General features: G+C 38.1%; 20 protein-coding genes and 2 long non-coding RNA genes across 57 annotated transcripts in view; 12 read left to right on the forward strand and 10 right to left on the reverse strand.

Annotated features, from left to right (window-relative positions):
* Nucleotides 1–1,197: 1,197 nt before the first annotated feature.
* Nucleotides 1,198–9,666, reverse strand: LOC105679208 (toxin Tbo-IT2). 3 transcript variants are annotated; one of them, XM_012379100.2, is made up of 3 exons: nucleotides 9,411–9,666; nucleotides 4,020–4,101; nucleotides 1,198–3,390 (listed from the first exon to the last, which is right to left on the reverse strand). In XM_012379100.2, the coding sequence occupies exons 1-3, from the start codon at nucleotides 9,493–9,495 to the stop codon at nucleotides 3,216–3,218; spliced, it is 342 nt and encodes a 113-aa protein (XP_012234523.1). In that variant the 5' UTR covers nucleotides 9,496–9,666; the 3' UTR covers nucleotides 1,198–3,215. The 3 variants fall into 3 exon arrangements, with proteins under 3 accessions (XP_012234523.1, XP_012234524.1, XP_012234526.1); XM_012379101.2 differs by having other exon boundaries at nucleotides 1,198–3,366; nucleotides 9,411–9,665; XM_012379103.2 differs by having other exon boundaries at nucleotides 1,198–3,351; nucleotides 9,411–9,662.
* A 452-nt stretch (nucleotides 9,667–10,118) lies between these two features.
* Nf-YA (nuclear factor Y-box A) lies at nucleotides 10,119–19,769 on the reverse strand. Of its 3 annotated transcripts, none has more exons than XM_012379128.2 (7): nucleotides 18,942–19,566; nucleotides 18,541–18,846; nucleotides 18,337–18,467; nucleotides 18,012–18,185; nucleotides 17,712–17,803; nucleotides 11,086–11,185; nucleotides 10,119–10,774 (listed from the first exon to the last, which is right to left on the reverse strand). In XM_012379128.2, exons 1-6 carry the CDS (start codon nucleotides 18,946–18,948, stop codon nucleotides 11,107–11,109), a joined length of 789 nt encoding a protein of 262 aa, XP_012234551.1. In that variant the 5' UTR covers nucleotides 18,949–19,566; the 3' UTR covers nucleotides 10,119–10,774; nucleotides 11,086–11,106. The 3 variants fall into 3 exon arrangements, with proteins under 3 accessions (XP_012234551.1, XP_012234550.1, XP_012234549.1); XM_012379127.2 differs by lacking the exons at nucleotides 10,119–10,774; nucleotides 11,086–11,185; nucleotides 18,942–19,566 and adding exons at nucleotides 15,631–17,365; nucleotides 17,457–17,601; nucleotides 19,592–19,769; XM_012379126.2 differs by lacking the exons at nucleotides 10,119–10,774; nucleotides 11,086–11,185 and adding exons at nucleotides 15,631–17,365; nucleotides 17,457–17,601 and having other exon boundaries at nucleotides 18,942–19,564.
* Nucleotides 14,294–15,844, forward strand: LOC105679219 (uncharacterized). Its single transcript, XM_012379130.2, has 4 exons — nucleotides 14,294–14,725; nucleotides 14,792–14,918; nucleotides 15,112–15,292; nucleotides 15,352–15,844. The coding sequence occupies exons 1-4, from the start codon at nucleotides 14,498–14,500 to the stop codon at nucleotides 15,533–15,535; spliced, it is 720 nt and encodes a 239-aa protein (XP_012234553.2). The 5' UTR covers nucleotides 14,294–14,497; the 3' UTR covers nucleotides 15,536–15,844.
* A 426-nt stretch (nucleotides 19,770–20,195) lies between the features above and the next one.
* Lamtor1 (Late endosomal/lysosomal adaptor, MAPK and MTOR activator 1) lies at nucleotides 20,196–22,125 on the reverse strand. Of its 2 annotated transcripts, none has more exons than XM_067348668.1 (5): nucleotides 21,831–22,125; nucleotides 21,492–21,622; nucleotides 21,305–21,394; nucleotides 20,811–21,009; nucleotides 20,196–20,726 (listed from the first exon to the last, which is right to left on the reverse strand). In XM_067348668.1, exons 1-5 carry the CDS (start codon nucleotides 21,873–21,875, stop codon nucleotides 20,637–20,639), a joined length of 555 nt encoding a protein of 184 aa, XP_067204769.1. In that variant the 5' UTR covers nucleotides 21,876–22,125; the 3' UTR covers nucleotides 20,196–20,636. The 2 variants fall into 2 exon arrangements, with proteins under 2 accessions (XP_067204769.1, XP_012234360.1); XM_012378937.2 differs by having other exon boundaries at nucleotides 21,492–21,568; nucleotides 21,831–22,118.
* A 182-nt stretch (nucleotides 22,126–22,307) lies between these two features.
* SH3PX1 (sorting nexin 33-like protein SH3PX1) lies at nucleotides 22,308–26,982 on the forward strand. Its single transcript, XM_012378936.2, has 5 exons — nucleotides 22,308–23,004; nucleotides 23,174–23,363; nucleotides 23,538–23,992; nucleotides 24,072–24,767; nucleotides 24,849–26,982. The coding sequence occupies exons 1-5, from the start codon at nucleotides 22,990–22,992 to the stop codon at nucleotides 25,098–25,100; spliced, it is 1,608 nt and encodes a 535-aa protein (XP_012234359.1). The 5' UTR covers nucleotides 22,308–22,989; the 3' UTR covers nucleotides 25,101–26,982.
* A 4,577-nt stretch (nucleotides 26,983–31,559) lies between these two features.
* Nucleotides 31,560–41,933, reverse strand: CaMKI (Calcium/calmodulin-dependent protein kinase I). 3 transcript variants are annotated; one of them, XM_012378941.2, is made up of 10 exons: nucleotides 41,305–41,931; nucleotides 38,774–38,897; nucleotides 38,226–38,360; nucleotides 36,554–36,625; nucleotides 33,797–33,871; nucleotides 33,443–33,705; nucleotides 33,207–33,347; nucleotides 32,679–32,805; nucleotides 32,022–32,109; nucleotides 31,560–31,924 (listed from the first exon to the last, which is right to left on the reverse strand). In XM_012378941.2, exons 3-10 carry the CDS (start codon nucleotides 38,306–38,308, stop codon nucleotides 31,703–31,705), a joined length of 1,071 nt encoding a protein of 356 aa, XP_012234364.2. In that variant the 5' UTR covers nucleotides 38,309–38,360; nucleotides 38,774–38,897; nucleotides 41,305–41,931; the 3' UTR covers nucleotides 31,560–31,702. The 3 variants fall into 3 exon arrangements, with proteins under 3 accessions (XP_012234364.2, XP_012234362.2, XP_012234363.2); XM_012378939.2 differs by lacking the exon at nucleotides 38,774–38,897 and having other exon boundaries at nucleotides 41,305–41,933; XM_012378940.2 differs by lacking the exons at nucleotides 36,554–36,625; nucleotides 38,774–38,897 and having other exon boundaries at nucleotides 41,305–41,439.
* A 1,043-nt stretch (nucleotides 41,934–42,976) lies between these two features.
* Nse1 (Non-SMC element 1) lies at nucleotides 42,977–44,560 on the forward strand. The gene is made up of 6 exons (XM_012378942.2): nucleotides 42,977–43,233; nucleotides 43,345–43,486; nucleotides 43,571–43,766; nucleotides 43,847–43,960; nucleotides 44,035–44,146; nucleotides 44,319–44,560. The coding sequence occupies exons 1-6, from the start codon at nucleotides 43,134–43,136 to the stop codon at nucleotides 44,429–44,431; spliced, it is 777 nt and encodes a 258-aa protein (XP_012234365.1). The 5' UTR covers nucleotides 42,977–43,133; the 3' UTR covers nucleotides 44,432–44,560.
* LOC105679117 (coiled-coil domain-containing protein 174) lies at nucleotides 44,472–46,799 on the reverse strand. The gene is made up of 2 exons (XM_012378938.2): nucleotides 46,581–46,799; nucleotides 44,472–46,511 (listed from the first exon to the last, which is right to left on the reverse strand). Exon 2 carries the CDS (start codon nucleotides 46,370–46,372, stop codon nucleotides 44,558–44,560), a length of 1,815 nt encoding a protein of 604 aa, XP_012234361.1. The 5' UTR covers nucleotides 46,373–46,511; nucleotides 46,581–46,799; the 3' UTR covers nucleotides 44,472–44,557.
* Nucleotides 46,800–47,144: 345 nt separating this feature from the next.
* On the forward strand, nucleotides 47,145–51,704 carry LOC105679030 (uncharacterized protein DDB_G0286299-like). 2 transcript variants are annotated; one of them, XM_067348643.1, is made up of 2 exons: nucleotides 47,145–48,428; nucleotides 48,775–51,704. In XM_067348643.1, the coding sequence occupies exons 1-2, from the start codon at nucleotides 47,663–47,665 to the stop codon at nucleotides 49,041–49,043; spliced, it is 1,035 nt and encodes a 344-aa protein (XP_067204744.1). In that variant the 5' UTR covers nucleotides 47,145–47,662; the 3' UTR covers nucleotides 49,044–51,704. The 2 variants fall into 2 exon arrangements, with proteins under 2 accessions (XP_067204744.1, XP_067204745.1); XM_067348644.1 differs by having other exon boundaries at nucleotides 47,147–48,403; nucleotides 48,775–49,004.
* A 263-nt stretch (nucleotides 51,705–51,967) lies between these two features.
* On the forward strand, nucleotides 51,968–54,813 carry CCT6 (chaperonin containing TCP1 subunit 6). The gene is made up of 7 exons (XM_012379136.2): nucleotides 51,968–52,214; nucleotides 52,642–53,233; nucleotides 53,324–53,659; nucleotides 53,741–53,806; nucleotides 53,868–54,090; nucleotides 54,164–54,332; nucleotides 54,420–54,813. Exons 1-7 carry the CDS (start codon nucleotides 52,078–52,080, stop codon nucleotides 54,490–54,492), a joined length of 1,596 nt encoding a protein of 531 aa, XP_012234559.1. The 5' UTR covers nucleotides 51,968–52,077; the 3' UTR covers nucleotides 54,493–54,813.
* Nucleotides 54,814–55,081: 268 nt separating this feature from the next.
* Nucleotides 55,082–82,400, reverse strand: LOC105679121 (uncharacterized). Of its 15 annotated transcripts, none has more exons than XM_067348538.1 (20): nucleotides 79,588–79,726; nucleotides 79,215–79,374; nucleotides 78,556–79,107; nucleotides 72,860–73,049; nucleotides 72,618–72,687; nucleotides 71,397–71,479; nucleotides 64,352–71,088; nucleotides 64,061–64,197; nucleotides 63,231–63,956; nucleotides 63,035–63,155; nucleotides 62,667–62,797; nucleotides 62,443–62,586; nucleotides 61,167–62,300; nucleotides 60,657–61,072; nucleotides 60,292–60,525; nucleotides 59,046–60,029; nucleotides 58,616–58,745; nucleotides 58,153–58,465; nucleotides 56,909–58,064; nucleotides 55,082–56,785 (listed from the first exon to the last, which is right to left on the reverse strand). In XM_067348538.1, the coding sequence occupies exons 4-20, from the start codon at nucleotides 73,024–73,026 to the stop codon at nucleotides 56,260–56,262; spliced, it is 13,209 nt and encodes a 4,402-aa protein (XP_067204639.1). In that variant the 5' UTR covers nucleotides 73,027–73,049; nucleotides 78,556–79,107; nucleotides 79,215–79,374; nucleotides 79,588–79,726; the 3' UTR covers nucleotides 55,082–56,259. The 15 variants fall into 15 exon arrangements, 14 of the variants coding, with proteins under 14 accessions (XP_067204639.1, XP_067204648.1, XP_067204641.1 ...); XM_067348547.1 differs by having other exon boundaries at nucleotides 61,167–61,981; nucleotides 62,105–62,300; nucleotides 78,556–79,374; XM_067348540.1 differs by lacking the exon at nucleotides 79,588–79,726 and adding an exon at nucleotides 80,250–82,400 and having other exon boundaries at nucleotides 78,556–79,374.
* LOC136997649 (uncharacterized) lies at nucleotides 73,701–74,390 on the forward strand. The gene is made up of 2 exons (XR_010888311.1): nucleotides 73,701–73,819; nucleotides 74,129–74,390. It is a non-coding gene; the product is annotated as an uncharacterized lncRNA (long non-coding RNA).
* Nucleotides 79,779–81,542, forward strand: LOC136997648 (uncharacterized). Its single transcript, XR_010888310.1, has 2 exons — nucleotides 79,779–79,913; nucleotides 80,003–81,542. It is a non-coding gene; the product is annotated as an uncharacterized lncRNA (long non-coding RNA).
* Nucleotides 82,401–86,858: 4,458 nt separating the features above from the next.
* Nucleotides 86,859–99,727, reverse strand: LOC105679066 (eukaryotic translation initiation factor 4E transporter). 8 transcript variants are annotated; one of them, XM_067348567.1, is made up of 15 exons: nucleotides 98,785–99,727; nucleotides 96,731–96,828; nucleotides 96,566–96,639; nucleotides 96,218–96,485; nucleotides 95,191–96,120; nucleotides 94,756–95,107; nucleotides 94,535–94,671; nucleotides 94,381–94,461; nucleotides 94,140–94,310; nucleotides 93,803–94,069; nucleotides 93,533–93,716; nucleotides 92,771–93,079; nucleotides 91,084–91,254; nucleotides 90,496–90,894; nucleotides 86,859–90,063 (listed from the first exon to the last, which is right to left on the reverse strand). In XM_067348567.1, the coding sequence occupies exons 1-15, from the start codon at nucleotides 98,906–98,908 to the stop codon at nucleotides 89,816–89,818; spliced, it is 3,813 nt and encodes a 1,270-aa protein (XP_067204668.1). In that variant the 5' UTR covers nucleotides 98,909–99,727; the 3' UTR covers nucleotides 86,859–89,815. The 8 variants fall into 8 exon arrangements, with proteins under 8 accessions (XP_067204668.1, XP_012234268.1, XP_067204667.1 ...); XM_012378845.2 differs by having other exon boundaries at nucleotides 95,191–96,102; nucleotides 98,785–99,720; XM_067348566.1 differs by lacking the exon at nucleotides 98,785–99,727 and adding an exon at nucleotides 97,068–97,857 and having other exon boundaries at nucleotides 94,535–94,668; nucleotides 95,191–96,102.
* Nucleotides 99,728–99,928: 201 nt separating this feature from the next.
* Nucleotides 99,929–101,690, forward strand: LOC105679070 (NAD-dependent protein deacylase Sirt4-like). Its single transcript, XM_012378849.2, has 4 exons — nucleotides 99,929–100,465; nucleotides 100,571–100,847; nucleotides 100,942–101,224; nucleotides 101,319–101,690. The coding sequence occupies exons 1-4, from the start codon at nucleotides 100,402–100,404 to the stop codon at nucleotides 101,658–101,660; spliced, it is 966 nt and encodes a 321-aa protein (XP_012234272.1). The 5' UTR covers nucleotides 99,929–100,401; the 3' UTR covers nucleotides 101,661–101,690.
* Nucleotides 100,571–103,113, reverse strand: eIF3h (eukaryotic translation initiation factor 3 subunit h). Its single transcript, XM_012378848.2, has 2 exons — nucleotides 102,751–103,113; nucleotides 100,571–102,671 (listed from the first exon to the last, which is right to left on the reverse strand). Exons 1-2 carry the CDS (start codon nucleotides 103,011–103,013, stop codon nucleotides 101,924–101,926), a joined length of 1,011 nt encoding a protein of 336 aa, XP_012234271.1. The 5' UTR covers nucleotides 103,014–103,113; the 3' UTR covers nucleotides 100,571–101,923.
* Nucleotides 103,114–103,242: 129 nt separating this feature from the next.
* On the forward strand, nucleotides 103,243–109,013 carry LOC105679065 (uncharacterized). 2 transcript variants are annotated; one of them, XR_001101795.2, is made up of 8 exons: nucleotides 103,243–103,525; nucleotides 103,591–105,792; nucleotides 105,873–106,035; nucleotides 106,120–106,280; nucleotides 106,361–106,574; nucleotides 106,658–107,527; nucleotides 107,604–108,548; nucleotides 108,787–109,013. XR_001101795.2 is itself a non-coding variant. In XM_012378843.2 (7 exons), the coding sequence occupies exons 1-7, from the start codon at nucleotides 103,439–103,441 to the stop codon at nucleotides 108,479–108,481; spliced, it is 4,575 nt and encodes a 1,524-aa protein (XP_012234266.1). In that variant the 5' UTR covers nucleotides 103,243–103,438; the 3' UTR covers nucleotides 108,482–108,760. The 2 variants fall into 2 exon arrangements, 1 of the variants encoding a protein (XP_012234266.1); XM_012378843.2 differs by lacking the exon at nucleotides 108,787–109,013 and having other exon boundaries at nucleotides 107,604–108,760.
* Nucleotides 109,014–109,316: 303 nt separating this feature from the next.
* Nucleotides 109,317–112,415, reverse strand: LOC105679067 (uncharacterized). Its single transcript, XM_012378846.2, has 2 exons — nucleotides 111,593–112,415; nucleotides 109,317–110,857 (listed from the first exon to the last, which is right to left on the reverse strand). Exons 1-2 carry the CDS (start codon nucleotides 111,963–111,965, stop codon nucleotides 109,416–109,418), a joined length of 1,815 nt encoding a protein of 604 aa, XP_012234269.1. The 5' UTR covers nucleotides 111,966–112,415; the 3' UTR covers nucleotides 109,317–109,415.
* Nucleotides 112,416–113,386: 971 nt separating this feature from the next.
* Nucleotides 113,387–118,054, forward strand: LOC105679068 (SERPINE1 mRNA-binding protein 1). The gene is made up of 6 exons (XM_012378847.2): nucleotides 113,387–113,837; nucleotides 115,175–115,328; nucleotides 115,573–115,833; nucleotides 116,266–116,337; nucleotides 116,423–116,909; nucleotides 117,020–118,054. Exons 1-6 carry the CDS (start codon nucleotides 113,573–113,575, stop codon nucleotides 117,104–117,106), a joined length of 1,326 nt encoding a protein of 441 aa, XP_012234270.1. The 5' UTR covers nucleotides 113,387–113,572; the 3' UTR covers nucleotides 117,107–118,054.
* An 808-nt stretch (nucleotides 118,055–118,862) lies between these two features.
* On the forward strand, nucleotides 118,863–132,232 carry PlexB (plexin B). Of its 2 annotated transcripts, none has more exons than XM_012378840.2 (7): nucleotides 118,863–119,697; nucleotides 120,616–121,194; nucleotides 121,265–122,190; nucleotides 122,271–122,674; nucleotides 122,865–123,357; nucleotides 123,755–127,537; nucleotides 127,615–132,232. In XM_012378840.2, exons 2-7 carry the CDS (start codon nucleotides 120,816–120,818, stop codon nucleotides 127,720–127,722), a joined length of 6,093 nt encoding a protein of 2,030 aa, XP_012234263.1. In that variant the 5' UTR covers nucleotides 118,863–119,697; nucleotides 120,616–120,815; the 3' UTR covers nucleotides 127,723–132,232. The 2 variants fall into 2 exon arrangements, with proteins under 2 accessions (XP_012234263.1, XP_012234264.1); XM_012378841.2 differs by lacking the exon at nucleotides 118,863–119,697 and adding an exon at nucleotides 119,954–120,261.
* Nucleotides 132,233–133,687: 1,455 nt separating this feature from the next.
* Nucleotides 133,688–136,147, reverse strand: LOC105679071 (integrator complex subunit 12-like). 4 transcript variants are annotated; one of them, XM_067348657.1, is made up of 5 exons: nucleotides 135,932–136,147; nucleotides 135,105–135,321; nucleotides 134,619–134,975; nucleotides 134,286–134,358; nucleotides 133,688–134,212 (listed from the first exon to the last, which is right to left on the reverse strand). In XM_067348657.1, the coding sequence occupies exons 2-5, from the start codon at nucleotides 135,261–135,263 to the stop codon at nucleotides 134,001–134,003; spliced, it is 801 nt and encodes a 266-aa protein (XP_067204758.1). In that variant the 5' UTR covers nucleotides 135,264–135,321; nucleotides 135,932–136,147; the 3' UTR covers nucleotides 133,688–134,000. The 4 variants fall into 4 exon arrangements, with proteins under 4 accessions (XP_067204758.1, XP_067204757.1, XP_012234274.1 ...); XM_067348656.1 differs by having other exon boundaries at nucleotides 135,105–135,592; XM_012378851.2 differs by having other exon boundaries at nucleotides 135,105–135,324; nucleotides 135,932–136,101.
* A 314-nt stretch (nucleotides 136,148–136,461) lies between these two features.
* lgs (legless) overlaps nucleotides 136,462–136,848 on the forward strand; it is an 8,137-nt gene continuing 7,750 nt past the window's right edge. For both annotated transcript variants that reach the window (XM_067348569.1, XM_067348571.1), the window contains exon 1: nucleotides 136,462–136,848. This exon is cut by the window's right edge and continues 801 nt beyond it. The gene's annotated coding sequence lies outside the window, so the exon portion shown is untranslated.

The following is a 136,848-nucleotide window of genomic DNA, read 5'->3' on the forward strand; positions in this document are numbered from 1 at the left end:
TTTCCGTTGATCAGACGATTGTCAGTACGATGAAAAATATAATTACACTAAGATTACTTTGCCGTTATTTATAACGGCAAAGCATAAAGCTGTTATGCCAACTATTAATTCACGCTTTTGTCGATACTGAATCAGATGTGGGAGGTTTTCATTAAACGCCCACAACATATAGTCTTAAATATCACGGTTATTTTCAATTACAGATATTAGCAATCGAAGCGAGAAGTTAATTGATTTTAATATGTAGATATCAGTAGTTTCCAAATTCGTAAGCCATTGATAAGATTTTCACGAATGTAATTCACCTTTAGCAATGCATATATGTAGATAAAATACTTTTTTATTTAATTTTATGCAGATTTTATTTTAATCTAATATGACATTTCACTCTAACATCGCCGATGAAAAGTTTACCAAAAAACTGACATTTAATAAAACTTTTCTAGAAAAAAAAATATTTCTAAATCACTCGAAAATTTTTTGGGAATATCATATATTTTTAAAGTTAGACCAAAAGAAAAATAAAATAGGAAAATTGAACATTGTTTATTTAAAATGAAATAGTTGATATCATGTGACCACTTATTATTCTCCGCTTAATTTAAATCGCGACAGAAATTACGTAAAGGTTACGCGCACGTAATCTGCCAGGTAATCCTTCACCGCAAGAAAATCACGTTGCGAGTTAAATCGTACGTCACGATCCAGTTACTTGACCCTGCGGGCCTAGCATGACGTTACCTCGTCGGCCTGGCAAGGAGGAGGTCATCGTGACTTTGAAGGTTCACAAATAACTCAGCAAGTAGCAAAAAAAAATTATCTTTTATTTTTTTATATATTTACATGGAAAAACATTAAATATATTCAATAATTAAAGCGAACCATCAAATTAATTTTTAAATCATATTTTAAATCATAAAATATTACAAATTTTCTTATATTAATTATTTTGCACTTGCAATTAAAATGAGAAAGGTATTACACTTATCTTAAATGAAATATTTAGATGATCTGTCTCTTTGAAATAAATTAATGACAAATTAAATTAATAATGCTAGGTCGTATAACAATGAGACTATTACGTATTAACGATGACATATTCGGAAAAGATGATTCGCACCCCCTAAAATAATAACAAATGGCACATGAAATTATAATGACATTGGGGTAGTATGACAAGAAGGTACTCTGCGCGTGTACATATATAATATATATTATATTTCCATGATATATCGGTACGTGTGTACATCCACCTTCGGATACAATTCATAACATCTATTATTGTAATATTTATTTTATAATTCATATGCGTACATGTAGGTAGTTTAAAGATTAAGAGGCGGTATGGAGAAATGTAAATTGCGGGCCGTCTGTATCTAATGTATACCGTGAAGGTATGCGTTCACAGATGGATCGCCGACATTTTAGACACATATACATATTAATTATCAATTTCTGCCGGCGACCGTACTATAATTTCACGTCCTCTCAATCGCCGTATCAATACTTCATCGGAAGAGAATCCATTTCATCACATTGATCATAATTATTCTATCGATTATTCGCAATCATCCTCGACGGAGTGACGACCGAGGAATACCGGCGATCTGATTGGCGAAAGTGGCCGGAGAGATATCTCCAATCAAAGGACGGTAATTCCTGCAATTTATCGCGAACTTGTTCGCCAATCTTCTCCAATTTTTCGTCCCGTCGCAGAAGGATTGCGAAGTCACAAAGACGCGAGAACCGAGCTTGACTCGTCGGAGGGATCGCATTTCTCGCAGCAGATGTTGCGACGAGATTTCCCAGGTTGTTAGTCGAGCGGGAGTCAAGCTATAGATTCTCCATGGATAATTTCTTGAAGATCCAAAAGAGGGTCGTCGAAAGGAGCAATGTGACGCGCGAGAATCGCGACTGACTATGTCGAAAGTTTCATCAATAAAGATATAATTAACTCTCACATATATTTATTTTGTTAAATTTCAACGTTTTATTTTTCTAAATATATTTAGGGGTCGGATAACGAGTTCTCGAAGAAGATTGTCGGCATGAAGTAAACGCAATTTCCAGTTTTATTGCATTCCCATATATTTTACGTAGTTTTAAACTGAAGAATTAAACTCAACTTTTGAACTCGAGAATTAAATAAAGAAACTCGTGTTTCAATGAACAAGATGTTTCGTACATACTTTGCAATTTTATTGGACACTATTCGTAACTTATTTTGCTAGCAGTTAGAGAAAGTGATAAAATTTGAAACAATACTGCTACAATACATCCTCATGGCTGCATTCTTCGCGCGTCTCATCCGGGAAATCCGACGAGGCAGCTGCAGCTGATGGGATCGATCGATCGGTTGCGAGTCGAGGTCCTTTGAGCGCAGTTCGTTCGTCACTTTCGGCTCCGATTTCGACGATGACCTTCATTGACGAAGATGAAACGACGGGAAACTCAAGGAGGGATTCAAGGAACAGATTGTTTTTCTTTATTAAATAAAAAACGAGAATGACAAAAATAAAGATAATGTCGGATGAAACGCGATATTACGTTTAATGTAATAATTCCCACAAGAATCGCGATTTCCGATAAGAATCTCGATAAGGGCCGACTGCACCGTGGTTGACCATCGCTAATTAATTGAACATTTCGCTTACACAGAGCGTAATCAGAGCTAGAGAAGGACCGGGAATCATTAAGCGAGATTGGTCGGCGCAGCGGATCCCAAGCATCGAATATCGCGTGAGAGGTAGTTGTGAAAGACTGTATCGAGAGACTGGAAGTAGGAAATATCGTGGAAGAACGTGCAAGAGGTTTCCGAGCGTGATATTTCGCGGGCTATCGCCTTCTGCCAATCGTGATATCGCAAGCTTAAAAAATCTCTTATGTGTCTCTCTGTTTTTCTCTCTACGAAAAAGGATTAAAAAAACACGCGAATAAATGATGTCAAAGCGTATTCATCGAGGCCTTCGTTTTAATCGAAAATGCAGATCGCAAGCGTTGTGAAGACGTTGGAATTATTCCCACGGGACAAATATACATCGGGTGGGCGAAGTAATACAGAAGGAACGTTCGAGCGTGCTCGAGGAGGATATCGTCATTGGGATAGTCTCTCCGGAGGTGTAATAAAAACAAACGAAGGACGCAAAAAAAAAAAGAAAGATGGGACAGGTGACGCGGGCGTAGGAAGACGGAGCGGGGGAGGAGGAGGAAATCGTTTAGCCCCACTTCTGGAAGAGACCCATCCGTTGACACTGGCAATTGGAGCCCCAGAGATTGCAGCGGCAGCTGGAGCTGTAGCAGCAGTCCTTCGGCCGGTGGTCGCAGTTGCCGCCACGCCTTATGCAAGCCCGCCTGTACAGGTATCGCCTGTACAATATCGACGAGGTACGTCTACTCGAGATTAGGGGAATCGAGAGAATACCTTTTCGTGACATTGAGACATCGAAGGGGGTGGGCCGAGGGGAAAAACCGAATAAAAAAAGAAAAACCGCGTTGCCAATTCGGTGTGTCACGCGTATTCACACGTAGCACATATATTCATGCACATTATTACAACGATACGGAGACACACGCGTGGACGTCGAAAAAATTTCTCCGGAAATCGCGCGGATGAAAAACTTTTTTGCCAGTCTCTTTCTTTTTCTATCTCTTCATTTTCAACGTTATTAAAAAATTTAGAGTGTCGTGGAGTCCGTATGCGTCTCCTTATCATTTTTTACGTATATGTTTTTTTCTTTCTCTCTTTCCTTTTCTCTCTTTCTCTTTCTCTCTCTCTCTCTTTCTCTCTCCCTCTTTCTCTCTCTCTCTCTCTCTCTCTCCCGCTCTCTGTTAATAATAAATTATTTGCATTATGCGAAAAGAAATTGAATCTTTTTGTTCGTAAACTATACAATATCCGCACAACAGCTAGTCAGGGAAGAATTTATGGGAAATGAAAGAAGCCGTTTTTCACGAAAGAGTTCTCGTTGAAAAGGATTGTAGGAAAATAAACCGACTTGACAGTAAAATAATCCACTCACTTTTGTGCCGCTCGCATCAGATTCTCCAAAGCATTGTCTGTATAATCCGAGGAGTCGCCACCCTGAAGATCGCCTACATCTTCTGCAAAAGACGAACGGACTATTTTAATAATCTGAAAATGCATATTTTAATCCAATCAGAGTTGGATCGTTAATTGAAAAAAAACAAACGTTTTTTATTCTGAATACGAATCTCATAAACACGAGTTCTTGCGGATTAATGATCATCGGAGAAGGATATCCTTCGCGGGCGGAAAACAAGATCGTTATTTATACGCGAGCGCAGATCCAAGGACGCTTACGATCCGCGATCCGAAAGCTTAAAGGGCGCATCTCATCGCAGGAATGTGGGGAGAGAGCAAAAATAGAAGAGTGCTCTATGTGCTCTCGATAAGACAACATCAACAACGGCATTACGAACTCAATCTCATTTCTTTTTGACTCGATACACAATCACCGAAGCAAATACTTCTTTGGTGAAAATAAATTTATTTTATCAAATCGATGTCGGCGCGCTGTCGATATTCAAAAACATAACAAAAATATCCGTAAAAACATTATGGATAACGTTTATATCGAAGAGTGTAGAAAGTATCGCATGCAGCTGCAAAGTATGTCTTAAATTTAAGAAAAAATAATTCAGGTAGAAATTCGCTCACAAATTCGAAAAATATTCGAAGTTCAACAAAAATACATTGAAACATTTCGAGAGAAAGCACGGTATTTTTAACTCTGTCCATATTTTTTCTACTTCTAGTAAAATTCACGAGAGCTGAATAAAGTTGACGAGAGCTGAAAATACAAAGTCAACTACCAAAGTGTACAATATAAATCAAGAAAGTCATATTTAACAATTTCGTTTCGTTTTTATTATCGCGTAACTTTATTTTCCCTGCGCGCGGTGCAACTTCGCGAAATAATGTCCACGGTTCATTAAAGTTATTATGGCAAATCTCGTTATGCGTTACTGGAGCTTGCATAGAGAAGCTCTTGCTTGCGGCGCGAAGAGATGAAGCATCAGGGTAAATAAAATAAAATACTTTTCTTTTTCTTTATGGACAATTTATGTTTCCTTGATTGTTCGCAGGGTTAAATTGGCGCAATATCGTATTACTTACTTAGAAGCTCGTCGTATTTCATTTACTAAGAGATAAAGGGAAGCGAATAAAGAATTTACAGCTAATATAATATAAATTGCGCAGCATTGAATCTCCTGTAGTGATATTTCTGCAATTTTATTAAACATTTTTAGTCTTCAGATATTTTTTGAAATCTAAATAAAAATGCAATGAACCGATTAAATTACGATTTCATTATCGGATCACCCAATTTTCGCGCGGCAAATAGAAAGAAATGAAAGAATTTGCGGTAAAAAAATGATAAATGATCGCGAGTTCATTAATCGTCATAAAATGATCTTGATAAGTGGTTCTACCGAATCGTACGCAGACCTGTAAAACGTGAAATGACGATAATCCTTTATCTTTCTTCTTTTCTTCTCTCTTTTTCTCTCGTCGAAATTCTCATGGGATCAGAATTAAGCTTCTAATCTAAGAAATTTCTTGCTCCTTCTTTTTCTCGTTGCCACTCTAGTTTCTCACTTTTATCGTTTCTCTCTTTGCATCGTTAGAGATGCATCAGGGGTGCCGTCAATCTTTCAATATTCCTGCGGTGTGTATAGCGCTAGGAAATCGCGAAATTCTTCGACTTCGTAAACAAGATCATTTCTCCAGCAACTTCTTACATTATAAAAAGAAAAATAATTTTACACTTTAGATAATCACATAAATATTAGTTCCATAATAGTGACTAATTTTATATACTGCATTGCCATTCTAAGTAAAATAATTTTTTATAAATAAAATACAAATCTTTCATAATGATTGTTATATCTCATGTTTCTTAATGCATTAAAAACTACTTTACGAATTTTGAAATCGTAAAAATCATCGTGAAATCGAATTAAGAAATATATATATATATATATTACTACATATCATTTATCACTGTGATGTCACTGTTATAGGATTAATGTACGAGACTTTGTTACGAATTCCATAACACCTCGATTATTTTCTTTCCCTTACGAACGCCCTTTTCCTAAGAGAATACATCTTCCTCGTATCTCTCTGGTTACTATTAGAAGTTATATATTACAACATAAGTTCTCGAATAAAAATGTAGCGGACGACAGTAGAATAAAAATCCCATTCTATCGTTCGTAAAGTAAAATCGTATTCTTGCCATCCGCTGAGAGAAACATATAGCTCGCATGTACACTGTGAAACACAGTAATCCAATTATTATGCACTATTCCAACGCTTACACTGTTATTCTTATATAAAATGCTAAGAAATTCACAGGAGATTCGAAATAATATCGTAATGTTTGACTTTAGTATAAAACCGACAAAAATTAAAATAAAAGAAGTAAACTTACTAAAGATTTATATAATAATATTAAAATAATGTCGGAAGCATAGCTGATGCGACAAATGAAATCGTGACGTGCCGTTACGAAATGTCGTAAGATCGATGTTCAAGAGGAAGCCTTGAAAAGCAATCAAATGTTGCTGTAATTAAATCTCCGTGACCGACGCCCTGCCGGAAACTGATTACAGTTTCATTAACGTCGACTGTGTTTTTACACAGTCATCATAAATTTCCATATCCTGAACGACGCACTTTGCTAATTGCAGTTATTGAAGAATAGCTCTATGTTCACGAACAGTTGATAAAATCTGAATAAAATTAATAAAGGGAAATGTTTATGTATCAACATTGCGCCTCGCAGACACAATTTCGAGGAATGCTTAGACAACGTTTAAGAATACGTGACAACTTTAATACGCGCCGTAATTTAATCGGTATGCGTCAGACCATGTATAGACTTATCATCTCACATTGCGATCCGGTTGACGTAACGCAACGTGAATCCGTCAAGCAAGCAAGTCTGTTAAATTCAATTTAGTGATTCAGATATTTTATCTCAGAGATATAAACACAACAAAAAAAGACTCATAAACAGTTATGCGCCTGATAAAAAATTGCACGCGACAAAGATACTTTGATAAATAAATTCACTTGTTTTATTTTCAAACTACTTTACTTTGAAATACTGCGTATTCAGTAATCTATTTGTATTTGCAAGTGGTAATGAGACAAATATAATCCTGGTTGCTAAGTATTTTACACATATGTTGCATTCGTAGGCGCAATTTCGAGGAATGCTTTAGGTAAACGTGATGGCTTTAACGCGCGCCATTATTCAATCGGTATGCGTCCGACCATGCATAGACTTATACCACTTGCACTGTGATCCGGTTGACGTAACGCAATACGAATCCGACAATCATCGCGTCAAGCTTTTCTATAAAAATCCTCTTTGCTTTATGTCGTTCTCAAATACTTTTATATAATTTTTAATAGCTTCGACAGATCTATTTTTTGAATGCATTCGATCACTGTTGCAAATCGAATCCTCTTAAACGCAAGATTCTAAACAAACTACCGCAAAAAAGGACAATTATATATCTCGATGAATTGCAAGTTTAAACAACTTTCAGAATATCGTAATGCCAGCGAGCAAAATATGTCATTATAGTTCACAAGTTTTAACTCGCCAAGTTTCGATTAATTTCGAAGCGTTAAATAAATAAGATCGGAAAGTTCACGGTGTTCAACTTCTGAGAAGTTTGCACATTTTCGAAGAATTGTCATTATCAATAAATCTTCTTCGCCGGTGTAATTCAGATTAAAATTTAATTTCGAAGCAAAGACAAACAGAGTCACAATTTTATCAAAATGTACACTCAACGAGATTCTAAAGCTATCATAACTCTAATAAAATGGATATTTGTTTCAATCAAACTTCTTTTGCGAGATGACGCATTTTAACTAGAAAACTTTACTCACACGAAGTTTCTGTTTTCTCTTTTGTTATCTAGTGTAGACACTATTATTTAAGAATTTTTATGTAGCATAAAGAAAATTACTTCAATTTTTTTACGTAAAAAATGTAACTGAAAATAAATTATATTTAGAAAAATTTTATGTTTGTAGAAGATGCAAAGAAAATTTTAATTTAATTTTACATATTTTTAATGTATTTTAAGAAATAAAAAGTAACTTCCTTGCACGCGACAAAGGTGCTTTGATAAATAAATGCACTTGCTTTATTTTCAAACTACTTTACTTTGAAATATTGCGCATTCAATAATCTATTTGTATTTGCAAGTGGTAATGAGACAAATATAATCCTGGTTGCTAAGTATTTTACACATATGTTGCATTTGCAGGCGCAATTTCGAGGAATACTTTAGGTAAACGTGACGGCTTTAACGCGCGCTATTATTCAATTAGTCCGTCGAAGTAAGGATTGGCGAAGCTTCTGTCGGTCAGAACGACCAACAGAAGAGACAGCCACAGCAACCAGGACCTCATTGCCTAGCGATGCGCCCGCTCGGCTCACGGTTCGCGTTCACGAAAAAAAAAGTAACTTAAAAGGTAACTTTTTTAACACATTTATATAATTATAAATTTCCCAAAAATCAAAAAAATTTTTTAAATTTTCTTTGAAAAAAATAAGGTGCTCTGCAAAAATTGGTTTACTCTTAACATGCTTTTTTATTCTCAGCAATTGTACACTTTATTTTTATTGTCTGTGCGATGTACACAGTGCTTTAATATTTAAAAAAAATAAAATTTCTCGTAAAAAAAGTTTCACATGTAAAAAGTAATATGTTAGTATTTTTCATTCACGTTTAGTTCGCGGCTAGATATTCTGAAAGTAAACAGAAATTATAAAAATAATTTATTCTACAGTTAAAAAATATTTTATCAAAAAGTGTGTTTTTATATATAAGTTAAGTTGCCATCAAAATGATGAACGAAAGCAGTCGATTTTTAATATTTTCATTTTCCAGTAATAACAATTTTTTATCTCTTTTATATGAGTACTTAATGCAAATGTATCGATCGCGATTTTTTAAAAGAGACTCGCGAACTACTATTTGCAGCAAAAATAGATTAGAGTCGTATATAACTCCTTTTATACACTATTCTGGTATTTGTGCCGCATACAAAATGCGTCGTGCCGCATTTGCATCGTGCTGTCTATGAATGTATAATTTCCTACTCATTCATACAAGAATTAAATAATTTGCATAAATAAACACATAAATATTTACAATCAAATAATAATATATATCGATTCACCGCGATAATTCAGATAACACAAACGTGTCAAAACAGTCATAAGGACACAGATGTTTGAAACTTTTGCAACGCTCCCTTGCCCTCCGTACGTTCTTCAGAAGTCTTCGCAATTTTTATCTTGCATTTAGAACAAAGTGCAGCTCGCGATTAATGCGTAAAACAAACTATGACTTACCACCTTCGTCGAAGTAAGGATTGGCGAAGCTTCTGTCGGCCAGAACGACCAACAGAAGAGACAGCCACAGCAACCAGGACCTCATTGCCTAGCGATGCGCCCGCTCGGCTCACGGTTCGCGTTCACGAAAAAAAATCCGGCGAGAGATGCAACACGACGTCCTGACGATCCGCAGATCCCGCTCGTCCTCCGCTATCGGGAAGGAGTCTCGTCCTTGGCTCACCGGGTACTGGGGTGCGAGTGAGGGTTTCGCCGCGGTCGTGGTGCTTATATAGACGCGAGAGGCGTGGCGATGCGCCCCCACGAGGATACGTAGAAGCGGAGCTTGAGTTTCTGGATCGGGCGCGAGGTCTGATCCACCACGCGCGCTCTAGTGCGCGCTGTCTGACCGTGCGGTGCAGGAGCATCCCCTCGGAAGAACGGGGGATGAAATCGTTTCTGGCTATTGCTACTCGTTCGTCAGTAGACTCATACTTGACGGAAAGGAGCAACTGGTTGTGAAGCAACTGGTAGACTCTGTCTCTATCCCCGTGTCTCTCTTTCAGTGTCCCTTTCGTCCTTCGAACCATTAAAGCTCTCCGAAATTACACTCGCAATAGTTGAAGGTCCAAATGTCAGAGGTATCATAATTATGATGCAAATTCCGAGCGTATGAATAAATTTAGTAATCGCTGCGGGCAGTGGAGGAAAGGGTAGAAATTCCAAACATTTATGATATGAAATATTTGGCTTTATTATTTATATCCGCTACATTCCATGTTTCAGTGATATAAACACGAATTGCGTAGAATCTATTATATCGTATTAAATTTTCTTTCTATTTTTGTATTTCTTGCGTGCTTCGATATTTCCAATTTTATTCCACTTCATATCCCTACATTCTTCTCATCGACGAAAGTGATTTTTGTGCAAATGATGTAGAAACTTGTCTCTCTATTACAGTCGCCGATGTACACTCATTAATCGTATAAACGCTAATATTAACAGAAGATTTAGGAAAATGTAAATTTCGCGTAATTAAGTAGAAAATTAGTTGAGATAGACAGTTCGGTCGTCTCAAGGTTAAGATCAAGCAAGACTCAACAGTGTCGTCTCATGTGTCGAAAGGATAATAAGTTCTGCTTATTTCTGATACGAAATTGCGGGTAATCATCCGCTCATTAGATGCATTGCTGAATGTAGAGTTAAAATATATTTACCAAACACAATTCTTATTTGCTCGAGACTCCGACAGGGATAATTGCAAAAATCAGCCAACATTGTTGCGGAATGAATGACAATTTTTTTTTTACTCATTTTTATACAGTAATCTCATATCAAATTACATATCACAACTTATGAGAAAAATTTTGTTGGATTCCAACCTAAAAAAATAATCTTTGTATAATTTTTGATATTTTTCACAATTTTAAAATATTTTTATAAATAATTTTAAAGTTAAAACAAAAGTTACTTTAATTCAAATGAAGAATAAGTTTATCTATTTGCTTTTTTTAAGTTTAAGAGTGGAAATCTTCGAATGTTTAATGACTTAAAATTTAGCAGTTGTTCGATACTATTGTTACCTCTGTTTTCATTTGATTAAAGCGAGAAAATCAGATAACTTGTACACGCGTGTTACGGCAATTGTTTTTGCATTTGGCTTTCACTGTGGCTTGTGTATAACGTTACTTACGTGCGAAATAACCGGATGATTTCAGTGGAGGACGATCTCGTTAGCGATGTTCAAGGGTCGTTTATCGTGGCCGTCGCGTTGTGTATTTGGCATTGTTCGGCTGGAAAATGCAATTTAGTTTATTCACACAGAGCAGTTCCGAGCTAACGATTGCAGCTGTAACAGACGTGAAACGCTGCGGCGAACTAGAGAAAGCTAGAAACGGAACAAAATTCCGTGCTCTATACGATGCATCATAATGTAGTTGAAAACGAAATAAACAACGCAGATGTTCGTGTTAGCATTTGCACTCGCACTCGCGGATTTACGGTATGATTTGAGATATGTACTACGCGCATTGAAATTTAAATGCAGGTGGAGAGATTAATACGAGAATAATTTTGAGAATGTGAGTAATATTCGTGAATAGTATTATAAGAGAAGGATATATAAATTAAACATTAATCATTGTGTTATCAAAAGAGAAAATATTATACATCATTTTCTTCACTTAGAAAATTCAACATAATTTAATTATATATTTTGTGAATTACGTTTACATTTTTTTATATCTTTTTAATTTTTTGCACATCTTGTTAATTGATAAATATAAAATGTATAAATTATTAGACGTTTTTCTTCACTCTTATTTTCTCTTTAAAAAAAGATAACACTCGCACTTTAATCTTTCAACCTTTTGTCTGCCCTCATACCTCATGTATTCTAAGGATGAAAACATAATACACTTCTCTGTTAAATATGTAACAGTGAGGCAATTTAAAAATTTACTGTCGAGTGTTCACCTTTGATACGTCGGGTTTCTGAATTGAATTCGGAAAGTTCACGACACGTGAATTACACAAGTTGTAGCTTAAACCATGCACGGGAAATATAATGAAATGACCGCTTGCGACAATATCCATTATTCAGAACCTAACTTTGATCACGGCGCTATAAACGCCTTTGCGGCGGCTGTGAACTTTCGACGTTTACTTAAGGGTATATCAAAGTAGCGCAATTTCAGCTTGCTGCAAGCGTGTCGAGTCCAGAAGCTAAGAGAATACGCCTCAAGATATACGTCTTCTTCGCAGCGTCTTGTTAGTTCGTTCGCGTACCATAAATATTCTCAACATTATTCGCAACGTTAAATCTCGTTAAAAACGTTTGCATTGTTAATAAAGTCTTCTCTGGCTTAAGAACTATTTAAACAAAAACGCAAGATTGTTAAATTATGTATAAAATACCAAAGCATCAAATTCAGACGTTAATTAATTGCACTCGCAAAGTTTACGTTAGTAAACACTATATATTTGTGTTTAAGGAAGTAATAACAAGCGTTGCTTCTATCTTAAGCAATACTCAAAGCGCTAATAAATTTAATTAATATTTAATATTTTTATAAATTAATAAGTAAGAGATATGTTGATTAGTTCTTAATTGTGGCGCATATTACACCTGGTTTCCGATTTTTCGTTTCGGTCTTCTGCGAAATCAAATAGTGTCTCACATCGTGTCTTCGCGTCACGAATAAAAAAAATTCAGTTAATAAAAAAATTACATGCATAAAAAGATCGAGTCCGAGTGCAATTTATGAATGGGTAGAATGACATTCACCTTTTCACGAATGAAGGTTGCCGTCGTGGGTGGAGGAGAGTACCCAAAGGTAATGCCGAGATAGAAGTTACAAATTGCCGGTTGTGGGTGGCTTGTCAAGGGAAAATCCTCTATGTGACTGTTGTGCTTACGAGAGTTCGATATGTCCTTTCATTGCATTTGGATTATCGGATGAACCGTATCTAGCCCGCAATATCACGTTTGTAGGTTCCTTTCCCGTAAATTCTTGGCAGTCGCAATCGTATTACCAAAGTCATATTTGTCAGATTAAAGTCGTCCGATATGTTACATTTCATAACCCAAAAATGATTCAATTTTTACCAGAATTACGGTTTATACACACATTGCGTGATAGATCGAGTTGCCGCCCCGACGTTCTAAAAATAGATCTCAATAGCATTTGTGGATATTTTTCGATATCAAGACTTATATAATTCTATTGATTGGTGAATAATACTCACAACCAGTATCAGAGAATTACAGTAATTGATTTATGCAAGTAAATAGACTTTACGTAAACATTATTGTAATTATATTACTTTGCATTCCAAAAATCCTGCATTTCAGAACTAAATCAAGAAGGGATTAAAATCAATATTTCCAATGATGAAATAAATTATTAAATAACTCTTATATAATTTGATTATTAAGACTTGATTTAATTGATTATTAAATTTAATAATATAAATAATATAATAATAATTTAATAATATAAAGAATAAGAAAATTTTATAACAAAAAGATAATAGAGCGAGAGCAATGTTTTATTAATTGATTTTTTTTTGTTTCACAACGACACCGAAATTTATAATAACACCTTTAGATAGATCGAAGATAATGACGATGGCAAAAAGGCAAAATGTCACGAATGAGATATATACCAATTTACAAGATTTTCAATATAATGACGCAGATTTCTCCCTGTCCTCGAAGCATCCTATCACCCTAGGAAAACGAGCGTGGAGAGAAAAGGTGTATTTGTGTATCGCGATGGGCGCACCCGTATAACCAGGAAATCCGATGTCGTATCCTAATTGGCGTACACGAGGGTGCTATGTGTCACTCGGTATTATACATCGCCTGTATGTAATGAGTTACCAGAGACTATGGCGGTCTCATTAGGCGCGACGTAGACAGTCGTAAACCTTACATCACGAAACGATTAGTATGCCTGGCTTCTCGGCGAGAGAGAAATTAAGCATAGATTATGGACCATTAAATGATATTACAACAATAACGCGAGCGTGTTCCTACATTTTGATGTTCGCCAAAAGCCAATGATAAATTATCTACTTAACTCGGAATTTTAATTAATATTCTAATAAAAGCGATAACTTCTCTGATGTCTGCAAACATATTTATGATTTCAGATTTTTATCTTGATTTTTTATTGAATTCTTTATCGTAATGATTCAATAAATAGTTGAGAACTTTATAAACTTAATATCTAAGAACTTAAATATCTATTCGTACGAAAGCCTGGATACGCATAGTTCTCAAATCGATTTTCCGAATTAGAATATACAGCATATATTTCCGCTTTAACGCTATTTCGAGAGTTTCGAGAGCGTATCAACTTTTACCTCTCGAAATCAAGAAACTAAGCAACTTGAAACTTATCGCGGAAGACTCGAATCTTGGAATTTATTACGGAGCGGGAAGAAACTTGATCGTATTTTTTTTCCCCTCCTGGACTTTTTCGCGAAATTGTCACGCATGAAGACGTGTCGCTCGTAAACTTCTCTAAAGAATGCAAGTCTCGCAATGCTGCCTGCGAAATTTTTCCGCGGAATGAATCACTCGCATCAACTCGACGGAAATGATCGTAGAAATCGAGGAGGAATCGCGTGACTTCGTGACGGTCTTCAAGAAAGATTATCTCGGAGGGAGAGTCGAAAGACCGACGGAATGTAGACCGTTGCCGACCTATCCTCCACCTTTGAATATCCTAAATGGACCGTATAGGCTGCACTTGAACACGCAACTAGAAAATCAATCACTGCCTGAGAGTGAACGCAGCGAGGATCCAGTGGATAATTTAAATCGAGTAAAGATTGAAAACTCTCTGTTTTTGTGATCTCTCGTACATCATCGTAATTGTACATCAATACAGATGCGCGACAAGTTCCCCCACTTAAGAAACGCTCTACCGCAAGTCGTGCCAGACGAAAACATAATAGAACGCGAAAAGGAGAAATCAAAGAGGACTGTGTATCAACTCGGTTATTCGAAGAAACTCGGCAAGGATTCGTTCATTATAACAATATTCTCCGTTGTAGTAGTTGCATCGCTACTTATATACAATTTTATATATCATCCTGTCTCAAGTAGAGCAGTAACGGAATTTGTATCTTTTAAAATGTTTAAATTATATCACGCTGTTTAGTTTTTTGTTCATTCACTTTTAATTTTAATATCGCACTGTCATCGCAGATCGTTATGATAGAGATGTAACGTTACCAGAAGACTGGGTTATACTCGAAACGATGCAAAAACGCGCATATCGAGATCCATGGACGATCGCAGCGAGAGAGCTAATAAAACCACCAAAAATTCTCAGACCGCGCAACAACTTGGATCCAAATCTTAAAGAAAGAGAGATTCTCCGCGTAACGTATGTAAAATTGATATTTAGTCATGCAAAGATTTGTGAAATATCACTTTTCTGCGTAGAACCGGAAATTCCGAATATATCAGCACAACCGGAGCTACTGGGGAGAGAATTGCGCTACGAGGTCTGTTAGATGTAACAAGACGCGTTAGATTACAAAAGCCATTAAAGAATCTTGAAATATCCGATTCGGAATGTTCGCTGATACTGAAGCAAAATTTAGTCCTTCCGTCAAAAATAATTTGAGTTATTTTTCAATTAAGGTTTTATAATTGAGACAGAACACGTTGGCATGCAAAGTATTGAGATCACAAGTGAAATAAGCTATACTCGTAAACAAGTTACTAGAAAAGAGAATTTATATTTTTCATACTGTTCATACATAGGAATTTCATTTACAATCTTGCTCTCATATTCTCAGTACACTTGCTAAATTATTTATAGCTGTACAAGCCGTTCGCATTCACACCAGACACATATAGCAACATAGACGTGCTTACATTGCTTACGTTTTACTTTCGTGAAATTATTTACATTCGACAACCTAGAGCTAGATATTTTTACAAAATATTCGCAAATTGTTACATATAAAATACTAAGTATTATAAATATTTTATAAATATGTCGAAATTATCGGCAAACATTTACTTTATCTAATTGTTTGAACAAAATCAGATTTTGATTTTCCGTTGCACGAATTATTATTTTCATCTTTAAAAAATTTATTTTTGATAAATAGATGTGTATTAATTAAGGATGATTGACAAATGTATAAAACCGCAGAAAGAAAACGAAACAATAAAATCAGTTCCTAACATAAAACTTATATTTTGTACTAGAAAGTTAAAGCTTAAAGTAAAAAATTTTTGAATTCGTAAAATGTACAAATAATAAGATTCAAAATTATCATATCGATTTAAATTGTGCATATTATTCGAAAATTCCTTATCTATCAAATCATGCGAGAGTAATGTTTCTGTATAGATATTAATTAAAGAACATCTCACATTTTATATTTTAAAAATATAACTATTTTGTATAAAGGGGTGAGTTTAATAATTAAATAATATTGTACTTGCAGTAAAAAATGTAAATTCCAGTGTCGTGATTTATACTTTTCGTATTCTTTAATAACAAAAATTAGTGATAATCTAATCTACAGATACCCAGCACATGATATATACAATGTACGATTTCAGTCTCACTTTATATCTATAACTCCAAACTCCACAACGTTCAGATTTTACATTTGACAAAATATGTTTAAATGGTTGAAAAATTTTTATGTTTATCCGCAATTATTATTCCACATATAATTTCATTTATTATTTTTTCAAATATGAAAACCAAATTTTTTATACTTTTATTATTTTATTGTTACGTAGTAATATCTTACTAATCAAATTCTCAGATACTTTTTAACTGTAATAAAATTACTGTGAAAATATTAATATTGTGATTTTAAGTATTTATGTATATGTGTATACAAAGTGTATCTCAAACGATATTCCTTTCTAGAGTCCGTTTTCAATTAATTTCATTGACTAATGTGGAGACTAGATTTATTTAATACAAGAAATTTTAAACAAAATAATGATTCATTATACTTTTCACTCTAACGTTAAATATATAATATATTTTTCTAATTAATTTTACAAATTACATTTTCGAAATTTAAAATAAATTCTAAAGAAATCAAATTCCAAAATACAAATTTGGTTTTAATCATCATCTTTCTGAATATGAAAATTTAATTCACTACAAATATTATTAATCGTATTATTTGAAAATTAAAGATGGAAAAATCCGAAATTAAAGATCAATATATCTGGGACACTTTGTAAACGCACAATTTCATGATACCTTTCACAGTTTTGAAAAGTTAGATAATTCTTCCGCTCGTATTTATCGAATTTGGATGAATATATTTACAAAATGCAAATGTCCAATATAATCACCGACACAAAATTATGATACTTATTTCAGTTCCATTTATGGTATTATCTATATTAAATGATTGTTTGAGGTAATAATGTCGTCACCAGTGATCATATCTTGCAGAGGAATATTTTGTTTCTGCAACAAATAATTAAAAAAAGCAAATGTAATTCTCATCTCTGCCGAATCGCAAACGACATTAATTACAGAATAGAAAACGTTATCTTACTTCAATTACAATCGTGGTTGTCAAATCATCTGTGTCGTGATATTGTACACCTACATTTGCGGCTGCTATTGCTACAGTACGAACGCTATCGGTGCTGGTTGAAGTTGTGATGTGCTGGGTAATCGTGGAGTTTGCATTTTCTCTACTGGAACCATTACACTCTTATATGCGTAACATTACCAGAACGAGACAGCATGTTATTTTTTTTTTTCTTTTAACAAATTTGCATTAGGGAAAATACAAAGTGAAACTTACTTCCGCTTTTTTGATTGACCGGAATGGAAACGGCCGCCTTCACCACGAATTCTGTTCATCGCGTGTCGATGACGAGATTCGTGGAGATATTTCTGTAAAATAATGATTCCGCTGTTATAATCCAAATAATTATAAATATTGTGCAAATGGATATAACTTTGTATCCGACTTGAAACGCATATAATAACTTTAGATTTCTTCCTTGCAAGACTAACGTGTAATCATACATATCTTATCGTACAAATTTTAGCTTTTTAAATATTAATTTAAAAAAAGTTTTAGAAATTTTAAAATACATACCGGCCTTTCCTTAGGTATCTTTCCTTCAGCTTCTAGTTTAGCACGTGCTTGGCGGCGTTTCAGTATTCGTCTGTACTGTTTTGCATTAACATATAATGGTTCTTCTTCAAGTAGTTCTGCATTAGGTAATGCCACTCTTTGAAATTGCGTTTGCCCACTGTTACCTGGTACCATCTGATTTTTGTAAGATGACATAAAGTATTATTATTATTATTATAGTATTAGCTTATAATAATAATATAATGCAGTATTAATTTTTCTTAATAAAAGGGAAAATCATGTTACTTGAGATATAAACAATATATATATATTTAATAACAATTACCATAACAACATTTCCTGCTTGTGTTGAAGTAGGACTACCCAAAGGTTGTACTGGAGTTGTAGCAGCTGCAGTGGTTGCAGTTTGAGATGTTGTACCAGCAATTTGCATAAGATTGCCATTAAGATTTATCACTGTAAATCCGAAATATGTTTAGAAAAAAATGTCTTGTGCAAAAACACAACAAATAGGTATGTAGCTGTTTACCTGTTGGCTGAGCTTGTTGAACTTGACCTTCCAATTGCACAGGTTGATAGATGTATGTCTGTCCATCAGGAGTTTGAATGATTTGTGGTGTTTGTGGCTGTTGAATAACTATCTGTTGACCAGTATTAGTTAAACTAGAAACGGGAAGAACTTGAATCTGTCCATTAGGCGCTGCAACTTGTAGAGCCTGTGGAAGCATCATAGTTTGGCCACCCTGACCCATTTGTACAACTTGTACTGTTCCTCCAGCACCGCCTACCACCACTGCTTGTCCTTCGCTGAGCTGCTCCATGACGAATCCTTTATCTAATAATAAATATTGACTTTTTCAGTAACATATACTAAGCAAAAGACATTGCAAATATTTGGTAGACATAACGATATTGATACGATGCACGTACCGTTCATATCGTATGATCATCCAATTCATTAAGGTTCTACGTATTAATCTAGAATCGATGAAACGGGACTCGGCGCGAGCATTGACATAACTCGTTAACGTGGCGCCAAGAATTGTCGTTTCGGCGATAGAATCGTCATTTCACGGAAGAGTCCACGTGCGATCGCACATGCGGGACGCCCGTGCGATATTGGGGTCATATCTCGCGAACGAACGAGCAAAGTGAGCGAGCGAGCGAGCGAGCGTGTTGAGCATCATTTCGTGTGAAAGCAGAAACGTACGCGACGAAGGTCGTCGAGATACCGTTTTGCGACGTATGTTTCTCGACCACATTTCCGGCCAAGATTCGCGCCACGATCGACGCGGCCACCGGGCCGCGGCATGTAGGACGCGCGATATCGCTCGGTCGCGGTGATCCAGAGAGGACGGGTCGGCCCGCCATCGAGACGCGACACGGACATTCGTATGTGGGAACAGCACAATATTGCCTTAGCAAACATGGCCGTGTAGAGAGAGCTTTTTCGGCGTCGGCGAAGGCGTTGGCCAGCACGGACGAAACGTGGACGCGGTCGCGAAATCGGGGTTAATCACAGATGCGGGCGCGCGAGCGTGCCGCGTATCGGGCTGATGTTTGATAATTTGTGAACTTACATTGGATATTTTCGTGGGCACTTTCCCAATGATTGGTCGGCGGATTGGGGACCAATGGTCGGCGATAGAGAGCCCCTGGCTCTTGTGTATTGGTGGCCAGAGGTACGGTTAGAACTGCTGAACCGATGGCAGCGACGCCGAGACCGGTCGATGCCCCTCTGCGTCTCTGATACACTGGCCAATCGAACAGTGCGTCTCATCCCTCTCCCTCACCGCGCGCATTTTAAAGCTTTGAGAACTTTCTAGATCAAGTTAAGGGATAAAGGGACACATTAGGCCCAACGCACAATACAGAAAATATTAGGAATAAAAATAAATGTTAAATATTAAGAAGAGCAATTCGGAATTATTTTACTTCAAAACAAGGGAATGGAAAAGATTAATTATTTCTAATTCTCATTTCCTAATTCACGATGCGTTGATCCATTTCATTTTCTTGTTTTGAAATAAAATATAATTCCAATTTCCTATTCCTATTTTCTCTATTGTGTATTGAGCCTTAAGATAATTGTGTATATAAATTCTTCAGTATAGATTCTGCACAATTTAGGAAAACAATAATTTTCCTATAATTTTCGTATATTACAAAAAAATCATGCTCATGTAGGATTTAATTAAATTTATTGAACAATGATAAAATAGCATCTTTCTTCATTTTTATCTAAATGTGTATATATATATATATATTAATAGAATATTACAATAACAAATGAAAACTTTTACATAAATGTTTAATGTAGATAAAATGCGGGGAAAATTCATATCGTACATGTACATCTTAACTCTAAACTTAGAAAGTAGAAGAAAGAAATACATAACTGTTCCGATAATTTTGAAGCCATTGGTATGCAGCAAGCAAACGCGATAGTGGTACTTTAACATCCTTTATAATACACTACATCTTTATAATTAATCGATCCTTTACCACAAGCTAATTGTCCAGCCTTAGGTTGTATATTTCCGAAATGTATGTTTTTTAATGCCACATCCAAAATTCCAGTCAAATGGTATGAGGTTATAAATTAGTTTGAGGGACACTTAACAATCACGATAGAAACGGAACCACTAAATCCTCCTTGTGTGTGACTTTTACATTGCCTAATCCTGTCACAGCCTTGTTGAGCATTTCCGTAATCTGTACAGTTAAATTGCTTGTATCAGTTTCATTGCAATCATAATGGCAAGTGCAATGGAAGAAAGTAACTTTAAAGTTACTTACCACTTCTTGATCTCCAGTGGCAAGTGCGTCAGCTGCTAATATTCGTTCTGGAGCAGGTATATCTTTAAGTAGGCAAGGTGAGACTTCAGGGAGTTTAACTCTACCTGATTCTATTCTTTTCGAATATGCACGAGACCTTTCCACATATTCGTGCTGTTCTAGATTGTGTGTGTCTAATGCACCCACATCTATGACATTACTGTAAGAAAAAATATTAAATAATAAGATTATAAAACGCATATTATTTTCTCATGTAGAACTAATTTGATTTCTATAAAATATGATTCAAGATTAGAAAAAAAAACTTCAAAAAAACTATATTATTAAAGGACATAAGAATAAATATAACATAAATCAAAAGATTAAAAAAACAATAATATAGAAAACCATAAGAATCGGTTGTCAGAGCTCAAGAACTATTAATTATTATCAATTAATATACAAAAATGTTTGGCTACAAAGTATTAGATTAGTATAAAATAAAATTCACTTACGCTGCTGTTTCGTGTAAAATTCTGTTTAATGCACTTTGTTCATCTGTCTTCTTAGGCACTGAACTTGCATATTGATTGACATAATCATCACTGAAACAAAAACATAAGTTTATTTAATCTTATCTGAAAGTCCAAAGTATTATGAAATTCATATATCTATAAATGATAAACAAGTCAAATAACTTACCTATGTACTCTTGGGATATTTGTGTTGTTACTGACAGGATCTACTAACAAATGTGTTCTTTCGTTTGCTTCCCCACTCTGGGAATGAAAAACATTAAAACAAATATTTATACAATGATAAAAATTGAATACCTGCAATTTTATTATTTTCTATTATTATCGTTATTATAATATAAAAGGCATATTTGTATGTATATGCGTATAAATAATAAATCATGCGTCATTACTATCGCTACAAGTAGGCGTATTATTCATGATAATGCGTGTAGATTATCACGTGCAAAGTGTCAGTGATAAGGCGAGAAAGTTTATCAAAAAATGTGGAGTAAACAATTTTTACCTGCGGCCCGCTATCTTCTTTACAGAAACTGTAACAGCATCCCATATTTAAGAGAATTTTTTACCAGGCTTCACCGATTTTAACAAAGTAGTATAGTATAGTCGTTATTGCAAACAGTCTTTCATTTTTGCTGCGATAAACAATCGAGTGAATCAACTGTTGTCGCAGTAGTTTCTACACACACAATCATAACTCCATAACTAAACACTAATCCAGCACAAAATTATTCACAGATACGAAAACTCAAAATGCGATAAAGCCGGATATACGTAATGTCTCCAATGGAACTAGTCTTGTACTGTCGTACTGCTTAAAAACATAACCTTGTAAAGAGCAAGAGAGATTTGGCGTTGTGACTGAAGCTAACGTTAGATGGTGCCAACTGTTTGCGCCATGTGACATCAAAGTACAATGCAATACCGCTAAATGGCACTAGCTGTCAATGCCAACATGTTTACAAAGCGACGCATCTTTTATTTTTTATTATCCATGGCTATATCACATTGTACAATATCGATCAAAAGTTTTGAAAAGCTACGTGTTGCAACAGAGGAGGCGGATCCGTTGTGCCGGTTGTTGATTTCGCAGTTTCTCTCGCTTCTCTGTGACACTTTTCCGTGAAAATCGTCTGTTATCGTTCCTCGTGCGGTCGTCATTATGTTTAATCAGTTGCAACCTTTTTCCAAAGTGTGGTCAGTCTCGCGAATCCCGTTAGTGAATAATGCATGATAACGAAGGAAGGAGCAACGTCAATCATCGACATATCTGTGGCTGCACCACGTTACACTTTCTGTACTTGAGATGAAACATCCGAAGTAAAACAGATGCATTCGTACTTTGAGAGGAAAAGAAGGAAGAGGAGAGAGTGCAGCTAAAGCAGCTGAATCTATTTAAGCTTAAGTGAGAGAAAGAAAGAAAAGTGATAAATTGCAGAGTATAGGATGTACAATTAAAGGAACAACCTCTCGTTGTACAGTCATCTTACTCGCGGCACAAAGTAACAGGCAGTGCACGAGGTACAGCAAACCGCGACCACGCAAATGTCAGATGATCTGCGGTGAAAAAGTAACGTAGGAATGCGACCGGGTGCATCCCGGTAACTTAAATCTTCGCAGCAGTGAGAGACCGTACGCGCGGATCGCTGAGATTACTGTGAACCATGGAAGGTCAACAGGTATATTAAATCCGCATTCGAGAAAATCATATTGCTTTGAATACGTTCACTATGACTCACTCGTCATTTTATTATGGAGCAAGAGTGAATAATCCTTTGTTCTCAAGCAAAGAACTGTGAATCGAGTTCTGTTTTTTTAAATTATTATTTATCTTCTTTTTTCTTTCAGGTAAGAGCGCTGTACGACTTTGCAGGCGAAGCAGGGACAGCTGAGTTATCAATCACTGCCGGTGAGCTCTTAACTGTTATACGAGACAATGTGGGGGACGGCTGGTGTGAGGGCTTTAATCAGACTGGACAATCAGGATTATTCCCAGCAGCTTATGTCCAAGTGGTTGAACAAGCTGCACCATCCTCCAGTACGCAGTATACTTATATACAAAAGAAATATGGATCTATTATCTCTGGATCTACGTTATCTCTATTATTTACCATATATTTATGATATCTGATTTAAGAGATAAGCTGTTCACCTTTAGAAAATTATATAATATAACTGATACTGACATAATTTTATTGTTACACATATACAGATGCTATGACATCATCCCAGCAAAGCTCTGGAGATTATTGGGATGATGACTGGGACGATGATTCCGAGGTTGGACAGACACAGGCTTACGTTCCGCCCATGCAGCAGCAACAGTCGCAGATTATACAATTGCCACAACAGAATAACGCCGGTGACTATGGTGATCAAGTATCCATGCATACTATACATTCTGTGATACCAGAGAGGCCTATACCCAATGTACCAAAGAAAAACAATAAGTTCTCCACGTTGATCAAGTCGGGGGAGGATAGTTTCCTACTGGGCAGAGTGGTCAATGTACCTGAGAACGAAAAGATCTTTATAGAGGAAGGAGATGGTGGCCGATGCATATGGGTGGCGACCGGGGAATCCTACAATTGTGTCGTCACCTCTCCCAAAAAGGAATCAAAACTGAAGGGTCTCAAAAGTTTCATTGTTTACCAATTAACTCCTACGGTAAAAAGATTTCTCATCTTTTTTTTACATCATGCTACAATTGAACATTTCTTCCTAATATTAAGTGTCTTCGTTGCAGTTTAATAATATACAAGTCTCAAGAAGATATAAACATTTTGATTGGCTGCACGAGCGCTTAGAGGAGAAGTATTGCTTCATTCCGATCCCACCTTTACCCGACAAGCAAATATCAGGCCGCTATGAAGACGCGTTTATCGAGCATCGACGAACGCAGCTGCAAGAATTCGTCGACTACGTCTGTCGGCATCCTGTGCTGTCGCGCAGTCGTGTCTGGGAGCACTTTATTACCTGTACGGACGAGAAGAGGTGGAAAGCGGGAAAACGGCAAGCGGAGAAGGACGAGCTCTTAGGCGTGAATTACTTCAACGCGATTCAATGTTCGGACGCGCCGCTGGACGCTATTAAGATGGAAATCCAAGCGGACAGCTTTGGTAGATTTATTAGCGGTTTAGATCCAGTAGTGAAGAACTTTATGGCTATGGCGGTCGATCAAGCGAAGAAGCATCAAGTGCTGTATAAAAGGGAATTTCAAAAGATCGGTCAGCTATTCACGTCACTTGGCCACGCTCTGGAGGCAGACGATAGCGGCCGCGGGAAGCTGATGCGCGCTTTGAAGGCCACTGGTGACGCTTACAACGATATTGGCAAGCTATACGAAGACCAGCCGAAGTTCGATTGGGAGCCATTAGCTGATAAGTTCCATATTTATCGTGGTATTATTAGCAATTTCCCTGACGTCATTAGCATCCATAAGGTATTTCGCGCAGTCTCTTCGCTTTAATTAATGTCTCGTCTAAACAAATTTATTACCGCTAACTACGTCATTTTCTTGTAGAGTGCCGTGCAGAAGCGGAAGGATTGCGATCGACTGGTTAGTGAGCACAAAATGGAACCGCAGCAATTGCGCGATCTGTCTCATCGAACTGATGTAATAGCTCGCGCACTGATCGCCGAGGAAACTCATTTCCAGACAGAACGGGAAGTGCATATAAATAAAGCCGTAAAGACGCATCTCACGGAACAGATTGCGTTTTACCAGAAAATAGTCGACAAACTGCGAGAGGCGTCAAGTGCGTTTGACGAATGAAACTCGTAATTTGCCGCGATTTGCCTAATATAAACCGGTCGCTTTACGGCCAGCGCTAGGAAAGAAGTATTCTACGACCACGATGACGAATGTACCAACTGCGCATTGATTCAGTGAAATGTGTACATATATTAAATACGCCGATTAACTCTCGTATCATCAGTTGATATTAAGCAATCTGAATTAGACAAAAATTGATATCAAAACGATTGGAGGTCCAATATTCGTGAAGTGATCGAGTGGTCGTGTAAAAATTAATATATGACTGGAATTAATGTAAGTACATAATGATTATTGACGTATTACGAAAAATTATGATTTACTTCGAGATTAATTTTAATCTCCTGTCCGTTAATTTTTGAAATTAATCTATTCATTATGTAAAGTTCGCTCTTTCCAATGGTTCCTCATGATATTTTCATGGGGATTGTATCTCATTACCATTGATATTATCATGTATATACATTTTGAATTTTTACACAATTTCTATGCGCTCGATTTTATTGCAAATATCAATCGCAATATATGTATTGCAATATAAATTGTTATATAATATTATATATAATATTTTCTAACTATATAGAATATTTTCATCCGTGATTTTTTTTGTGTAACATTAAAAATTGATAGTCATGTGTTTTCCATTGATTCCACGTAAAATAGTCGATGAATAGCACGTATCGAAATTTTTTACAATGTATCAATACACGTGTTATTATGTCCAAACTAAATAATCAAAATCAAAGATATATATATATTTATATATATCTACAATTGTTTGTACAAGCTTATGCTGTGTTTTAATTGCAAAAATGCTTGAATCATAATTGAAAAGAATTAGAATCGTCTAACCAAACATTGAATGTATAGTAAAATTTTGTGTTGTAAGATAATATCTGCTAGTTTGATGTTAATTTAATTTTTTCCCGCAGAATGGAAAAATAATTCATTCTATTGCGGTGAGAATTTAAGTGTTTGGCGCGTAGAAACGAAGAAAAAAAATTATAAATCAGCGCGCAATGCGCTCCTATAAAGCATTCTAAGATCAACCAAGATGTACGCGTATGTTTGATAAAACGCAATTACGATTTGTGTAATTACAACACGAATCTCTTATACATTTTTATGTAACAAATGCTAAAGCGCATAACGATAGGGAAAAGTGACAAAATGTAAGGCACGCTACATTCTTGTTATCGCATTTAAATAAATTGTACAAATAACAGAGCTTATATACACATATTAAATACAGGTCGACATACCAATTTTTATAACCGATTGTGGAAGAAGTGGCCGTTCTTTTGGAAAGGAATTCTAATAAACGACCGTTGAGTCAAGAATTAAATATCATTTATTATTTTATCACATTCTCAATTAACTACCATATAAACAATGTTCACATATACCATTTCTTATCATTGTCACGCCTTCTTAAATTGAATTCAATTTTATTAACAAAATATTTCTCGATACATTACGAACTTATACGCGCTTCTACAAAATAAAACGTAAATTAATGCGGTACATCGCTTGTATAAGTCAAAGCAAATTCAATGACTTCGATCACTGTCAAAGGAAAAAAAATCATTGTGCTCGCCAGTAACGAATGTACACGCGTCAAAAGACCTAAAGTACAAATGAGAAATATAACAAACCCACCCGTAACTACTGTCCCAAGTTTCATTGTTGGTGATAATAGCGGACAGTCTTTCTAAAGTGTATATTGTATACGACGATACCCTCTGTTTGTTTTCTAATTAGAGAAGCAACTTGTACAAAAATAGCGCCCTGCTTTGTGCAATCACATGATCACGCATACTCGACAACTAAATAAGTCACATAAATAAAATAAATCGCACGTACAATGCGCCATTCGCTGTAATATTTATGTCTATCTCTCAAAATATCTATATCAATCGTTAATTCTCCATAGGACCCATCGTTCTCCTTTTTCTTAAAAGGAACCAGCCCCACCTCCGGCGAAAGAATCCGTAATGGAAAACAATATCTTTAAGCAGTGATATCTTGAATAACATTTCGAACGGGATATTTTCTCTCTTTCGCATCCGAGTTTTCGAATATGTGCTCTTTCAGACGTAGGCCACAATATGTGAAAAGAACGTGTGTCATGGTACAGAGCTAAAGCTTTCGAGTCACAAGAGAGCCTGACAGGACAGCGTTGAGATGCGTCAACATCGCCGAATCGAGTGTAACAAAGAGCGTAATAAGCTGCATCATCCCACATCACCGAAAGGACATCGTAAACATTGGCACATTTTAAACTATTTTATTTTATTTAATTCTGATAATTCTTCACGACCGGTGTAACGGCCGTAAATCGTCTCAATTATCATATTTATTACAGTATAGCGTTGTCTTTTTTTTTTTTTTTTCTGTACCTTCTGTAACTTTGCAATAATAAGACGGCGAAAATTGTCTCCGGGATGCGATTATTGAACTCCGTGTGTTTGCGTTTCCTAGCGTAACGACCGCAAAAGCCTTGTACAATCAGAAAAAATACAGTAGGAAGATATTAGTAGTCGTGTTGCGCGCCGCATTACAGGAACGGTACAACGCTCGCCTTCTAGATAATGATCGAAATGCCTCATTAATAATGATATACACAGATGTCAAAGAATCCCGCAATCGAGGTAAGCCCTGGGACTTCCGACACCATCCTGTACACCACGACGCTACTTCTGTCGTTTTTTTTTTTATTCTCGTTCTCGCTCTATGCAGTCAAAGTGGCCTTTACATATTTTTTTTTTTTTTTAGATGAGATTGCACTAACAATTCGTTCTCGTCGCTACTTAAAATCAGCTTATCTTTACATCACATTTACAGTGTTCCTGCCGATATGTGTTTGTTCACGTGGCACGGTATTTTGAATACAAGCTAAAGCTCCGTTTTTTTTTAGATCTCTTTTTAGAATTTTCATCGCAGAACCATCACAACGCGCGTTTTTTTTTTTTTTTTTTTTTTTTATTATTAGCGTAAAACGAATGTTTTCTAGCGACTCTCTCTTATTAGATGACATGATGTTGATTACATGCGAAGCACTTCAGCATCGGAATCGAAAGAACGCAGGTATGTGTAGTTACTCGAGCGACTATTAATGCAAATTACACATGTTAAAATAGCGTTCCGCCTACTGTATTAATCTACTGTATTAATGAAACAAACACCTACAACGCGTCCACAATCCCACGCCCGCGCACTAAGCGTATGAATAATTGCGGACTATTGTGTGTACATTTCTCTTATAAGTACATCGACTTGAGCACTTGAAACCGCTATGAGCTTCGATCAAAGAAATTCGCGCAACGCAACAGATATATTTGAACACGTTCTATAATAAGCACCCACTAAAGTTTCCCCACTAATGGCACGTATGGTGATGTACCATCATCATGTCATCCAAGGCACTTCAGAAGTCAGTTTACACAATGAAAGACACCAATAATAGCGTGTTTAGCGTACCGGAGGTACTTAGACAAGCGTATAATTAACGGTATAATCGTACAGTTATTCACTTTATGCGTTTTTTATCGCACCAGGTGACGTTATTCTACGGCCGTGAGATAGTGTCCGTCGTTATAGAATTCAGGGCTGCGATCGAGAACATTTAAAACTTTACACGAAGTAAAAATTCTTGATATGAAGTTCAAATTCAAGTTTTTTTTTTTTTCATGGCGTTCTAATAGGCTTTTTTCTTCTTTTTTTACAAAAAGCTACACCTTAAACGTCGACGTTGAGATCTTCTTAATGGCTCATCGAGCAAGATTCACTAGAGCGATGTTCTCCAACGCATCCCCAAAGTAGTTCATCGCATCGGTTTTAGCACACCCCTCTTTATAATATTCCCTTACATTGAGAAGTGCCCGCTGTACGGACGGATGCCTAACATGATAATGCCAAGAGATTATTATTATTATTATTATGTAAGAGATTATTATATATGTATATAGTTTTTAATTCCGAGAGAGAGAGAGAAAGAGAGAATACACTGCAACAACAGGGATGCCCGCTCGATGAAGCGTAGTTAGCGTTTTTTTTTTCTTCGCTCGCAGTTTTTTGGTGCTCGAATCCCTTAACAAGAGCCATATGTTCCAAGTGTTCTACTTCCAGCTAGCTACGTAACACAGAAATCGCTAGTCGGTCTCTGAATTTACTCGTGGATATGTCTTACGAAGGATAGCTCAGCTTCGCGATCAGACAACGGACGTTGTCCGGTCGCACGCTTCATCATACTTGTCCCAATCTACCAAACTTGTGTCTACAATATTCGTTCCAGCAATCAGTCACACATTTCGTAACGAGCACGCGTCCAAAATGCATTTTGATTAAGGCGTGATTTACAAGCTTCAATAAAGATTGAAGGAAACTGTAGGAAACTCGTCCCAACTCAAATTACACGCAGCTGTACATTTTCATATCTCACACGACAAAGATCTTCAATTCTACCAGTCTTGATACGAATTATCATTGCGAAAACGTAGTTTCATTACAGTTTCGCGCTGACGTCGCATGAAAAGGATGAAAACGTGATAAACAAGTCAGAAGATTAAGTAACATTTTTTTTTTCTTTCATTTCTCGTTGATTCATTAAAGATTTGAACATTGCACTGCGTATAAATTAATAATCGAGATTAATGAATTAATTACAAATTTGCTGCTTGCGCTTTAATTCCTAATCGCAAACTAAAATTCAATATATTAAAATATCAAGAATTTTTTATCAATTTTGCTAAATATATGTAATATTTGTTGGAAAACAATAAGATCACACAGGTTTAATTTACGCGTTCAACAATCGGATAGAATGAAAAACGATAAAGCGGTACAAACATAAAAAATGGTTAGCTCGGTTCTCAATTATCTAGTGTGCTTTTACCGTACAATATTCCGCATATGGCATCTTCCAATTATAAAAAATAATATCATAGCGTCTCTTTCAAAAGAAAAAGAGATATATATGCTATCGATACCAATGCTTTAAAACATGGCGAATTATTTTGAGGTATAGTAAAGTAACGCAGCAATATAACGTTTTCACGCACGCGGAAATAATCATCGATCTCTACGTTAATAACTTTACAGAAATTTGTTTCTCATGTCCGTATCTTAAAATCAGGCACGCAAGATAGCCTATTGCGAGTTTAGACGTGAATTTGTGCATTATATACACTTTACATTCCGTAGAAATAGAAGTGATAGTGCGGTAATATTCAATGTTAGCAGAGAATAATGTACATGTATGTATTTAGATATCAAGCTAGCTCAGCGAATCCTATTTCGGACTCCATGTTAATATAGTAATATCACTATGTATATGGTAGAGAGAAGAGAAGAGTATACATACATACAAGATACGTGTTGCATAAGATATAGCACATTGTACAAGTGTTCGCTCTATGCAAGCATTTTTACACAATATCTCAGTTACCAAAAAAAAAAAAAGGATAAAAGTACGTCGTTAATAAAAAAAAAGAAGAGAAAAACAGATCTCAAGCTACGTCTCTGTGCACTAAGCGACCTCTCAATAACGGCTGCGTTTTGGTGATATAGGTTTCCGCGGATCAATCGGAAAGTAAATCCGACTTGTGTGTAAACAGATAGGGAGTATCTCTCTATCGTTCTGAGATTACGGCGAGCGAGGATCAAATTACGTAGGAACCGTAGTATGGAATCGTATTCGTCCGTGTCTAACGGCATAGGTCTCTATATTGCACAGAATTGTATCAAATAGCCGCGCTACTTATTACACCGAACTTTACAAAATATAAAAACTTGTCGTTGTACTGTGTTCACATAATATTTATGTATATATATTTATATATATATATATATTTCATTATATAGTAGAGCGGAGACTCGACTTCTAACAAAGTGCGCAAACATGATAGCGGCACGCAATTTTCAAGTCTTATCTCTAGAGACGCAAATTCGCCTTTTGTTGCATCAGATCGACGCGAAACGTATTCTGCGAACTGTCTACGACCCTACTGCTTATGCGTGTGTAACACAGGAAACGTCGTACAATCATAAGAATAAAGCCTGCGAACGTAACTGCCGTACTGTCGTAAAAGAAGGTACGAGAGTCGTATTGTATCACGCGGGCCCGCCAAAGCAAATTGTCGGCTCACGCTTTTCGATGGTGACCGTGTAATTTGTGTATAATGTGTGTAATGTGTGTGTGCGTAGTGTGTGTATGTGTATGTGTACGTGTACGTGTGCGTGTGTCACCAGCGTGAAGCAAATTGCCTCTAATTTATTCCCGTCGCTCGGAAGCGACGGTTGCATCACGCGGTGATACGGACCCGATTGTCGTACGTCGCGTCTCGCGCGCGCACGAGAGAAAACTCCGGCGGAAGTTTGGATTCAGCTCTTCTTATGCTTCCGTTGCTTCCTAAGTTGCGACACATTGTTCCGAAAGAGAGCGGCTGACAGAGCGGTGCGTGCGCTGCCCCACAGCATGAAGCGTTTCTTGCGCAGGTATAGCGACGGCGGGTGATCGGCGGATGTGATCGGAATGAAGTGAGGAGTGAGATTCGTAACCATCAAGCCCGACACGGTGAGCGTTGCTTGCTCGCGCATCTGCTTCAGTTGCTGAGATTGCTCGAGGGCGGCCCGAGCGGCCCCGTATGCTGATTGTAGCCGATTTGCGATTGCTCTCGATATTGCGTGGGGTTGCCGCTGGAGGGGCCGGTCGTGCCTGTGCCCTCCTGCTGTTGCTGCTGCTGCTGCTGCTGCTGCTGCTGCTGACCGCTGTTCAATGCCAACCGTTGCATCTGACGTATGACCGTGGCTGCGTGATACGCTTGCTGCAACCATGAGACAAGAGGGAGACATTCCTACAGCGCCTGGTGGGCAAAGACACAGAGACGATTAATGTCATGCTCATCAGCCGACGATACCAACCTTCCATCTTGATTTGGCAAAGTTCTTTTTAAGTTGTTCCGATACAGTACCGTGGATGTTCTTATTGCTAGCCGCGTTGCCGGATATCCTGCAAGTATTAACGTCAAATAGTTACATTTCGGAGTTTGGATTTTAGTCAGCGATACCCCTCGCATGAATTAATTAGCGTAAAACCAGAGAATAAATGAAAGTATTTTATAAAATAAATGCTCGATGCGTGACAACAAACACACGTGACGCGTCGTTAACGATGCAATTTATAACCGTTTGTCATTTATATTTCAGTAAACTGCATGATCGTTAGATAATTGAGCATGTGGTCATTCATTTTATTAATCATGAACATTGAATTATCGTGACTCTTGAACACAGACGCAGATGAAAAGTGCTTTCAAGTAATGCATGTTATCTACTTACTTAGTCCGTACATATCTTATTTTAAACGGACAAATCGGTTCTGAGCAACAGGACAAATACGACTCTGAGCTACAGAAATACATCGGAGCTTTAAAGCTTTCCTCGCACACACGTGCTATTATACATTTATAAAGTAACACGCCTGTTGCAGATTCACATTTAGCAATTTACGTTAATAACACAAATAAATGCAAATCCGTGTAATTATCATTTATCGCGGGACTCTGAAGGATCTCTTACCAGGGATGTGCGAGGGCCTGTTTGCAGGTGTAGCGCTCCTCGACATTCACGCACATCAGTTTGTGAATGAAGTCCTTTGCGGAATCGCTGATATCATCCCAGTACGGTGAATCAAATTCAAATTCACCTACAACAGTCTGGTTAGCTCTTTGCTATAGAGTACACAATTTCATTATAAATTAATTCGATCAAAGCACTCGCGATGTGAATATCAATATTCGCGCGAAATCACATTCTGAACCCGGCGAGTGCTCTAATGTGCGAAAATCTAAATGGAAAACACGATTACTTATTATATACTCTTATCTTTCCACTTCTGACGATACCATTATTTCGGATTGCGAATATTAACATCGTGCTACAACACCAGCGCGTACTGTAGATATAAAAGATTTAAGATAACGCTTTTCACAAATGTAATTTTAAATTAATTACACCGCGCTGGTTGATTCTAAGAATCAAGTGAACTAGAACGAGCCCCACCTTGTCGCGCGCGCAAAACACCGCTTGGAAAAATCACTTTATTACCTTTCAGAATTTGTGCGAACAAATTGGCGTCATTTTCATCGTAGAACGGCGGATATCCGCACAGAAGGATGTACGAGATGACTCCTATACTCCAAACGTCCACCGCTTTGCCGTATGGTTTCTGCGCAAGAACCTCGGGTGCTGCAAAACCATCGAAATAGTTCACGTTTGATCGTCGATGCTTGAAATCCGTATCTCTTTTTTTTCTCTCCCCCATTCTTTTTTTATCCACTCACCGACGTATCCCGGCGTGCCGCAAGCGGTTGCCATAATACCGGAATCTTCCATTTTCGATAGGCCGAAATCGCTGATCATAATCTTACTGTCCTCGTCCGGACTGTAATACAGGAGATTTTCCGGTTTGAGATCCCTGTGAACGACGCCCTGCTCGTGCATGTAGTCGACCGCTTCAAGTACTTGTCTTATCAAACCGGACGCATCCTTCTCCGTGTACGAGCCCTTCTCCACGATCCTGTCGAACAACTCTCCGCCGGTGACCCTGGCGTAATTCAGAGAACGTTTACCTTCAATATCTCGAATATCCACATTCAACATTTGCCGTGTCGAGGAAAATATGCATAACAACTCACAACTCCATAACCAAGTAGACTTTATGCTTATCCTCGAATGTCTCCAGCAACTGAACGATGTTGGGATGTGTTAACCTGAAACAATATCATATATTTGTTTCAAATTTAAAGTCGTATGTCGCACGCGTGGCGAGAATCGATTCGATGATTATTAATGCCGTATATTACAATAATCTGCGTGTATGATCGCATAAGTAAACCCCGTTATACATTGTTTACTCTGTAATTATCACACGTACTTCTTGAAAAGTACATAAAAGATAAAAGTTAATCGGAGAGCAAGCATGTTTGACAAGCTCAATTTATATCATAGATACTGGTAATGCACGTACCATATATTACTTGGAAAAATTTTGGACATTGACTCCTTTTCTACCAAGATATATTATTCGAAAAGAATATTGAATTTCACAAATATATTGCTTATTCCAACTAATTGCACTTTTATATATTTATAATACTTATGTACATTCACAATCTTAGAATTGTCAAAAAAACTGATATATATATTAAATAACATTAAGCAACGATGCAAAATTAACTCAATTGTTAAAGACAGCTGCATAATATATTAATAAAACATGCTCTACGGTTTTCTAAAGTTTTATCTTACACTCGATACACAAATTGTTAATTAAATATAGACAATCACATTCACATAGAAAGAGATAACTATTTACAAAATATTTCTCAGCAGCGATAAAGCAATATCTACTAAATATGTACAAGGATTTGAAAAAGAAAGCATCACCAACTGTATCAACTAAATATAAAATATAAAGGGGAAGTTGCTCTTTTCATTTGTGCTATTATCTCGTAATAACTTTGCGCAGCGGTGACCTTCGATTTAGCTTAGTCGAAAATTATTTCCTTACAGAGCTTGAAAACTTACTTCATTATCCCTTGTACATATTTCATGTTACACTACCTCGAGAAAATATGTTCATTAAGCAGCCTGCTCGTTAGAGATATAAGATATAAGTCTTTTTATAGCATAATTGAGCAAATCTGTCGCGTTTCAAGTTGCTAAGAGCACTAGAACAACATCGTGTCGCATGAGTCAACATGTAAATATGTGCAAGTTTTTTCACATGTAAAAAAATGGAATATATGAATGTAAAGTATTTATGTTATTATGTAAGGTAGGTATACTCCTCCTTCACATAAAACGCAATGGGTTTCTCTGCGATCTACTTGTGATTTTCTTCCTTCTAGCAAATATATATTTTTTAACGATAAAATTACGATTATATAATTAAAAAAATATTTGTCTTGCATAAGTAAATGAGTAGTGTTAAATTTATAATGAATTATTGTCTTATTTACTTCCAACTTGTAATTACAAGTATCAGTCAGAGAGAAAAAAAAATTCTTCCAATGCATCAAGCAATATCTAATTAACGCTGATAGAAAGAAGAACATGATACGTTTTCAAGAATAAACGAATTTAATATTCCAGCTCGCAGATTCTGATTTCTTAAGAAAAGAATCGTACATCTCTATTCGCTGATATAATAAAAATAAATCTTGAAATATATATAAAAAAACAATAAAAAAGATCCCAATTAATATTTTTTGAAAAACGACATTTATGAAGCTTGAAAAATAAAAATTATATAATATAGTTTAATATAAAAAAAGAATAGAGTGATAACACAGTCGAATGAATATATCACACTTCTCCCTAATTTGTTCTGCACATTATTATCACAAACCACGTTTTTGTCCGTCTGTACAAGTATATTATACATATTATTAAAAAAAACGCGTTTTATCATACATAAAATAACACAGTTTTGGATTCAAATTTAAAATAGCAGCATGTCAGCATGGATATATTATACAATTTTTGTTCTAAATATTTTGTATTATAAACGCGTAATATTCAATTATTGCAAAATATACTTTACACAAGTCTAATCAGAATAAATCTTCGGTACTTCCCGATTATCGTGTCCAATAAAAATTCCCCATAAATTACACAGTTATACCGGTAATATCAATAATAATATCTCGTTATCAACATCGTCGTAAACGCGTTATCACTTTATTCTGAATGACTTTATCGAAACTATCAAACTTTACTACCAAACGATTACATCCCAAGTCTTATCGTAAATTGGTTTTCACTCTGTGATTAGTGCATTATATATTATCTAACGGCTGTCGTCAAATTTATTATCTCAAGTTTACATCGTGTTCTCGCTTGAATAGTTACTCACTTCATGATATAATTATAAGCATAAAAATTGCAGATACAGTAGATGTAAGAAGGAAATATTTTAGTATCCCGTCTCCTTCCTCCGGATGACTTTGTACAAAGGAGAAAAAATATATTGCTACACGAAGTTCTTCATTGAAATAAGAGCAGTGTAACATGATAAAAATACTTTGTGACAATATTTTTCTTTTTCGTGTAAAATTACGGCAAAAAGATGGGATGCGCAAATACTTGTTCCTCTTTTTTTTTCGACTGCTCGCAGCAGATTTATAGCTTAGTGAAAGGTGTCAAGTACAAAGATACCAAAACTGTGTTGAACGTAAATCGCTACGTTGTGATGAACGTGCACAAATCGTGCATCGTGTTTATACAATATAAATATACAATATATATATACATATATATATATATATATATATACATATATAAATATATGATTTGAAACTGTAAAAATGTATGGCATCGTCGAGTGATACAGAATATACTGAAAGAGTAGTACAGGTAGCTGGTGCCCATATCCTGGGGCCCACACTTACCATCTCTTTTCGCCACTACTATCCGACTTGAACGATCCGCCACCACTCTGTGGTGTCACACTTTCACTGAACCTACGAAGTATAATAAAAATACCATACACAATTACGTAATATATATATCGAGAGCAGCTGATCGCGCTTACTCGTGTCAAGTTTCTGGAAATTCTTTAACTCTTTAGTCTTTACCGTTTTCGTTTCGTCTTATCTTTATGTTTATCGACGACTCCGCTTCCCCAGTGGCGGTGTAAATAATGGATTTACATAATAAATTCATAATTACAGACATGGTGCAACAAAGTATGTGTCAGGTTTGTTGTAGAGAGTGAAAAAACAGTAATGAAAATAGATGTACCAATGTTACTGAATTCCCATATATATATATATATATATATATATCGCATGCAGTGTTTTCACAAAATTTAAAAAGGTAATATAGAACCCGACACACATTTATCTATATGTTAATCATATTACGATGGAAATTTTATCCCATTTAAGTGAAAATATCAGCCTCGCCGCTTTAATGTATGCTACATGGTTTAGCGATACTGGTGCGATTAACGTGATGTATAGAACAAGTTTTCAATTATAAGACTCTGAGAGCGATACATAGCGCGCGCGCGCGCGCATATTGTGTGTTGTGTGTAATGTAGCACCTTGTACTCTTGCAGATCGATAAATAATAATTTGATGATACGACAGAATTTTTAAGCATCGTAAACTTTTTTTTTCTTTCTGTAACTACTGTCAAGTCTTTCAAACTAGTTGGCTATATGTAAATCACAATCAACCAGGGTAAAACGATAGAGAGAGCCCAAACGCTAATAAATATTAAAGAGTACGATTTCAACACATACGTGTATGTAGTATACAGTGTTAAAGACATTGTAAATACATATAACCAAAAAAAAAAAGAAAAAAAAGAAGAGTACACATGAGGTAAAGGATTGTATAATAGAGGATCTTTGAATCTGTGTCATATCTAGAATATGTTTAACGGTATTGAGACAATGTAGCTTATATATGAGGCACATTATTTGCATACAACATTAAATATAACAAGAGGACAGACGACAGCCATCAGAGAATTCACTCCAAATATGCCATATCACAGCCCCTCTCGGAGGAAAGATCTTCCGAGATCGTATCGCGAGCGAAAGTAGCACCATATAACCACATAGTAATACCGTATGAGTGAGGAAGCACAATGATTGTAGCTCGTAGATTAAATACTAACAACTCCTCCCGCGTAATCCGTGTTAATCGAACAGATATGGAACGATTTGTGATGTCCCACAAAAAAAAAAGGAAAAATACGGCGTATCAAATTCTAAAAAGCGAGACTCGAATGTTCCATGATACTTTCAGCCTTACAGTAGCGGTGTTATGATAGATGAATTTATTATCTGATTGTATGCAGAGCTATATAAGGGGAATACGATACTCAAAGAATAAAACGACTCTTACAGATGAAGCGTTTGTCAAAGAGAAACATGCGGTATCGATTTCCAGCGATAATAGAACTGGTACTCAAATCAGCCGATTATTTCGGTCTTCGAAATGCCTAATTATTAAGGAGCAACTATGTCAGAACGAAAGATTGCAATACCGGGAAAGAATTTGTCTACTGATAATACGTCCAGCTCTCAGTATCGCTTTGCGCAGGACTTACCTTCGCAGGACTTTGATTTCATTTTCTAGAGAGTCCTCCTTTCCCTTTAGCGCCTTCTTGTCAATGATCTTCACGGCAAACATTTGGCCGGGCTTCTCTTTGCTCTCCGCCAACCTCACTTCAGAGAATGCTCCCCTAAATAAAGGAAAATACGATATTTAGAACATAATTGATTCGAGAGCAAATTTACTCACAATTAAAGATCGCATATTTTCTTAGACGATACCATTATTCGTAAATTAATAATGAACTAATGTTTGTTTTTTATTAATAGATCGACAATGTGAATGATCCGGTTCCGACCAGTTATAAAACAGACTTTGCAATGGTGCGAATAATTAACTATGTCACAATTATCATGTAAAACGCGTGTTCGAACATTTCAACAGATGCATTATGAAACGTGCAGAATGCATTATAAAAGATGTATCATACATCAAGGTAACAGTACATTGTTTTACATAAAACTTGCAAGTAAATAAAAAAAGTGTTAAACTATCGTTATATAATTATGTAAGAGGAATTTTATAGAGAAAAAAATTGCATACCTCTATAAATAGATAAAACTTTCTCCTTCACAAACTCTTACAAAAAGTGTCATTATACAATCAGTTCCATGGGTTAATAATACATTCCACAATTCTTGACACTTATTGAGATATTAATTGGCTCCTGAGCAAGCAGAAATATCCGGCTTAATAAAAAAAAATTAATGTAGTCATCTAAACATTAAGCAAATTTTGTTCCAATGGCTAGATCGCACAATGTTCGCAATATATTCTGTTACATAAACGGCACGATAATTCATTGACAAATAGTATTGATAGTGTTATTTATAGATATTTGTGTCAGGGATCCTAAATTTTTTTTCGAAAAAGCAAATATAGATAACCGTAGAGAAAACTAGAGAAATGCTCGTGACGGATATTAAACGGAATTTTCTGAATTGATTCTAATTTAGCCAATCGACAAGCTTAATTGAAAAGTATTGCAATACGATAAAATCAAACCGAACGATGAAATTTAATTTTTCAGTCGTTAAAAAGAATAAGCGCGTAATAAATATAAAATGAAATAATAAAAAATGTGTGATAATACAGATGATACGTCAAACATAAATTTGCATCTCTTACATTTTTCAAAATCTCATAAACCTGATGTCAATAAACGCGACGTGACGCTAAGATGGAGCACTTCGAGAAATCTTTAAGAAAGCAATCACAAAGTGTCGTTACGAACGCACATTCATTACATTTTAACGGGTTTTAATGCATACTAAGTGACATATTTCTCGCAAAACGGAACACACACGCAAAAGTTTCCGCGCGTGGAATATTCCGAAAAGCGATTCTATATCGCGCGGAGAGAAAGTTATGTCGCATTAATGCGCGCACACACGCGTGCGCCACAAAGAAAAAAAAAAGATTAAATAGCGGACATTTCCATTTATGCAATCCATTTAGCACGAGGCGCCTCGGCGTTTTATACGTAAACGAAAGAAACTAGACGCTACGTGCCCCGAAGGCCACGGAAGACGTGTCTGTACAGGGTGTCCAAAAGTCGCCGGATATCTTTTCAATCACCGGCTCCTCAATTCAGAATCAATTTCTCCTTATCGAGAGCATCGAGGCAGGTCATTTCCAGGAATTCTCTGATTTACACATCTCTACTTTATCGTTTGATTTTATCAAATCTGAAATTAAAACTGCGAAAATATCATTTAAAATCGTGTAAAGAGAGTCAATTTAAAATTCGCTTAAAATTAACATTAAGATTTTTCCTATTTGCTCCTTTTTTTGGAGTTGAAATTCACGAAAAACGCTTTCTGAAAGCGTTTAATTTCGCTAAAAATACTATCGAGATCCGACGTTTTCGTTCGTGAAAAATGTAAGAAGCTGCGGTTGAAAGAACGCATGCGGCGGTTTGAGAACATCCTGTATTCATACCCGCCATACGAATTTCGTCCCGACGGATTTAATGCGAGTAGATCATCCCGGAAGCTTGCGCGAAATGCATACTAATATCGCGTTCCCGCAGCTGAAAGGAATAACCGATATAAGAGAGGAGTCCTCGCTCGCGCGAGGAAGATAAAAGTAAAAAGAGAGAATAATATGTCGCGTCATTTCGCATTTCGCAGATTTTAAATGATACTAGTTTGCTAAACTGGTTTGGCAGCGCCGCATATTTTTCTGGCGGATATTTTCTACTTTCAATGTGACTCGCTTTCGTATCAATGTAAGAAATTCCCTGATGATGTCATGCATTTTTAGTGTAATAAAAAAAATTTTCATCAATATTCTTTGATCTTACTATTATATAACATTGCCATAGGCAATCTGTTACACACAAATCGGGATGTCACGTATACGCGACGCGTGGCAGCGAAAGTGTTAAAAGCTAAACGCTTAATCGATCTCACGGAGTGATATAGAGCGAATTGTTGCTTATATTGTCATGTAACATCACATTGTTATGCAAACGAATGCAGAAATGCAGTGAAAGTGAAATTAATGACTATTTATAATATTATATAAGCTAGAGCTGATCGAAAAGAGTTTATCGCGCAAAGATGTGTATACGCGCAGCTTTAAAGATAGCCGTTTATCGAAAATGTAAGCGTAAGAGGAAAAAAAAAAAGAAATCAGTTCAGCGCTACTTCGTATTATTCATGTTTATGCAATTTACGTTCGCGTCTCTTGAATATAAGTGGACTCTCGTAATGACATATTTTCCGGAACGCTGCGTATCGAGATTTCCATCCGTCATAAGTCTTTAATCCACGATGATAAATGTAAGTGCACGATTAAGTCGGAAATTGGATATCCGTTAAAGCGCTATATCAAATTAATCGGTGAAAAGAATCGCGTTTTATCCAGCGACGTTTAATCCGGTGAATTCCCCGGTTATCGCTAAACGTCCATCCGGGTTCAATAATTTATACCGACAATTCAATTGTCGAAAATATTTACGAGATAATTCGGCATTTATCACGGCACACAAACATGTGTCGGAGCGTGTTCCCTTAATTACGCGCCGAGAAATCTCGACGACCGTATGCCATGCAAACGGGACGACTTACGTGCCCAGCAGGTCCTTCATGATGTACTTGTCCTCGACGGACGGCGATCGGTCGTCCTTGCCGTCCTTTTTGATCTTCTTGTTCGAGTCTTTCTTGCCGAAGAGCGGCATCTTGTCCCGCTTGTCTCGAACTCGTGCAAGCAGTATAAAACTTCTTTGTGCACGTATCTGTCACAAACAGCACACGCTCGCTTATCGTCTCCGCGTAATTTATACTTTGGACGCGGTGACTTGGTGTTGGCCGTATTTTTTACACCGAAATTACAACAGGTCCTCTGTCACGACTCCAACAACGGTGTGCGCACCAATCGCCGACGGCCGATGATCGACACTTGTCGTCGTCCTCCGGCGTACTGAGCGAGATACCGTTGCGTTGCCGCGTCAGACGCGCTGCCAGATCGTCATTCTCCGACGATAACGACGGGCGATCATGAACCCGCGACCTTTCGGATCGCGCAGATCGGCCCGCTATAGCCCGGTTCGCGCGCGCTCTTCCTGCCGGCCGTCGTCCGCGACCGTCGCCTGCGAGTGTCTCCGTCCTGTTTCTCGGGCACCTATGGATTAATGAAACGCGTGAACGTATCGTCTAGCTCGCTCGCTCGTAAATGCTGGATCGCACAATCTGTCCGTCCGTCCGCCACTCCGCGCCACTAACTGCTTAACGCTTACCGTCTTCCTTCGCTATCGTTCTGCTATCGTTCACCACCACTACGTCCGCGCGGAGCTGTGCACGCGCTTCGTATCGGGCTCAGGGTCGCGGCCTCGTCTGACAGCTCACGTTCCTGCCTCGCCGCTCGCGCCAAAGCAGCCAGCAGTCGCGGCGTGTGTAATCACTCCCGCCGCTTCTTTTATTATCGCGCCGTCGCCGCGTCGTCGCTCTCCGTTGCTCCTCGTTGCATTACGTGCCCGGGCCAGCTGCGGGTCATAATGTCAAAGGCACACTTGCACTGCGGCGTACACATCCGATCGGTCGGATGACAAGTCAATGACAAGTGTGACAACGCTTGCAGAGGGTTGCAACATGCGTTCAGCGATTCACAGACGTCATTTTACATCCATGGATTTGACATTCGCGTCATCGCCAGTGCTGCCAACCGATGAGCCGATCCCGGGCTCTCCCTGTTTTGCGCAAGTGCAACTGTAATTGCCTACATTCAAGTGAAACAAAAACACCGTTTAATTCATATTATATTTCATTATATATTACTTATATCGTTAAGCCATTTAATATGAATGTAATGTAATATGAATGTAATGCTTGATATGTGTATTAAAAAATTTCTATAAACAAGACAATGCACAACGAAATAGTCAGATCTGCATTTAAATAAAATAGCGAAATAAAGTTGAGCTCTGCGACGTAAAAGCTGCTTGTTCGTGTTTCATAACAAATATTATACTTACTTAAAACTTTCTAATATCCGGACTATTCAAATGTTTAGGTATGACGATGAATCAATCATGATGAATTGAAACTTGTTGAACTGTACTGAAAACTCGAATGTTTCTCTTTCAAGTTATTCGATCGCCTTTCAACTATTCGCTACCATGATCGTCGTTTCACATTTGTTTGAAACTAATGTTTTAGCCTTGATTATCTTACCTATCTTCTTAATTATCATATCTTTGTCCGTGAAACTTTCGTACATGACTTTTCTCACATATATGTGGTTATATCTTGTTACATAGCTGCGCATGCCTGAAAAAAACAAGCTGACACTACAGCGCACGTGAAGGATTGAAGCAATATCACGCTGTTCAATCGCTATTTACTATTGATGGTTATGTAGTTACGACTTTGTTTAATTTATTACTGAATTGATTGACAAAATGGTTTACAATAATAAACACAAGATTATTTTGCAAACAATAATCAATGAAGGCGCTTTGAGTGAAAAATGTGGCAAGAAATTGGTTAAACAGTTATTTGGTATGTAAAGTTGATGTAAATAACAACATGGGACAAGTATAAAACTTTGTATACGATCGTGCGAAATATATAGAAATCAGATTAAAGTTTTAATTTGTTGATTAATTTTAGATCATGATAGAACAGGGCTAATACTAAACGAAATAAATAAAAAGTTGCAACCATTGTATATGACCATAAAATGTACAAATTGCGAAGTTACTGGTGAGCTATATTGGGTTTTTGCAAGTACATTGCAAGATAAAACTGCTAGGTAATACCTATTTAACTATCATTAACTAAAACAAATGTATTTTATTGCAAATCGCAGATTGTGTTAATGTTTATTTCATTTTAGCTACCATCCTGAATTTTCACAAGCTCAATTAACTCTTTTGCGTAACATATATTCTGAAATTGTTACTTCTAACAATGGTTATGCATCAAGCACATGGTGTCTTAATTTATGTTCATCATTACATATCCAATTAACCAAAGCTGATGCTGAAGAATTTTTATCCGAAATAGTAAAAAAGAAATGGTTATTTTGCAAGGTACTTACATTTTTGCTTTATAATTAATTTTAACAGTATACTTTAAAGATAAACTTCAACCTTATAAAAACATCTTTCAGAATGGTAAATACTTTATGGGAGTAAGAAGTATAGCAGAGTTACTACAATATTTTAAAGACACATATGATGATAATCTTCACACTTGTGCTTTATGCAAGCAAGCACTTTTTCATGTAAGCTGTACTACAAATACGAAATACACATATATCTAAATATTATTATAAAAAAATTAATTTTACTATTACAGGGTGAGAAATGTGAGGAATGTAATACTGCAATGCATATTCATTGCCTGAAGACTTGTGTGACAAATCAAGATGATTTACAGTGCCCCAATTGTCAAAATCCTATATCATCCAGTAATTTCTTATTCTTTTGGTCTATTAATTACATTTAAAAACTTTGTGTTTGATTAAAGCTGCATTTATTATATAAATTTGCTTTCTCAAAGTATATTCAGTACACTTTTGAATATTTGCTCAAGTTATATGTTAATTTCATCATTTTTTAAAGAATATGCTTTATGTGTAGATAATGACTCAAATACTGTAACGGATCTTGATGATACATATATGGAGACAAGTGATACTGAGATGAGAGGTTCTAGTCAGAGAAGAGCAACAAAAAGGAAACTTAAGGATTAATACATATGGCATTATTTAATTCATTCCTTACAAACAACCATTTTGGATTTAAAATAAAGACTCTGTTTATTTTTATATACAAAACTATATGTACTAAACAATACTATAATACAAATTTTATTATCCTTATTTATTATAACTTTCTTCAAACCTTTCTCTTAAATATTTAAGACCGGCCATTATATTATCTTCGTCTATACCTTGTGGCAATTCTTCGTGTTTACTTGTGTAAATGGAATTGTCACTGATGTTGTCACTGGAAGATGTAACATTATCTTCACCAGGAAGTGGAATATCACTCGCATCACATGGTAATTTATGCTGCTCAGGTGGGAGTGATTCAGAATAGCTGTATACATTTTGTGAATAATTACTAGACAAATGAGACAATGGGTATGAAATAGTTGCTTGCAGACTCTGAGATGACAATGGATTGGATAAACTTGTAGCAGGATTTGATGGTGATTTTCTTGCAGTTTCAGGCAATACATATCCTGTACTATTCTTACTGGTTACATTATATTCTGTAAGAGCGTCTTTATCAATTTGATTATTACTGTCAATATCTTTGGCAACAGGATCCGCCTCCTTACTGGTAGAATCGTTATTATCATGATTTTGCAAATTGGCATTAGATTCTCTATTGGATTCTTGATTGTTATGAATCTCTGTATTATCGAGCTCTTTATGAGTTAATTGCTCATTAACATCTTGCAAATCACTCTTGTAAAATCCAGCATTCGTGAAGTTATCATAGACAGGTCCAAATTCGCTAATTCTTTGTGTTCTACATTTATCAACCCATTCTTCTTGTGACATTACATACCAATGATTCTTTTTGCCTAAGAGTTCTCCAAATGCTTTTATCTTATCTTCATCAGTAGTCTCTTCTTCACTGACAGTGTTAGTTTTCTTGGAATTAGTAGGTTTAGGGTCCTCATTAGATCCAGTTTCCTCATTAGATATTTCTTCATCTTTTTCGACAGATTTATCATCGTCTTTATCAGTATTAATTTGGTCAGTAGAATTAATTACATATGACTTATTTTCTTGAGCTAGTTCCTCTTCAGTAAGCTCTGCTGGCAAACCTGCTCTGATTCTCTGCCTCATTCTTGCCACCTTTAATCTGTTCTGTTCCATTCTTTCTTTCAATTCCTTGACTTCTTTCATTTCCCTTTGCTTCCTCTCTGTTTCCTTCCTCAAACTTGCTAAATTTTCTTGCTGCTTTGCTCTCTCCTCTTCATCTTGCGAAAATGCGTAGTAACCAACACCATGCGTTCTTGCTTCGTCAAATAATATATCTTGATAATGTATATCGACTTTATCCGCAAGCTTTTGTGTTTGCTCCTCCCATTTTCGTCTCATAATTTCTATCTCAGGTTCTTTTTCTTGAATTGGATATTGTTCTTTGTTTTCTTCCTCTCCATCTTCATCAGTCTTTCCCTTCATTATTTCCTGCTTTATTAATTCGTCCTTCTTTTGCATATGCGGTAGATCTTCTCGCAAACATTTTCTAGTACGGCCAAAACAGTCTTTATACTCCACCCAATTTTCATCTGGTTCTATAGGATGTTCTTCATTAATTGCCTCATCTACAAATTCTTCATCAGATTCGTCTAATTTGTTCTTGAAATCGACAAGAAACTTATCATTATTATTTTTTGATTTTTTTAACCTTTCATATAATCTTGTTTTAGCTTCCAACATTAATCTTGACTTTTTATGGGCAATAATGTCCTCGGAATCTATTAATTCCTTAGTATTTTTTTTCACACCTTCTGTAGGAATCTTCTTACTCCTCTTCTTATTTAGCTGTGATGGCTTATTGATATGCTCAGTTTTTAGTTTGACCTCATTTACTTCAGCTTGCTTTCTTAACAGTTCTGCTTTGAGACCAACTAGAGATGAGTAGTTGACGTTTATCTTCTTTGTCATATTCATTGTTGGATTGTTGTCAACATTAATTGTTTTCAGTAAATATATATTACTGTTTGTAAGGAAATACACTATTTAATACAAGTTTTCCACAACAGAAATATACGACACAAAAATGTCAATGATAAATGTGTGTTTTCTTTTTCTGAAAAACAAAATAATATTAGATTGAATTGGAAAAATTGATTTGTTTAACAATCAACAGTGCACTTACATATAAATTATTTAAGAACAAATTTGACATATATATTCATCATGTGATTATAAAAACCACATTTTTTTAAGAAAACAACATTTCACAGATAAAGAAAATTGAAATATTGCATTAATAAGTAATTCTTTCAAAGTGACTGCTGATTTTGTGGTTATGTTTGGAATTTTAGCCATAAAATATTGTATATAAGATAGATAACCAACTCACATAACAAATTGTATTTATGCAATTTATTTATGTGATTGGTCATACTGCATTGCTAAAAGTGTGCAATTTTTTTCATAAAATATTATTTAACATAGAAACAAAAGCAAATTTAAATTTAAATTAAAATATAATTAAATGATTTCTGCATGCTTTGTTGTGTTGTCATTTTTTAAATGTGTATTTATGTGTATTTATTATGCAATTATGCAAGGTTGCTGAATAAACCTTAAACAAATGAAGAGCAGCCATCTTCCTCCGACACGCATCTAAACTTTCGAAAGCCACGTGACATGTTTAAAAGTCGCGAAGTCACCTAGGCGTTTTTAAATTCTCTTTTCACACTTGTTGACAAGAGTCTCGTACGATCGAACGCATTGAATCAGTCCAGTGATCATCAATCAATTGTGAATTCAAGATCACGTCCGACGTATTTGCTTTGATTAATCATAAATAAGATTCTTGAGTTAAAGGTTTTCGAAAACTCGGGTTGAAATATTGAAGAAAGGAAAGACGAAGATAAAACCGATCTTTCGAGGCATCCAATACGAGCATCCAATAGAAAAAGAACAGGTCCTTGAGGTTGTCTCAAAACGGTGGCAGTTATCGGCGGTTATCAATTCAAAAATCGACTCTCGATTACCGGAAGATTGTCGAGAGCGTAGTTGTGCCGACGTCACGTTGTTCCCCCAAGAGAGAAAACTTCGGAAGACGGTAAAGCCGGGTGAGTTAGCGCGCGCGATTTTCGTGACGAGCAAAGGAACTCTGTGTATCCGGTGGCCGCTCGGCCTTCTTCGTTCTTCTTCGCGATATCAACGGTGGTGTACACGCGGTCAGCAACAGTGGAGATAATACGCCGACGAGCCAGTCGAACATAAATGGCACCGCGTAAGCAAGCTAAACAACCAGCGGCGGAGACCGTTGTGGCCGCCGCTGACGGTAATACGACTCCGCCAAAAAAGAGGAAAATAGCCGCGAAATCAGTTGCGGAGAAACCGAAGCCAGTCAAGACAGGATCTCGAGCGACAGCAGAGAAGCCGGTGGTCGATGAATCCGCAATTTCACCTAAGAAACTACGCAGCAAGACCAAGAACACGGTCGAGGTACCGGAAAGCATTATAACGAAGAACAATACGAAGAGCAGGGCCAAAAGAGTTAACAAGCAGGCAGAGGTGGCAGAAGACAATGACACAGATGAGAAGGTCACCGAAGAGCAAGAAATCATTGAAAACAAGCAGGTAGAAAAAAAAGCGCGCGGCAAACCTACGACAAAAAAGGCGGGAACGTCGAAGAAACCGGCTGCGACAAAATCAAGGGCCAAAAAGCCACAGGATGAAGCCGCAGTTGAAAACGGTGATAAGGATTTCGAGAAGGGAGATACCGGCAAGGAGAATTCTGCCAAAAGGTCGCCTTTACGACGTGGAAAAGCTGTAGAGAAGAGCGATGTACCAGCGGCAGCAAGCAAAGCAAAGTCCACTGCAAAGTCAAGGAAACGCAAGAATCCTGAGGATGCAAACAATGCTGTTACAGAGGCTGAAAGTGCGCAGATCGTCGAAAAGGATGAGGAGACAGAGCCAGAGACGGTAGCCAACAAAAAAAATCGTAGCAAGTCTAAGAAGGTAGAAACAGAAACCAGTGATGCACGTAAGCCCCTTTTAAAGCTTTCACGTCTCAGATCTCCTCTGAATGTTTTATCAGACACAAATATTGACAACAATTAACAAAGCAAATGCCAAATTTTGAACTTGTCTGAACTTGTGGTTGAAAAAACACATTAGATATTTTATACAATTTAGATTTGTGTAAAGCACTATATGAACATCATATTTATATGTATGCTTATTTATTGACTTGTATTGCAGATTTTTATTAATACCTATTAAAATAAGTGCCATAAATCTAACTTTCTAATACTATTTTATAAGTTCTTACACTGCTTGTATTTAAATGATGTTACTTCTTGCTTCATGCAGCTTTTTTCTTTGTTTAGCTAAGGTGAAGTCTAAAGGAAATAATGAAAAAACTGAGACAAAGGGGAGAAAGAAGAAAGGACAAACTGTTGCGGATGAAAAAGAAGCAATAAAGGATAAAATCACTGAAAAAGTAAATTTCATATCAGAAGCATTAGATGAAAATGGTGTAAAAGATGTTGCTTCCTCCAATCAAAGCGATAGTTCACAAGAAAATGATTATGATAAAAATAATATGAATGAAACGGAATCGATTCAAAATAAAACTTATAATCTTGATTCTTCTTAATCTTAAGATACATTGTATCAAATATAAAATGTTTAATTTTCCTTTCTTTTTAAACTTTAAAACTTTTTTTTTTATATTTTTACAATAATAACATATTATCAATATTCAATATAATAATGTATTATCAATATTCAATGCACAGTTAACAATCCCGTATTAAACGCTCATGCTAAGAGACGTCTGTAAAAGGTTTGTTTAAAATATTACCATCTTTTTCTATTACAAGCCTTTCTAATAATTTAAACAATGTCAATCTTGTTTCATGTTTTTTATTTTTATTTGAAGAAAAGTAAGAATAAATATTTGTTTTACTATTACTAAGTAACAGTAAACTAATATTAATAAGACTTCTGATCAGATATTGAAGTCACATTGAGTCATGGCCTCTGTCAGATCAGATATAATGTATCTTCAGGTAAAGAAGATGGATACATTTTTGGATACATGTTTTAAATAAGCTTGTAAAAATTCCATATGGAAATTGGAAAGAAACATTTTATACTTGATTAATCGACACATAAAGAACTGTGCCATTTGTGAGATATAACCAATATTTTAATATATTTATAGTGAAACACGGTGTAAACGATCAGTCCTGTAAGATTTCTGCTCCGACATTGTAAGATCTTTAAGTCTTAATAATGTTCTAAAAGAGATATTTATTTTTTCTTTCTCTTCAAAAGAAAGTAAGGAATATATGAAAAGAAAATTTACATTGTTTGAATGATTACTTATTATTATTGCGTTATATCTCACAAATGGCACAGTCCTTTATGTGTTGATTAATCAAATATAAAATGTTTCTTTTCAATTTCCATATGGAATTTTTACCAGCTTATTTAAACACAGAAAATATTTAGATATAACTCAATAACAAGTAATAATTCAAACAATGTAAATCTTTTTTTTTTTTTTCATTATGTTCCTTATTGCCTTTTGAAGAAAAAGAAAAATAAATATCCCTCTTAGAACATTATTAAGACTTAAAGATCTTACAATGTCGGAGCAGATATCTTAAGGACTGATCATTTACACTGTGTTTCACTATAAATATATTAAAATATTGGGTTATATCTCACAAATGGCACAGTTCTTTCTATGTATCTATTAATCAAGTATAAAATGTTTTTTTTTTTTTTTTTTTTTTTCAATTTTTATGTGGGATTTTTACAAGCTTATTTAAAACAGAAAAGATATATCCATCTTTACCTGAAGATACATTATATCTGATCTGACATTGAGGCTATAATTCAATATGACTTCAATATATGATCAGGAGCTTAGTAATATTAGTTCACTATTTAGTAGAATATTTATTCTTATTTTTCTTCAAATGAAAGTAAAAAACATGAAATAAAGGTTTACATTATTTGAATTATTAAAAAGGCTAGCAATAAGCAAAGATGTTACTCAAGAACATTTTGAACAGAACTATTTTTGTAGACGTCTCTCAGCATGGGCGTTTAATACTGGATTAACTGTGCTTTGCGTATTGATAATATGTAGTGCCATATAAAAACTTTGATAGAATTCATGCAAACTCTTGATTCTTATTCGGGCAACATCTGCAAAGATGTTTAAGAAGTGCTATTATATATAAATATCCGATATTTATATAATAATGTTATATAATTAATATTAAGTGCGATTAATATTAATATATTACTATTATAAAACATATCGTCATAAATATATAAAATATATCGTCATTGCGCACAAGAAATTAAATATTTAAAATGAATTGCGAGTAATGAACGAACATGCTGATTCAATTAGCATAAATATGATAAAAATCTTTTAACTGTTGCCTGTATAAGGATTAACCATGTTACATATTTTTCTAAAATGACAATAACAAGTATTTATTTTATGTACAAACATTTGTCTTTTAACGATGCAATTAATTACCTTTAATAAGAAAACATTGATTTTGCAGTTATGACGTTCAAGGAACGAGGTGATCTTAATAATGATAACAATTAGTAGTTAACGAACATTTTCCATTCTTTAGTCTAATCGTAGTTTTATTAGCTTTGATGTCTTAATAATTAATTAAGATTGTTAATTACCTTCTCAACAAGAAAACATTTGATTTTGCAGTTTTGATGTTTGTTAAATCGCAAAATCAAATGTTCTTTTTTTGATGAAAGTCGTTATTTGCATTGGTACTAAGACATAAATTGCAAATAAAACTACAGGACCAGAGAATGGTAAATGTTCGTTAACTGTTACTTAACATTATTTAGAAAATATTCTAGCTAGAAAACATTGTAACTAGTTAATAATGACAGCTCAAATATAATCTAACTGTAAAACAGAAAAAAAACAACAAATTTGTTTAATATCTTGTTTCCTGAACATCATAATTATAGAATCTAATGTTTTTTTTTATTAAAGGTAATTAACTGCATCGTTATTAAGCAAATGTTTGTACTTTATAGAAAAGACTTTTACATACATTTCAGATGAATTTTGACCATCTGCATTTTGTGCGATTAAGTATTACAAGCGTTCTGTTTAATAATACTGTAATGTATAAGGCGTTTAATGATGCAAATTACATGTTTATTTCCATAATATTGTATTTTACACTATTGCTGCCTCCAACAATGTGAAGTGTTTTTTTTTCATTTGTAATAAAATAAATTGATTTTGCGTTTATATTTGTGGTATTCTTTTTGATCTAATTTAATGTATTGTTCCTATATATTTGTGGCAATTAATTTTTATTTTATGAACATGCAATGCGTAAAGTTATATTCTTAAGACGTTTATATCTTAATTTTTATGTCGCTTTTTATATTTTCCCGCCTATTAGTCACGTGACGCTGCATACCTAATACCGGACTTACAAGTTACGATTGACGAATTTATTTCGCGATTTTTGAAAACGCACTAACGATTGTCTCGCATGAGAAATTCGGCTTTACGCTTTTATGGATAGTCTAACATCTAGAAGGTACGGAGGTGTGATACAGCGTGACGTTTATCTCCATAGCTCTTGGAAAATAGAAAACGAGAATAATTCGTGAGAATGGCAGCGATCAGTTTGTTGAATCCGAAAGCCGAATTTGCTCGATCGGCGCAGGCATTAGCGGTGAACATTTCCGCCGCTAAAGGAATTCAAGATGTGATGAGGACTAATTTGGGACCCAAAGGAACCATGAAGATGTATGTATCTAACACGCTACACGTGCTAGCTTTGTTTTTTGTCTAAGTTGAAATTGCCAATTTTTTTCGTATTTCGAATTTGTCGATCTCAAATGTATCAAAATAAGATTTGTCATCCATCCTCGAAAATTTGTCAGAATTTCGAGAAATGACGCATGTCCTATACCCGTATTATTTCCTTATTAGGTCATGGTTTGCGAATTGCCGGCCAGAAGTTATATAGCTTTCTTTCCTCGCTCAAAATATGAACAATTTATCTGCCACAATTATTACTGTCGCGTGAATGTAATATAAATAAAAGGAAAATAAACTATTATAAAATGAACTATAATATTTATGGGCAGAATTTTATAATTTAATTTAGACTTTGGTTATGAAGAAATATTTACAATCGTAAATGCTAATTTTGAATGTATTGAATTTCCAGGTTGGTTTCTGGAGCTGGTGATATAAAAATCACCAAAGATGGCAATGTGCTTCTTCATGAAATGCAAATTCAACATCCTACCGCATCCTTAATAGCGAGAGCATCCACTGCTCAAGATGATATGACTGGTGATGGTACAACCAGCACTGTGCTAGTCATTGGTGAACTTTTGAAGCAAGCTGATTTGTACATAACTGAGGGCTTGCATCCCAGAGTAATCACCGAAGGTTTTGATCTGGCACGCGCTAAAGCATTAGAAGTATTGGACTCATTGAAAATTCCGATAAAACTTACTAAGCAGGGTTTATTGGATGTCGCGAGGACATCTCTTAGAACAAAAGTTCATCATACTATAGCGGACAAATTAACCGAGATTTGCGTGGATGCTGTATTGGCCATTAAGCAAGAAGATAAAGACATAGACTTGCATATGATTGAATTAATGGAAATGCAGCATAGAACTGCGGTTGACACCACTCTGATTCGTGGTCTAGTCACTGACCATGGATCCAGGCATCCGGATATGCCAAAGAAATTAGAAAATGTGTATATTCTGACTTGTAATGTGAGTCTGGAATATGAGAAAAGTGAGGTAAATATATAATACTGAAGGATATACAAAATTCAATGAATATATGATAAAATTGACAATATTAAAAACATGATCCTGAACATTTTACAGGTGAACAGTGGATTCTTCTACAAATCGGCAGAAGAGCGTGAAAAATTAGTAGCCGCTGAACGCGTGTTTATCGATAATCGTGTGAAGAAGATTATCGACTTGAAGAAAAAGTTATGCGACGGAACAGATAAATCATTTGTCATAATAAACCAGAAAGGAATTGATCCGCAGTCTCTTGATATGCTTGCTAAAGAGAACATCATCGCTTTGCGCAGAGCCAAGCGCAGAAATATGGAGCGTTTAGCGCTCGCTTGTGGTGGCGTAGCCATGAACTCTGTTGATGATCTGAAGGAAGAACATCTGGGATGGGCTGGTCTTGTATACGAACACGTTCTGGTAATTTCTATGTTCTAATCAATATACGAGCTATCACACAGAACAGCTGATTAAAAATGCGATTTTCAAATATTTTTTTAGGGAGAAACCAAATATACCTTTGTAGAGGAGTGCAAAAAGCCAAACTCTGTGACCATTTTATTGAAGGTAATGCGACTAATTATTTATAATACTTATGTGGACATTTATTAATGTATTGATACTGCAGGGACCGAATAAGTATACATTGGAACAATTGAAAGACGCCGTGCGTGATGGACTCAGAGCTATAAAGAATGCTATCGATGATCGTGCGGTTGTCCCTGGAGCTGGAGCCTTTGAAGTTGCAGCTAGCCAAGCTCTTCAACGATACAAAGAGCAGGTAAAAGGAAAGCAACGTTTGGGAGTGCAGGCCTACGCGGAAGCTTTACTCGTCATTCCGAAGACTCTTGGTAAATATTTATAAAGCTCCAATTTTATCATTATCGTATTGCAATTACTGACATTTCTTATTTTTATTTTCAGCTGTGAACAGCGGATTTGATGTGCAAGACACGATCGTCAAGTTGTTGGAGGAAAGCAACGCTTTGGGAGAACCGGTAGGGTTGGATCTATCCACAGGAGAGGCTCTGAAACCCACAGATGCTGGCATTTATGACAATTACAACGTAAAGAAACAAATTATCAATTCCTGGTAAGATATTGCTATTAAAACATGTCGATTAATATTGAAAATTTTATATATACTATGATTTGTGAAAAATATTTTTTTAATTTTCAGCACGATCATCGCTAGTAATCTTCTTCTGGTTGATGAAATAATGAGAGCAGGATTATCTTCACTCAAAGGTTAAATTGCAGCTCTCCGAATTGAAAGTTTAAGTTAAACAATTTTTTTCACGAAACTAATTAAATCAGTACGAATTATCATTCGTTTTACACAATATCTGTTAACCGAATTCATCGTTTGTATCATTTTATTTTTAATACAAATATTTAATAACACGATACAATAAATTTTCATGTTGAGCTTAATAAAGAGAGTAATGCTTTTGTAAGAACTATTTCATTCACTTAATGAAGATTTATAGCACCGTTTCAACCTGAAAAATGTGGAACTATGTATGTTTAAAAGAATATAAATTTTCATAAATATATATCCAATATAAATGCTACATGTCATGTGCTTTCGTCACTAAACTTTAGAATAAAATTGTTTATAATATTGAGATTAACAATAGTTGATATACATATTTTAATAAATTTTACTTGATTATATATTAGATTTTTTTGATCTTGCGTATTTCATGAATGCAAAATCTAAATAGATTAATATGCAAGTTCTATTGCATAAGAATATATTTTTGAATTAATGGATTAAAAAATAATTGCGAATTGCTTGATTATGAAAGTTGAAAAAAAAATTAATTATATGTATTCATCTTATTTATAAAAATCAAAAATATTTATTTGAATAGGAGGAGTGTATGGTACATATATTTACACGTAGTGTCTTATAAACTAATTCCATTACAATACATAGGACGCTTGTCAGTCTTTATCTTCACAGAAAACCCTTCGGTTTGTTTTGTTTTTCGTCACTAAAGCATTAGAATAAATAATAGGATGTCAATGAAAGTTCAGTTACTGGAAATTGCAGTGTAATGTAATACTTAACTTTGACCTATTTATATTATTAATTTCTTTGTGAAATAACACATCATATAAACACAAACTAAAAATCAATTTTACACTTTGACACAACATAGGACGATGATGAAACAATTAGATATTTAAATACATAAGAGAAAAAAGCGACTGCATGATCTTTCATGCTTTTATTTTTTTCTTACATGTCATTATACTGCTATTCCAAATGAGTTAATGAATATTACACAATGTTAAGTATTTTATGAAAGGTATTAAAAATAGTCTCGCTTGATTTTACAGCAATTAATAAAACAAATCAGTTATATAGCACTAAGTTTAAATATGATTCAGTTCTAACAAATTAAGAAAAACTTTTTTCCATATATATATATAAAAGTATCACATGAAACATATAGTCGAGACGAGACAATCCAATTTAAGGTATCCTACAATTTTTTTTCTTTATTGTTTTTTAAGAATCCACAGCTGTTTAGTCGTATCACCTCATTTACTTACCGCTGTACACGTTACATTACACGACACAAGAAAGTCAGAAACAAGGAGAGATACAAATGATATTAAATATTTCAATATTAATAAAACATTTGCATTTCTTTTTCACTTCTGACATTATAAATAAGTTTTATGTATTAGAAATTGAACTAGTTTACACTGATCATTTTAACATGCATACCAAAAGTTAATCACGCGTCATATTCGTACTAAATTGACGAAAAACAATGTATAGCACGAATATAGCGCGCACTTGGCATGAATAAGGCATATAGTGTAACCTAAAATCATCGGGGTTTTTGTCTCTTTTATATATTATTGTTTCTCTAATTTTTACAACAACCTAGGCAACTAATGATCATCGAAAATCACAAAAAATCTTGAATCTACGATTCGAAATAATCTCTATTTTACAAAAAGAATAATTATTGTTAAACACGTGTTTTCTAAGATCGTATTTAAGGGTCTTTCCTAATATCTGTCAACAATACTTTTGGATTGATATTGATCAATGCAGCGAGAGTTTGACAATTTACTTTCATACTGTGTCCTCCGACCACCATGTACGTGTTGAGTTTGGCTAAATTAACGGAGCTGCTCGGCATTCCGTAATACGAAACCGGTTCGTTCTTCGACTCTTCTACCTGGGATTCTGTCTGTACATTGTGCGGCATAAAAATACCCATTGGATATCTCGGCAGCGGATTCGTGGACTTGCGAGCGACAGCTTTGAATACTCGTGGACCAGGTCTCGTATAAGAAACGGTAGATTTAGTTGTAGATTTTTTCGCGACAGGTTGACGACTTCCTCTTGGTATCGAAACGCTCGAAATGCCACTCTGATTCAAATCGCTTTTGATTTTAATGTCGCTTTGCTTAACCAAGTTCTCCACAATCGAATTGAAGCTCGGGACGCTCTCAGTCACGAAATCCGCATGTTTCTCGGCGCCGCGTGCGGAGAGTCGCAGCGCCGCTATGAACGTGCTGAAAATATAGATTCATATATTTTGCTAGGTGTCTCCTGCTAAAAACAGAAATAAAAATGGTAATTGCCGGGCAAATATCTTTTCAATCAAATAACATAGACATGACAGATATAAGATTTACCTTTTCGATTGATCTGCCTTTTCCTCTTCCTCCTTTTTCTGCTGTTGTTGTTGTTCTTCTTCTTCTTGTTGTTGCTGCTGCTGCTGCTGCTGCTCCTCCCATGTAAAGTTCTGTGGCAGATGCGAGTGAAACATATTGTGATGCGCCATTCTGTCGTTGTCCGTCTCGCAGAATTCGTGACACCATCGACAGACCCACCCGTGCCGCTGAACGGCCGACGACGTGCTTTCCGCGCTTTGCTTCGCAAAGTCGCGAGGTGATTCGACGTTTTTCGCGCTCTCTTTGGCTGGCAATTTCGAGAATGGCAAATGTATTTCACTGTACCTAAACGGCAGAACGATCTTCGCGTGAGAAGTTCCCTCTGGACTTTTCGACTCCTTGTGCATGAGGCTCCAGTGCCGTTTAACAGACTCTAGCGAGGGGCTGCGGTTGTTGCAATAGTAGCATCTGTAAATCACAATCGACGCTTGTTGGTGGACAGGCACGCGCTCCTCCTCCACCTCCTCCACTTCATAGATCATATCGATTTTTTGTTTCTTAGGCGACTTTTCCGTCTCGCTGGAAGAGGACCCGGCCGTCGATGGTCGTTCCTGAAACTTGAACGGTAACGAGGAATGATTGACTTCCCAGTGTTCCTGCAGCTCGGGTTTGAAAGAACAACTGTAAGTGCAGTACGAGCACTTGAGACTGTGCTTGGGTCCGGTATGCGTTCTCATGTGCGCCTTCAGGCCGGTGTAATTCATAGCCACGAAACCGCACACCTTGCACTTCTCCCGCATGTACAAGCGATGGCTGCTACCGGCGTCGTTCATCTCCTCTACCTTCCGCTTCTTGCTTTTCAACAGCAGGTTTGGATTCGAAAAATCGAGACCGTACTCCTTCTCCCAGAACTCGTTAGTCAGCTTCGGTTTTCCCCACGCGCGCGGATTGTGTATGAACTTCTCCGGCTGATCCGGATGCTCCAGACGTACGTGCTGGCGCATCAGCGTCTCCGAGTTGTTGGTCCAGGTGCAATAAAAGCACAGATAGCCGAACCGCTTCAGATGCGCAACCTGAACGTGCATCTTGAGCCCGCGCAGGTTAGCGCACTTCGTTTTACAGTGCTTGCAGCTGATGGCCTCAAGATTTTTCTCACTTGCTTCGGACACGTTGAACCCTGTGCACGTGAAATAATGTGATTATATCGTTATTTTATTTTATGAACAGTGATGGTTTTATGAAATTTGGTTTGAGCGCACACTCACATTTCTCGCTTTTGTCCTCGCTCCCGCTGCTTTTCTCGAACGACTCGTCGTCCTTTATATCGATTACAAGATCGTCGCCGTCATCGCTGTCTATACTTCTATTGGTATCCTGAAGAATGTCGCTCTGTAGATTAGATATTGCGGATGATAGATTTACGGTTCTTTTGTCCGGTTGGATTTTTATCGGACTATTTGCATTGTTCACATTTGAAGATGATGTACCAACGGATGTGTTTGCATTCTTGGACGCAAGATTCATCTGTTTAATTGTTGCCTTGATTATTTCTGTCTGCTTGCTCAGTAAAGTCGTCACCTGCAAATGAAATAGCATTTGTTCATATATAAACATTATTTACAAACATGTATATTTTATATACAAAAGTAAAATTGTTAAGCAATCTAATAAAAAAATGCAAAAAAAAATAAAGCAACAAAGAACGTAATAAAGAATTTTATTATGCACCCAATCCTCAATCGCATTGTCCGGAGAAAGTGGCTCGTGATCAGCGGATTCTCCACTATGTCGCTTTCCAAAATGTTGCATCAACGCATTTCGATTTACTGATAAATATCCACATGTTTTGCAATGCCATCTAAATGAACATATAAACTGCCTTAATGGGAAATTATACAATAAATATATCTCATCCTCAATCGCATTGACAAAAATGCATGAATGTTTACGACACAAATTAATTCTGCGGATAGATTTAAGTAGAAATTAAAAAAATTGATACCAATTATATCCGTATTCATAAAAGCAGATTCCACTAGACTTCTGGTTGATTTACTGTCACATTACGCATTCGGTAAATTTTATCAATCAAATTAGATTAGCTGTCAATATCTGTAAAATTTTCTGCTGTAAATTTTAAATATAACATATCGTTTACCTAGCATAGTTCAACTCTCTGTAAAGATGATCCCTCATATCATGCTTGTACTTCGTCTTGAAAGGTTTTGAAGGTGAATCTTGATTTGAAGGGCACAGTGTGCATACGTACATGTTGCCTTCCGGTTTGCCGTAAGGCCCGAATCTCCCTATGTCGGAGTCGTTGACGTCACTCAGCTCAATCGCTTTCGAATGCTCGGTCGATTTCTTGTTAGCTTTGCTCTGCGCGCCTTCCTTCGCGACTTGTTTCTCAGTCGTCTCTCCCGCTTCACCGGGTAGTTTCTCGCACGAGAGCGACCTCTTCGACTTTTCCTTAGACTGTTTATTGTTCTCGTCGAGGGATATGGATTTCCCGGTCGATTTTATCTTCGCCGGTATCTTCGAGATATCCGTCTCGCTCTTGCGTTTCGAAGATACCTTTGGAGGTACGGGCGACGCCTCGCTCGTCGCAAGAGTCTCCGCTTCCCTTTTCTCTTGCTCCTCCTCCTCTTCCAGAAGAATCCCACGGATGTGTCGAATCCGCGGCATACTTCTCCTCCAGAGCGGCGTTGTGTCGAAGGGTTCTTCTTGCACTCCTTGCTCTGCGACCTCCGCGTTGCGTTTGTTGACCCCCTTTATTCTCCGGTACACCGCGGTATAATCGGCATTGGAATCGTTCGCATGCTTGCTGCTCACATGCTGCTCGAAAAGTATCTTCCCATTCGTTTTGAACGAACACAGGGTGCACTTGTATTGGCAGTTCTCGCTGTGCGCCGTGTCGGCGTGACCGGCTATGTCGGCTTTATAAACACACTTGTACTCGCAGAGATTGCACTTCCAGTGATTGCCGTCTGGATCGGGCACCTCCTCTTCCGTTTCCTCCTGCACCGGCTGTTGAACGTTCTCCGTGCTCTCGAGCTCTCTCACCACTTTCACGAAAGGCCTCTTCTCCGAGTGCTTGTCGGTGAGATGCCGTTCCACGACGTGTCTAGAAGGCATTTCGATACTATCAGCGAGCATAGAATGTGCACTCGCGCTGATGAGAAGATTTTAAAACATTTGACAAGGCTCCTCTTTTTCATACATTTTGCTTTTTCAATTAATCATAGTACTAGTTTTTCATTTCAATCACTAATATTAGTTGCAATCAAACTAACCGTACTTGTCACATGTTTTAAAATTGTAATGCGTGTAAAATTTGAATTTTTATCAAATATAAAAGGTGATGTAACTTTGCACAGGTAAATGGCCATGTGAACATGACAAACCTATGATAATGATGATGATTGCAGTGCGAGCATTTATAAAGCCTCGTATCGTGCATTTTCAGATGAACGCCCATTTTATCAATCGCTATATTCTGGCTCTCCTGACCCGGCGGCGGCGGGGGGCAATGCGGACAACGGAAATACGGCTCCTCCGAATGTAAAGCTTTCAAGTGATAACGCAACATCGCCTCATCGACCGTTAGATAATTGCATTCGGTCACGCTGCAGACGTATCTATTGCAGAAAGATTTGTTAAATCGGTATTTCGCAATATATATTATATATTTATTATATTAATTAATATATACTTATTATATTATATTAATATATTTTATCGGTTGCAATTTAAAATGATGACGGCACACCTTTTATGTTCCGGTACAAACTTCGGTATGCTGTCATCCTCTTCGATCTCTTTAACAGTTTCTTTCGACTTCGCGCCCATCCGACCATTTTGATGCGAGCTACTCGCCAGATTAACCATTTTATCGAACATTTTCTCCTTCTTATCTAAACAAGGGACAGGATTAACCGGCCCGGTTTCAGGTACAGTCTCATCTTTCGCGTGCAGCTGCAAGTGTCGGACGATGTTCGTTCGTACTTTAGTTGTGTAAGGGCAGACGGCGCAATGAACCTCCCGATTGTAAATCGCCCGGCGCGGTAATTTCTCTATTTCATCCGGACTGAACGACAATTTTTCGTTATCTTTGTCGTTCTCTTGTTCCATATCGGATTTCCCACCCTTACGCTTCTTGTTCTTTCGCTCAATAACTCCGAAAGCCTGTGAAATACGTCGCACATTAAAATAATACGCTCTTTAAACAGAAAAAAGATCTCGTATTGAATAATTATTGATGAGACAGAAAGAGACTTACGACTGCTTGCACGATGAAGAGACCGTCGACCGACGGGTTCGTTGGATCCGCAGGCACTAACTTCGTGTTGTTGCATTTGTGCTTCACCTTCATGTGAGCTGTAGCTTGGTATGCAACCGCATATCTCATCTCGCACAGCGAACATCCAAAACGCTTCAATCCGTGAGCCTTCATCAGATGTTCCAGAAGGAAGCCGGCCTTGACGAAACGCTTCTTACAATGCGCACAGAACAAATTCTTGCTGCTCTCCGCGAAACTGCACTCTTTAATGTGCTCCTTCAGCGTGTTCGAGTTCAGCGCCGTGTAACTGCACTCCAGATAACCGCATTTGTACAGCTCACATCCGCTATAACCGGTGTCTTTGATGTCGTCCAAAGTCAAAGGTTCCTCCAACTGCGCGGTCCGGGCAGCTGCCTCTTCCGGGCAGAAGGCGCTCTTATCCTCGACAACGCCGCACGGCGCAAATTGCTTTTTCACCTCGGCATTTTCCTCGGAAAGCTCGGCCGCTTGATCCGCATCGTCCTCGCCGTTTCCCTTATCGCTCTCGATATCCAAGATCTCAATGTCACTGTCCTCTGTTTTGTTAGCGGACACCGCGTTACTCTTAAACGTGTTTCCAGCAAGGCTGATGAGATTCTTAAAGAATTCAGGATTATCGAGAAGATTGGTATTGACAAACTCGTCGTCGTAATTTATCTCGCTCGACGACTCTAACGAGTCCTTCGTGCCGGAATCGTCCGTGCACGACAGCAACTCCGACTTGTGAAAGGTCTGCTTCCTGACGTGGTTCTTCGCCTTTTCCTTCTGCTGCAACCCTAACGATTGCAAAACTTTAGTTTCAGTCTGTTTCTCAGTAGCACTGTTACTCATGTTTTCCGTCACGTTGACAGGACATGTGTCTTTAGAGTGTTTCATTAAAATATTAGGCAACAAGTTACTTGGCGACTTTAACTGCTCTTTATTCAAAGCAGCTTCAGCATTTGGTGACATTATAGGAGGAATCTGGTCGTTCTTTGCGTCTTGTGCACTCTTTGCGGTCTCATCAACATTCACAAGCGTGGTTTCATCCAGCTTTATGAAGTCATCGAAATTTCGTAATAAAAGTTGTTCTACAACGGGCTTTTCAATTGTTGGCTGAAATTTAATTGCGATCAAACAATAAGCACATTGTACAAAACAATTATTTAAATTATTTATTGAAGTATACTGATTGTTTTATTTAATAAAATGCGTATTTTCGTTTATTTTAATCAATAATTAATTTTGACAATTATACCATTGAAGGAAGCGAGCGCTCGAGACTCTGAGGCAGCCGGTTGCAGTGGGCGACGCTCAAATGTTGATGCATTTCGATTAAAGTCTCCGTGCCGAATATGCAATATAAACATTGGAATATGGAAAACCCGTGCCGCTTGTAGTGCTGTAAGTGTTCAAATGAGCAACTCAATTGCAGCTTCGCTTTCTTTAGCGATAGTAAATCGATAGGAAGAAAATACTTACGGGTATAAGCAATTCTATTGTCGCAAAACTAGTGGTACACACATGACACGAGTACATAGGATGAGAGGTTGGATGTCTCGTTTTTAAGTGCATCATAAATGTCTTAAGTACATAAAAAAACTTGCCGCAGCCTGCAAGCAAAACCATTGATCGGTAAACGCTATTTTGAATGCTAGTGATTACAAAATCAGAATCAAAATCTTAAATTGAACTTATTTCTTACTTTTTGTAGAGAAGAAAAAATTACAAGTAAATGTACTGAGTTCGTTTAAATAAAAAAAAATTTTTTAATTCATCCAAACAAAAAATATATGACTCGGGCAACTTTCGCTGATATATAAAACATATATAAAAAGCTAACGACGTACCTTCGTATGTGCACACGAATGGCTTTATGTTAGTGTTGCGATTGATTTCTTCGTCTTTTTGAATCGGCTTCAGTAGTTTACCTATTATAATGGAATACTTTCTGCCGGGATGACAAGTCACCTAGAAAATATCGAGATCGGCAAAATGTATTATTTTCTTTATTATACTAATTTAAAAAAAAAAGTCAAGCATTACTTGATGTTGCTGAACGTAAGACTTTGCGACGGCTCGATAAAAGCAATAAGCACACTGGTATCGACAATGGCTGTGTCTCTCCCACAAGTGAGCTTCCATGTAAGTCCAACTCTTCATGGATATGCAGCAATAGGCGCACTTCTGAAAATCGTACGGCGGCACGGTCTTCAGCTTTTTGGTCTCCTTCTCGTGGAAATTGTAGTGTTCGCTGTACACGGCGAGTGAGTCGCTCGCGAAGTCGCAGTCGCGGCCCATGCATTTGTAGAAGCACGCCAGCTTCTCGTCCGTCAGCATCGACGCGTACGCGATTACAGATTTCAGCTTGACCACGGCGGTCGGGATTGCAACGTCTTTAGATTTAGTGCTGAATATAGATGATGAACCCCTCGTGGGATTCGTGCACAGCACCTTCACCACTTTGTAATTCACGTTCGACGGGCTCACCGATGAAACGGTCACCGGCAGCGTCGTCGGAGAAACGGTCGCCGGAATGGTAGAGAAATTCGTGACCAGATGAGTGGTGGACTTCGAGATGGATGCTGGCAGATCTTTCATCGGAATCAGCGTCACGTGATCCGACGTGGCGATGGGCGTGATACTCGCGGTCGGCATCGGCGCTAATACATTTATCTTCTTCAGTATCAAAGGCTGTTTGGGCTTCTTGATGATGGATATCCCTTTGTTTTTCGTAGGAGAGGTCTCGACTGCCTTTCTAATGTCGTTTACCTGATAGGACAACGTAAAAAATTCGAATAAGGATACGATGGATGAATGGACAGGATGCGACGATTGCGGCTAAATGCTGATGTTTTATAAACAAATTCACTTACAATAGGATTTTCAACTGCAGTTTCATTATTCTCGGAATTTGCTGCAAGGCTAACTACGTTCTCGATCTTTAAGAACGAGCACTCTTCTTCTGTATCCGTCTGTGGTGCGTCTATGGCGGTGTCTGGCTGAATTTTATCTGACAATCACATAATTTTACCCATTATTTATTAAGTAATACTTATAATATGTTAATTAATAAAGACTGAGTTTACATTAATCAGCAGAATTTCTTGAGAGCTATTCAGAATACTATTTACAACAGAAATGTTTCGATTACTCATCAGTATTACCTGGCATATTATTTTGATTATTCTGAGATGACAAGGAAAGTTTGTCGCCGCTCAATCGCCTGAATCTGAGGAAATTCATGGACTGATTGGCGTCGTTGTACGCCATCGACGACTCCTGCAGTGTTCCGACGTTCTGCTGTTTCGACAGCAAATGCTTGACATAAGAAACAACGTCCGGCGTTTTCGAGATTGATAAATCAGAATCAGTCTTGATTTCAGGTCCGGTCTTGGTCTGCGGCGTGACGTCAATATTCGCTGGCTCGGTCGCCGGCTCCAACGGTTTCGCGTTTTGAAGCTGCGCGGCTAGTCTTTGAATTGTCGTCGCCATCGACGACAGCGCGTTCATGCTCGACGTTTCCTTCAGAATCTTGTTGACGTCGGCAGGTTCCGCGTCTGACTGCTCGCTGCTGGAGTCCGTGTCGAAGATCGGCGCCGAACGCTCGCGGTCGCTGGCCTCGTCGTCGCTCTCGACGTCGTCCTTACTTGAATCCATAATCGCGAGAGGATCTCGGATCTTCGTATCAACTTGACCGTCCGTCTCGTTCGCCATCTCGGGTTTATCGACAATCAACAGTTCCGTAGATAAAGAGGGAGTCTCTTGACCGTTTGGTTTGCTCGAAGTTACGAGAGGCAACGAGAGGTTTTCCTGCGCTTCCGGAATGTCCGCTGACGCATTGCACTCGGTGGGAGAGCTGACAACCACGTCCGTGCGCATCTTGTTCTGCAGCTTGTCTATTATGGATAAACCTGGCTTAGATTGATTCTTCAGGATGCCTATATTGTCGGCGATCTCCTGCATCTTTTTCTGTCGTTCCCGTTGTATCTCGTCATCCTTGTTCTCCAGCTCCGGCGGGCAAACAAACACGCTTAGATTACCGGTGCTCACCGACCCTTCCGGTTCTCCTTGAAATTCTCTCGATTTATCAAGATCAGTTGTCTCTTCCTTGATCTCGATGTTCTCCTCGGGTTTCGGTTGGCACAGAATGGATTCTTCGCTGATATTATTGTCACCTTGAGATTTGCTCATCCTTTCGGCAACCGTCGGCATCGGCTCATCATTGCGCACTATGTTCTCGAGTTCGGAAATTTCTGGCTTCGTTTCCTCGAAGAAGAAAGAATCATTCGCGGATGTAGACTCGGTCGATTTCTCGCTGGATCTTGCGGCGTGCGCGACAGGTACGGCTAGCGACATGTTGATCTTCAGAATTTCATTATTCGCTTTATTTCGATGCCAAAATGCAACGTGGGCCGCCACATTGGCCCGCTTTAGCTGCACGTAATTGCATTTGCGACACAGGTAGCCGTAAACGCCGTTCTCCTTCGGAAGAGCGTCCTCGGTCACGACATTGTTGAACGTGTCGGTGGGTTTGCGACATATTTTGTAATAGTGCGTCTTCATGGACGCCTTGGCCACCGCCTGATAAGAGCACTTGTTGCAATGGAATCTGTATTCACCGGTGTGCGTGGTGCAGTGCTCGTAGAACGCTTCGAGCGCAACGTCCGCCGCCCCTTCCGTAACAAAATAGCAAAATCTGCAGCGAAACTTGCACACCTGACTCGCGACCGTGGTCTCCGTCGCGGGAACCGCGATCGCCATCGCGGCCAGGGCGTTCACCAGCTTGAAACGCGAGATGAGAACCTCTTTTCCGGGATGATTCATCTTGTAATGGTGAACGATGTTCTTGCCCGAATAAAGGCACAGTAAACATTTGTACTTATTCTGGCATGTTCCGTCAAACGCATAGTTCATCAGCCGCTCGGCGTCCATCTTGCGGAACGCCTCCTCCATCTGTTCGTCGTAGAGAATCTTCGGTGGTTGCTTCTCCACAGTTTCGTCCGCGGTGGTGGCAACAGCTTCACTTGGCGCGGCGACAGCAGCACTTGATGCGGCGACAGCAGGACTTGATGCGGCGACAGCAGCACTTGATGCGACGACGGCAGCGCTTTCTGGCACGGTAGTGCTTTCCATTTCTTCTGGAATCAACGGCTTACCATCGTCGATAGAAAGCAGAGAGTCGTTCAAATTCCCTTCTTCTTCTGTGTTCAATAATTCCGACAATGCGAGATCATTTAATTCCTTGTAGTCTTCAATATCGGTGTTATCCGTTTTTATAAGCGGTTTAATATCTTCACACTTGATTTGAATTGGCTCAAGTTTTACAACCGCATCGTTTAGAGAAAGGCTGTCCGCAGGATTCTCCATAAAAGTTTCCTCCGTCGTCGCACTGTTATCATTCGAATCGTTATTCGTCGAAATACTTGTTTCAACATTTGTGCTCTCGTCGATATTTGCTTGCGCGGATTTGACTGCCGAAGCGGCCTTCTTCTTCTTCTTTTTAGTAGTTACTATTCCCATCTGCCAACTGGGCTTCTTCTTTTTCCTTTTCGTTGGTTTCTTCACGCTTGTCTCCGTGATCGCCAACGGATCGTTCATATCCTCGTCGACGTCCGCATCGCTGCCTTTGTCCGTCGACGTATTCATCGTCGCCGTCGGCACCAGTCCGACCAGAATGTTGCTCAATAGATCCTCCCTGGCGCACGTTCTAGCTGCGCCGCCACTCGTTCTCTTTCTGGCTGTCGTGCTGCTCGACATAGAGATGTCCGATATCATGCTGTCCTCGTCCGTAAGATACATTCCGTCCTCGCTCTTGTCCTCATTCAGTCGCGACTTTTTCGACCCCTTCGACATTCGTTTGCCCTTGTTTTTGCGCTTCAAACTCGCCATCGTGTCTACCGAGTCCTGATCGGAGTTCTTCTCCGGCCGAAGAGAGACGTCCACCGCCGCGGCCAGTTCGGCCACATCTATGCTGAAGCTCTCGTCGGAAGAACTGTCGAACATGCCTTTGGACAAATCTACCTTCGAGATATCTGTCTTTTCCATAACCACCCGCGGTTCTTTCAAAATGTCCTTGTGCAGGACACGTTTGGATCTGCGAAGTATAGATTCGTCGCCGTGATCTTCCTCTTGATTCGGCGTGCTGCCGATATTCAACAGCTTTTCTGTCCGCAGAGCCAGCGGTTGATCCTCCTCGGTGTCGGAGTTCGGAACGAGTTCTTTGGAGCGCAGGCTACGAAGCGGCCGTTTAACGTCCTTCTTACTTTTGCTTTTCGATTTGCTCGACTCCCCGGCAGCGCGAGATCGCAAGGATTTCTTCGACTTGCTCGCCGCCGACTCGTGCGTTTCAGCACTTGGTTCCGCAGCTTTCTTCTCGGCCGCGTTCGATGTCTCGTCTTTCTTAGAGCTCGAGCTTGGCGCTGATTGAGTCTCCTTCAATCGACACATCCGAAAACCTGTAGCTGTCACCACGTCATCGCTGATAAACATTTCCCTGATATCCTCCTGCAACATTTCCAAAGAATTCCTTCTCTTTGGCTTGATTTTCATCTTTGGTTTGTCGGTCGAATTTTCGTCAGGCTGGTCGTTCGCGGCGTTGGAAGTGGCAGATTCCACACCCTCGATCTGATTCTCATTCTGGCTCGTCGGCATTTCTGCATTATCCTTTCGTTGTTTCTCCGCAGAGGTTTCATCATGCTTGTCTTCGGCTCGCTTTTTCTCTTTACCGCTGCTTTCCAGACGAGTGTCTGTTTGCTTGTCACCTTCCGCCTGATCATCGATCTTCTCATTGTCATCTTGGTTCTTCTCACTTTCCTTCTGCAAATGCAAATTTTTATCTTGGTCGTTTTTATCTACTTGAACGTCGCGCTCTTTGCCGCTAGTTTTCAACAAACAGTCGTCTTTCTTTGCGGTAACATCGTTGGATACCGTCGCTTCGACTCTTTCTTCAGAACCCTTGGAATCTGTAGAAACTGCGGAAACCGGTTCTATTCCTTCGTTATTCGCATCATTGCCGGTATTTAATACTTCGAGTCTGTCCGCGAGAGATTCATCTTCCGAGCTGTCAGACACAATTATTCGTCTCTTCTTTTTAGGCGTTTTCCTCGCTTCATCCTTGTCCGAACACTCCGAAGAATCCGACTCGATAATCTTCTTGAGTTTCTTGAATTTCTCCTCTTTCAATAGCTTCTGTATCAGCTTCGCTTCCTCGACCAACTTCTTACCTTCGCCAGACTCAAACGACTTTCTAATTAATGATTCGATCCATTCTTGTGTAAGATTCTCATTGGGCTTCGATCCGTCCGCTTCCAGCTCATCCTTCTTGCTCTTCTCCGCGACATCATTGGACTTGGGATCGTCCGTTACGGAATCCGCTTCGCCAATCTTCACCACGTTTCTGTCCACCTCCACGACGGGCGGATTCTCTCCTTTTTTCGCGACCTCGTCCTGCTGCTTAGACTGAACCGAATGCTTTGTTGCGCTCTTACTACCGTCACTACTGCTACTCACTTCGGAACTCGCGTCGTCTTTGCTCTTGCTTTCGGAACGCGATCTGTTGCTCTTTTTCTTCTTATTAACGCTCTTTGCACGCGACGATTTGAGCAAAGTGTTTTCAGCTTTCTTAATCTCGCTGATAGGACGAAGCGGTTGCGGCTCACATCGCTTGATCTTAGGAATCTTAAAATTCTGCAGGCCGGAGCTCTGAGTGGCATCGACCGCGCCGTAAAGATTGCGACCATTCAATTGCGACTGCAACCTGTCTTTCAGCGAGTTAATTTTATCCGCCTTCTCTTTCTCAGATAACTTCTGCGACGATGACTTCGACTTCTCCTTTAACGTCGTAGTCGTAGTAGTCGTCGTTGTCGTTGCCGCTGTCGTGGTCGTTGCTGTCGTCGGCGTTACTGTAGTCGTCGTTGCTGTCGTTGTCGTCGTCGGCCGTTTTCTGGGATCTCTCTCGTTGTGAGGCGCGTCTTTGGTTTTGCTCGATGAGTGTTTATCTTTGGCAAGCCGCGGATCTCGGGCAGAAACGCTGGCTTCTTTGGTCTGATTCGGGCTCGTCGCGTTGTGTTCCGGACGAACGCGCGGATCCCGATTCGGGAAACGATTCGGATTCTCCCGATCAGAATGGCCGTCTCGCGATGACCAATCGGATCGGCGGGCATCGCGATTAAAACCGGGTCTCGTTTCCGACCTGTTTCTCTCGTTGTTGTAGTATCCTCTGCCTCTGTTAGATCTGCTCCCGCCCCACGTGCAAGGTGTACTAGGTCGCGTATACGGAGTGCTCGTGGAATTATCCTGAATTCCGCAAGGAATCACACTTTCGTAAGGCGCCTGGCCCACTCTGTTAGCGGGAGCTTCCCAGGTAGGCCTCACGTGAGGATAATCCACTGGTCTGTCGACCGAGAAGGCTGAATCGTACGGTCCTTGATTCATTTGAAATCCTCTGTACTGCGGCGCGACCGGGAATCCAGACGGAGTCATGTGATCTTGCGATCGCGGCGTAGGAGTGATCAATGGTCTAGGACCGACGGGTAAAGTCGGAAATTGCGGCCTGAATTGCGGCTCCATTGCTGGGTGCTGATAGGGATGCTGGATGGGCGATTGCAAAGGTGGATTGGACATTCCGGGGAAGACGGAAGATGCCCACTGCGTATTGGCGAATTGATGATCGGTGCTGGGCACGGCCGAAGGCGACCAATGCATCGGGTTTACATGCATATTGTAATAGTCGACGCCATCTATCACAAATTCGCTATCCTGTCTGAGCGGCGCGGGTTCCTTCCGCGTCTCCGGCGGCATGCTCGAACGTCTCTGATACAACGGAGCGTCCGGCTTATTCGAGGCATTGATAAAAACCGGTATCTGAGATGGCGCTTCATCGGAATGTCCAGCGACCTGTTTATCTCTCGCGATCTCGTGGCTGTGCGCGTCTCGTTGGCGCGGATGCCTCTCGTAATTATCCGCGTAGCGCGGCTCTGGCGGCTTGGGACCCGGAAAAGGCGACCGATGATCGCTCGATTTCGCGACATTCGACGTGGGTTTCCTAGCAGGCAAATGTATCGTATGCCTACCGGCGTTCTCGCCCGTTTTATTCTTCTCGGCGTTACCCTCGTCGTTCAGCAGCTCGGCTAAGTCCTCCATGGACAGCGGCGGCACGCTTGAGACGGGTGGCGGTGGTGGTGATAGCAGAAGCGGTATCGACGGCGGCTTCGACGCGCTGTGGCTGTCCTTCGATTTCGATGGCGTGACACTGGATGACGACCTCGCGAACAGTATCTCGGGATCGGGAGAGTTGAGTCTCACCTCCGGAACGTTCACAGGTGACTCCGGTCTGGCAATGTTGCCGGTTATTATGCTTAGATTCAGCCTGTTTTTCTCCAAAACCGACGTCAATCTCCTGGAACCGCCGAGGGAAGGCACTGGAACGGTCGGTATATTACGCGAGTCCAACGCGTAACTCCTGCTGTCGCTGGTCTTTTGCGGTAGATTGCTACTGACCAATCTCGCCGCGGTCGACACGTCGGGAGCCAGCGTCGGTTGCCGATCGCCTCTGCTCCTTGCGTTATGCGTCTCCGATTCTTCCAACATATCCCACTCGCAGAACGTAACGTCGTCCGAGAAGTCGACCGGGGTATTTATATTGCCCGGCCGATCACTAATCGTGATAACCGGTATTACCTTTTGTTTTGCTTGTTGTCTATGATTTTCGGACGAATTGTAACGTTCCGTGGGAATTTCTATAGGCAGAATTTGGCAATCAGGACTGGAAGACCCGGCAGCATCCGGACTCTGCGGTGTCTCTTCTATTATATCTGCGTCGTCCTCCGCATTTTGCGGTTCCTCCGTATTTTGCGATTCCTTCGCTTTTTTACTCTGAGAAGACTCTTCATCTTCCGGCAAACTAAAAATTACAAAAACTCTTCATTGTTTTCACATGACAGAAGACTCCAAAACAATTTTCATTTCGAGTGTTTATTATGAATGTTTATTAAAAATCTGTTGCAAATAAAAATATTAAAACTATTTAATTTTGACACATATATGCATTATTCAGTATATAAATCGAATTGTAATAGTGATGAATGGTTTTATACGTGTTATACGTTATATACGTGATTTTATACGTTATATACGTGTATATCAGAAGTTATAAAAATTATCTGCACTTTCGTGCTTTTCTAATAACTTTTTTAGCAATGTAACACTTACGTTGAAGATTGCGCGGTGTTATTATCATCGTTGTTTGGGAACAATTCTCTGCAACTCGTATTTGTCGACATGTTTCCCTGAAACTCGTGTCCAATTAGAATAATTAAAATACAAAAGTCAAACATGCACTACGGAAGCCTAAAAACACCAAAACTATAAGGAAACAACTATAAGGAAACAAGGAAAACAATTGACATTACAGATATAAATGTCGGTCACTATTCTAAAGAATAAAACAAATTTGTTCGCAATTTCTTGTACTTTTATAGCGAATTTTTTTTTTAATTATACATTGAAACCAATGTATGCAAAGTAAATTTTTCCACGATAACAAATTATACAGATTGCATAAATATAGAATTTTCAAAAACCTTGATAATACAATTTCCATAACAATTTTGAAATTACACAATTTTGCATTGTAAGACAAAAGATGCAAATATGATAGAATTGTGATAATTTTGTATATTACCTTATCTTGTTTTATATCTGTTATATCAGAAGAAAAATGCGAAAACAATATTTACAAAATATGCTGCTTAAAACAATTAGGAAATTACTATTATTGCAATTTCAAATGTGTCACATAACTTAATAGATCTTCAGTTTTAAATAGTTTTCTTAATCCGCACATAATTTTAACGCTTAGTAAATACAATACATCAGTAATTACCATATCTTTCTCATATTTCTTTTACAAATATATTTTTACAAAATTGTAGAAAGGAATAATTCTTAATTGTTTTGAACAATGTATTAACATACATAAATGGGATATAACAATTTATAAACGAGATTTAACGAAAAAACAAAAGCAGAGAATATGGACAGAATAAATATGTGCAGAATGTCTTCAGGTATTTACTTTCTCAATATTAAATAATGTAAATACAACGTAGGTCCAGGAAAGCTTTTCACTCTATTCATTTAGTGACCGACTCCGATATGTACAAAAATTATATTATATTTGTCACTATCATATATTGCTCTTGAAAACAAGATTGATCCGTTTCAGTATTTCTCGCACAAATAAGTCGGTTACAAAACAAACGAGATACAAGTCTACCTCGACTCACCCTGTACAATAAAAAGTGTTAAAAACTAATTAAAAGTTTTAGAACATTTTATAATTCAAAAAGCTCATTCATTCAACAACACAGACAAGCTTACGTGTATTTAAACATAGTGTAGATTTTTTAATGCGTGTACCAGTATATTTACCTTTCCCATTTTATTGTACAATTTGTATAGAACATCTTCGCAGCGCTGCAGCGTTTCGATCTTCAACCTGCTTTGCACAATAATGTTGTAGTAAATGATAAAATATGTACACAGTATTATATTTCTTGTTTTCGCGTAAATATATAGAAAATTCTTCGAAAATACTGATTGCGCGTGTAAAATCTATACGCACGATCGTAATTTAAATAGTGTAATTTTGTAGAAATCTCTGTTCAACGTACTTTTTTTGGGTCGTCAGAATTTCTAGCAAACTTTCCATTTTCTGCAACTGAACTTCCCGACATGTGTCCTTGTCTTTGACGTTTTGCAGTCTAGCAATCATTACTTTCAAAAATGGAATGTATTTATGCATTTCTGCAAATTTCTTATCGTATTCCTCTTGCTCCATCTTGTTCCTTGTTTTTGATCAATCTGCATTCAGACAGAGAAATTGTTCTACTTTTTAACAAACTCGAAAAATTATCGTAACTATCATCGTATATTTTTATTAAATCCGCGTATTCCTTATATTTATAAATAAACACAACGCAATAGCATTTTAACAATTTTTATTTTTGCGAAATACGCGCGCGAGTAAAAATTAATCTAATACAGATTACAATATTTTAAATGTGCATGCGACATATTTGCAATAATAAAAGAAAACCGCGCACATGATAAGAGAAAAATCGAGAACTTTAGTAAAAGTTTTTTTAAGAATCACCATAAAAATTGTGGATAATTTTAACATTATTTTAAATTTTTATCTGCGCGTTAATCCTTAAATGCATTTATAATACATAATTGTCGTTGTGAACAACATGTTATGATTTAATTTAATTACCATAATTTGACGAAGACGCATCATGGTTATTGATGATCTTTTATTCCTCGGAAAAGATAAATTGATTTTTCTATCGCATGCTTTTGTTCGTTCACTTTATTCCGGTGTTTCGAAAAGCCGGTAAATATGTCAACTTGCATTACATATGCAACGATAGCCTTTTGCTTCTTATCAACTAGGGTAATTATGTTGTCTATGTATAAAAAGACGCAATTCTTCGATCGCTGTTCTTCCAATTCAGTAAATCTTCGTGTACCGCAATTTACATAATCTTCATTGAAGTAATAAGATGCACAGTTTCACAATTTTCTTTTAAAGCTTGCGTTATTACATTGCAATCAAAATACAACTATAAAAGGTATCGTAGAATCCGGAATACGTGTTGTTGTTAATTTAGATGACTCGCTAATTGCAAAATCATCGTAATATAGTCAGCAATCGTATTCCTTTATTGGTTGCATTTGTATAGCAATCAGATTATTTCACATTCAACTTATATTGTTTTCGTCCTTCTTTTCCTCTTCTCTTTTTGATTTATATTCTCTTTTATTTTTCAAAAATATAAAGTTTTCATGCGGTATTTGTGTATATGTTGCTTCTTGTCCGAATATGCAAGTATACGTTTATTATTTGAATAAGTTTCTTAAAGCGTTTGCTATATACACAGAGTTGAAGAGCCGACGATGTCCTTGGATGACCGTCCAATCTTCGTCAAAGGGACTGAATGACGATACCACACTTTGGTCAGCACGTACACCTCACTGACGATCGATTATTTTCCAACGATTCTGCACGCCTTTGTCACCGATGCCGTTCGTAATATATATAGGGTGAACCATTGGTCACGCACTATTCTGAATTTGAAAAAACCGATTCTCTTTTTATAAATCGAACAAATTTAATGCAAACTCGCCGCGATAAATTTACTCTATATAAACCTAACAAAGTAATTTTTAAGACTTTGGACTTTTATCAAAATATAGATTTATCATCATTTTGTAATGCAAATTATTTCACTCGATTATAGCACAATTTTTCGCAATACAATCGTTACAGCATCGTTTGTAATATAACATTAAAGTAGATTTTAGATTACGTAGTTGTTAATAGTTTCTTAAAGAATCATGTATTACAATAATGTATTTTTACATGTTTGTAATCCACGATTTACACAACACTATGTATAACATGACACGCAGTCGCATTGAACATACGCACTAACTTAAGTAATACGATATCCCTAGTTTCACTTGTAATAAACGTAAAATTTTCCACCAAAGCTATAGCTAATCATGGTGGTGCTACAGGGGTGAAGAAATGGATATTGATCCAATCAACCCCTTTTACACAGTGTCAGAGCGTTTAACGAACATTATCGAGTGCAATACATAATTCTTTTAGGCGCATCAAATTTAAATATATTTATTACAACATTTAAGTATATTATTACAACATATTTACAGTAAGCGAGATAGCAGTTAAACAATCGTTTGCTCAATTCTGATTATATAAATAGTTTGTAATATTAATTCAAGGAAAAGTATCCTCAAAGCTATCTGCGAAAATGTTATTTGCAAGCATGACACATTGTTGAATAAGTCATAGCTTCAACAAAGAAATAGAAAAACATATTTGCTGTCCAGACAAGCAGCTTTTATGTACAATATCTCAAAACACTGTGATGAAATGAGACAGTCTGCAAATTAGAACACACCTGAACATATTTGATTGAAAGTATGTAATAGGTTTACTGAATATATATGACTTTCAATCTTTACTATAAATATGTTTTAGAATTTAGATTTAAGACTTGTTGCGCAACGCAAGCACATAAACGGAAAACGGATATGTAACAGTATCTTTCTTTCACACATCTTTCTTTGTATTAAATGTGTGTACGATACATCTGTTGCGACTACATCAGTTTGGGTCAATGAGGTAAACATATGTGTATATATGTATATATATGTTGATTATATAATTTCCGGTAACGTTGTTAAAGTTGCATTGAATTGCGTCATATGTACGATAAAGTCTATAAAATATTATCATATCTATTTGACTTTTTCAGTATCGTACATATGTTCGGCAATTTGTTCGGCAATATTTAAGATATTAAAATATGTTCTTCTTTTAATCCTCCAAATTATGTTTTTTTAATCCTCGGCATTCGGCACACAACACAATTGCAATTTCAAATTCAGTTATCAAGATATTCTATCTTGAAACTGAAAAGGTTATTTAAGATGCAGCTTAATGGCACTGTCGTAATTTCATGTATTCACTGTTTTACTTAAAAAATACACTTTTCACAATTTTGCACAATTTAGTAAAAAGCACACATTAACACCAATAAATATATCACACATTATTTCAGATCTGAAATAAATCTGTAATAAAATACAAAGTAAAATTTAAACAAAACAAGAAAGCTTTGTGAATAACTAATATATTTCGCATAATATATTTTTCGCTAATATATTTTTATCTCAAACTTTGTAACAGCGTTGAAATTGTAATTATCGCACGATATATCACTCAATACACACGCACGATAAAAAACTTCATGCACATGTCGTTATTTTGTATTTTAAAATAAAATAACATCAATTTTTGTAGAAATAATACAAATATCAAGAGATAAATTTAACATATATTTTTCTATATATTTAGATAAAATATACGGTTATAAAATGTAACCGTATATGTGCACTGTATAATGCCACGTGGCAAACTATTTTCTGTTCTTTACAATAGACTGTATTTGTCTTGCATTAAAGAAAAGAAAATGATTCCCTGTTTAAATATTTCAAAATCATAAAAATTTTACATTTTTTTTTGTTCTGATTTTTCCTGTTTGTTCCCTCCATCACATATGATCACATCATGTGTGGGAAAACAGCAGAAGTAAAAAAAAAAGAAAATCAGACAAAATATGAAGATTTGACTAGATTATAATCAATGCAAGTGTACTTGCCTTGATGTAGAGCTTAAATGCAATAAAAGAAATAAAGAATCACCCACAAAGAAAATTGGGGGTAAAGCCAAATCTACAATGCGCTTTTTGGTTTGTTCTTTGCCTTTTGCCTCTATGTAAAAAAAATTTTTTTTTTTAGAAATTCAGAAAAGGAAAATTATAAATAACGATGTTTCCTGACGTTTCGACGCAATATTTATAAAATGCAAAAATATAAAAGGCAGAGAGCAAAAAGTATATTGTAGATCAGGCCTAAGGAATAAGTTGCAACATATGTAAAATACCAAACTTCAGTCCATAATAAGGAAAGAAAAAAGAAATATGAAATATGGATATTCTTTTCTACATCCTAAATTTGTTCATGCAGAGATATCATCGAGTTTGAAATATATTTCACTTCAAAGACAAGCCAAATTTTCTGTTAAAACATAAATGCCTAAGGCACTGAAAATCGGAAAGATATTAAGATAAAATAAAGAAGAAATGAAGAAATATTAATTAAGCTAAATTAATGGTTAAACAAACAACAAATGATCGACCACAATTCTTGATCTAAAATCAAGCTTATGGTATACTTCGGCAAATTCAAAAAACTTCCTTAGTGTTGCCAACCGGAAGCATGGTATTCGCCATTGGGAGTAGCACATGAAGAATATTCCCGAACTTCCGAACTGCTTGCGAAAAACATTCACTCGCGATATAGCCCATTGCAGATCAATAAGCAGCTGGCACATTGAAATACATACCGATATTCTGGATTCTATTTAACAAATCTAATCGGCATCACTATTGCATATCCCACTTTCTCTTTTTTCTCATTTCTAATAAATTCCTATTGTGTAGCGATGCAAACTAACAGAACCAAATGTAGTGGCTGAAAACTAGCTTTAACACTGCTGCTAGATGGCATAATTCTCATACATGCGCAGTCGATGCGGCGCAGCGCCACTCAACAAAATTCGAGCCTTCTGCAAGAAGCGAGCAATAGGAACTATCATCGCCATTACACGATCAAACTACTCACCTAAAAAAAAAAGTAACACGTGAAGTAACGTTCGAATATACAAATAAAAATTCGGACAAAGTATTAAAACGCCTGATTTGTCAATACGGTGTGATTCTAAGCTATTCTTTGCCTGCTATCACAGTAGGACTTCAATAGATCCAGGATCTATCTTAGTTCTTATAATAACAAAATTCATTTTTTTTACATTTAATAAGTTACTTACAATTTTAAAACGTGTTCTTAATTAATTTGAGTTACTAATATCTTGTTAATAAGTTTTTAGTAGCAACTTATTTTTACTCAAGCAATCTGCGATAAATTACATTTTCTTTGAAAAATAATTATTTAAAACAATTGACGAAATTGTACACAAAAACAAAAAATTTTGAAATTTTAGAGAAAGTTTCCTATTATTTCCGACGCACCATGAAATCGCTTGCTACTCGCTTCTTTGACATTGTACGATATACAGACTTTTTTCCGAAACTTCGACACTTTTTTAGATATACAAAAATATATATTGTAGCGCAAACGTTTAGTGCAATTTGTTACGCCCATTGAGATAATTATGATCGACACGTCACTCGTTACATAAAGCAGTGACAGAATATAAATAAAATAAAATCTTTTGTCTCTCGTTTCCTCTCATGCCTGTATAAAATTTCATGCAATGTGCAAAAACGCAGGATGAAAAACAATGCTGTTTCTTTCAACACCGAGAATAAACACGGCTATAATTTCTCATGTTGGAATTACGAGTCGCACTATTGTCACGCAATGGCGACCATACGCCAAATACGATCACTTCTCTCTAAACGAGCAACACAACAATCACGAAAATCATTTCGCACATTACCCCAGAATCTTGATATTAAGAATCGCTCCGCGAATGCAGATTGAAATGACGGAAATTTATTCTACGGAAGACCCTCGCCTTAGTTCCTAAGGTCCGATTGTAGCGCGCAATTACGAGCAAATAATTAAAATCAACGCAAAAAATTAATAAAAAGCACTATAAAGGATTAATCTACATTAATACAACGTCGGTTGAACAAATCGGTCCTTAAAAAAATTTGGCGATTAACAAGAGAGGATCTTATTTTTTGCGCACCTTATAAATCATTACACTCAGAGGGATCAGCCGGTGATGCATCGATCGTCTCCTGTTTCTCGGTACGATCCTGCGTCTGGAGTGCACCAGCCCTCTCACCTTCCCTCCTCGCTCCCACGAATGTGCAACGTTTCATCGACGCGGCTGCCTTCCCGCTTCGAATCGCATACAAAGTTACACCACACAAAGTCAGCAGTTATGTCGGCACTGATCTCGCCTCTGGCAATTTCCCTTTTTCGTGGTTCTTGCAGCGCTCTCTATAGTCGTCTGCAACGCCGTGTAGACAGAACTAGAGCATCATCGACGAAGACAACGGCGACATCGACAAATCCATTTTGTGCCAGTTCCGACATTCGTCGACGAGGAGGAACGACGAGGATCGCCGTTACAATCTCTCGATTGCGCGGTCGTAATAACGTCGCATGAATGTGCGGTCAATGCTCCTTCTCTGTCTCTTTATATCACAGAAGAGGATAACGTTAATCTAACGTTTGCAAAATGTCGGTGTAACTCATTTTACAATTCGTGACCTATACACTCGAACGGTGACTCCTGAAAAAAACGTTCTCCTGGAGTGTCTCCGTTCTCTTTTCACCTATCTCGTCAACTAGAGATTTCCTCTATTAAGTTAAAAATTATACATGTAGTTCTGAGATTACCTCTGAACATTTTTACACAATTGCTGTGTGCAATTTCTCAAAATATTTCGCTGGCATATTGTCTCTTTGTGTAAACACGGTTTCTCTTCTTTCCTCCTTTCTCTCTTTCTTTCTCTCTCTCTCTCTCTCTCCCCCTTTCTCTTTTTCTCTCTCTCTCGATCTGCAGTTTATAATACAAAATAATAATACAAAAATGTTTTAATGATTTTTATTCCTAAAGGAAGACGAATGAAATTCCGCCAAGTTTAGCACAAATCAGATTGCGAACGAGTGACATAAATTTTTATCGATTTGCATTGTCCGTAAGATTAACGCGACGACTTCCTGCGCACATTAGTTGGCGAGATTTCATTGGCATTCCACCTGGAATCACCTCTTCGCTGCCCGGTTGCTAGCGCCAGGGCTGGGAAGTTACCGTCGCTTGTATTCGCTTTCAGATACACACCACTACACACAACGGCCAGTCACCGTTATACACAAAATTGTATTCTTCGAATCCGGTCAGATTTCGAAATTGCTTCTTTAATGTTCGCCGACTTCGAATGACCGGTATAACGTGTAAGCGATGATAAGATCCAGGCCCTAGCTGTTACGTGACGGATATTATACTCTAGATATTGTTACGCGTATCATATATTCAGAGATAAATTTAGAGACTAGTTCCTGTCTATTGTTCGCGCGATCACAATGCCTTACCAGGTGCAATCGGGCATTACGATAACCTCCTAGACGGCGAGTCATAGATTGCTTCGTGATATCCTAAACTTCGATACTTTTTTATGTTTCAGCTGTATGAGTCATCCGATCATACGTCTATTTTTAGTCGTTCTAGACTCGATGCATATGATCAAAATGCAAGCTAATCGTCTAGAATGGCTACTTGGGGAACAATCACTTTCTACGATCGTTCCACACCGTCTGTCCGTGGCGTGTATTTATTCAGCCAATCTTCGAAACTCCCGGACGAATATTCGGATACGTAAGAACGGCGAAACATGTGCGACAACAATGTGTTGGCTTGAGAATCTCACTTACGTGCGTTGTCGCTTCGTGTGCTACGCCACATCCATTGAGACTTTTTATGCTGAAAGAACGTGAGAGTCTTTATCGGTTTCGATCTTGGCGCGATTGCGGTTTGCGCGACACGTTTCACGACAATTCGCGGATCACGTCACTAATTGTCCTACGAAAACGATATATATGCAATGTACGCGCAATCCCGAAAGGTTGTGATCTCGTTAGATCCCGCGTGAGGTCTTCTGGGCGATTACGATGGGCACTGTCGGCATTAGAAGGGCGCCGCGACGTCAAGGACCGGTCGTAGAGGAGCACTGCCGACGTGCTACGGACGATTCATCATTATTACACATATATACATACATATATACGTTTGTTACGCGCAACTCGAAAAAGCAATAACGCACAAAAATCTCGGCAGTCCATCTTTCGGCACGATCACGATCAGGTCCTCGACGCGAATTGTTCTTTCGAAAATATCCTCTTGTCGCCCGCTTTTCTCTATTTTTTTTCCTCTGCCACCCGCAAGAAGCGCGAAAGCTGATCACATTTGTATGCGATTTAATTACGACAGACGCGGGGGAGCAGCCGAAGGGCGCGCGATGTTTTACGCAATGGCCGTCGTGTACATAGCGCCGTAGCGAGATCATTGTTCTTTCGGAATTCTGCGATTGTTCCATTTCGCTCGCGACGACTCGCCATGGCGCAAATACCGCGACGCACGTTTTCGCAATTGCGACCTGATCGATTCTCAATTTCGTCAACAATTCACCCTCCTCCAATTCGCATTTAACTGCTGTGCTCCTATATAATGATGTAATGATTCGATTCTGTTAATAATCCGGGTGATCATACGCGTGCGTTGTATCTCCTTGTCGAGACAATCGACAAAACGGTAGTTATTTGGTAGCTAGACGAAGAAAGTTATTCGAGGAGAATCCGCTAGAACGGATTCAATAGACTGCCGTAGAATCAAAAAATATACGAGGAGCTGAATTCTAACTGCTAATGTCAAGAGTCTATTATTATAGAACGTCTCGAACACATTACTCACCATTAAAACGCATATTTGCGCTTACTCGCAATACAGATTGTGTCGCTAAGCGATTAGCACCTGATACTATGACTGCAACATCGCAGTCAATCGCAGTAATACGCCGGAGTGGAAGAGAAATGCGTGTGAAGAGGAGCAGGAAACAATTCGTGTCTCATGAATTTGGCTAGGAGTGGCAGCGAGGAATCGTGGGTATACCTGTAATTCATGATGGCAGAAATTCCAATAATTCAAATAAACTGCAATTCTTCGTTTGATATATTTTTTTTTCATTCTAACCTTATTCAAACTGGAATGTACAAATTAGGAGTTGGTCGGTTTGGATGCTAGGTGTTTTGCAGGATGGGCTTGTCAAGTGTAAGATTATCTCAGCACCAAATAAAGTGAATTTTCGCTTTCGTTACTACGCCATTTGTTCGCGAGTTGCACACATCGTTCGCACTTCGCATCGTGAGCGATCGCTTTGCCGTGACTTACAACACTGCGTACATTCGAGGGACAGATTCGCGTTTAGAATTCTTTGATTACTTGCACGATTTGAGATTCGATAATGCTAGATGCAATAAGCTTTATCTGAATACAAAAAAATATCTCGAGCTAAACGCACGACGACCACGATGATCCGCCATTTTAATCTGCAGCTACAAAGTGTGACGTCACACAGTCTATGACTGTAATAATGTAGATATGCAACCGTATTTGCAAAATATGTAAATTTGTTTGTAAATGCACCGTGTTTAGTCCAGTTGTTATAATTTTGTAGCACCATTTATTGGTGTCAGCTAAATTTTATTGATCTGAAATAAAAATTACACTATAATTGATTTAAAAAAGAAGTAATCGTATTTGTTTTAAATATGATTCATAGTTTGTCTGGAGTAAATTTGACAGTTTGATACTACCTCTCTTTGAATGCTGTCCGAGCCATGTCTCTGCTGCTGTGATTGGTTCATTTTTATTTGACAAGGTAGTTCAAATATTGCAAAAATTTAATATAAGAAACATTCTATAACATGAAGTAAAAAATATTTGTGTAATAGACATACTTGCTAAATTGCTTCAAAAATATTCTAAGTAAACTAAATCAGAGATTTTTCGATTTTATAAAAAATGTATAAAACAATTGAGAATTAATCATTTCAACAGAATAGATGGAATAATGAGGATAATAATTATAGTTTTTTCTATTCATGACATTTTTCTCAAGTTATATAATATAATATTCAATAATTGTATTTACAAGTCATTTTAAGTTTATTGCATATATATAATAACCTTTATATAATATTATATACAATTAAAAAAAAGATTATTATATGTAATAAAGTAAAATATAAGAGTAATTATTCAATCAGAAATCAGAAAGTAAATATTCATAAATTAAAATATATAATTCGTTTATATAAATGTCATGCAATTAGTAAGAGACATAAATATTTTAATGTTCTTTTTGGCAAAATTTTGCGGAAAATGTTGTCTTACAAAATATAATTTTTTAAGGTATAATTATATGTTTAATGAACATAAGAAAAATGTAATTATGCACGCATAAAAAAATTTTAAAGTATATATATGGTAAAATAGAAAATAATGCTACCTTCCAAAATACAAGACAAAGTAAACTTTTGATAGAGAATTATTGTTTAAGAGTAGGCCAAATATTCTTTTTGTCATTATATAGAAATCTCTAGAAATTTTTAATCCCAAAGTGAGCAATTAAATCGAAAGCAAACACATACGTAGTCTGTGTCGGTTACAAAACAAAATAAAAAGCTTTCCTTGACGTTGTATTTACATCATTTAATATTGGAAAAATAAACGTCTGAGGACATTCTGTATACGTCTATTTTGTCCACATATTCTTCTTTTGTTTCTTTGTTAAATATCATTTATAAATTGTTACCTCTCGTTTATGTATGTGTGTTAATGCACTGCTCAAAACAATTAAAGGATTATTCTTTTCCACAATTTTATTTAAAAAATATAAAACACGATAATTGCCGATATATTTACTGAACGCTAAAATAATATGTGGTTTAAGAAAAATATTTGAACCTGAAGATATTTATTAAGTTATGCACCACATTTAAAAATGTAATAATAGTCATTTTCTGATTGTTTTAAGCAACACATTTTACAAATATCGTTTCCGCACTTCTCTTCTATATAATAGATATAAAACAAGATAAGGTAATATATGAAATTAACACAATTCTTCTATCATTTGTATCTTTTATCTTATAATGCAAAATTTTGTAATTTCGAAATCGTTATAGAAATCTATTATCAAGATTTTTGAAAATTCTATACAATATGTATAATTTGTCATCATGGAAAAATTCATTTTGCGTATATTAATTTCAAAGCATGATTCTAAAAAAATTCGCTATAAAAGTACAAGAAATTGCAAATAAATTTCTTTTATTCTTTAGAATAGTGGCAGACATTTATATCTGTGATATCAACTGTTTTCCCTCTTTCTTTATAGTTTTGGTATTTTCAGATGCATGTAATAGTGCATGTTTTGTATTATATCTATTCTAATTGGACACACGTTTTAGAGAAATATATCACTGAGCCTAGGCTCAGTGAATGGTTCCCTAAGAGAAATGATGATAGTAAGTACATACAAGATAGTAAGTCTTCTTTGATTCACATTGTATTAGACTTATTCTTTTATTCTTCAACCTGTGTAATAAAACGTGTTAAAAACTGATTAGAAGTTTTAGAACATTTTATAATTCAAAGAGCTCATTCATTCAACAATACAGAGATAAATTTTCATGTATTTAAACAGGTAGGTTTTTGAATGCATGTATATTTACAGTATATTTACCTTTCTTATTTTACTGTGTACTCTCTCAAGAATATCCTCGCACTGCAGCAATGTTTGAATATTCGTCCTGCTTTGCCAATAATGTTATAGTAAATTATAAAATATTTACAGTATTACATTTCTCGTTTTCACATAAATGTGTAGAAAGTTCTTTCAAAATACTGATACGTACAAAATCTACACACACAATTCTAATTTAAACAGTGCAATTTTGTACAAATCTCTGTTCAACGTACCTTTTTTGGTTGGTCAAAATTTTATGCATATTTTGCAATTTCTGCAATGTAACTTCCTGACGTCTACCTCTGTCTTCGACTGTTTGCAGCCTCTCAATCATTAATTGCAACAAAGGAATGTATTCGTGCATTTCTGCAATTTTCTGATTATATTCCTCTTCTTCCATCTTGTCCCTTGTTTTTGATCAATCTGAATTCAAACAGAGAAATTGTTCTACTTTTTATAACTTGAGAAATCATATATTTATCATATATTTTAATTAAATCTACGTATTCATTATATTTATAAATTAAACACAACGCAATCACATTTTAACTATTTTCAACAACATGAAAAATACGTGCTGTTTACGAAAAGATGCGTTCACTCGCGATATAACCTATTGTAGATCATCAATAGGCAGTTAGCACACTCAAATACGTACCGATATCCTGAATTCTATTTAACAAATCTAATCGATATCACTATCGCGTTTCCCTCTTTTCTTTTTATTTCTAATAAATTTCTATTATGTGTCGCTTTACCGTCCAGACTAACAGAAAGACTAAAAGCAAATTGAAGCAAATCAAAATAAATGTAATAGCTTTAACATTGCTGCTAACACAGGTAGCATGAATTTTCATATGCGTATCGATACAGCGCATCACTCAACAAAATTCGAACCTTCTACAAGAAGCAAGCAATAGAAACAATCATCGCCATTATGTGACTATCCAAATATTTAGCTAAAAAAAGAGTAGTACGTGAAATAACGTTGGAATGTACGAATAAAAATTCTGACAAGCATTGAAATGCCTGAAATTTATCAATAGTGTGTTTCTAAGCTATTATTTGCCTGCTACTACAACAGGAGTTCTGAAGAGTTGAATAGATGCGAGAGTATTTCAGTTCTTATAACGATACAATTCATTCTTTTTACATTTAATAAATTATTTACGATTTTTAAATGTGTTCTTAATTAATCCAAGTAACTTTTTACGCACTTTATAAATCACTACACTCAGTCGGCGATGTATCAATCGTCTTTTGTTTCTCGATATAATTCTGCGTCTGAAGAGCACTAGTCCTCCTTTCCTTTTCACTGGCACGAATATACGACGTTTCTTCGACGCTGCCTTCCCGCTTCGAACCGACATACAAAATTACACCCCACAAAGTCAGCAGTTGTCGACACTGATCTCGCTTCTGGCAATTTCTCTTTTTCGTAGTTCTTGCGATGGCTCTCTATAGTCCAGCTGTGTTAATTTTGTAACGCTATTTATCGGTGTCATTTAGTTGAATTTTATTGATCTGAAATAAAAATTTGATTATATTTAATTTAAAAAAGATGTACTCTCCTATTTGGTTTAAATATGACGAGTAAATTTGTCAGCTTGAATCTACCTTTCTTGAAATGCTAACTTCATGTCCAAGCCATGTTATTTGTCTCTTTATTGTGATTGGTTCATTTTTATTTACAAAATAATTCAAATATTGCAATAATTTAATGTAAGAAACATTTCACAACATATGTTAAACATTTTGTAAAGTGAATGAATTAGTAGTTATATAATTTAATTGTTGTAAAGTAAAAAAATATGTTTATAGACATGCTTGATAATTTGCTTCAAAAATGTTCTAAATGAACTAAATCAAAGGTTTTTCGATTTTATAAACAATCTTATAAAACAATTGTGAGATAGTCATTTCAACAGAATAGATGAAATGACGAGGATAATAGTTACAGTTTTTTGTATTTATTTGTGACATTTTTCTCGAGTCGCATAATATAATATTCAGTAACTGTATTTACAAGTCATCGATCCAGTGCATAGACTAAACGTATTTTAGTTTGCTCGGGTATCGATTTATTTACAAAAATGCGTCTTCGTATTACGGAGCAACTTTTTTAAGTCCGCAAATGCGTGGGACAGTATCTCAAATATCTTCCATTTAATGAAAGCAGAAATATATGTAATCACCGCGATTGCATCTTACAAAAAAATTTAAGTGAAAGTTCCTCTTGCGCCTTAATGATAATTACTTCACTTTTCCTCTTGTTCTCCATCAAATATTGGTAAAGAAGCTTCGTCGCCCTCAAAAAATGAAGCTAGATATAAATTACACTCTTCAGAGACATAACAGACATAATCCTAAATATCTCAAGAAAGAATTATCAAGAGAACTGATGGTTACATTGAATTCTGGTGTAGAAACGTGGGGTACACAGTGTCCCAAAGAATATTTTTCAAATAAACTTTTAGTTTCAAACATTCTCTAACTTGAATCAATTATTAAAAATTGTTTTGTCAACTTATTTCGCTAAATCTAATTACTTTTAAATATATATAATATCTATGTTTTATTTCGGAGTACTCAGTACCTCGCGCTTCCTTTTACGATGTAGCAAATTAACAATAGCGTAATGTGACACTTGGAATTTGCATGGTCTATATATATATATGTATGTAATGTCGAAACGGAAGATGTTCTTGGTGGTACTTGCATTAAGATATCATGGTTGAATGACTTAAATTCCTTTTACTCTTCGTTCTAATACACTTTGTACACTTATGGACGCTTGAAATAAGCTTATATAGTGATGGATCGGTCGGAGATTCAATCTGAACAATCGCGCTTAATATGATCGCCAAATGAGAAAACGTCGATGAACGAAAATGCTATTGAAACGAGATCTCTCTGTCACGCGTGCCGCCGTACAGTAATTGTTTATAACATTGTTTCATTCGATCCTACAAACGTAAACAATTACAATTAGCGCAATGTTAGAGTCCCATTACGCCGCTTTGCATTTCTCGAATTTTTGCTAATCTAATGTATAGATATATTATAAAATTAGCGAACGTCATTGATTAAAGCATATTATCTGCACTATATTTGTAATCGTCATCTACATGCAAACTACTTTTTCAATATATATATTTTAATACTTTTCAATGCTTATTAATATATATATATACATACATATAGAAGTGCATATATAAAGCAACCAAAAGCTTGTGCGGTTTTTCATATCAAATTTAATATAAAAAACTACACAAACTTTTTTAGTTACCTTAGGAGTGCATTGATACATATATATTAATACGTCGACTCGCACTTGTCACTAAATTGTTGAAGATAGATGATATTACAAATATAGTCTCTTCGAAGGTAAGCTCTTTTATAAAATATAGCTGTGTGAAGATGTTATGTATCGGATAACAGATGATTAAATCATGATTAAATCATGATTCATTCATGCTTTAACATTTAGCTTTAACAACATGCCAAATGATAACAGGAATGATAAATGAATACAGATTAATTTGACACTGTATCACAAATAATAATGTTTGCGCTAGTCTAATTTACAGATTTTGTGTTCACGCATAATTTTCGTCAAACTGATTTATACGGAATTTCCAGAAATTATTCATATTATACAAAAATAAAATATTTTTTTCACAATCATTGCAAAATAATCATAAATTTCGTTATTTTTTTGTTGTGTTTCTAAATTTATGTGAATTTATTTCATATGAAATAATCTTTGTGTAATATTATATATGATTAAAAAAGAAAAAGATTATCATATGCAATAAAGCAAAATACGAAACTAATTAATATTCACAAATTAAAATATGTAACTCGTTTATGTAAATGTCATGCAATTAGTAGAGAGACATAAATACTAGTTTTTAATGTTCCTTTTGGCAAAATGCAATACTTTAAAGTATAATTATATGTTTAACGAACTGTGACATAAGAAAAATGCAATTATGCGCGCATAATGAGACTCTAATGTACATATATAGGGAAATAGTAAATAATGCTACCTACCAAAACGTAAGACAAAGTAAACTTTTGAAGACAGAATTATCGTTTGAAAGTAGGCCGAATATTCTCTTTGCCATTATATGGAAATTGTTAATCTCAAAGTGAGCAATTAAATCGAAAGCAAACACATGGCTATTAAACGGTATCGATCTTTCACAAAGATATCTCGTTTAGATTGATCCTCTATTGGCTGGTGGAATGTTCTCGTTTCCTTTAATTAATTCTGCGAACGATTTTTCTACATATCTTCCGAGGTTTTTTTTTTTTCATTAAGAGACATGTCAGTCTATCTACCTGTTTCGATCAGGATAATGACACCGCACTCTCACGCGCTTCTTCTACGAAGTATATATTATATATTTATTTTTTTTTAATAATATACGTATGACTTGATGTCATGTTCATCGTTTTATCTCATAACGCTGTTAATAAGGTCGTATCGTTTTGCGGTAATACGAATAGGATATTAAATACGACATCACCACTCTGTGTAAGTAATCGCAATCGGGTGCTAGCTTGCAGCTCACGAGTTGGAGGAGTCCGCCGTATTATTTGCCTAAGGGATTTTGCAAGTCCCGTCGTAAATAAGCAAGCGACGTATTCTAGAAATAATACTAGATTAAACGTTTCGACTATCTAAACCTTATTCCTGGCGACAACGATAAGTGTTCTTTTTTTTATTTTTTTTTTTCGCATTAGACATTACGCAATATGTAGACTACATCTTTATGCCTGCTGCTGAGACAGGATAAGAGTATTTATTCCGTTTTGTGCTTCCCGGATTTGAGGAAATTAATCGTGCAACACGGTGCTTTCAATATTTACGAATCATTGCCAAATACAATCATAGCACATCTTCATAACTTACAATTTGCAAGGTTGTAAGTCAACTTTTATAACTATCAATTGACAAAATAAAATTAAGGGAAATATTTTCTTGGAATAAATACACGTTGAAATCAATTGATTAGGTCGCCAAACAAATTTTACAATCTTGGGCAATGAGACGCAAACGCGTAAGAAACTTGCAGTCCTATCTTAGGCAAATAGATTTTATCCTGTTGTCATTTAGAAAGTACGCATATCAAGCTCCACAGCTTGTCATAATCAACAATAAGAATTTTCACATTTTTTTTTCAGTCTTATAAGCAATACATCGTTTTCGTAGAAAGCTATTCACCTTTTTCTGCGTTCCTTAAACGACCTCCATTTTTTTTAACATCACATACTATCCTGTACATTTGTATTCTTTAAATAACATTCCGCGAAACTTGGAAAAATGGCTTCACAAACGATGTCACCGATTCTTTTTCTTTTCGACGAAAAAAGATCTTTCAAAAGAGAAGTACTGCCCAACCGATTAACCGACTATTCGTAATCAAAATTGCATTACTTCGTTAAACTCTTTGTCGATACGAAGACTTGATAAAAAGATCTACATAGGCGAGCACCGTTTTGTAATTCAGCGGCGGTGTATTCAGCATTCGTGCGTAGGACACACCAGGTATCGGGTGCTTCGGACATGAAGGGAGATGTACCGCGAAGAATACCGTATTGTTCGCAGTAACGTTACCGATTTGCAATCTCTCGCGCTTGCAAAACTTTCAACATAATCCGACAATACAGTACAATATCACTTTAGTTATGCACTATGGTTGATGCATGTTGCAGTTTCTCGAGCTCCTCCAACGACAGGACGTTCGTCTGCACGAGTTCCGGCAGCTTGCCAGCCCGCGCTTGAGCGAGTAGTTCCGGGCTGAACCATCGCGCGAGCTGATTAGATGTTGGCGAGAGGTCACCTCCGTTACTGCCCACAAACCCGAGGCCCGGCGAAGGTTGACGGCCAACCGGCATGTTCATTTGCTGCGATCGCATCGCACGTCCATCTGCGAACATCCCATCATCATTGTTATAATGGTTACCGTTTGAATAATAAAAGAAATACTATTAGCACGTATCGTGTAGAATAACTACACGACAGTTGGATAAACGCCAACGATAGAGAATATTTATATATGCTAACATTGTGATATAAAGCATCTCGAGATAGTTAATGATTGTTTACTTAGTTCAATCCAAAGGTAAATGACATCAAGACGGGATTAAATGAGGGATAGCTATGAATGGCTCGCTACTATTCCGGTTTCTGAATACCGTTGCACGCAATTTGATTTGGGAGAGGAGAAACACCTGAAAATCGTCGTGAATAGGAAAACACTCTGAGTTCATTAAAGATCGATACTTATAGAAGCTAAAAATTCCTGAGAATTCTTTTTAGTAAAACACTCTCATCGTTATTTCGCCGTTCAAATCATTACCTGTGCGACTGGAATTGTAATTTTGGTTCACGACAAGTTGCATCGGTGTATTTACACTCCGCTGCGGCGGTTGCTGCTGCTGCTGCTGCATGTTGGCGGTTCCATGCGGCGGTTGTTGCTGCATATTGGCGAGATGCGACGGGACTTGCTGAGTCTTCATTTGAGTATTTATAGGATTTGACCTCTGATTCATAATCGAGTTCTGCGCCACGTTGTACTGCGGAACGCTGTGATGCGGCGGTAGCGAGGTCGCCATCGTGTGCTTAGATCTCGGTGGGTTGCCGTAAACGTTTGAGACCGTCCTGTGCTGATGCTGTTGAAATTCTGCATTTCCCGCATTGTATTGGAACTGATTGCCGCTTGTGTTGTTATTGTTGCCGCCTTTTACTATAGGTCGACCTAAAATTAGAATTTCGTGATTAGAATGATCAATAGTTTACATCATCACATCTTTTATACAAAAATAATAGAACCATTGAAAATTTTAATCTTGTGGAAATCTATAGTTTTCTAATCAGATACTAATACATCAGATTTTTTCCCCAGACTTTTCCCTATAATATTTTACAAGAGTTAAGAGAAATAAACCTGGATGTTGTTTAAGCGATGGATTCGACCATGTCGATTGGACAGCTTGCGGTCGTAATGCGGTGTGTCTCGAGAGAGCCCCGTGCGCAAGTAATTGTACTGCAGACTGCATTTGTTGCATTTGCGAAGCCTGAGTTTGTGTGGACATTTTGGATGGGTCATTGCTGCTTCCTATATCAAGATACAAAATCATTTTGTAGTACGAGCAATTATATAAAATTAAAGCTGAACATTTATGATACCGCAAAGGTTAATGCTTTCTCAATGTTAATGCTTTTTCTTAAATTTTTAATATTTATATATATATATCTAAATTAGAAGCTTTTTAATTTATGATTTATGTAATGTTTACGTACGTATAAACATCGATTCGTGAAGCAATAAATCTACTGAATATTATTGATTGAAACATTGAATTATCTCTAAGTGTCTTTCTGTCATATTTTATAAATAAGATTATATTATGAATGTCTAATTAATAATCGTTACCAATAATTCAATCAAAGTAATATAATACAGCTGTTTGTATATATTATATTTATTTCTCTAAAGCACAAAATAACATGCAAATTTTGGCAAGCGAAAAGATCAAGCAAATAGGATAGTATTAGAAAAAATGAAAAACCCAAGAATAGGTGAAAAGATGCAATACTACTAAGAGGAAAGAAAATGTGAGTATGTGTAAAAGAAAAGTTAGAGCAGATGAGAGAGATAAGCCTTTTATTATTAAAAAAAAAAACCTATTCCAACATACTATTCAAGAGAGTAATAAATCTATGTTAAGAAATGAAGAGTTTATTTTATAAAGTGCGTATCTCTTTGTATCACATATAAAATAAAAATAATATACTTCTAAACATCTGTCAGATCAGAGAGCCTTCTGAGCCTTCTCCAGCTTCTAGGCTTTCCAGCATTGAAGACGTTAAGAGAAGAAACAAAACAGCTGTGCTTTTTCATTATAACGCAAAAATAATAGTAAAAAACAAAAATATAACTCTGGACAACAATCAAGAATCATCATTTTATGAAATAGCTAATTGCACTTTATGAAACTCCTCATCCACGAGATAGCGCAATTAAACATTTTTTTTTTTTAATCGTGGATTGCAAGTAACGTAGCAATTTTACGATTCAACGGTCTCAACTTCTATGTTAGCTGTAGAAATTTTAGCGTTTGATGGCGTAGATGTGGTGATTATGTTATTCTCTTCCGGAGTTTTCAGCTCAGACGATTCGCTTGGTGCTTCATCGATCGAGACACAATTGTTATTGTTGGTATCGTTATCAACATCTACTACATTGGACTCAGTTGCTTTTGCGTCGTCGTTTGCATTTTCATTAACATCAAGGAAAACATTTTCCTTTGCTGTGATAATATTTGAACTATCATCCGTGTCTTTTTTCTGCAGTATTGAACACAAATATTTGGTTTTTAATGCCGATTCTTCCGTGCCGGGAGCGATATTATTATTTGTATGATTAGCTATGGCAGATTGCAGAAAGATCATTTTGAGAGTTTCATTTTGCACTTTATTGACAAATTTGGAAAATTTAGACGTATCGACGGAAGAAACGGCGGCGTGCATCTGATTATTTTCACACTGAGGCATGCCGGAATGATTAATGTCTCCATTAATTGTGGGAGTAGTAAAGGAAGCCGTTTCTACTTGGCGGAATTGATTCGCACCGTCGGGTTCCTTATCAGCAGTCATTTTACGTAAAACGGAGGTTGGAGTAAAAGCGAGCGGACTGGCTGTTTGCTTAGCTGGTGAGTTAACAGGACTAGACGCGCGCTGCTGCTGAACTTGTTGCTGCTGCTGTTGCTGCTGCTGCTGCTGTTGTTGTTGCTGCTGCTGCTGCTGCTGCTGCTGTTGATCCTGCCGTTTACGGAAATTCTCACGCTGCTCCTCCAATTTCTTCTTAATTAAAGCACCTTGCATTATGGATTGAGTGTGCATAACGATCTCCCGTGGCGACGGTACTCTGTGTGGCATCACTGTTATAATAACAATGATAATAATTGTTTAACACCTTCCTCAATTTAATTAATATTGCCTAACCATAATCTATCTGTCGAAAAAATCTGGTAAAATATCGAGTAATATTCTACTGTATGCCGTCTCCTATGTCTTCTAAAAGTTTCATATTTGTGTAGATTTTAACGTTATACATCTTTTTTTGCCCGCGCATAGAAAATCGCAAGTATTTTTTATAATGAATAATATAAAAAAAAAAATTGCAAAATACAAAGTCGCATTTACTAAGTTACCTGGATGTTGTACTGTTAAAGTACTAGGACTAGCGGCTAAATTTGGCGATATTATTGGAGGCGGGCAATAAGCTGCATTCCAGACACAATGCAAAATCATATAACTCAGTAAAATTTCGAGCTCCTAACGTTTGATCGATGTTCAAAAGGAAGAGAGGAGAGAAGTGCAGAAAGACTCACCATTGTTCATCGGGGATGGAATTCTCTGTTGCTGCTGCTGATATAGCATCTGCTGCAGGATATGATCCTGGGGGGTGGGAGCAGTGGGATGAGGATGCGGACTTATAGTACGAGGTGTGGTGCCACCGTACATTTTCAAAATGTTCACCAAGACTTCCCGATGGCGATGCTGCATGGCGGGATTCTGTCGATGTGATACGATTACAAAAAAAGATCTTTACATTAGATACTCCCTAATAAATATAATAGTTTAATGACACGATAATTTACCTGCAACTGTTGTATGAGATGTTGTCTGGTGATCTCCCCTTGCTGCAGACCTTGAATGATCGCTTGAGCTTCCGGTCGTTGCAAAAGCTCTTGGCTCGACGCGACATTGTTTATCATTATTTGCATCTCCGTCGGACTGACACCTAACATTCGTTGATTGCCCATCATCATTGACATCATGGCATCGGAATGTCGCTGTTTCTGTTGTTGTTGCTGCTGCTGTTGCTGTTGTTGCTGCTGCTGCTGCTGTTGTTGTTGTTGCTGCTGCTGTTAATAAAATATGTTATTTGAATACATTCATCGCGCATCGTTAATTAAATAAATGGTTACATCATACCTGTATTTGCAAGACTTTCATTAGGTTCTCGTGCTGCATCTGAGCCTGATGCGGATGCTGCGTGGGACCAAGAGGTCCGACATGATTAAATGTCGTAGTATGAAGTGTTTCCGCGGGCGGCTGCTGATGCGGCATCGGCGGTTGCTGGGTTTTCAGTTGCGAATTAAGCAGCTGGAAAAGAGAATGTGAATCATTATATACGTTTAATTAATATTTCGGGGAAAATCACACGCAAACTTACTTGCATTAACGTTACAGGTTGTTTTTGAGTGATAGGTCCGTTAGCTGCAGGCACAGCTTGTCCTCCAGTCACTTGAGCAAGCTGAAAAATTAATTTTGAATAAGTTTAAAGTTTCGATAAGCGAAGTGAGACGATTGTTCGATTAGCGACGCACCAATTTTTTAAAAGCAGAGAGATCTTCTTCAGTCTTATTTACACGGGGTGTATCAGTCGAAGTCGCAGGTGGAGGAGCACCACCCCGCATGCGTGCTTCTAATTCCTCTAAGCTGTGCACAACTTTTCCACCAACTTCTAGAAAGAAATTCGAATCTTTCATGTTTTGCGTAAAATTATAATATTTCACAGTGATATTTGTGCAAACAATATTCGCCTTACCCAAATCTTTAATAGAACAATTCTTCATCATGGGAATAGCCGTGTTGGTCGCGTCGCCTTGGCCGTTTTGATTCGGCTTATTACCGCGATGTAGCATTTCCAATAACTTAACGCCGTTCGTAGCCGTGTTGGCGTTGTTCGTCGTGTTGGCCGGAGAAATTGGAGCGAAGTAGGTGTTCGATTCTGTCACTGATGGTATCTGTATGTTCGGCTCGGTGATGTCGTTCAACAGATTATTCAGCAGTTCATCTTGTATGGAAGTTCTACGACTGTCCGCCTGCTGAATTGGACTTTCCCTCTTAAACCACTGACTGAAGCGGGAACCGGTGCCACTGTTGGAGCCAACTCCGTTCTGCGAACAAGGAGAAAACGATGTATTCAAGCGACATGGAGAAATAAAATTACTTTCGACAAAATACAAAGATGACGACTTACCGTTAACAGTCCGGAAACACCGGGGAACGTATCGGACTTCAGGAAATCGTCCAGGAACTTCAAAGGATGCGAGTCCTCCTGATTCTGATTGGCGTTAGAATTCTCTGCGGATTCGGACGTCGTCTGTTCGGTCACGGTGCTCTCACTGACGTCATTCTCCTTGGTCTGAGTGATGGAGGATTGCTCAGTCTGTTCAGAGATCGGAGAATGCGGCGCCGGTACAACGTTCATAGGTTGATCCATCACGGTGGGTGTGCTTCGGCCTTTCGGGCCCGCCGAGCTCTCGCTCGCTTTATCATCCTTCTCCGTGGAGTTCTTCTTGCCCCGTTTCTTCTGCGCGGGCGTCTGCTTCTTGCTCTTGGCATTCGTATTACTGCTGTTCACCGCCTTCTCCTCCGGGATATCCTCAAAGCCTCTCAGCTCGATGGTATCGTGCTGAGACGTAGGCCCGGAGCTGAACCATTCGGGCTCGTCCAACTCGCGATTGTCGCTGTAAGTTCGTCGACGATCGTTGCCAAATCTCTTCTCGCGCCCACGATCCTTGTCGCGATCCGTTTGATGATTGTTCCGTTCGTTTCGCTCCACTCCTCTATCGCCGCGATCGCGCTCTCTATCGCCGCGATCACCGTAATCCCGGCCGAATGATCTCCGCTCGAATCTCTCGTCCCGCTCGCGCAGATTGTCACGATCACGCTCTCTGTCCCGTATATCGCGCTCTCTGTCCCGCTCCTTCCCGTCGCGATTATCTCTGTTATCGCGATCGCGCAGAGAACCGCCGCCGGCCGTGCCTGACCTAAAGCCGTAATCCGCTCGTTCGGGTTCGATCTTCTCGTTCTCCGATCTGAAGTCCCATATATCCCGCGTCAGAATCCTGCCGCTGCCGATTCGGCGAACAGGCTCGCGGTGGCTCACCTGAAAAGTGTTCCGTAACTGTGTTTATAAACACGATGTAGTGCGACGCAAGTGGAAGCGAACGCTGGATGGATGTGTCTCGATAATACAAATCGATTGAGCGATAAGAATGTACCTCTGTTTTGCCAATAGGGCTCTCCGGACGACGATTTGGTGGCTGACTCACGTTAACGAAACATCCCGAGTTAAAACTTCTTCGTTGGGGGCTCAAAACGATGCCGTCTTGCTCCTTACGTATTCGGTCCCGTGGGTCGCCATTGTTACGTCGCTTACTATGATTCTCAGTGATTTGATCACTACGTCCAGTCCGTTCCTCTTTCGGGGGTGTATCACTGCGCTTTCTGTCCGAGTGCCAACGTTCAGGATCCCAAACACCTCGCGCGCTGCAAGCGAAAGAGAAGATGCTGTGAAACATTAATATTCCGCGAGAAGATTTTAATAATAATACCCTCGCCACACGCACTTGTTGCAAGCAACGTCCAAGAATGCAGGCCTAATTTTCGACAGTCGTAAATTTTTTATCAGCATCAACTCCTCCTAAAAACATAAGAAATATGTAAAACAATAAACACTGCGACAAACAACGCTCGTAAATATCAGTTAAGCAACATGTGAGAACAATATTTACCCGAGAATATTGAAACTGAGGTCTGGAACGGCCTACTTCCATGATTGAAGTGTCAGTCACCTCTCCGGCCACCGACATTGATATAATGGCCTCATCTCCTGCAAAATGACAAAAAAAAAATATATATATATACATATATATATATATGCAGCCATTACGGGAAGGAATGTAGCGATAAGACCAGATCGCCTCGTTTTCGACATAAAACCAATCGAAATTCAACAATGGCTAATCCACAGAAAATTTCAAGGTCACACTATCTTCTGATCGTAATCTTACAGCCGCTACATGTACGAGCGATTATTGGAATGACTCGGCGCAACGCGATTGTACTTACGAAAGGTCACCCGCTTAAGAGGATTGACGGATTTGTTTTTCCGAAACCAGCGGCAGGACCTAGTCTGCATGACCAAGGCGTCCAGGAAAGGGGACCCCGTTGGCCCGACTAGCGGACGCTTCCGCGGGCGCCGGTGCCAATTCGATCCGATAAAATTCTGGACGGCAATGAGTCTCATTGCAAAATCACTTGTCTCGCAGAAATCAAGTGAGAAATTGGTATAGGAAAACCTTTCTAAATCTGTCGGGTCGCTCTGCCCTATCTAACCGTCGTTGTATCTACTCGCGCAAACGTCTCGCTAATGTAAACAAACAGGTGAAGGGCAAATAGTCTGTGAATTCCCGAGTCGAAGTTTGGTCACGAATAACGTTGGCCCGTAAATCAAACAAAAAGATTCTCTCATAAAACTCGTTAAAAACCTCTGAAGCTCGACAGTAAAACTCGAATGAGATCTGAATATCGAAAAAAATCTCTCTCTTTCTCTCGTGGATCTTAAGGCCTGTGGAAGACGATTCCGAGAAAACTTGTATGAATCTCTCGTTCTTTTACCAAAGCAATGTGAAAAACACTTTTTTTTTTCTCTTACTGAAGAAAAAATAAGAATTTTTTCAAATACGCTAGATTATAAAATCGCTTATTCCCGTCATCAAAGAGTAAGTATTTGATGTTAGAAATAATGGTCAACTAGATAGATATGTTCACTGCCTGTATATCACTCGCACGACTCAATGTACTGAAGAAATGTACATATATAAACAGATGTGTAAGAAAGTACGATGCAGACTGACTAATTCCAAACTGCTCTCACACAAGATAATACTCTCACAAGCCAATCAAAGCTTTCCTGAGAAAATCCTAGACAAGGCAGTGCGTGATTGGTCACAAAGATGATTTAAATGTAACTGATCTTGGCATATATGGACATTTCTAGATGCTGTGATCGTCCTACAAACACAAAGATATATAAAGTTATATCGAATAGAATATATCATATTAAGTTATTTGTAAAGTATAAAATTCTTTGCTTACTTTAGGATGTTACTCAAATTTATATAGAAAGCATGGATTCTGTTAATTTCATGAAATATTTAATGGTTCTAAGTATATAAAATAAAATTAATTAATAAAAACAAGGAAAGAAAACACAACTAATGTTAATATAATTTTTAATGTACACTATCTATATTGAAGAGTGGATCAAAAAGAAGAAGATAGCAAAATTAATGGACAGTGGACTGCAACTTCTATTGCTTTGATCAGCTCTCTGTTTATACATACGCACGCAATGCACAAATAGATCAAAAATAGATAAACTTTTTGTGAAGAAATGAAAGAAGAGCGAATACCTACAATATTGAAGCAAACTGATAGGAGCATTCCCTTTCTCTCACATTGCTTTTAACATTGGTTTTATGTGAATCGACATCATGTCTGTTCTATTTAGCTACACCTTCCGTATTTCCGTTTTTCCTCTTTCTCTCCGCAAACATGGTGGGCTACACGCTTATATCTCGTGCGAAAAACGTGTCACATAAAACAGCCAAAACGAAAAAGATAAACTTATTTTCGTTAAAGAAAAATAAGCGAACTCTCGTGAGAGGTTATTTCCAACATTGTCAGCGGCAATGAGAAATTTCGCGGAATTCTCGTTCACTTCGGAAATAATAATTTGAATAAAAAGAAAGTCATTAGACGATAATTATCAAACAGAACGTACCTTCTTCCTTTTTCGTTGTCGTTGCCGCGGTCGTCGTCGCCGTCGCCGTCGCCGACGTCGTCGCCGTTGTCGTCGTCGTCGTCGGCGACGGCTGTTTGTCACTTGTCACAGACTCAACGGACATCGCGTCGCCTGGATTACGTTGGTGACCTCGTCGGCTGGTGGAGGATAAGTGTCCTTGACGCCTCTTCGATTTGTTATCTACTAAGATCCTTTATGTGATCTCTATCTACGTTTTGTACACCATACACGAGCAGCGGTACGTAACACACACACACACATACAAACACACGTATCACACGTAGACACCAACACAGCAGACTGAACGCGCGCGCGGAATCGCCAGCTAGCTCGCTCGCTCGCTCGCACACACAAGAGGGCAACGCGTGCACCTATAATATACGCACGAAGTTTTACACCTCTGGTTATATATATGTATATATATTGCTTAGTACTGCTTAGTATCACAGACTGGTTTTCCCTTCTATGTCCCACGGCACAGGCAGCAACGACGAAGCTTCGACGAGGCGGTGTGTGTGTGCTTCTTTTTCCCGACCGTTTCGATGAAGAGATGAACGAATAGAAGCAGAAGGGCGGGAGGGGGAGAAAGAGAGAGAGAAAGAGAGGAGAGAAAGAGAACACGGGATGAGGAAAAGAGCGTGTTTACGGGATGCTGAGAGAGCGAGAGAGAGAGTCTACACGCGAAGCTGCGCGGACGGGTGGGCTTTTGACGGATACTCGCAAGCGGCACGATCGCGTGGACTTTTTCAGTGTACGTGTCGCCAAACAGTCATCTCATGTCACAGTCCCTGTTGCAGCTCCCCTGCCGATCGCCGTCAGTCCATCGATCTGTATCGCACAAACAACCGACGATAAAAAAAATCTCCCGTGTATACACACACGCGCGCGCGCGACACTTCAGCTCTCACTCGCTTTTGCGGTGCAATGCAAAAATAGAAAATGGCGTACGTCGAATCCCCACTTCTGCCGCTGCTGTTTCACGTTGCCTCCGCGATCCCTACGACGAGCAGCGAGCGTTTCCGTAGCGCCGAGGTGATTAGAGCGAGGGGAAGATGGAGTTTACGGTACGGGTCCCTGGAAGGACAGAGACGGGCGCTAGCGACGAAGGCGCTGTCATCAATGAGGGTTCGACGGCCACTACTATTTGTCGACGATTAAAGTCTATTCATAATCGCTCTGCATAAAGGATTATTCATAGGATTTGCGTAGAAAAATTGTCCAATCTATGTCTAGTAACTTTTGTACATATGTTTTGTACATATATTTTAAGGTGTATGCATGACACAACGCGATTAACTTATGATTAACTTCACTTGCCGATGCGTTGCAAATGTTAACTCTTTTTATGTATTCTGGGTTTTATTTTGTAAAATTTATTTTTTAATTAAATATTGTCCACATTTTAAAATGATTATTTTTACAAAAATCACGATTATGCAACTATTGCGTGGCTGGGCGCAGCCAAATAATAATGATAATTTTACAATATCTCGTTATCGCGAATCTTAAGAGCTAATAAAAATAAAATATATTTAATATTTATTAATCTATATTTAATATTTGTGGCAAAATATTAAATTGTTATTTGTTATTGCTATGGAATATATTTACCGTAATACAAAATCTTTTACGCATACTGTTTTCTCACTAGGATTTTGTTGTGAGTGTAATACTTGGTTATATCTCAATAAATGAATAAAATGTTTTGCATGAAGTTTTATTACATTTTGCATATATTAAGATTACATATTCTATTATCTTTCAGTACGTTTGCATAAGTCAAGCCTTGCTTTTGTTCCAAAATGCAACCCAGTGAGAACAGAAGATGTGATGAGATTAAAAGAATTTATCAACAAACATGATCGTTTGTGCATATTAACTGGAGCAGGAATATCCACAGAAAGTGGTATTCCCGATTATAGATCAGAAGAAGTTGGTCTTTACGCTCGAAGCAATCATAAACCAGTTCTGTATCAACAATTTTGCAAAAGTGAGGCAATCAGAAGACGATATTGGGCTAGAAATTATATTGGCTGGCCAAGGTGTTTATTTTTTTGTAGCTTATATTATATATTTTTGTAGGAAAACGAATAAAAATTAATAAATTGACATTCTTTATCAGCTATACCTTTGCAGGTTTTCATCTCTTAAACCGAACATTTCACACAAGATATTAAAAGAATTGGAATCTGTTGGGAAGGTACAATGCATTGTTACACAAAACGTTGACAATTTACATTCAAAAGCAGAAAGCAAGAACGTAATAGAGTTGCATGGAACAGCATTTAAAGTTATGTGTCTCAATTGCGATCATAAAATATGCAGACACAAACTTCAAAAGATCTTCCAGGAACTTAATCCATCTATGACTGCAACTACTCAAATGATAAGACCTGATGGTGATGTGGAATTATCACAGGTACATAAATCAATTTTATCTGTACGAGCTATATAATTTAGTTTAAATAAGAAAATACTTTTTGAGACATATTTCAACAAAATATTCTTATTAGACACAAGTGGAAGGCTTTAACATTCCTGCTTGTCATAACTGCGGTGGTATTTTGAAACCGGATATTGTATTTTTTGGCGACAATGTGCCACATGGCACAGTAGAAAATGTGAAAAATAATGTGGAGAGTTCCGATGCTTTGCTAATTCTGGGGACAACTCTTACTACATTTTCTGCATACAGAATTGTACTGCAAGCAGTTGATGGCAAGAAACCAGTAGCAATAGTAAATATTGGTAAAACGAGAGCTGATGAATTAATGAACTTAAGAATAGAAGGTAGATGTGGAGACATTCTTTCAAAAGTTTGGCAATTAAATGCTAAAAACAATTATATAAGTTGATGACAAATATAGTTTTTAAATTTCAAATTATATTTGTGGTAATTTATTCAAGTGTTGTATATGAATAAAAAATATTTACTGTGCCATAAAATAATTTTTTTTAATTAATAAACTCAAAAAGGTGCAATAAGAATAAGCAAATATATTCTTGGAAAATTCATACTCTTCCTTCGTTTAATTCTGTATTCGAATTTTTTTCAGATATAAATATCCATTAATGCATATATAAATCCATTAATATATAATCAAATATATCAATTTTTTTAATGGGAAGACTTTGCCTCCTTTGCATTTTGTAAACTTTGAGTGATATACAATTTCGCTAAGCTTTGAGCACAGAATTGTGAGATGTGTTCACTGTACGTGTTAATCTGTCCAGCAACAATCATTGGATTCAACCTTGGTGGAACTGGCAGAGGTCTCATCAATTTATTGATATCATCGTCAGGTAGCGGTGGCTCGTCCTTCGCAGCTCTGGCAGCATTTTCTTGAGCTCTCTTAGCCAAAAGCCTGTTCTTATCTTGCTGTTGCCGAACCACCAATTGTTGATACCTATTGAACTTCATAGCTTCCTGATTCAGTTCATCTACTCGATCCATCAAGCATCTCAATTGATTCTCCAACACTGTAGCTGTTCCAAGATCCAAATACTTTGTACCCTGTTCCTCAGGAATCATTTCGTCCAACTCCGACATCATAATGTTTGTCAAATTGCTATTCTTTATAACCACTGGAATCTCAACAAAGAGACTTTCATATCCAATTTTTAAGGTACGCAGAGCTTCCGGAGTAAATTCACTCTCCTTGTACATTTGTATCGCTTGTGGAGTGAGACGGTATGCTTTGAGGGTCAAAAAACCTCTGGCAGATTTTGCTGTGTCGTAAATAAGCACAACTGACTCTTCAATAGAAGTTTGATAATGATATTGCGATTCCAACAAAGAAAGATTAAGGAAGTTGCCAACATCTGCACTCTGATACCAACCAACATGGAAGTGATCGACATTCACCCTGTAAGTTCATAAACAAAACAATCCTTGTTTTAGAGAAGTCTAACATTCCTGAACTAATTCTACGAATTGACACTTACCATCTTAGTCTTCGCATCATAGCAAGTTGATACTCCTCTTCGTCCATGATTTCGTCATTTTTAGGAAACGGGAAGCAGTTGGTGATCTCCAAGCGGTTTTGCACGACCAGACCAAGAAGAGCACCTTGAGCAACCTCCATGTTACCGGAGGACTCCTCGTGGCAATGCTTCACCATTTTCATCACAACCAGTCCGTCGCATTGCACATAATCTATACGAGGTTCCGCCTCGGGGATCCTTCTTGACGTCGCTCTCGACACCATTTCGACGGATTTAATCTCTCGTAACTAAAACACTTACACGCGCCCAGTCGAACTTACGTCAAAAGAGGTTAGCACGAAAGGATGAAAAACCCTTTGTGACGTCACTACATATCATTAAAGTGGTTTTTCATGTCTCAAATCGAGTTTACATGAATTCTACTGACGCTAGTTGTCGCTAGTTGTCGTTGATATCAAACGCTTGTTTAATATCGGTCTTAAAATTGGTTATATATTCGAACCGCGAAAAGTAGATGTTTACGTCGGTTGAGTACGTCAGAAGTTTAAATGTAGGTATGCCTGGTAAAACGGTTTTTCTTGAGCGATGTGTGATAACGATGATGTGAGAATTGCAGTGTTCCATTTTTTAAAAGACTGACAAGAGTAGTTTGTAAATTGCAGTAATCCACAGTATTACACTCTGAAAAATGAATGATATGCAAGTAAAACTTGATACATGGTTAAAATTAATACAATCAGAAAAATTGGATGAAAATCTATTGGAAGATATTCAGGTATGTCTGTTTGTTTAATTTGTGTTATTTGCAGAAACAGTTTAATTTTTAATATTTTATTTTAGACAAACATTCAGTGGTGGTCAGGCAATTTATTGAACAAGGTTGTCTTCAAATTACTGGTGCATTTATGTCGCACAGCAGAAAAATGTGACACACAGAACTATGAGACTGGAGAGAGAATTGCTGAGTTAACTAAGCTGCTGTGTTCATTATTGGTTGAAGTACCTGATGGCAACAATGACAACTTTGTCAAAATCTTGTTTAAAATTGCACGCTATTTGATCTCTCTGAATATGTATGAGGATGCAGCAGAAATATGTTGTTACTTACAGCCTGGTAATTTGTATAATCCTGAAAATGGCACTGTGGAACTCTTGAACAAAGTAATATCCTTATGGAGTGTCTTAATTAACAATACATTTGTCGCTTTTACTGCTGAATTTTTAAACACAGAACATTACAACCATCTAAAAATTCTCATAAGACATGAAATAAAAATAACTAAAATAATTACATATGAAAATTATACAAAGGATCTGATTGTGAAGATAAGCACATACTTAGATAGAATAGCTTCAATTGACAAGAAAACGAAGAAATATAATGATTTTTGCAATTATATACTGGAATATTTAACAGAAGTGCCGTTACGCTTGGATAAAGATGAAAAATATGTAATATATTACCACATACTTCGCATCATGTGTCATATAATACATATGACTGTTAATATAACTGATGTCGGCTGTACTGTAAAAACTTTTGATAAATTATTTAGTCATTTCAATATTCTCTTAGCGAGAGACAAAGAATGTCACTTATGCTTTCAACAATTTCGAAGCTTATGTACAACATTGTTAATACCAATTAAGAATTTTGTAAGTGATAGTGCCAAAAGTATACAAAATGTTATATGCTGTAATTTGAATATTGCTCAAAAATATGGATATACAGGAGGCCTTAAGCAAAATGCACTCATTATCGATGAAATAGTTGAACCCATGTTTACATACTGGGAGAAGTGCATAGAAGCTGATACATCTATGCTCAAGCATTTGGTTAATACTGACATTTTGCAAGAGATAACAAATTTATTTATAAATATAAATAAAAATGAGTTTTATTGTACGCAAGTGTCAAAGGAATGCAAGTGGTGTCCAGGGAAAGCATGTACAATTAAGAAGGATTTATACAATGTTATAATTATAAAAAGTAAACTTCTTAGTTTATTATGTAAGTCATACATTAAAACCATGTCAGAAAAAATGCAAATTCTTGACTATGCTGCAGAAATCTTGGAGCACAATGTAAAATCAGTCACCAATGAAATGAGAGGGAGCAAATGTAAACGTTGGATACAATTGTGGAATATCTGTTATTCTTTAGTTTATAATATGGGGATATTATCCGTCCATGTTTATAAGAAAAGCGTACATTTGTTCTCGTTGTTGTTCACTTGCATTTTTCAAACAAACTTTAAGTGCCTGGAAAGTTCTAAAGATCTGATAAACTCTGTTTCTCTTGCGCTAAACCAATTAAGTGTTGTACATTACAATAACAGTATGTATAGAGAAGCCATGACTGTATGCGCATTATATGCCTTGTTAACTTACAATCAACCCGATACAAAAGCTTTCTATATGTGGACAAAAATTAAGCAACATGTTTCTAAGGAAGATGCAAAATTAACTATCTTGGAATGCTTGAGGAACGATAAAGATGAGATAAAGAATAAAATGGGCTTTGAAGTTGACACTTCTAAGTGTGATCTGATTAAATTGTATTCACGGGAAGCAAAAAGTTTACTGGAGGCGAAGATTGCATTTACAACCGGTGTATCATCAGTTTTGAAAGAACTTAAAAAATTAAAGCCAAGTAATTACAAATATGCACATGTGATACAATTATTAGGATATTACATATTAGATTTTGAACATGACAGTTCTATTTTGGAGTATCATGAAGAAGCTATATTCAATTTGAAGCAGGACAAGGCGATCTCTATGTCTGTTCTTTGCTTACAAGCCAATTTAAATTTTTTTATATTTGTGGATAAGTTGCACGCAATTAAAGAGCAAACGCATATGGAAATGGAAACGATGAAATTTGCTCTGTGTGCTCCCAAGTTACCAGAAGTTAGCGAAACCAAATCTTCAAATGTAGTGCCCGCTTACAGTATGATAAATGTTAAAGAAGACTCCAGTCTTATGCCAAGTTTGCAAAAATGTTTGAAGAAATGGAAGCAGCTGTTTAAATGCGATATTGTAAGTTGATAAATATTTGTGTAGATAATTATTAGAATCTTTCTGATTCAATAATCATGCATAATAATTTTATTTTACAGAATGAAATTATCAAGAACTTGGAACCTAATCTTATACTGCACATGCTGATAACAGCTGGCGAATATTCCCGCCTATATCGTTATGAAGATTGTGAAGCTGAAGCATGGACATTGGCGTATGAATTAGCGTCAGAGATCAATGATTATTGTACTATTATTTATGGTATGTTTATTACAATAATTAATAGAACAAATTACAGCACGAGTCTCTCAGTGAGTTACAATAAGTTCATATAAATTTTAATAGTCACTGGTCGTTGTATTTCGTTGAGGCAAATTAATTATGATTGGATTGCTATCGCTAAGGAGCTTGCCATAAAGCACAAAGCTTCTGAGAATGAAGATGTAATTGATGCCATTGCTATCTTCTGGATAAGCTTAGCGGATCTCTATTTTGAATGTGGAAAGGTGAGACAATAATATAAAGCATACAAATATGTTCCACTCAACGATATCTACACTAATATGTAATTTTAATCTGTTTTTAGTGTGATGATGCTAAGCAATTACTTAAGGAAGCTAGACGTCTTCCAACAATTTCATTTCTCGATAATATATCTGTATATCTTCTAAGCCTAGATGTTATTATACGCCATCGAAATTTATATAAAAAAGATATGGAGCAAGAAAAGTATAGTTTGTACATTGTGGAAAGTCTGTTTGCGGTGAGGAGCTTGAATGAATCTCTGTTAACGAAAAAATGTAATTATAATTGACAAAACTGTTTGCATTTCCACTCGAATTAATTCTAGTAAAATTGAACTACATACATAACATCTTTTCAGGCAAGAACCAAGTGAGATATCTTTTCAGTTACGATGTGCTCTTCAACACAACAATCAATATATCCATGAAAATAAACAGTCTGTTATCTTCTCGTGGGATCAGTCCGGATTTAGTGCGACGTTTAAAATCGGCACAACGTTTAGGTGCAGTGATGCGCACCGCCGAGCTGCTCAAAGCCCTGTGTTACATCGATTTGTCACGTTCGCAATTGAATGATTGCGAGGTGAAGTTGCAAGGCCTTGAACATATACTGAACATGGAAACATTTCAGTTGTCAATGAATTCCAAGCCCATTCAAACGTTGTCGACTCATTTGATAACCCCCACGAAGTTCGTGGATCCTGTTAGAGATATACAAGAGCACAACTCTTCGCCAGTGCTCGCCAAGCAAGTCTTCGGTCTACCGAAATTCGCGCTGCATGTAGATTGCGATTGCTACAAGTGCGGCAATATGTCGTATCGATACTTGGTCTTCGCTACCACCTGCATCAGAGCGCAGTTGTGCGTTTTACAGAATCAGGACAGCACGGCACTCGATTACTTCCACGGCGCCTTCAAGATAAGACAGAAACTGTTCGGAGAGAAAGAGTCGGTTCTGCCAGAGAACTGGCCGCTTGACGAAATTGGGGTGAAGCGATTCTCTTGGCAAGCGCGATTCTACATCGCCGATTACGTACAGTTGTTGATCGACTTTTGTTATTTCTTGAAGATGAATGTATCGAGACAACAGGATGCGCTCGATATCATCAGCTTAGCGATCAATGTATGTCGCAAGTATAAATTGGAGGGCCATCCCGTCTACGTGTTTGCCAAAGAATTCGTGCTTGACACTGATTTCCAACCGGTACTGGATTCTTCAAGCTGCTTAAGTATGTGTTCTATCTAACGTACAATTCTTTCTTTTTTTCAATTTTATTTGTATAATTTATATAATTTCTCTTGCAGGCTATATGGTTCCACAGTCGTGCGACATTGATATAACCAATTATCTACAAGTCCCGACTGATCTGAACGTTTGTGTCACACCGGTTGCTAAAAATCGTAACGTTAAGAAACCTCTGTCGGTACGGCGTAAAGGAAGTCCCATAACTTGGAAAACAACTTCGAAAGTTAATAAGATATGGAGTGACGAAGACGACGATAATTCATCACCATCGTACTCGGCTAGAAAAATTAAACCGCGCACGAAGTTAGTGAGAAGAATTTTGGTGAACGACTTATCGGACGACATCACTGTGCTGGAAGATACGAAATCGAGAAATCGAACAGGAAATAGAAATAGCACGAAAAGGAAATTGATGAAGGATATTAAAACATCCCCCATAGTTTCAGATCTAACGCAAAATTTAGATTTTGATAAGCTAGATGTATCTACCACAACGGAAAATATTGATAAATTGATAGATAAAGTGGACAGTCTCGAAGTCGACTCAAAAACGTCAAAACGAAAAAGCGCTAAAAATACAAAACAATTAACAACCATTGATTACAACGCGAATGCAAATCAAGCTGAGGAGTTATATGATAAATTGAATAATTTAACAATAAAGGAAAAGACAAGTGATAATGCGGACTCTTTTACACTGACAAAAATTGAAAAAGATAATAGCTTACAAATTCCGAAAATTTCAGTGATAAATTACGAAGAAAAATCGAATGAAATTGCTGAGAAACAAAATACAGAAAATGCGAGTAAATCATTGGTGAATGAAACTAAAACTGCACGAAAATTTTTTAAACATACAAAATTAAGTACAAAGTTTGAAGTTTATAGTACAAGAACGACAAGATCCAGTGTCAGAAGGAAGAAAGAGGCAGAATAAAGATATTATGTTGGTGTAAGAGCTGTCTTATCCATCATAATTTTGTAAAATGAAGAATGACAGTGATGTGTGTATTTCATAATATAAAATATAAAAGTTAAAAATTTTCCAAGTATTTGGAGATACGTATTATTATATTATATTAATCAGATTGTAGGTTTTGCATGCTTATAAATTATTTCTAGTAATGAAACGTAACATATGGAATTCCACTTATTTTTTATTATATTTTATAAATAGTAATTAATTTTATCCCAATTAAATATTTTATAAACTCAATTCAACATTGTCGTTTTTCTTTTCAGAAGTATTTATTATTACTCTTAACATAAGTATCACACTGTCCCTATAATATAATACGTAACAATAAACTGCGATGCTACAAAGGAAATAAGCATGAATACATGCACATTATACAACACTGCCATCTTATGGGCTAAAAAAAGACAAGACTTTATTACAATATTTTTTTAAATCGATTTAAGATGTGAAAAATAATTATTATGCAGAATAAAAATGATAAGTAACATAATTTGCTTTAATCTCATGCGAGACACATTTCTTCTTCATGAAAGAAAACAATTATCCTGTTACTCTAAGTATATACGTATATAAGTATATATGTATATAAGTATACAAGTATATAAGTATATACGTATAAGTGTACATAATAATATATCAGCACATGGAATTAAAAAAATTCAGAAGTGTTAATTAAAACACAATTCACATCATATAATAATAAAGAGTTAAAGTAATATAATCAAAGGAAGAAAAAAAAATGGAACATGTTTTAGAATAAGAGACTGTGTCTTTACATTCATATGCCGGTAAATAGGGTTGCGTTACATGAGTGTGCTGGAGCTTTATTTGTTGTTCCTCTTGTATAAAAATAACAAAGTTACAATAACGAGTAATCACAGTCTATAAATGGCTATGATAATAATTCTGAATTTACAATACATTCGTCATCATGCTTGGCATCTAAATTTCTCTGCTTTTTCGCTGTAGCCAATTCTATGAGCGCCAAAGCACCTTGCAACCTTTGATTATCTTCCTGTAACGGTAACTTGGTTATATTGTCCTCTTGGTTAACATCGGCTACTGTTGCGTCCGTTCTACCAATGTCCGTTACGGCGGATGGTTTTGCAACAATCTCTTTACCACTACTTGAACTACCAGCCAGCATCAGTACAGTCGGTCTAGTCTCGTTCTCACTGATGCGAGATATAGCTGATGCATCTTGATTCGTTGTCACTCTATGAACGATCTGCTCCGTATAGTCGAAGTACGAATGAATGGATTCAGGATCTTGAATTGTTGTAATCGTCGATTCTTTAATACTTGGTTCAAAAATATTCTGATTATTTGGCAAACTACTCTGTAGCAAGTCCCACTGTGACGGGTTCAGAGAATGCGTCATCATTTTGTATTCATTGCTCTGTGCTGGTTTCAGAGATTCGTTGTTACAATTCATGTCCCAACATATTGGAGGAGAGACGTAGGAGGTTTCCAATTGTGCGTTCGGTGTTGCAAGTTCGTTGTCCGTCGATATGCACACGTTGTTCGCGACGGAACTGTCGATGAACGACGTGTACAGGTGGATCTCGGATGATTCGGCAGATCCGATCAGACTTTGCTTCTCGTCGATCTTGTATACGGACGCCTCACTGTTGGGTTTGGCGTCCCTGTTTAGATCTAATTGCTGATCTAAACAAGCATTTCGTAGCCATCGCTTCTTTGGTTGTAGTCGATCCAACGCTCCTCTCAACTTTACTTGCCTAAACATTATTGACTTCGTGCTCGATGTTTCCTCATCTTCAGATGTTGGCAATATCGCACAGCAGGTTTCCGCCGGATCTTCGTCCTGACTGTCCTCTTGACTATCCTGACTATCCTGACTGTCCTGGCTGTCTTGATTTTCCTCACAGTGCAGTCGCTGGCTAGATGGTTTGCGATCAAGATTTTCCTGCTCTCCAGTCATGTCCATCATCAGACCTTTTCTGGATTTTATTCTCTTATGATTCTCGGCGGAGCTCTTCCACGTCTTCTTCTTCCGCGTCTCACTCTTCCCAGTTGGTGTTCTGTCCTCCCGTTCCCTGGACATCTTGTAACGTTCCAACCATCGGCTAACATCGTGCGGCACTTCCGTATTGTCAGACACTGGTTTTAATACAAAGTCATCCGATCTTGTAAGTGTGGCATAGGGATGCTCGGGGCAATGTCTATTTGCATGGGTGAATCTCATTTCACAGCCTGGTGTAGTGCATAAGAATGGTTTCTCTCCCGTATGCAGTCGTTGATGAGTCTTCAGTTGTCCTGATTGAGTAAATGCCTTTGTGCATCCAGGATAATCGCACGGATACGGACGTTCACCTGTGATGAATATTTTATTAAATTAATATTCCATCATTTATTTGGTATATATTTCTTTATACTTTAGATTTGAAGATCTATTTTATATGTAATTTATGTACCAGTGTTCAAATTAAAAATAACAAATTCCAATCTTTTAAATTATCTAAATATATATTTCTCCCTTCTAATTTGATACTTTAGATTCATTAAAATCATGCAGAAATGTAATAGTTAAAAACGAAATAATTTTTGGAAAAACATTTATACAGCGTGGGCAACGTTGAAAAGCGCCACCGCGTCCTCTTTTTATTGTTCACATGACAAAGACCGCGCGACTTCGTTTCGTAACGGACCGATCGCGTGTACACATGCTCGTTTCTTTTGATTGACCATGTTAAAATCTTCAACGGTTCGACGTTGCTTGGTCGTTACATCTCGTTATCTACTTAATTTCGCGCGCGATTAACGAACTCTGCGGCTGGCTTCGAGTCAGAGGCGCGTGTGAATTACGCGCAACATGCGAGACAAGCCATTTAAGTATTTAAAGCGCAGCATGATGGCCGATTGGCGGGACGCGTGAGCGGATGAACGAGCAAGCGGCGGGGCGGCTAGGAGACACACGCGCGTAACCAACGAGCATGGTTTTCCCGCGATCGTTGAAAAAAGTAGCGCGGATCTTCGATGCCGACAGCTTTGGGTGGACGTACGGTGGCGTTCTCAACCAGCATGAGCTCGCTGGCGCTATTTTGCTACCTGTGTGAGTGCGCAAATGCGCCTGGAGGCTCTTCTCACGCGGGAACACCCGATGGCAAAAGGTGCACTTGATGTTGCTCGGTGATGTGCTACCTTGCTTCATGAGATTTGTGAGAGCGTCGGCGCGCGGCCGACCACGACGATGACTCTCGGCGCCAGTGCCTGCACCCGCCCTAGAACCGGCGCCGCCGCCCGCTCCTACACCGTGTTCTCTGTACTCAGGCGAGGAGCACGAGCTGCCTGGGCTGAGATTTACGTTGCGCACATCCTCACCCCAGTTCCACGGGCAAAACTCGATGTCGCACATCGGAGGGCTGCAATCCAACGACTCCATCGAAGGACGCGACTCCCGCTTCGGTGTGTGGAATGCCATTCTCGCTGCCGCCGGTCGCTCGTATATATTTTCTGCTTCTCCAAATTCACTTTCTCACTCACTCGGAGCACTTTTTCGCCATTCGCTACACAACAACCGCCGCTGATTGCCAGACTGATACGCGCGACCTCTTCGCCGCCGCATACGTACGCGTGCCGCGTGCAACTAACCGCCAAAATACGAGTAGGCATGAAAGTACCGAAGATGGCTGATATGTGCGCGCGCATCCCGGGCGGATATGCGCACACTAGAAACGTACCTGTGAAGAAAATCACTGATGTGCACAGAAAGTAATAATGCGATATTCCTTCAGGTTCATCATTGAATTCTTTACTTCAATATCTAACCCTAATCGTAAGTTTATTCTGGATTTCATTATCCTCGTTTATTACTCAATGCCAGATGTTTAAAACTAGTTCATGCTTGTTTCTCTTTTTAGTCAATAAATATATTAACAACTGCATAAAAGTATACAACTACAATTATTATATATTTTTATAAATTTAGATATATCTACATGCAAACACAATTTTCAGTCATAGTACATGGAATATCAAGATGCAATGTGCATGTCCCAAATGTATTCCTATTGATGTAATTTCACATGGCTAGATATAAATGACGCCAAATGTAAATCCGCCCATCGGACTAGTCTAATGGTTTTTGCACACTAGACGCGATGGGCGATGAGTGATGAGCGATCTCCAATGAGAGTTCTACTTTTCCGGAAAAATAGAGCTCTCATTGGATATCGCTGATCGCTCATCGCCCTTCGCGTCCAGTGTGCGAGAGCCATAACGAGAGAGTAGAGAAATTTGTAAAACTAAATAATACATATATAAGGAAATTAAACAATTATGTATTTTATATAAATTTAAATAAAAATTTCTTAAGCTTATTTAATTATACTCCAATTTGTTTGAAAATTCACATTGATTAGCTAGTTGATCAATTAACACTGATTGGATGGCGACGCTAGAAGATCTAGGGTTTCTAGGCTATACACGCTTCGCACTAAAATACCAAACATACTGTTTCTCACCAATTCGTAGTGAATTGTCGTCATATCTACTGCAATTATTATTTATATCATAGGCAATGCGGTTGAAAAACATTATCGCATTGACAATAAACGCTACGGGTGGTTTCCTGCAAGCGTAATTACTGAAAAAAAACAACGCGGACGTTTTACCGGCATTGCGGCGCCTCTCATGAAAACGTGCACTTCCTGTCGGATTCTAAACAATTGAAAGTCTTCTTGATAGTAAACGGTACGATATTTTGAGGTTCAATGTAAATCAATATAAGTGAAAATTCATGACGTGATTTTTAACGTTATTCCGGTGTGGTATATTGATATCAGAGTAATATTCCAAGTGACTACGGTTCTATTGATGGGTGATTGGTGGGGGAGCTGGCGCGCTGGCTTCGAGGCAATTATGCGGTCCCTCTCCTCTTCATGCTGTGCTCTCTAGCGGGGTAGACCTCGTGGTGGATTGGTCTTGATTCGGCCATATTGGATAGTGAATGTCTCGATTACACAAGGGCTCAAGAGTAGCCGTGAATCTTACAATAAATCCTCGACGTTGTGAGGATACTGATTCAACATGGAGAACGAATACGCAGTCACGGTCACCAATAAATTTATGTTGGCTCTCGATGAGAGCGAAGACCCTCTGGAGGTTCTAAAAGTGCGAGAGCAAGAGAAAGAAGCGAAGAAAAAAGAACGTATATCTGAAAAGGAAAATAAAAGCAAACAACAGCAACAACAAGACGGGCAAAAGGTTGCCAGCACTAAGACGCCGAAAACCCGGGCCATTAAAGATGCCCAGCAACCACCCTCAAAAGTGCAAGAGGTGAAAAAAGATCAAGGTTAGTACCGGGTCGTTTCGGCGCTGTATAGCGGCCTCGTGTGCGTTATGGCCGTCCGGCCCGCTCCTCGTGCTCGGCCCATGTGCTTGCCGATCTTGCTAATCTCCCGCGCTCCCGGTACCACTATTTTAACGATTTTTGCATCTTTTGCATGATTTTTCGCTCAACCGATTTTGGAAATTTCGACGGAACAATGTGCCGACGATGGTTCCATTTTTGCCGCGAAAGCGACCGTTGCGATGCGAAATTTTCTAAAAATGATTTCCGCCTTAAAAATAGGATCGCGCATGCTGATTCCGCGATGGTCTTATATGACTCGAAACAGGGATACTGGTACAATCGAGATCTAAGTCGTACTCGGATACCGATGATACAGAATAAAGTATTCTTTTTTTGTATGAAGAGCTTTGCTATCAATCTTTGAAGCATATCTATTTTTAATGGTATCATAAAATTGTAGATCCACATTTTTGAGTTAGAGTTTCTGTAATCTTTAGTATTTTCACATAAAAGATCGAGTTTTTAGATAACAAGGGTATAACTAATGTATGATAATGTGGACTCTATACCTGTACTTGAAAGAAAAAGGCCTGATGCCTGTTGGCCATGTTTGTTGGTCCATGTGCTCACTAATTTTAAATTTAACATCACAACATACATTGACCTTCTATTGAAAGATAATTGCGAAAGGACATTAAACACAAAAAAATTTTTCTTAATCTGAAATTTTCAGGTAACTAAGCGATTAAGGCTGTGTTACCAATTTATAAGTGGTGAATAATGATTCTTTTTTTCTTACAAGGTACAGTTTCTAAAAAGAAAAAAAAAAGAAAAAAGTATTGTGAAGAAACCATATGCAGATCTTTTATCCCTCTATCCCCACTATTCTAGAAGTTATGGATTATTGTAGAAAGCATATCATTTTCTTTTTTTTTTTTCTTTTATTCGCTGTCCTACTCTAACAAAGGCAAAGGTGACTCGCTGGGATAATAGGGTAACAGAAAAGAAGAATAGAGAATTTCAATGGAAATAATAGATATGAAAATAGATGAACTTGCCTTAGCCTTAAAGTTTTTTTTACTTTGTCACAATTATTTAAAAATTTTCTTGACCGTGTAAAATATATAAATTTTATACAAGATTTTTATGAAATTTTATAATCAAAAATACATATAACTTTTGAAAAAAATAATTTATTGGAATAAAATAATCTTTTATGCAACAAAATATAATACAATTATATTAGAAAGAAACTCATTAATTCCATCTGAGAGAGAAATATATGTTAATGAAAAATATTTGTCTTATATATGAATAGGTTGTATTCATATTTTCAGTGGAGAAGAAACCAGTTCAGCCAAGAGCAAGCGGTGGAGACCGCAACGTGAAATTCTCTGGAGAATCCAGAGAAGAACGTAATAACAGACGAAATAGAGAAGAGGGTGATAGAACATTGCGCAATCAGGGGGAATTTCGACGAGGGCCTCCTGGGTTAGTTTGAGAAAAAAATAATTATATAAATATTATACAATTGCAATCTTGGTTAAAAATATTTCTTATATCAGATACATTTCATACATTTTCATTAAATGTCTCGACTGAGCTATTTTTATATATATTATATGCAGCAAGAACGAGATCTGTAAGCGTATACCGATTCATAAATATTTATAATCGATATCCACATTCTTGGATTCAAAAATGTGATTGTAACCATTATTATATTTCATTCCAGCGAGAGCCGCGAGACACGCGAGACACGCGAGACACGCGAGACACGCGAGTCACGCGAGTCACGTGAGTTTAGAAACTCGACTGATACCCAGCGTACCGAATATGGAGAACGTCGTGGTCACGGCGGTGGTATGCACGGTATGGGCCGTGGCCCACGCGGTGGTCCTCGTAGTGGTCCGCGTAGTGGTCCGCGTAGTGGACGTGCCGGGTTTGATAATCGCGGGAAGCGCGAGTTTGATCGTCAGAGTGGGTCTGATAAGACGTAAGTTATGCATACATATTAAGATATACTAGGATATCTCTATACAATAATATTTGGCTTGCGGTTAGCGCGCGCACATTATATATATCAAGGTTTCATTCGATCGAATTCTTTTTAAACAAATACGATCTGTATTTAGTTCTATTGCTTTATATTTTAGATTTTTCTATTATAATCTTGTTTATCGCTTAGTGGTTTCATAATATTATAGTTTTGGAATGTGCGAAACATGTAAATTTGCCAAATATTTCTTCACATTAATAATAACAATAATTATACAAATAAACGAGAATCTCAATAGATATATTTGTAATGAGGCACATTATTCATTTTTAAATTATATTATGCAGTTTTATCAAAATGCATTGCCAATATTTGTAATGTCAATATTTAAATGAAGTATTACAGTCTGTTCTATTTATCTTTTAACAGAGGCATTAAGCCTGTTGATAAGAAAGATGGAGCTGGCTCTCATAACTGGGGAACTCACAATGATGAAATTGAGTAAGTAGTTTAAACTTGTATTTTCTACAGCAATTATTTTTTGAATCAAAAGATAATCTTTTTTTTTTTGTTTTTTTTTTTCCAGAGAAAGCTTGAATCAGGAAAGTCAAGAATGGACAGAGAAACCAGAATCAGAACCTCAACCTGCGGCTGAAGTTAAGAACGGCGAAACGACTACGGAGACAACTGTTGAAGAGAAACCTGCTGAAGAGGAAACCCGTGAACTTACTTTGGATGAATGGAAGGCTCTACGTAGCAACCGACAGAAACCGCAGTACAATCTGCGTAAGGCTGGTGAAGGTGAAGACTTATCGCGTTGGAAAAAAATGTATGCACTTGAGAGGAAGAAGGAAGGTAATGAAGAAGAGGAAGAGGAGGAAGAGGATTACGACGCAGCCGCGGAGTATCCTCAACGTGTTGGCAGACAAAAGCGCGTATTAGGCATCGAGATACAATTCAGTGACTCCCGACGTGGCTCAGGTGGTCGTGGTCGAGGCGGCCGTGGTCGTGGCGATCGCGTGAATGGCCGTGGATTTGGGAATCGTGGTGCTCCCAGAGACGGTGACACACGTGTAAGTATTTATATTTGAAAGTTTTCACGTTTTCTGACGTGAAAGAGCATGATTCCCCTCCACCTAAAACATAAATTGTATTATACATATTATGTATATATGTTTTACAGTCATCACAGAATGAACAAAGATCGCCACGAAGTCGTCAGAACGCTCCAAAGGTGGACGACGAGAATGACTTCCCTTCTCTGGGATAAATGTACTGAAAATGTTGGGCAAATGTATTGACCTATCCAGGTAGCTTACTCTATCGACCATTACAACAACCCATTACCGTCAGTACATTTACTACAGATAAAGTTATACTAATCAAAACAAAAAAAAATAAAGGAACGAAAAGAAAAGAAATCTACTATTGAAAATCGTTAATGATTATTAATACTTAAATATAACTAATAATTTTCGATAGTAGATTTCTTTTCTTTCTTTTTTCTTTTTTCTTTCTTTTAAGTCAGTATAACTTTAGTTAGTGTAACTTCTGTAGTAAGTGTAAAATATGTAATCTTACATTCAAATTTTATTATACGCGAAAATAAAGGCGTGGATTGCGGTATCGATCTCGATCTCGATGTCGCGTAAAGGGCCTAAAGGAGGCTGGATGTAGCATCGATACGCGCGCGAACATGTATAATATCTCTTAAGGCGTAAATTTTTAACGCTTTTATTTTTAAGTTTTATACAGATTTGGAGAACAATTCTTGTGTTCTTGTGAAGTAAAAATATATCGTTCATTAAAATATTCTAATAAAAACTTAAAGGCTGATATATTATTATTTAAGAATACAAGAAATTCTTTTCCAAATCTACTTATCGGCCCTCATTCTTAATTACGAGTCTTTAACTGTGTAAAAATATAGTAAATAACTAAATTAGTCAATTTACAATATTTGTTGAGAATTAAAAATTTTTAATTAAAAATGAGGACAGATAAGTAGATTTTTGATTGTTTAACAAGTATAGTAAATAACTGAATTAGTTATTAACTATATTTATTATATAATTAAAAAAATAATTACATCCAAAAGAATCACCTTAACCACCATAAAGACAAAAATAAAAATGACAGAATCTGTTATGAGCTGTTTGAAACTTAGGCATATGTGTAAATAACATATTTACAATAATAAATTGTGACGATCAGATAATTCGAATTCGACTAACTCGACCAATTAGCAATAAGATTATTCCACGCAGTTTTTTTTCCTTTACTTGTATGCGTTTATACAGAAGAAAACGTAAGTATACAAAAGTATACTATCTATAAACCTGCGACTATGGAAATAGAAAAGAAAAAATTCGATCTTTCACATGAGTGTTAATAAAGTTGTAAGTGTTACAACTTATCGTAATTTTTTCTTGCAATAACTATTATTTTTTTTTTGCATGGCTAATTAAATGCTAATCTATTTTTCATGTAATAAGCCTTGGTTCTTTCAGGTTTTTTGAAATTGCCGCTCTGCACACAAACGCCATTTTAATTGCATGGTACTAATTCATGTCGCACAGTAGCTAAATATGACTACCTGATTTTTATTTTGTACAAACCGCAAATAATTTTTATATTAAATAAATTAATCAGATGATCGAGTAAGCATACTTTATTTCAAAATAGTATCGAACATGATGGGATTAAAGCATAATGTTTATTCTTTTATTACAACGTGAAATAAAGTACAAGCGTTTTGTCGCGAGAGAGCGCTTCACTCCTCTCACGCAAGTATAATAAAGAGAGAGATATGTATCATATATATAATAAATATAGGATGTCTCAGAAGTCGCACCTTTCGTTGCACCTTTGTTGCACTACAGAAATGAAAAGGTAAGTCAAGAGGAATGACAATTGTTCATTACAAATTCTTAAATCATTTCTACATTAAAATAAATTTTGTTTATAACAAGCTTCAAAGTTTTGATAACGTAAGTGATAAAATCTGTTTATTCGAATAGTTTTAAACTTGCTTTTTTAACGAGTTACAAAAAATTATAATTTGAAGCTTAAGGATTGAGCAAATCTAATTTTGAAAATAAAAAAGGACCTAATATGGAAATGGTTCTTGTTAAAAGAAGATTGTTGCCAACTTTACGGAAGTATTCACAGTCGAGAAGTTTCAGGACATCCTGTATATACATAGGTGTACATACATGCGCTCGAGTATGTATTGAAGCGAAAGGGAGATGAATGAGCGAAAGAGAGAGAGAGGGAAAGAAAGGTACGTGCTCGGGGAAGAGTGGAGTCCGGCTCGTTAGAGAAGGAGTCGTGATAAGAGCGAGGGAGAAGCGGGTACGAGAGAAACGGACGGACGGGCAGACGGACGAGGAAGCAAGAAAGAACGAAACAGCGGCGCATGCCGTAGCCACGGCCCCCGACTCGCACTCCTAAACTCGTGCAGAGAACCCCGTGTCGGTCGAATTTTAATGGCGGCTGATCCCGACTCCGCCGTTTGCAGTGTTGTGTTGTGGTGAGGTGACACGCACGCATCCGCTCGGCGCTCGCGCACGGGCGCCGACGTATGATATCGGGACGATACGCGTTCATCGCGGATCATCATCCGGCGGCGGCGATCCCCGGGGCGGTGCTGTGCGTGCAGCAGCGGCGGCGGCGGCGGCGGTGGTGGCGACTGACCGTTCGTGGTGGCGACCAGTGCCTCTCCGCGCGAGCCGGGACGGGCCTTCTTTTTCACCATCTGCAGCGAGCATGCCGTACATCCGCGATGTGCCATAGCGACCGCATTGTTCTGCGAGCAGCGTTCCCGCAGCGTGCATCCGCGACGTGCGACGTGCGATCAAGGTAAAAATTTCCGCGAGGTGAGAAAAACGGTGGCGGCCCTGGCGTCTCGCCCGATATCATCGCTCGCGCGCTCCGGGCCCCGAACGCACGCGAGAAGTGCGTCGTGCGGAATCGAAGCTTCCTTTCCATGGCGCATCTCCGCTTCCGTTCCTACTGATTTTTTTCCGCATCTCGGCGACGCGATTTAATTCGTCACCGCGGCCGTGTTTTGGTAGGCGGTGTATCGTGACGGGAATGATATGTGGGGTGGGGAGGGGGGGGGGGAAAGAGGTGGGACGGGGACGGTGGTAGTGGGTATCCTTGCCTTTGTGCGAAGACAGTGGCCTTAGCTGTCAAGTGCAGCTATACGCTGGCTACGCTAATGAAGGGCGGTGCGTGCTTATGGTGTTGCTCGAAATGCGTGGAGCCATCTGCTCCCTCGCCGTCGTGATTTCTTCATTGTTACGGGAGCACAGCGAGTTTCCTATTTACGTTCCTTGGCAATCGTCGACGAGAGGCATCGAACGGAAGCGTGTTGCCAGCGTGTACACGCTATGCGGCGAACAATTGGCGTTTTATTTAGACGTAATTGATATTCTGCATGGTGTTCCATCGCGAGTGATGATCTTTTTTTTTTTTTTATAATGTACCGCGTATAGATTTTACGAGGCTTACTGTGCGTCATTTTCCGCTTTTAAGGTTATTCGAAAACTATCTTAGTGCAGTTCTTTTAATAGCGTTATTGCTTTGTAAAATAGTAAAGAAAATTGGAAGATGCGATATATATTTTTTTTTGTTATATTTAATGTAATAAAATTAACGTGTGTTAAGATAGCAATTGTAAATTAAATATTTGAGTTTGAAGCATTTGAATGTGCGAACAGTTAAGTGATGCATTGTGTATATCCAGTTTAATATAATTTGTCTGCAATGTTTCAGAAGTGCCAGACAATGATCGACATGTCGGTGCCTGGACTTGAGCATAGCTGGTAGTACTGTGTTAACACTGGCTCGCTACCAGCGGCAGGACAAGCACCCTGACACCATACCTTTTACATTTCCTACCCTAGACCTGTGTACGCACTGACGCACACGCTAAGCGTGTGCGCACGTGCTTTGCCAGCTGTCGTGTGCACACCATGAGATTCCTGGGCTTTACCCAGTCATTTCCCAAATCGCCCACAGTGCTGCTGCCCTTTCATCGATTATCCCTCTCATCCATGTCCGTAGCCACATGGTTCCTAGTGATACTGGCGACCGCAGCTATAGACACTCCTGCTAGCACCGTGCCACCGATACAAGACAATAGATCACCGCATATTATAGCGCAATTTCCCACTCTGGAAAATGGACAGCATTATGGACATTTCCCTTTGGACGCCAACGCAACTAGAGAGGGGATTCTGAGATTTAATCATCTCACCGTAGACCCTTCGTCAGGAAGGCTGTACGCAGGAGCTGTCAACAGACTCTTTCAACTCAATTCGAATCTCACATTAGAGGAATATGTCTCGACAGGTTAGTCTTTTTCTTGCTCTGAAATACAATACTATAATACAAGAGAAATAAAAGATGTTCTTTTTTCCAGGTCCGAGACTGGATAATCCTCAGTGTCATGCAACAGGTTGCAATTCAAGGGACATAACTCCTTCTTTAATGAATAATGTGAACAAGCTACTAATTGCCGATCTTGAGCAGAAGATGATATTTGCATGTGGCTCTCTTCTCCAAGGTGCTTGTGAAAAATATAATATGCTCAACATATCCCTTAAACCGGAGTTCCTCCCTCTCAGCGTGGCAGCCAATGACGAGAATTCCTCCACATACGCTTTCATCGGACCCGAGAAGTACAATCCGTGGGGACAGACGAACATACTCTACGTGGGGACAACGTTCACTAATAAAGGGGATTACCGTCATGATGTACCCGCCATCTCCAGCCGAAAACTCGACCGGTTAGATTTCGCCGAGTACACGTTCAACAAACAGTCGATCGTGTACATCGACGTCAAGTATCGCGATCACTTTCTGGTGAAATACGTATACGGCTTTAATGCGAGCGACTATGCGTATTTCGTCCTGGTGCAGAAGCAGTCGTATCTGCCTGAGCAAGAGGAATTGGGATACATCTCCAGACTGGCGCGAAGCTGCATAAGCGACCCTAATTATGACAGCTACACGGAAGTGACGCTGCAATGTATGGTCGATGGTGGGGACGGGAAGTTGTATAATTACAACTTGGTACAAGACGCGAAAGTGGCAGCGGCGGGCAGCGATCTGGCCATGCAACTCGGCATCTCCGTCGGCGATCCTATATTCGTCTCCGTATTTTCACCTAGCAGAGGTATCACAAACGAGCCCCTGCCGCACTCGGCGGTTTGCGTCTACAGCCTGCAGGACATCGAGACCAAATTCAACGAAAATATCCATATGTGTTTCAACGGCAGCATCAAGTATCGGAATATGGGATACGTCAGCGGCCCTATACAGGACGGAAAGTGCCCTACGGCCGGTGTAAGTAAACGATAATCGATCGAAATTAATGTACTAAAAAATACGATTCACTATCATTAATTATTGTTTCATCATTGCAGACCACGGGAAACATTCTCAACTTTTGCGAAGTCGGATTGAAGATCTCGGGCGTATCGCCGATCATAGGCCAAGCCATCCTGCAATTCTCTGATACGTTTGTCACCTCGGTGACTGTTGCGAACACCGAAAGCCACACTGTAGCATTCCTCGGCACGAACAATGGCGTTATCAAGAAGGTTTTGCTTTCCGGAGCCGAGGCATTCGTCTATGAAAGCGTCACCGTTGATAAGGGACAAAAATTATTGCCCGACACATTAATCTCGCCGGACGGCGAATATATCTACGCGCTGTCCACTTCGAGGATATCGAAAGTGAAAGTGGAGCATTGTAGCGGTTACACCAACTGCAGCAGTTGCCTCGATGCGAAGGATCCTTACTGTGGCTGGTGCTCTTTAGAAAAAAGGTAAGCGAATTAAAAGGGTTAATGCATATTTTTTATTCTTGCGAATATCGAATTATTTCTATTATATTTTGCATTATTAAGAGATAATAATAATGTAAAGTTTTGCCGGTCGTTACATTTATTAATAAATTTTTTGGCAATAAAATTAATAAACTGATAAATTTACTAATATAATCTTTCTTGACCGCAGATGTACAGTAAGAGGGGATTGTCAAAAAGCAAGTCGCAGCAGTCCACGATGGTTGTCTTTGGGCACAGGTCAGCAGTGCATCGATTTCGAGCAGGTTTTGCCCGACCGAATGCCCATTAATCAGATGACCACGGTGCAATTAACAATTAGAACTTTGCCCGAATTACCAGCGGGCGCTAATTACAAGTGCGTTTTTGGTAATGCTGAGCCAATAGACGCACTGATGACCGGTTTCGGACTTTCCTGTCCCACGCCACCTGTCATGGAGAGGCCCAGTATCCCCGAGGGCGCCGATCACGCGCTCGTGCCGCTGTCTGTGCGCTCGAGCGAGACGAATAAGGATTTCGTTTCGCGTAACTTTGCATTTTTCGACTGTTCGAGACACACTGTGTGCACCGAGTGTGTAAAGTCGCAATGGGCGTGCAGCTGGTGCGTCTACGACAACAAGTGCACCCACAACACTAGTTGTCAGGGCATCATATTGGGCGAAAACGTAAGTCTTGTATAATTTATTTTGTTTTGTATGTATCAAGATTTTTTTTTATTAAACTTTAGAAGGATTTTCTTGCAATTTTTTGTTTCTACAGTTTTTGCTAACTTTTTTTACATCATAAAAACTTTGCTCTGCAAAATAACACATTAAATTATTCTGAAAGTTTTCTAGATTTTTTTAATGAAAATAAAATTTTTTTTTAAACTGGAAAACTTTCTGAACAATTTAATACATGTTTAATGCTCGTTTTAAAATTTGATCTTTGACTTTAAAACGTTTTGCTGCCATCTAAATATTAATTGCAGTTAAATTTATAATATTACACAAGTCAATGAAAATTTGTGAATTTATTTATCATAATTAGATGTAAAATGAATATACTTCTGTTTAATTTCAGCAAAAGCAAGTCAATCTAGCCGCGCATGGCGCGCAGTACTGTCCGAGATTCGTGGAACGCAAGGAACCATTGATGCTACCGAATAGCGTACCCAAAGAGATAGTGCTCGAGGTGGAGAACCTGCCGCATCCGCAGGTAGGCCACAGTGGCTTTCAGTGCATCGTCAGCATCGAGCATGCCAATCTGAAGGTGCAGGCGCGCGTGGACAGCAGTCGTTTTATCGTGTGCGACAAGACCGTGTACTCGTACGAGGAGACCACCGGCAAATACGAGGCCGAGGTGACGGTCGTCTGGAACACGAATCACCATGTGGACAAGACCACGATAATTTTGTACAAGTGCGAGGTGCTCGGCTCGCATCGCGAGCACGCGGATTGTTCCCTGTGCGTGACGCGGGATGCTCGGTACGAGTGTACTTGGTGCGGAAACAGTTGCGTGTACCGGCACTCGTGTCTGCAGTCGCCGTTCACCGAGTGCCCGAAGCCGCGGATAGACATGATCAAGCCGCTGAGCGGACCGATCGAGGGCGGTACGCTGGTGACGATCGAGGGCAGCAATCTCGGGCTGAAGGAGAGTGACGTGGAGGGGAAGATACGCATCGGTAACACCCCGTGCAACCTGGTGGACTACGAAGTGTCGGTGCGCATCGTTTGCCGCACCGGCCGGCACGAGGCCACGGACGCGGCGACCGTTGTGGTGGGGAACGACGCCGGATTCACGGAGAGCGCGGTATTGTTCAATTACAAGGACATACGCTTGTCGGGCGTGTATCCGTCGGTTGGACCGCAGAGCGGCGGGACGCAGCTGGCCATCACCGGTAAGTATCTGAACATCGGTAGTACGATATCGGCGTATCTGGACGAGCTGCCGTGCCACGTGAACGCGACCCAAGCGAGCAGCACGAGGCTGACTTGCGTGACGAGCAAGTCCGGCCGTGTCAGACGGATTCACAGGTTGACGCTGAGCATCGACGGCGCGAATCGCACTCTCGCGGAAAATCCGTTCAATTACACCCACGATCCCACCATCATGGAAATCAAGCCGTTGAGAAGCTTCGCGTCGGGCGGTCGCATGATCACCGTGCACGGAACGAATCTGGACACGATTCAAAAGCCCGAGATGGAGGTTTACTTCGACAACGAGTTGCTGCCGGTGAACAGAACCGTCTGCACCGTCCTGAATCCCACGCAAATGGAATGTCCGAGTCCGAGCGTCGCCAAGAGATTCACGTCGATCCGACGCAGTGAACGCTCGGCAGCCACCAATGCTCAGGGCACCTCGTCGCCGCACTCGTTGAGGCTGAAGGAGTCCCAGCTGTCTCTCAAGATCGCCTTCGTGATGGACAACGTGGAAAGCGTGAGGGATCTGGAGAAGCATTTTCAAAGTCTGCGCAACCGACTGTACTACGTCGAGGATCCGAAATTCTTCCCGTTCCCGCAGAACGTCAAGCTTTACAAAGGCGACACGCTGGTGATCGAGGGCGAGAATCTCAATTACGCCAGCGACGAGTCCGACGTGAACGTCACCGTGGGCATCATGCCCTGCAACGTCACCTCCCTCGCGCACACGCAGTTGGTCTGCACGCCGCCGGATCAGCAGCCCGCCGACACCGACGAGCTCGGCATCAAGACCGAGAGCGGGTTGCCGCTGGTGGTGGTGCGCGTCGGTCGCAGCTTACGCTTTCCCATCGGCTTCTTGCGCTACGAGGTGATTAAATCGTATCCGATACCGCCGGAAGCGATCGCGGGCATCGCCGCGGGCACCTTCGGTCTCATCTTCCTCTTCGTGCTGGTGCTGGTGATCTATCGGCGTAAGAGCACGCAGGCGGAGCGCGAATACAGGCGCATACAGATACAGATGGACACGCTGGAGAGCAACGTGCGGATGGAGTGCAAGCAGGCGTTCGCCGAACTGCAGACGGATATGACGGATTTGACCGCGGATCTCGAATCATCCGGCATACCCACCCTCGATCACAAGAACTACATCATGAAGGTGTTCTTCCCCGGAGTGATAGATCATCCGATATTGAACGATCCGCGCTCGCGCAGCAACATCTCGCGGACCAACTACGACGCGGCGATGATACAGTTCGAGCAGCTCGTCAACAATAAGTATTTCGTGCTGACGTTTATAGAAACCCTGGAGGCTCAGAAGGACTTTAATATCAGGGACAAGGTGAACGTCGCCTCCTTGCTCATGGTGGTTCTAATGGGTAAGATGGAATACGCCACTGACATCCTGATGAATCTGCTGCTGCGACTGATCGACAAAGCGGTGAACACGAAGCATCCGCAACTGATGCTGAGAAGAACAGAATCCGTCGTGGAGAAGATGCTCACGAATTGGATGGCGCTTTGTATGTATAATTATCTAAAGGATTACGCCGGCTCGTCTCTATTTCTGCTGTTCAAGGCGATCAAACATCAGATCGAGAAGGGACCGGTGGACGTGATCACGCACGACGCGAGATACTCTCTGTCGGAGGAGAGGCTTCTGCGCGAGCAGATCGAGCACACGATCGTCACGCTGCACGTGGTGCAGGACGATCTCGACGAGAAGATACAGTGCAAGGTGTTGGACTGCGACACCATAAGCCAAGTGAAGTCGAAGATCCTCGACGCGTTGTACAAGAATACTCCGTTCTCACTCAGGCCGTCCGTACACGACGTCGATCTGGAGTGGCGGCACGGTCGTGGCGGTCACCTGACTCTCCAGGACGAAGATCTCACGACCAAGTGCTGCGGCGAGTGGAAGAAGATCAACACGCTGGCGCACTACGGCGTCAAGGAGTCGGCGGTGATGTCGTTGATCCCGCGGCAGAACGACGGCTTCTCCGTGGCGTGCAAGCCGCCCTGCCACAACTGCAAGCCCTCGCATTACCATCCGCAGCAGCAGCAACCGCCGATCCATCCGCATCATCCGCCGCACCATCACCTACATCGACACTCAAATCACTGTTCGTCCACGCATCTTCCATCCACGCCCAATCACGGGCTGATCAGTCCTGTAATGTACAATCATCCCGTGAGCGGCTTGTACTTCGACTCGCAGCACTCGCCGCCGATCATAACGGCGAACGGCGACGTCGAAAGCGGCCACGGCGGCAATCAACGGCTGTATCATCTGGTGAGGCCTATCGAAGACGTGCACTATCCGCCCGGTTTAGGCTTCACCGGCAGCAGCAAGCATCACCATCCCGAACGGACGCACAAAGCGATCCCGGAGATATTCCTCACGCGATTGCTGTCGACGAAGGGCACTGTGCAGAAGTTCGTCGACGATTTTCTAAACACCATTCTGACCGCGAACGAGGCGCTGCCCAGCGCGGTCAAATGGCTGTTCGATCTCCTCGACGAGGCCGCCAAGCAGCACGGCATCGTTGACCCGGAGGTGCCGCACGCGTGGAAGTCGAACAGCCTGCCGCTGCGATTCTGGGTGAACTTTATCAAGAATCCGGATTTCATGTTCGACATCAACAAGTCCACGACGGTGGACTCGAGTCTATCCGTGATTGCGCAGACGTTCATGGACTCGTGCTCGATGACGGAACACAGACTGGGCAAGGACTCGCCGTCTAACAAGCTGCTCTTCGCTAAGGACATACCGCACTATCGCGAGAAAGTGGGTCGATTCTACACGGAGGTGCAGAGACTGCCGCAGATCACCGACCAGGAAATGTCTAGTGCCATGCAGCAACTGAGCGCGTCTCACGCCAACGAGTTCGACGTGATCGCGGCGCTGAAAGAGCTCTACATCTATGTCAGCAAGTATTATGAACAAGTGAGTAGCCGCCGTTCATACTTCATCCCTTCCCTCTCGTTCTCTCCGTGTAATCTCGCTCGTGAAATTCTTTTCAGATCCTAGAGGCCTTGGAGACAGATGCGGGCTGTCGCAAACTACACCTAGCTCATAGACTAGAAAACGTAGCGTGCACGCTCGAGGGAGAAGAGACCAGTGCCTGCTGACATACCCTCCTCACTTCCATCCCAGGACCCGTCAACCTCTCCAGAAACACTGACTAGTGCCTCCACTTCATGCATCAGCTACACCTCGTTACATATGTACAAATATTACACATTACAACACACTGTGTGAATAACAATGCCGTAAAAAGAAAAAAAGAAAAGGTACACGCGATTTCGTTAGGGCTAGTCAGGCGATAGGTCACGGGATTATAGACAGTCCTCGTGGTAGTATTTTACCGTCTTTACGTGTTGGCCATACCGAAATACGCTTGTAAACATGTATGGATATTGGTAGGCGATGTACGCGTCTCCGATCCTTAAACTACGACGCTGGACAGACGCCGGTTTTGAATCTCTCTAGAAAAAGAAAAAACAAATGAACAAGATCACTTCGTGTGAATTCATGTGAATCTCAATTAATTCGTAAGATATTTTTTTCGCCATTGTTGTTATTGTAGTATATAAGTGAGGAGATTCAGTTGCTTTAACTAATTAAGTAATTTTTTTTTTTTAATTCTTTACTCTCTATATTTTAGAATATTGATGCAAGCATCGTCGCCCTTTTTCCCCTCCCCTCTGTCGAGACTCCTTTGAGGATCCGAGACGTGGATCGGTGCAAATACTTATTAGGGAAGAAATTTAAAGTGTAAATTTTACGGCCGATCTGATATCTATACGTGTATACGTAAATACGGAATACATAACATAAAGTAAAAAAGTAACATGTCTAATGATAAGTGAGAGAAAGCCATAGTGTCCACCAGACTGTCTGTACGGGAGTGACGTACGGCAGCGAGTAGTCTGTGATCCGAGCACGAGTGGCTATGCCTACTATCTTCATTATGATACATATAATTATTAATATGTTATATATATTATATATATATATACATGAAAAAAAAATATATATATATAAAGCAAAGAATCATGCGCAACACACCTCTACGGATTGTAGTGAGCTAGTTAGAGAGGGACTATATGTATTATAAGTTGGGGGAGCGTTACGCACTCTTATATATAATTCAGAGACAGAGTAACAGATAATATTAAATTAAGGCGATTAAAGTATAACGTTAAAAAAAAAAAAAATTTAAGAGTTAAAAGTTATAAGAGCAGCTCAGTCTACTCTAGGCCTATCTACGTATATCGTGTGCGTTCAAACAAAGAAATTTCTGTCCTTAATTATTATTATTTTTTTTTTGTACATTATTTTACTTCTCTGAGTCTCTCTGTATCTGCTATACACAGTATGAAGTGCTGTTGCTATAATTTTAGAAAGGCCATTTTGTGGAGCATCTAATAACTTTATCTTGTATGTATTATTATATTATTATGTTATTATTATTATTATTATTATTATTATTATTATTATTATCGGTTATTAATTATTATTTCTTTATTATTGTCTATATAATTATTAATGCTACTCTTTAATTATGGTTATAAATGTATTGTTAGGGATAACGGACACAGATGCAAAACGAAACGGACCTTTTTTTTTATACTGTCTACGCGAGAATATTATAGACTGTTTCAATCAATAGTGAAGTTCTGTATTTGTTGATTGCGTTTTGGCCGAAATTTACGTAACTCTTACCGCAATATGTACCTCAGACACTCGTCGTGACACAATGACACGCGATATTCTTTGAAAAATCATAACTTACTTATTTTTAATTAACATAAGACTGGCAACTTTTTTTTAACTCGCATTTATTTTTTTTTTTACTACTTTTTTTAGAAACATTTTTTTTGCGTTGTGTAACACCAGTGAAAAAAAAAAAAAAAAATTAGGTGACAATTGTTATACTCGGTAGCTACTGCCAAGTTTCTGTTCCCATGCGCTTTTGCGAACTGTCGATCCGTTCAGCCAATGTAAACTCATCGTTCAATCGAGACGTGACGAAGTTTGATCGATGAGTTGTTGGCGTAGGTCCAGGGAGGCTGGGGACGTGCTCATACTCTTGTACTTAATAACGCCGTGTCGTGTAATTTCAATTATATTCCAGGTCCCCAGACTCCCCGCATTCGCGACCAACAGCAAACCTATGTATTCTCTCTATTATGTGTACATCGTATTTATTTATATTACGGAGGATAAATTTATAGCTCGATCGCGAATGTACGTCAATCTGTGCTAACTGTGAATTTTTACACTTTATCACGTATACGTCCCTTCGTATCGGATTGTATGAATATTATATCTGTATGTCTGTTTTGCTTTTATGCAAAAGTATGTCTCGGTATGTGTGCCATCTGTTTCGACGCGGTGAGAGATTCGTTCGCCTCGCCGGTGTCGCGCGATAATATACATGCTTTTATATTTGCGATCAATTTTTGCGATATTAATCATTATTTTATTGTGAAAAGTGACGCTTCGCTCTCGATTTCATTAATGCGAAACGAACGAATCTAGGCGCCGCTTGATGCAGTCTTCCCCAAATGAGATTAAAACGACGATTTCGTTGGATGGAACTTTCAATATTGATTATTATCGCGCAGCATTTCGTACGTATTTTCTACGTATGTAGTTCAACGTTCGCGGAGGTGCCATGCTTTCGTCTGCGAACGCGACATCTCAAATCGTACATAACGTTTATGTATATATCTTACCCGTGAAATATGCGATTATATTTCCAGTGAAATTCGATATACGCAAACATTCAATTAAGCTTTCTGTAACGAATTTCGAATCGGTATCGAAATCCGCGCGAGATGAATAAAATAACGAAAGTAGATTTATACGCATGACGAAGAAGTTTGTACGGACGCGATGAAATGCGAAGGGAATTGCACTTCGTTCGTGTCCTGTATTTGAAAGTATCATACTTTTCGGTTTTCACTTTACACTAAACAATGTAAACCGACATTTATTATTTAAAAAAAGAAGAAAGAGATTTGTATTTAAGAATTATATACGTACATGTATATAAATTATGTGTAGAGAGGAGGAGAGAGAAACGCGTGCTGAGAATGAAATGCCGTTGTGCACGTGTTGCGACGCAGTGATTACAGGCGTGTTAGAAAGAGAATGACATAATCGACACAAGCACTGCCGTATTAACGTTGTTTTAGAGCTCGTGAAGGAAATACAACGACAGGGAATCGCCGTAACTACAAGTCCTACACATGACAAACGTCCTTCGTAATTTTAAAGAGGAGAGGAATAGAGTATATACACTTTTTCATTTCGTTTATTGTCACTGCCATATTTCGCATTTAAAAGCGAGGCTGTATCGCCGAGCCACTGTATTGTGTTGCGATAGCGTTTCGCCAACACAAATGTAGACTATATGCGTTTTCCCGCGAGAAGATCGCGAGGAAGGCCAAAAACTTCGTCTTGTATTCTAATCGCACGTTTGCCGTTTGAATGCAATTGTCGTAGGTTTGCGTTATATTGTATTTAGCGCGCGTGGCAGTTAGCTCTAGCGTTAAATGTGTGGCGAGAATACGGGCGTTCCATTGCATTTGAATATACATATTGCGTGCCGTACAGATTGACGTACACGGGTGAAGACCACACATGTGCGCACATATTCGTATACACACGTTTCTCGTCGCTATCATCGGATGCCAATTGGGCCTCCCGACAAGCGCGCGCAGGACGTTTAAATTTTTTTTTTTTTTTTTTTTTTTTTTTTCCCCGTGACGTTCAGTTCAGGAAGACACTCGGACGCGAGATTTTCGTGCAGTGTGTGAAGTATATATCTCGGGCAACGTTTGAGCGCAATCTCCCATATAGCGTCACTATACTTTATGAGTGTACAAGTGCTTGCGATTCTGTCGCGTTGGAAATCATTTTGGAAAAAAAAAGAAGAAGAAGATGCTTTATCTGTTTTTCTGCGATTTTCATATTTAATTCACACCGCTTGAATTAAAGGTGGAAAAGCCCTGAGCTACGAAACGCAATAGAGGGACGCGACAGAGTTTCCTAGCAAGTTGTACTTGTCGAAAGTCGACTCCATCCATCTGAAAAGCTTGTCAATTCCGCATTCAACGTATGTAATTATAACGTAATGGACTGAAGGAGCGAGAAAGGGGTGATTCGCGGCGGCCGTGGGGCGATTAGTGTGTTACACACACACACACAGACACACACACACACATGCTTCGTAGTATATAGATAAATCATGAACATTGTGTCGAGTTAAGATTACTCTTTGTTAAGCTTCGAGGAGAGAGGATGGGGGGTGATCCCGACAATTTTCCCCATAAGGACACTTCTCTTGTATATTCTCGGATCGGGAAGGCGCCGTTTGGAAACGGCGTGCGTATTCGCGCCGCTATTTTCGCAAAGGTACGATTAGATGGACCTCCCCTTTCGTCCGGCAATTATTGCCAACAATAGTATTGTTCTGAATGTCAGCAATAATTGACCAGCAAGAGCGAAGCATCGACGCGCCATTGTCCGATCTTGATTCTCTCAGCGTTTGCGAAAACGCATCTCCGGCAGCAGAGTGTTACGAAAATTGCCTGGGAAAAAAAAAAAAAAAAAAAAAGGTGAAGAAAACATGTATTACATTGATCAATTCTGTGTGCCACTAAACGTACCTTGGGGAAGCGCCTATGCTCTCCTTCATTCATTAAGATAAGAGCGCGGCTGCACGACAATTTGCGTGCAATACGCTCGCTGCGCGTGTGTGCGTATGTATGTGCGTATGTGTTATATTGTGTATGTATCTCTCCACATGTGTGCGCGTGCAACCCTTCCCCCTTCCTCTTCACGAATAGCCCTCTTCTTTCCTCCCCTCATTGTACATAGTACTCTTCAGCCCCCCATCCCGCGCACGAGTAGACCTTAAGTGATACTCGAGAAAACGAAATGACTCTTGCCAAATTTTCAATGGGACGTAGGGACAAACGACTAATTGCATTTGAAAAATCGTAAAAAAAAAAAAATATATTGGTATTATAAATGACTCGTATCGTTATCTCTTCGTTATTTCGCCCACCCGCAATCTCTCAGCTGTACAGACTACTATTTAGCCTTACGATTCGGACACGATGGACTGTGTTGTGCATCGTCTTGATAATCATTATTGCATACGTAAGAAAGATCACGAACTTGTCTAGAACTTGTTTTCAATATGAGTCATTATAATTTCATTATCATTCTCATATCCACGGTAGATACACGGAGATGGTCGATTTTTTTTTTTCTTTGCTCGTGGACAGGTTCAAAATTTTTTTCTGCCTTTGTAAAGTAAAGATTTATTGTAATTGGACAGGCACGATATAGCTACATGCCCATGTAAAATCACAGCTCGCTGATGCGCTAAGATCTAAATATTGTTATTATAAATAATGGATATACGTGAACTCTTTTTAAGAATACACTATCCAAAAAGTCGTCAAGTCGTGTTACGCAAGTCGTTATATTAATTTCGAGTTCTTGTATATTTCACAAACTATACCCAGCTCCCGCATTCGCGGGCGGCGCACGAAATTTATATGTATATCTTGTATACAGTAGAACGCGTTATAGTTTTCCACTGTGCATTTTTCAACTAACATCAATTTCCGACGTCGGTGTCGTGTCGTCACACCAGTAATAAATTGGCGTACTCCGATACGCTTTGATTTCGGTCACGAAATTGTGTATATGCGATATATAACAGTACAATTAATATGCAATCTTGAGATATGTGAAGTTTGTATAATTTTATCGCTTTCCTTTTATAAATATCTCAATAAAAAAGTATTAAAGAACGATCTATTGTATATTTACATTAAAACTGTGTCAACGCAGACTTGTATTACGAACGATATTACGTGTGTAATAATTATTAGCGATAGTAATATTATGTCATTATTTTCTACATACTTAATATTTTTGTAATAATAATGCGAAAGCTTAAAGATAACAAATTTACATGGCACGTTTGTACAATTATTAATAAATTGTATAATATGGAATTGTATTTATATAGGCAGTAAGAAATTCAGACACTACACAAAGGCCCAATTGTATTAATATCGATTGAATGTAATTCGAGATTAAACTTCAATATAAATACACACTAGTAGTATCGTCTATTTAGGATTTCTCTCTTCGTCATAAAGGGACGCGATTCTTATTTCTCTTGCTCTTATTGATCGTACGAAGATACATTCATAAAAAAGTTGATAATAAAAATTGTGTCGCGCCACTTTTCAACAGATTAATAAAATCATTTACAAAACAATTTCATCAATAAAAAAGATTGCTCCAAATTATTTTTATAAAATATACGTTACTTATGTTTTGTTCACTCTTTTTCGCAACTTACTCTAGCAATTCACTCTGCTCCTGATTTTATCTTATATAATAACGATTTGTCTTGAGAAGATTTGGCTGAGGACAATGCAAGCGAACTGGATGAAGAGCTTTTTGAACTTGTGGCACCAGTCGCATTCCGTTTGTCTTGTTTAGCTTTCTTCATCATATCTTTCAGTCTTTTATCTGCACTTATAATATGGATGTTTGGTACCACTGCCTTAGTTCCACTGCCTATAAAAATTAATAATTTAGTTGAGCGATGTAATTTAATTTTATACGTCACATGCATTATGTTCACACTTACTTGAACTGGGCTTTTTCTGCTCTTTAGATTTGCTTTCTATCACAGTCTTTGGCGAACTTCTTTCTTTCGATACCTAATTAGAATACGTAAGAAAGTATAACAGCTGCGTCAATATCACACAGGCAATAACAAATTAATAATACAAAATATCAGTCAATGCAAAATAATAGAAAATAATATCATTTTCATTCATTACCAGCGTAAATAAATAGATGACGATTAAGTAGTGAATCAATAATCATACATTTTTTTTAAATTAAATGTTAAATGACTTTATAGAATGCAAGCTTTGCATAAGAAAATTATTACATAAATGTGGGTGAATACACACACCTGAGACTTTGAACAGTTAGAGCAATACCACATTTGCTTCGGCACATCTATCTGTGAATCCAAAATATGTGGAACATGACATTCCTGATGATACAAAGAATGACACTCTTGACATTCTACAAGTCTATTTCTTGCGCCGACATCCATCCCTTTGCAAATGACACACGTGAGATCATCTTCTAAAATCTCCAATGCTAGTGTCTCGTCTGTCTGAAGGATATCCGGTGGTGTGTCGCGTGCTGGCAGATTAACAGGTGAACTATTCTTGCTCGATTTACTCGAGTGCTTAGACGAGCTTTTGCTTTTTTTACTACTACTGCTACTGTGATCGCTCAATACTGGTTCTTCCATCATGTACTAAAAAGTAAACAATAGAATTAGAAGGTCTACTAATTAATAGAGAATTTATCTATCTACCTATTTTATTAGGAAGAAAAATTTAGATTATTTCTGAAATAGATATTTTCTACTAATGATATGGAGTACCTTTTTATGTAGCACATTGGAGAGCATTTTGGATGGTCCATATTTCTGCTTAATTGCTTCATCTAGCAGAGCTCTCAGCTGCTCTGCAGAGTCCTTGTTAGTGGAATGCAAGAGACGCAACCCCTGTGTGAATTGTGGATCCAATTCTAGTTGAGTCATTCTTCAGAATCTCTATTTCTTTCCAGTTGTATGACTCTCTCTCTCTTTCTTTGTAGAACTACTGTATAAAAATTTTACATAATTACAACAAAGAAATGCAACTCTACAACAATCAGGTTATGTCCAGATACAAAAATATATAGACTGCAAGATAAGCTTAAATTATATTATATTAATTTCACAAGAATGAACAACAAACTGCCTCTTTTTTATATTTTATATAAAAAGTGCCGTTCGAAGAAAGATAAAAAGTCCACTCTCTCTTGTTTTTACTTTACATATCGATATTTACTCTTATATTAAACTGCGCCACACGTTTGTCGTTTAACCTGCGAGATCCAAATATGCACGTTAAATAATACTTGGAATTATATCATATATATTTTTTTGTACATCTATCTGTAAAACATATTTTTTTGCATTTTTATGCTTTTGAGCATTTTTTCATCTTATTATATTAATAAATAAATACATTATATATTTACAAAATTTTCAAATTCTTGAAAATATAGATTTTCTTTGATAGAAATTAATATAAAAAGGTATGAAAAATAATACATTTAAAAATTTGTGTTATTTCGAAATTTAGATCATGTTATTTCTATCGAATCGTGTTCCAATATCGAGGATTTGCATTTCGTTTTTCGATAATTGTATTCGCAACTTACTTTAGCTTAGTTTATCTTTTTTTACATTGTCCTAATACAGTGCCGGTTTATCGGAGTTTGCTGAAACGCCGGATGACTGCACGTGTTCGATGTTGATCAATAATCGAGTTTATCGTCGGATTATCACGCTCTTCCTCCTGGCCTAAATTTTAAAAATACCGCCGGACGCCAAGCATAAGGCTAGCCGTACGACACCTACGAGCCCATTGCACTCGCCAAGAACTCGGAGAATGTAGGAATATCGTTCACACAAGCTCCTGTTTGCCCTGTATGTATTCCAAATTTAATTTCGCGGAGCTTTGATTCGTGAGGCAATTTTCGGTGCGCAATAAGATAAGAAAAGCAGGGCCGCTTCCTTACAATATTCTCTGTCAGTGTTCGGTGGAATTCAATCACCGTCGACAGACGCAACGGGCCGAAGTGGGCATTCGGGTGGCATCGTCGCGCGATCAAGAGGTGACGAGAAGGCGAAAATATAACCAAAGAAAGACCAAAATAGTAACCCTGCGGGCGACGGTGCGACGAGCGTGGATTTCTCGCGCGACCGATGGCGCATGCGCGCCAGGACAGTACGCGCGTCCCGTTTCCGCTGTACAGCGTCGCATCATCGCGTCCTCGTCTGGCGTTCAGGCGGCACGCTTCAAGCAACGTCGTCGAACTTTCGACGGCAGTTGGCAGCCGTGCGTAAAAGAAATAAATAATCAAAGCGACCATGAAGTGACAAATAAAGTCGGGAATAGAGAGAACAATGCTCGCGCGTACGACGGGCAAGGTGGATATTCAGCTCGTGTAGTAAGCGTGCGTTCGAACCGCCGTTGATACGGATCCGCGCTTTCGACGAGCACCTCGTGGTGTAAACGCGCTGCGCACCGCCGCTGCTCCGCCACCGCCGCAGCCGCAGCAGCAGCAGCAGCAGC

This window comes from Linepithema humile, chromosome 2, assembly GCF_040581485.1.
Source record: "Linepithema humile isolate Giens D197 chromosome 2, Lhum_UNIL_v1.0, whole genome shotgun sequence".
NCBI classification, from domain to species: Eukaryota; Metazoa; Arthropoda; class Insecta; order Hymenoptera; family Formicidae; genus Linepithema; species Linepithema humile.

Bases quoted from the DNA above. Each gene is read 5' to 3' on its own strand.
- LOC105679208 (XM_012379100.2), bottom strand. From the start codon at position 9,495: ATGAGGTCCTGGTTGCTGTGGCTGTCTCTTCTGTTGGTCGTTCTGGCC. The intron at 4,102-9,410 runs GTAAGTCATAGT...CGTCTTTTGCAG, and splicing joins TCCTTACTTCGACGAAGGTG to AAGATGTAGGCGATCTTCAG. The intron at 3,391-4,019 runs GTGAGTGGATTA...AATCTCGAGTAG, and splicing joins CTGATGCGAGCGGCACAAAA to ACGTACCTCGTCGATATTGT.
- LOC105679219 (XM_012379130.2), top strand. From the start codon at position 14,498: ATGATCGTAGAAATCGAGGAGGAATCGCGTGACTTCGTGACGGTCTTC. The intron at 14,726-14,791 runs GTAAAGATTGAA...ACATCAATACAG, and splicing joins CAGTGGATAATTTAAATCGA to ATGCGCGACAAGTTCCCCCA. The intron at 14,919-15,111 runs GCAAGGATTCGT...CTGTCATCGCAG, and splicing joins CGGTTATTCGAAGAAACTCG to ATCGTTATGATAGAGATGTA.
- Nf-YA (XM_012379126.2), bottom strand. The intron at 18,186-18,336 runs GTAATTGTTATT...TACAAAAATCAG, and splicing joins AAGCAGGAAATGTTGTTATG to ATGGTACCAGGTAACAGTGG. The intron at 17,804-18,011 runs GTATGTATTTTA...ATTATTTTACAG, and splicing joins AGATACCTAAGGAAAGGCCG to AAATATCTCCACGAATCTCG.
- Lamtor1 (XM_067348668.1), bottom strand. From the start codon at position 21,875: ATGGGATGCTGTTACAGTTTCTGTAAAGAAGATAGCGGGCCGCAG. The intron at 21,010-21,304 runs GTAAGTGAATTT...TTTTTCTTACAG, and splicing joins ATTTTACACGAAACAGCAGC to TAATGTCATAGATGTGGGTG. The intron at 20,727-20,810 runs GTAAGTAACTTT...TTAACTGTACAG, and splicing joins CCACTGGAGATCAAGAAGTG to ATTACGGAAATGCTCAACAA.
- SH3PX1 (XM_012378936.2), top strand. The intron at 23,364-23,537 runs GTACGCAGTATA...ACACATATACAG, and splicing joins ACAAGCTGCACCATCCTCCA to ATGCTATGACATCATCCCAG. The intron at 23,993-24,071 runs GTAAAAAGATTT...TCTTCGTTGCAG, and splicing joins TTTACCAATTAACTCCTACG to TTTAATAATATACAAGTCTC.
- CaMKI (XM_012378939.2), bottom strand. From the start codon at position 41,414: ATGCCGCTCTTCGGCAAGAAAGACTCGAACAAGAAGATCAAAAAGGAC. The intron at 36,626-38,225 runs GTAAGTCCTGCG...TATACTTCGTAG, and splicing joins GAAATCAAAGTCCTGCGAAG to GTTCAGTGAAAGTGTGACAC. The intron at 32,110-32,678 runs GTAAGAGATCCT...TAATACTTGCAG, and splicing joins CAGGCCCTCGCACATCCCTG to GATATCCGGCAACGCGGCTA.
- Nse1 (XM_012378942.2), top strand. From the start codon at position 43,134: ATGGTTTACAATAATAAACACAAGATTATTTTGCAAACAATAATCAAT. The intron at 43,487-43,570 runs GTAATACCTATT...ATTTCATTTTAG, and splicing joins TTGCAAGATAAAACTGCTAG to CTACCATCCTGAATTTTCAC. The intron at 43,961-44,034 runs GTAAGCTGTACT...TTACTATTACAG, and splicing joins GCAAGCAAGCACTTTTTCAT to GGTGAGAAATGTGAGGAATG.
- LOC105679117 (XM_012378938.2), bottom strand. From the start codon at position 46,372: ATGAATATGACAAAGAAGATAAACGTCAACTACTCATCTCTAGTTGGT.
- LOC105679030 (XM_067348643.1), top strand. From the start codon at position 47,663: ATGGCACCGCGTAAGCAAGCTAAACAACCAGCGGCGGAGACCGTTGTG. The intron at 48,429-48,774 runs GTAAGCCCCTTT...TTCTTTGTTTAG, and splicing joins AACAGAAACCAGTGATGCAC to CTAAGGTGAAGTCTAAAGGA.
- CCT6 (XM_012379136.2), top strand. From the start codon at position 52,078: ATGGCAGCGATCAGTTTGTTGAATCCGAAAGCCGAATTTGCTCGATCG. The intron at 52,215-52,641 runs GTATGTATCTAA...TTGAATTTCCAG, and splicing joins CCCAAAGGAACCATGAAGAT to GTTGGTTTCTGGAGCTGGTG. The intron at 54,091-54,163 runs GTAAATATTTAT...TTTTATTTTCAG, and splicing joins CGTCATTCCGAAGACTCTTG to CTGTGAACAGCGGATTTGAT.
- LOC105679121 (XM_067348541.1), bottom strand. From the start codon at position 73,026: ATGGAGCAAGAGGAATACGATAAGAAATTTGCAGAAATGCATAAATAC. The intron at 72,688-72,859 runs GTACGTTGAACA...TATTGTGCAAAG, and splicing joins ATTCTGACGACCCAAAAAAA to CAGGTTGAAGATCGAAACGC. The intron at 62,798-63,034 runs GTACGTCGTTAG...TTTTGCTTGCAG, and splicing joins ATTCGTGTGCACATACGAAG to GCTGCGGCAAGTTTTTTTAT.
- LOC105679066 (XM_067348562.1), bottom strand. From the start codon at position 97,245: ATGAGACTCATTGCCGTCCAGAATTTTATCGGATCGAATTGGCACCGG. The intron at 94,672-94,755 runs GTAAGGCGAATA...ATTTCTTTCTAG, and splicing joins TTGTTCTATTAAAGATTTGG to AAGTTGGTGGAAAAGTTGTG. The intron at 90,064-90,495 runs GTAATGATTTGA...GGATGTTCGCAG, and splicing joins TTACAATTCCAGTCGCACAG to ATGGACGTGCGATGCGATCG.
- LOC105679070 (XM_012378849.2), top strand. From the start codon at position 100,402: ATGGAATATATTTACCGTAATACAAAATCTTTTACGCATACTGTTTTC. The intron at 100,466-100,570 runs GTGAGTGTAATA...ATTATCTTTCAG, and splicing joins TTTCTCACTAGGATTTTGTT to TACGTTTGCATAAGTCAAGC. The intron at 100,848-100,941 runs GTGTTTATTTTT...ATACCTTTGCAG, and splicing joins AATTATATTGGCTGGCCAAG to GTTTTCATCTCTTAAACCGA.
- eIF3h (XM_012378848.2), bottom strand. From the start codon at position 103,013: ATGGTGTCGAGAGCGACGTCAAGAAGGATCCCCGAGGCGGAACCTCGT. The intron at 102,672-102,750 runs GTAAGTGTCAAT...ATGAACTTACAG, and splicing joins ATGATGCGAAGACTAAGATG to GGTGAATGTCGATCACTTCC.
- LOC105679065 (XM_012378843.2), top strand. From the start codon at position 103,439: ATGAATGATATGCAAGTAAAACTTGATACATGGTTAAAATTAATACAA. The intron at 106,281-106,360 runs GTGAGACAATAA...ATCTGTTTTTAG, and splicing joins TCTATTTTGAATGTGGAAAG to TGTGATGATGCTAAGCAATT. The intron at 106,575-106,657 runs GTAATTATAATT...ACATCTTTTCAG, and splicing joins ATCTCTGTTAACGAAAAAAT to GCAAGAACCAAGTGAGATAT.
- LOC105679067 (XM_012378846.2), bottom strand. From the start codon at position 111,965: ATGGCATTCCACACACCGAAGCGGGAGTCGCGTCCTTCGATGGAGTCG. The intron at 110,858-111,592 runs GTAGCAAAATAG...TATTCATCACAG, and splicing joins GCATTTGCGCACTCACACAG to GTGAACGTCCGTATCCGTGC.
- LOC105679068 (XM_012378847.2), top strand. From the start codon at position 113,573: ATGGAGAACGAATACGCAGTCACGGTCACCAATAAATTTATGTTGGCT. The intron at 115,834-116,265 runs GTAAGTTATGCA...ATCTTTTAACAG, and splicing joins CAGAGTGGGTCTGATAAGAC to AGGCATTAAGCCTGTTGATA. The intron at 116,338-116,422 runs GTAAGTAGTTTA...TTTTTTTTCCAG, and splicing joins ACTCACAATGATGAAATTGA to AGAAAGCTTGAATCAGGAAA.
- PlexB (XM_012378840.2), top strand. From the start codon at position 120,816: ATGAGATTCCTGGGCTTTACCCAGTCATTTCCCAAATCGCCCACAGTG. The intron at 122,191-122,270 runs GTAAGTAAACGA...TCATCATTGCAG, and splicing joins GAAAGTGCCCTACGGCCGGT to ACCACGGGAAACATTCTCAA. The intron at 127,538-127,614 runs GTGAGTAGCCGC...AATTCTTTTCAG, and splicing joins TCAGCAAGTATTATGAACAA to ATCCTAGAGGCCTTGGAGAC.
- LOC105679071 (XM_067348657.1), bottom strand. From the start codon at position 135,263: ATGACTCAACTAGAATTGGATCCACAATTCACACAGGGGTTGCGTCTC. The intron at 134,359-134,618 runs GTGTGTGTATTC...TATTCTAATTAG, and splicing joins CTAACTGTTCAAAGTCTCAG to GTATCGAAAGAAAGAAGTTC. The intron at 134,213-134,285 runs GTAAGTGTGAAC...TAATTTTTATAG, and splicing joins GCAGAAAAAGCCCAGTTCAA to GCAGTGGAACTAAGGCAGTG.